The sequence below is a fragment of the Physella acuta genome, unplaced genomic scaffold, assembly GCF_028476545.2.
Source record: "Physella acuta isolate Inbredline_101_S28 unplaced genomic scaffold, ASM2847654v3 ptg000144l, whole genome shotgun sequence".
Taxonomy (NCBI): Eukaryota; Metazoa; Mollusca; class Gastropoda; family Physidae; genus Physella; species Physella acuta.
This window is the reverse complement of record NW_026731663.1, coordinates 1,248,062-1,379,604: the sequence shown is the minus strand read 5'-3', so window position 1 is coordinate 1,379,604 and position 131,543 is coordinate 1,248,062. Positions and strand designations below refer to the sequence as shown.

General features: G+C 36.1%; 10 protein-coding genes and 1 long non-coding RNA gene across 19 annotated transcripts; 7 read left to right on the top strand and 4 right to left on the bottom strand.

Annotated features, from left to right (window-relative positions):
• Positions 1–6,468: 6,468 nt before the first annotated feature.
• On the bottom strand, positions 6,469–10,886 carry LOC131935404 (countin-1-like). The gene is made up of 7 exons (XM_059291794.1): positions 10,783–10,886; positions 9,583–9,763; positions 8,871–9,006; positions 8,194–8,306; positions 7,564–7,659; positions 7,241–7,381; positions 6,469–6,568 (listed from the first exon to the last, which is right to left on the bottom strand). The coding sequence occupies exons 1-7, from the start codon at positions 10,789–10,791 to the stop codon at positions 6,483–6,485; spliced, it is 762 nt and encodes a 253-aa protein (XP_059147777.1). The 5' UTR covers positions 10,792–10,886; the 3' UTR covers positions 6,469–6,482.
• Positions 10,887–11,826: 940 nt separating this feature from the next.
• LOC131935405 (uncharacterized) lies at positions 11,827–13,419 on the top strand. Its single transcript, XR_009385943.1, has 3 exons — positions 11,827–11,892; positions 12,021–12,503; positions 13,326–13,419. It is a non-coding gene; the product is annotated as an uncharacterized LOC131935405 (long non-coding RNA).
• Positions 13,420–14,505: 1,086 nt separating this feature from the next.
• LOC131935442 (uncharacterized) lies at positions 14,506–31,495 on the top strand. Its single transcript, XM_059291841.1, has 14 exons — positions 14,506–14,520; positions 14,901–15,083; positions 15,360–15,542; positions 15,667–15,849; positions 15,977–16,159; positions 16,340–16,522; positions 16,702–16,879; positions 25,473–25,676; positions 26,554–26,745; positions 26,993–27,135; positions 27,641–27,905; positions 28,710–28,859; positions 29,184–29,372; positions 31,194–31,495. Exons 1-14 carry the CDS (start codon positions 14,506–14,508, stop codon positions 31,472–31,474), a joined length of 2,532 nt encoding a protein of 843 aa, XP_059147824.1. The 3' UTR covers positions 31,475–31,495.
• A 291-nt stretch (positions 31,496–31,786) lies between these two features.
• Positions 31,787–33,739, bottom strand: LOC131935441 (uncharacterized). Its single transcript, XM_059291840.1, has one exon. It carries the CDS (start codon positions 33,737–33,739, stop codon positions 31,787–31,789), a length of 1,953 nt encoding a protein of 650 aa, XP_059147823.1.
• Positions 33,740–38,378: 4,639 nt separating this feature from the next.
• On the bottom strand, positions 38,379–42,875 carry LOC131935403 (uncharacterized). Its single transcript, XM_059291793.1, has 4 exons — positions 42,663–42,875; positions 40,292–40,392; positions 39,833–40,023; positions 38,379–39,600 (listed from the first exon to the last, which is right to left on the bottom strand). Exons 1-4 carry the CDS (start codon positions 42,692–42,694, stop codon positions 38,986–38,988), a joined length of 939 nt encoding a protein of 312 aa, XP_059147776.1. The 5' UTR covers positions 42,695–42,875; the 3' UTR covers positions 38,379–38,985.
• A 102-nt stretch (positions 42,876–42,977) lies between these two features.
• Positions 42,978–75,837, top strand: LOC131935392 (1-phosphatidylinositol 4,5-bisphosphate phosphodiesterase gamma-1). 8 transcript variants are annotated; one of them, XM_059291770.1, is made up of 38 exons: positions 43,156–43,251; positions 44,799–44,922; positions 49,562–49,772; positions 49,918–49,980; positions 50,096–50,246; positions 50,546–50,692; positions 51,091–51,184; positions 51,676–51,747; positions 52,737–52,772; positions 54,949–55,030; positions 57,274–57,354; positions 57,655–57,704; positions 57,994–58,042; positions 58,392–58,487; positions 58,791–58,906; positions 59,913–59,998; positions 60,338–60,458; positions 60,548–60,633; positions 60,918–61,000; positions 61,718–61,775; positions 62,113–62,177; positions 62,389–62,502; positions 63,340–63,521; positions 64,772–64,978; positions 65,476–65,595; positions 65,883–66,063; positions 66,267–66,320; positions 67,262–67,365; positions 67,469–67,608; positions 67,762–67,910; positions 68,023–68,119; positions 68,718–68,781; positions 69,022–69,192; positions 69,611–69,840; positions 70,210–70,365; positions 70,722–70,810; positions 71,581–71,738; positions 73,071–75,837. In XM_059291770.1, exons 3-38 carry the CDS (start codon positions 49,644–49,646, stop codon positions 73,093–73,095), a joined length of 3,906 nt encoding a protein of 1,301 aa, XP_059147753.1. In that variant the 5' UTR covers positions 43,156–43,251; positions 44,799–44,922; positions 49,562–49,643; the 3' UTR covers positions 73,096–75,837. The 8 variants fall into 8 exon arrangements, with proteins under 8 accessions (XP_059147756.1, XP_059147753.1, XP_059147754.1 ...); XM_059291773.1 differs by lacking the exon at positions 44,799–44,922 and having other exon boundaries at positions 42,978–43,162; XM_059291771.1 differs by lacking the exon at positions 44,799–44,922 and having other exon boundaries at positions 43,175–43,248.
• Positions 75,838–78,727: 2,890 nt separating this feature from the next.
• LOC131935398 (NADH dehydrogenase [ubiquinone] iron-sulfur protein 3, mitochondrial) lies at positions 78,728–84,040 on the bottom strand. Its single transcript, XM_059291785.1, has 7 exons — positions 83,910–84,040; positions 81,089–81,151; positions 80,734–80,855; positions 80,397–80,522; positions 80,145–80,270; positions 79,616–79,735; positions 78,728–79,073 (listed from the first exon to the last, which is right to left on the bottom strand). The coding sequence occupies exons 1-7, from the start codon at positions 83,968–83,970 to the stop codon at positions 78,912–78,914; spliced, it is 780 nt and encodes a 259-aa protein (XP_059147768.1). The 5' UTR covers positions 83,971–84,040; the 3' UTR covers positions 78,728–78,911.
• Positions 84,041–84,095: 55 nt separating this feature from the next.
• LOC131935389 (exosome complex exonuclease RRP42-like) lies at positions 84,096–88,347 on the top strand. The gene is made up of 9 exons (XM_059291764.1): positions 84,096–84,303; positions 85,318–85,419; positions 85,557–85,651; positions 85,906–86,071; positions 86,237–86,307; positions 86,593–86,713; positions 86,986–87,044; positions 87,622–87,718; positions 88,194–88,347. The coding sequence occupies exons 1-9, from the start codon at positions 84,247–84,249 to the stop codon at positions 88,290–88,292; spliced, it is 867 nt and encodes a 288-aa protein (XP_059147747.1). The 5' UTR covers positions 84,096–84,246; the 3' UTR covers positions 88,293–88,347.
• Positions 88,348–90,764: 2,417 nt separating this feature from the next.
• LOC131935388 (NFX1-type zinc finger-containing protein 1) lies at positions 90,765–98,273 on the top strand. Its single transcript, XM_059291763.1, has 3 exons — positions 90,765–91,009; positions 92,008–97,085; positions 97,791–98,273. Exons 2-3 carry the CDS (start codon positions 92,040–92,042, stop codon positions 97,818–97,820), a joined length of 5,076 nt encoding a protein of 1,691 aa, XP_059147746.1. The 5' UTR covers positions 90,765–91,009; positions 92,008–92,039; the 3' UTR covers positions 97,821–98,273.
• A 712-nt stretch (positions 98,274–98,985) lies between these two features.
• On the top strand, positions 98,986–106,950 carry LOC131935386 (NFX1-type zinc finger-containing protein 1). Its single transcript, XM_059291762.1, has 3 exons — positions 98,986–99,029; positions 101,262–106,357; positions 106,826–106,950. The coding sequence occupies exons 2-3, from the start codon at positions 101,294–101,296 to the stop codon at positions 106,856–106,858; spliced, it is 5,097 nt and encodes a 1,698-aa protein (XP_059147745.1). The 5' UTR covers positions 98,986–99,029; positions 101,262–101,293; the 3' UTR covers positions 106,859–106,950.
• Positions 106,951–116,667: 9,717 nt separating this feature from the next.
• On the top strand, positions 116,668–127,949 carry LOC131935384 (NFX1-type zinc finger-containing protein 1). Of its 2 annotated transcripts, none has more exons than XM_059291760.1 (4): positions 116,668–116,767; positions 119,466–119,575; positions 120,300–126,324; positions 126,545–127,949. In XM_059291760.1, the coding sequence occupies exons 2-4, from the start codon at positions 119,502–119,504 to the stop codon at positions 126,566–126,568; spliced, it is 6,123 nt and encodes a 2,040-aa protein (XP_059147743.1). In that variant the 5' UTR covers positions 116,668–116,767; positions 119,466–119,501; the 3' UTR covers positions 126,569–127,949. The 2 variants fall into 2 exon arrangements, with proteins under 2 accessions (XP_059147743.1, XP_059147742.1); XM_059291759.1 differs by having other exon boundaries at positions 116,725–116,809.
• Positions 127,950–131,543: the final 3,594 nt, after the last annotated feature.

The window sequence follows — 131,543 nt, the reverse complement described above, 5'->3', positions numbered from 1 at the left end:
TTTTTTGGGGTGTGGGGGTGTGGGGGGGGGGGGGGGGGTGGGGTGGTGTGTGTGTGGGTGGGGGGTGGTGTGTGTGGGGGTGTGGGGTGGGTGGGGGTGTGGGGGGGGGTGGTTTTAGTTTAGAGAAAAGAGACAGCACTATCAGCCTAGCGCCCGGTGTATCCTTCCTCAACGGGCCATTTTTCTCGTTCTAATATAACACTACGTGGGATGGCAACTAGGAGTATAGACATGATTTTTGTTTACTTAAACTTTTAAATAAAATACTTAAAAAAAAACTTTTTAAAAAACCACGTTTTTCTTGTGGACTAAAAAGTAGAAAATAACTATTTACATACATTTGATGACAAAAAACGTGGGTACGTTCACCATCAAATTTCCCGACCCATCTGCCCGACCCACGTTTTTTGTCATCAAATGTATGTAAATAGTTATTTTCTACTTTTTAGTCCACAAGAAAAACGTGGTTTTTTAAAAAGTTTTTTTTTAAGTATTTTATTTTCTCCTTTTTAGTCCGTTGCTACACATGAAAAACGTGGTTTTTAAAAAAGTGTTTATAAATACACGGATTAAAAAAATCTTGAGCGACCAGGATTCGAACCTGGGTTGTCGCGGCCACAACGCGAAGTACTAACCACTATACGATCACGGCCAGCGCGCTCACATCGATCGGGGCCGAAGTAACTGTGTCTATAGGCCTCCAGTCTTGTCGGTATCTTTAGAAATCATGTCCTCAATTTTATGGTCCTTGGGGCGTAATTAAATTAAGCTAATTACGGTCTCTAATTGCTAGTTTTTATGATTGCATCTGAAATTGTTAGGCGAAAGTAACCTGCATGCCAAATTTCAGAACTATAGAACAATCAGAAGTGGGCTAATTTTCGATGTCAATTTTAACAACAAACACATCCACGCGAAGCTGAGTTAATAAAAAAAAATACTTAAAAAAAACTTTTTAAAAAACCACGTTTTTCTTGTGGACTAAAAAGTAGAAAATAACTATTTACATACATTTGATGACAAAAAACGTGGGTACGTTCACCATCAAATTTCCCGACCCATCTGCCCGACCCACGTTTTTTGTCATCAAATGTATGTAAATAGTTATTTTCTACTTTTTAGTCCACAAGAAAAACGTGGTTTTTTAAAAAGTTTTTTTTAAGTATTTTATTTTCTCCTTTTTAGTCCGTTGCTACACATGAAAAACGTGGTTTTTAAAAAGTTTTTTATATAGTTTATTTTCTACTTTATCTAATCACTTGATTAAGTATGACTTGACAAAGTGTTTTTAAATACACGGACTAAAAAAATCTTGAGCGACCGATACGCTTTAAACAGAGAAAGGGTGTAATTTACGTTGCTGGCGTGGAGATCTACTCACGAATCACGTGATCAAATCTCCCATAAACAAACAAATAAACGCGAAGCTGAGTTAAGGAAAAACGTGTTTATGTGTATTTTAGCATGCCCAGCGTACCAACCGTGTCACCGTTAACAATGTGTTACCGTGTCCGTTCTCCTTTTTAGTCCGTTGCTACACATAAAAAACGTGGTTTTTTAAAAAGTTTTTTTTAAGTATTTTATTTTCTCCTTTTTAGTCCGTTGCTACACATGAAAAACGTGGTTTTTTAAAAAGTGTTTATAAATACACGGACTAAAAATCTTGAGCGACCAGGATTCGAACCTGGGTTGTCGCGGCCACAACGCGAAGTACTAACCACTATACGATCACGGCCAGCGCGCTCACATCGATTGGGGCCGAAGTAACTGTGTCAATAGGCCTCCAGTCTTGTCGGTATCTTTAGAAATCATGTCCTCAATTTTATGGTCCTTGGGGCGTAATTAAATTAAGCTAATTACGGTCACTAATTGCTAGTTTTTATGATTGCATCTGAAATTGTTAGGCGAAAGTAGCATGCATGCCAAATTTCAGGTCTCTAGAGCAATCAGAAGTGGGCTAATTTTCGATGTCAATTTTAACAACAAACATCCAAACAACCAAACAAACAAACAAACGCGAAGCTGAGTTAAGAAAAACGTTTTAAAAAAAACGTGTTAAAATAGAATAAAATCTAGTAGAAAAAAACATTGCGCACCAAGTGAACGCCAAAGCAAAAAGCGCATAATAGTGCGCAATATTATTAGTTCTTTATAAATTTATATGCGTTTTTTGAGAAATCGGAAATAGCGTAAATTAGTAATTCCGGTCAACGGAAATTACTCAAAATTTGATAGAAGGTAGAGAATTAGATCTTTTACTTACTTGTGAAATTTCATATATCTATCTAAAATAGTACTCAAGTTATAGGCTTTTGAAAAATTCAAAGTAGAAAAAGTACCACTTACGGTTGTCGGAAATCGCTCAAAAGTTGATACGGATCTACGATTTTGATAAAATACCTATATATGAAATTTCATCAACATAGCTGTAACGGTACTCAAGTAATCGTGTTTACACACAGACAGACAGACAGACAGACAGACAGACAGACAGACAGACAGACAGACAGACAGACAGACAGACAGACACACAGACACACAGACATACGGACAAGATTGCAAAATTATGTTTTTCCGTATCAGTGAGGTGTAAAACGTCGAGATTTGTAAAAATCTCGATTTTTTTTTGCACGATTACAATACTTTCTCTATACTTCGTATATACGAGAAAGTAAATAAACCGGGAGTGATCTCCCCTAAACTTTCTCGAATATTCTTATATAAAATAACAGGGGATGGGAACTCGGGCTATAGACATGATTTTTAATCCATTTTAAATACTTAAAGTTTTAAAAATAGAATAAAATCTCGTAGACAAATTAATTGCACACCAAGTGAACGCGAATAAAAAAGCGCATAATAGTGCGCAATATTATTAGTACTTTTAAAATTTACATTAGTTTTTTGAGAAATCGGAAGTAGCGTAAATAAGTACTTCCGGTCAACGAAAAATTCTCAAAATTTGACAGAAGGTATAGAATTAGATATTTTACTTACATATCAAATTTCATTTATCTATCTGAAATAGTACTCAAGTTATAGGCTTTTGAAAAATTCAAAGTAGAAAAAGTACCACTTCCGGTTATCCGAAATCGCTCAAAAGTTGATACGGATCTACGATTTTGATAAAATACTTATATATTAAATTTCATCAACCTAGCTGTAACGGTACTCAAGTTATCGTGTTTACACACGGACACACACACACACAGACACACAGACATACGGACAGAATTGCAAAGCCCAGTTTTTCAGACTGGAATACGCATAAAACCTTTTAATTTTGATAAATCTGGATTGATAATTTTTGCCCGATTAAAATAAGTCCTCTATACTTCGGATGTGATGAAGGACTGAGGTGTAATACGGTGAAAATAGTTAAAATTTCAAGTGATTTTTGTGCACGATTACAATACTTTCTCTATACTTCGTATATACGAGAAAGTAAAAAGACTCGAGTTCAAACCCTCTGGCAGATACAGCTCGATCTCTCCCAACACTAAAAATTAAGAACGAAGAAGAAGAAGAAGCGACAACAATAAACAATGCAACATAAATAAACAGAAAATCATCAGCAACATAAATAAGCAACATTAGCAAAATAAATAAACAATCAACATTAGCAACAACAATAAACAATCAACATTAGCAACAACAATAAACAAGCAGCATTAGCAACAACAATAAACACGCAGCATTAGCAACACTTACTTTATTAGTCTATCTGATATGTTCCCACTTTGTTAGCCTATAGGCTATATTCCCCCTAACCCTAACCCACTTACTTTGTTAGCCTATAGGCTATATCCCCCCTAACCCACTTACTTTGTTAGCCTATAGGATGTCCCCACTTACTTTGTTAGCCTATAGGCTATGTTCCCCCCCCCCCTAACCCTAACCCACTTACTTTGTTAGCCTATAGGAACCGTCCCTAGATGAACCGGACTGGTCGTCTATCTTCAATGTCTGAAGTTGTTTGCCCAGAGCCGTTTGGGCCACCATGTTGGCTGATGAATACGTTAAACAGAAACACATCATGGCGATTAAATAGACTCAAAACAATGGGATTTTACTGTTTTGGAATGATGGGAATTTTTATTATTGTATTTATTCTGTATGGTGTCATGCTTTTTAGGGTCTTACCGTAGTCGATGCCAGCTTTGGTCAGTCTTAGCTTGGCGCCTGCCCCCCGTGACGTCACGTGATGGACAGCCAACCAGACGATACCGAGGATGACCAAAATTTTCAACTGACCGGATCTCTTCTCCATTGCCTCTAGGCAGTCGGCGGATTAACCGACGTTGACACGATATATAGAACTATTAAAAGTAAAGATGACGATACCAACTTTTTGGTATAGGGAAAGGATCAATTTACATCAACACGCAAAGAGTTATTTAACCTCTAGCACATGTGGAGATACATCTGTACTACACCCAGTGCCTTTTTAATTTAAATGAAAACTGTGCTTAAATTAAACTGAGTGTAATAAAAACGGTTTCAAATTTAACCCGCTTCTAATTAAACATGCTTATAATTAAACTACTTCTAATTAAAATAGTATCTAATAAAAACGTTGATGGTATACTCACCTACAAGCAGACAGACTTGATTACTTTCATGCTACAAAGATAAAGTATTGGCAGACTGTAGGCCTAGTCACAGTTTAGAAACTGGAGGTTCAAACAAAACATTTCAACTTCTGCTGTAACATTTTGAACTGTTGGTTACTCTCCACTCGGTAGTGTGGGCTGATGATTTACATTGTACTCTGTAAGTGGAGTACATGTGGGTCATCACACCACACGTGGGTCATCACACCACATCACATTATTCTGTTTCTTTAAACTTGCGTCATAGTTTAACGGTGTTCATCACTCTTTAAAAAAATTCTTAATGATGCCCCTCCCCAACATAGTTCCAGCGTCCCCAGGGGTTAATATCACCTAGTTTGGGAACCCCTGGGTTGTGTAAAAGTTTAACTTAGAACAGTACTGAACGGAGGGGGAGTTAACACTACAGATATCAGTGGCATATTTAATAAGAGGCGCCGAACGTGAGTTGTTTTTTTATGTCACGGTCAATTGGTGAGTCATGGGAAATGTTATCCACTATTACACCCACCCTCTTCACTCATTCTATCCTCCTCCCCCCCCCCCACATACATTACCCCCACCCTCTCCACCCATGCACATCACCCCCTCCCCTGTTGCCCAGAAAAGAGATCTAATGTTACAAAATGTGAAATCCACTCAGAAAATAGATGAATATCAATTTTTTAAATTTTAATTATATCTGATAGCAAATGAGATTTACAAAACATGAACACCCCAAGATTAGGACTGAACGTAAAACAAAGTTGTTTCTTGATCTACACTTAACGTTACAGTGGAAAAGATGTCCAAAGGAGACGACTAAAATTTGTTTTCTTTTTCCTTTTTTTTTTAATTTTTTTTAATTTTTTTTTTTTGTTCTTTTAAAAAAAAAAGCAAATTAGCTTCGGTTTCATTATTTTTTGTAATTTTATAGCCTCGTTATCTATGTTTCTTGTCTTCATTCTCGTCCTGAAGTTGTATTTCTCTGTTTGCTGTGTAGAGTGAAACATGAACTGTAGTAAGCTGTATGCTAATTTCTGTGGTCGTTGTTTTAATTTACACATTTTTTTTTGCTACTGTGGTAAAAATCGACATTATTTTGAAAAAAATCTGTACAAAGCAAATTTGATTAGATTACTTCATTCAATTACTTCAGTAGTGCTAAAAATCACATAATAATAACTAGAATGGCGCGACAACTACGCGAGCAATTCTCAGCGAAAAGGCACCAGCAAAGAAAATTTTTAAAATTTCAAACTTCTACCGTCTTGAATAGGAACTCTTCTTGATAGCTGGGGACAGTCACTCATCTAGGAGAGACAACTCAAAAAATTCATAAAGTGCTGCCTTGTTTACTCTTGGTTGGACAAACGCTATGGAAGCATATCGGCGTCAACGGCCTATATAGCGCATATTAGTTTTAGTAAGGTGTCCGCATAACAAGTTGATACGTAATACAGGCAAGAAGAGGGAGAACTTTGTATTGAAAGTATAAAAATGTAGTTTTTAAAGGTATATTTTAATATAAAATTGCTTGCTAACTTTTTTCTGGATTTTAAAATTATTACTATTATTATTATTATTGTTATTATTATTATTATTATTATTATTATTATTATTATTATTATTATTATTATTATTATTATTATTATTATTATTATTATTATTATTATTATTATTATTATTATTATTATTATTATTATTATTATTATTGTTTATGTTGTTATTAACAGGTTTTTTTTTAAATTCTGGTAGATGTTTCCAACACCATTCATCGCAGAGAATGCCAACACCTTCAACATGCGTGTCATCCAAATGTACAACACATTTTTACAACAAAGTCTGATACAGTTAATTCAACAAAAGCCCCAACATGAGTTGAATGTTTTATTGAGTGATGACGAAAGTGGTTGACTTTTGATCATAGATCTTGCTGTGGGGGTGCTTGCTACCACACTCTCCGTTACACAGTTCTGGGGACAGGAAATTTTTAAAAAATCAGTGAAATACCACCCACACTGTAGAGGGCATAGTTTCTTCCAGGCATCTATGGAGCCCCCCCCCCCCCCCGAAGAAAGTCTACCGCCCCCCCCCCCCCCCCCCCCCCCCCCCTCCCCCGAACGAAATGAAATTAATATAGAAAATATATACTTTTAACTTTTGAGAAATATGAAGTGACTGCCATAATCAAGTTTTAGAATATATTTTTTACAATGCAAATGTGTGTAACTTCCCCCCCCCCCCCCACCCTTTATTACCCCCAACCTAGTCAAAAATTGTCACAATTTTTACTTATTTATTTATTTTGCAATAAACTACTACAGTGGATCTCAAATTGTCACAATTTGTTTTTTGCTATAGGCTACTACAGTGGATCTCAAATTGTCACAATTTTTTTTTGCTATAGACTACTACAGTGGATCTCAAATTGTTTCATTTTTTTTCTTGCTATCGACTACTACAGTGGATCTCAAATTGTTTCATTTTTTTTCTTGCTATCGACTACTACAGTGGATCTCAAATTGTTTCATTTTTTTTCTTGCTATCGACTACTACAGTGGATCTCAAATTGTTTCATTTTTTTTTCTTGCTATAGACTACTACAGTGGATCTCAAATTGTGAAATCTTTGGAGTCTGTACTCACGGACTGTAGCGGTGTAGGTTCCTGGCAGCCATTCCTCACAGAAGTCTTGGGTGGGGTCACAGTCAGGGTCGGGCTCAGCGTCCAGGTCAATGACCGGGGCGTAGTTGCCTGGCTGCTGTGGCTCCTGAAGGAATGACCCTTCTGCAATGTCCAGCAGGAATACACACAATTTACCTCATCTTTCAACATATCGTTAAAACTATTACTGAACTTCTAGCTTAAAGTTTAAATTTTGAAATTTATTTTAAAATGTAGAAACGTAGGAAATAAATTAAAACCAGAGTGTCAGAAGATTGTTTAACTAAAAAAAAAACATGACTGACCAACTGGGATTTGATCCACGGTTTGGACAAAGAGGTATAGCTCTCCAGTGCCGGTGCCGTTTCTTGATGTGTATTGAAGATTAATTGTTTTCTTTCCTAAAGAGGAGGAAAACTTTTTAATAAATCATCAAAACATAATTAGACGTAAGGTAAACATCTATTCAAATATAGTGAGCTTATTTCGTTTGAAATGTTAAACTTTTCAAATTAAACGTTGGATTAAAAATGTCAGGAACAAAACTTTGTCAAGGACTGATAAGGGGTTTTAGCATGATGGAATTAAAGATGCCATCGACAGCTTTGTTTATCAAAATATAATTGAATCACACGTGTAACTAAGATCTCATCAACTCACCTGTATAACAAATGTGTCAACTCATTTGTATAACAAAGGTGTAACGGAATTACCTGCATTACAAAGGTGTTATTGACTCACCTGCATGACAAACATGTCACAACTCATCTGAATAACAAAGATGGCATCAACTTGCCTTTATAATAAAGTTCTCATCTACTCACCTGGATAATAGAGGTGTGATCTACTCACCTATATACAAAGGTGTCATCAACTTACCTGTACAACAAAGGTGTCATCAACTCACCTGTACAACAAAGGTGTCATAGACTCACCTTGTGGTCCACTGCTTGGCACGACGGTGAATCCTGTAATGGTGGCATCACCACCATCAAAGACAGGACATGACTTCAGAAGTTCACACAGGTAGATGGGGTCAAGGTCAGCCCTGGGGTCACAGTGACATATATCGAAACAATCAAAGCATGAAAAACGGATCTAAAAGTTAATAAAATAATCGAACACGTTTATCACACATTTTTGAACGGCAGTCCAGCTTTTGTTAGCTACATTTGTGATGGTGCTAGGTGAAGTAGAGCTCATCTGGTTTTGTGATTTTGGCACATAAACGAATCATTCGTTCACCCTTATGTCTGTCCTTACTCCTCAGTTATTCGTGCACAATACTCATGAGGCAGATGAAGTAGTGTTCATCTGATTCATTGACCTCGGCATATGAAGAGATAGTGTGGTCAGCACTTTGCCCAGCTGCCTTTATTTCCCTAACGTAAGTTAGGTACTGCTTTGAGCCCGAATTCGAACTCGGGACTCTCGGGTTCGCAGTCTAGCTCTTTACCGCTAGGCCAAGCCGTCCCCTTATAAAATCCTACTAGAACTGAAATGTAGTTATAAAATCTCACCACAACTGAAATGTAGCTATAAAAAACCACTATAACTCAATTGTAACTATAAAATATCACTAGAACTAAAATATAGCTATGAAAAAACTCACTTTTCGATTAGGTTGACAAACTCCTTGACGCCCTCCACGTCACAAAGAATGTTGCAGACGGCACCAAGGATTTGACTTCCGGTTTTCTCCGCCAGAACATTGCACAGATCAGCGCACGTGCCTATGACGCCCATGTCTGAGAGGAGAGAGAATCACGTGATCTTTACACTTAGGCTCGTGTAATACTTTGTGTTTGACTTAGATGCGTAATGTGGTCTCATTTTAATATTTTTTATAACTTTATTGCTTAAATAAACGCAAAATCCATAAAGATTTGTTTTTTAGTTTTAAAAAGATTAAATTAATCCCCAGCTACACAGTCTAATCTAGATTACCACACCAGAAAATTTTCTTCAGAAATTAAGCTAGATTCACACACCCAACTATTTGTTTCGGAGATTTTAAGCTATTTTCGCAAAAAACTTTACATAACATAAGCTAATTTATCCCAGCTATTAACTTACTTAGCATAATGTTAAGCTATATTCTCACAGCCAACAACTTATTCGTATATTACAAAGCTAGTTTCTCACAGCGAACAACCTACTTCAGAAGCTACTAAGCTAGCTTCTCAGCCAACAACGAATTTTAGAAGCTACTAAGCTACTTTCTCACAGCCAACAATGTATTTCAGAAGTTACTAAGCTAGCTTCTCAAGGCAAACAACTTCTTCAGATATTATTAAGCTAGCTTCTCACTGGCAACAACTTACTTAGAATGATGTTGAGCAGTTCGTTGATGGCCTGACCAGAGAAATCGATGCATGTCTTGCACCAGTCGACCCCCACTGGTTGTACACCCAGCACCCTCAGACCCCTGTAGTTTTTCTGACCAATGGGGGACAGTCCTGAGGTCAGGACCACCGCGGACAGTAACGTGGACAAGACCTGAATCTAAAAATAGACGTGAAAATAAAAAGTTCTGAGTTTCAAAAGGTTTATAAACAAAACAAACAAGGAGTAAATAACATTACATTGTTTCTATTATTTTAAAATAAAAATACACATTAGTCTAATTTAAATTAAATTATATAAATGCATAAGCTGTAGAAAAAATAAACTTGAGCGTCTGGATAAAAAAAAATATTTTAAAATCTAAATTTTAATGAGTGAAGTATTGGACCATTTCCAAATCAAATGTACGTTCCAACAACAAAATTATAAAGGCTACATTTCGTAAAATGGAAATTTAGGGGCACCTTTGTTCTAATTTCTCACCATCCACTATTATATCTGTCTTGAGCAGGTTCCAAATTCCCAAACTTTATTGTAATGGATTAAGCCTTTACAAAACAGAATTAAGTCTAAAATAGCTTGATATTCTTCTTAAAGATTGATTTATTTTCTCGCGGTGCTATTTTGTTTCGTTTAACAGCTTGAGATATTGATCTAATGAAATCACCAGCCGTTTTTTTTTTTTGTCTTTGTGCTTGACCCAGCAATGGGATTCTACACTTGTTAATGTCAAGGTATTAGGCATACAGCAGCTCGACACCACAATAAAGTAGTACTGTAGCGTGACGTCGCAATAAAGTATAACTGACTATTGCGTGACGCCGCTATAAAGTAGTTCTGTAATGTGACGCCCGTATAAAGAAGTACTGTACGCTGACGCAAATGTTGATCTCATCAAACAATTTTTACTGACGCAATTTTCCATGGAGCAGTTTACCTACATGTCATAAGCTCTGTCGTTGTTGAGGTGTATGTATAAGCATGACTTAACCTGTACCTGTTGGACTATTGACTTAATAAATCCGATAACTAGTTCAGTACTCTTTTTTAAAACTGCAATTTCTCTTGCGAAGCCATATCTAATTATTTAAAACCAATCGCGCATATTGAAAGCTATTACAAATATCAAACGATTGCGAAAAGCGAAGAGAATCTCAGACTAATCAAATATTTCTTACGTAGTTCATCTTGGCGGTGTCTCCGTCCAGATTTCTGTACAGTTAAGATCTGAATCTCTCAGCTAAGTTCAGTTATAACGTGGCCAGTGTGGGAACTTGCCAGATTGGCAACATTTGTGTTACGACAGATAATGGATAGATAAGAAATCAGTGCTGCTAGTTGCAACTTTTTTTCAATCTAATTGGGTTTTTTGTTTTATTTTTCGCCTTGAACTTGAGGGTTTTAAAGCTGCTAGATACTAAAAATTGTTTCAGAAAGAGGACGCGATGAATGGCTATGGGCATCTTGACAACTTCGCTGTTGACAAAGATTGTTTCAACTCATCTATTACACCACCTGTCTTATGATGCCACTGTTGAGAACAACAATCAAACAAATAAATAAAACACAATCTAATAAACAAGGGACGCCGTTAGCATAAGCCCATTTCATAGACACCTGTGTGTGTAATTATTAAAAGTATTGTCGCATAATTTTGTAGCAATTAACCTGCATTCTCATCAACTGGTGAAGCTATGTTTGAGCTAATTTGTACAGAAATATGCTTGGATTAAATGCTTTGAAGAAACAGAAAAAATAAATTCGAATAAGAAAAAAGGCTTTAGCTGCCCTGTGTAAAATTGAACACCAACTAATGACAAAAACTGGACTATTTTCGTTACTTCAAAATATTTCAAAACATTTCAATTATTCCATGCAAAGTTGTATTTAAATAGGACGATTGCGGCTATTTCAAAACATTTTAAAACCACGCTAATGGTTCATTTAATACTCTGCTGAATGCTAAAATACAGATCTTGGCAAAAGCCTGGAAAGTCTTTGCTCGATAGCACTGAAACTTATGGCATTGCACAACTTGGATATTTGTTATTTTATATAATAAAGTATAGATAAAGTATAGATATATGTAATGCAAAAACTTAGGCCCAAATAAAAATGACAAAACATTATCTTATTTCTTTTGTTTGTTTGATGCGATGATGCTTTTTTTTTTTCAATTATGTACTCTTAGAATAAATATTTTAACCCTATTTTTTGCAATACAGAAATAGAATCAAAGACGGAAAAAACGTTCCGTTTTGTAATCGAAAAAGTTCAGATTATATGGGGTTAATAAATTGTTTGAAAATAGACCGAGGCGGGCAGCGTAGTGCTATCAATGTATTAATCATATTAAATTTGGAACAGTATTGTTATCAATGGAATAAATCAGCCAACGATTGTTTTGTTTTCTCAGGACCACAATGCACCGCGCCAGACCACAGGAAGTACAGGAACCAGGGGCCACCACGGAACAAAGGACGCGCTGATCAAAGCGATCCGGAGAACCGAACCCTGGAGTTAAATCAAATGCAAGTCTGGATAAAGCCGCCGATTCACATCAATAGAGAAGTTCAATGCGCTGGACACAAAGTCGCAGATTTTTTCGAGCAAAATATAAACGTATGTTGACATTTCATACCCGCTCCTTGCTGATGGCGCACAGAGAAACGGCACGACGTCTTGACTAATATTTTATACATTAATTTTATTACACAAACTTCTGGAAAAATTGTGTTAGGGTTTAGATTTTGTTTTATAAACGTCAGTTTTCTAATAAATCTAAATGTAGGGCCTAATTAATTTGATTGGGAGCTAAATTGCGCCATGATGAAATTCGTACACGGGAGCTCCTGCCTTCACGCTTCAATAGTTTTCTGTTTCACAGTTTGTTATTATGGTGAGTAAACATTTCATGCATTGATGTATTCACAAAGTTTAGAGGATCAACGTGATCTTTTTTAAACGGTAAGTTTTATGTACAACATAATGTACAGAGTTTCTTCCAGACTTTTTTCTCCGGAGGGGGGGGGGGGGGCACTTGATATTTTCGGAGGGGGGGGGGGCGGTCAACATTTTTCGGGGGGGGGGGGGGCGGACACTAGTAAAAGTGTATGTTTACTATATAAAATCCATCTCGTTCGGGGGGGGGGGGGCAGTAGACTTTCTTCGCGAAGAGATGCCTGGAAGAAACTCTGATAATGTACAACACTACTCGGAACCCTACCCGAACACATAATCTATATCTAACTCTCTAAACGAACCCTTATCTTTAACCCAACTCTCGCCAATTACTTATCAGCACTACTTCCAGTAACCTCTCCCACTAACCTCTTCCACTAACTCTCCCACTAACCTCTCCCACTAACCTCTCCCACTAACCTCTTCCACTAACTCTCCCACTGACCTCTCCCACTAACCTCTTCAACCTCTCCCACTAACCTCTCCCATTAACCTCTCCCACTAACCTCTCCCACTAACCTCTCCCACTAACCTCTCCCACTAACCTCTCCCACTAACCTCTCCCACTAACCTCTCCCACTAACCTCTCCCACTAACCTCTCCCACTAACCTCTCCCACTAACCTCTCCCACTAACCTCTCCCACTAACCTCTCCCACTAACCTCTCCCACTAACCTCTCCCACTAACCTCTCCCACTAACCTCTCCCACTAACCTCTCCCACTAACCTCTCCCACTAACCTCCCCCATGTCTCACGCAGGAAGTGTCCAGAGTGATAACCCCACGATGACCTACCTGTGGCCCCTGTCCCAGAAGACGGTAGCCTTTGAGATGGTACGTAACCAGGACGCCAAGAAGCCAAAGAAAGGATCCTGTCCGCTTCTTGGCGTGAGTAACATTCATTTTTACTTTCTCGTATATACGAAGTATAGAGAAAGTCTTGTAATCGTGCAAAAAAAAAATCGAGATTTTTACAAATCTCGACGTTTTACACCTCACTGATACGGAAAAACATAATTTTGCAATCTTGTCCGTATGTCTGTGTGTCTGTGTGTCTGTCTGTCTGTCTGTCCGTGTGTAAACACGATAACTTGAGTACCGTTACAGCTAGGTTGATGAAATTTCATATATAAGTATTTTATCAAAATCGTAGATCCGTATCAACTTTTGAGCGATTTCCGATAACCGGAAGTGGTACTTTTCCTACTTTGAATTTTTCAAAAGCCTATAACTTGAGTACTATTTCAGATAGATAAATGAAATTTCACATGTAAGTAAAAGATCTAATATTCTCTACCTTCTGTTAAATTTTGAGTAATTTCCGTTGACTGGAAGTAGTAATTTACGCTACTTCCCATTTCTCAAAAAACTAATGTAAATTTTTAAAGTACTAATAATATTGCGCACTATTATACGCTTTTTTATTTGGCGTTCACTTTGTGTGCAATTAATCTGTCTACGAGATTTTATTCTATTTTTAAAACTTTAAGTATTTAAAATGGATTAAAAATCATGTCTATAGCCCGAGTTCCCATCCCCTGTTATTTTATATAAGAATATTCGAGAAAGTTTAGGGGAGATCACTCCCGGTTTATTTTACCTTTACAACCACGAACATTCTCATGAAGATCTTACACGTCCACAAGCAAATAATTATTTTGATTATTTAACACAAACTTAAGTAAACTTAACTAGCCAAGTTTGCATGCGAACTTCCTGTTGAAATACTAAGTTTTCATTTTTAGTGTATTCATCAGCCAGATATAAAAAAAAAACATTTTGTGTAATGGGCTCAAAAATTTCCATCCTAATTAAACATTTTTGACAAATTTAGATATTTAATCGCTTACAAATAAAGTGAAATAAAAGTGAAATAGATAAACTTCAAATAAAACCAGCATTAAAATCATTGAATCGCCTGTTTCAGACAGCCACAAACTATGACAAACAAAATGGTACACTAAGATCTAATACTGCAAACGGGGCCCCTAAACCCTAAAACAGTCATTGAATCTTACATTCACATATTTGATACGGGACCCCCAACCAAACAAAGATTGTACTTTAAGATCCCCTGTTTCAGAAGGGGCCCCCAAATCAAACATTGTACCTAAAGATTCCTTTGTTTCAGACAGGGCCCCCCAAACAAAACAAAGATTGTACCTTAAGATCCCCTGTTTCAGACCCCCCCAAATCAAACAAAGATTGTACTCTAAGATCCCCTGTTTCAGGCGGGACCCCCCAAACCAAACAAAGATTGTACTCTAAGATCCCCTGTTTCAGGCGGGACCCCCCAAACCAAACAAAGATTGTACTCTAAGATCCCCTGTTTCAGGCGGGACCCCCCAAACCAAACAAAGATTGTACTCTAAGATCCCCTGTTTCAGGCGGGGCCCCCAAACCAAACAAAGATTGTACTCTAAGATCCCCTGTTTCAGGCGGGACCCCCCAAACCAAACAAAGATTGTACTCTAAGATCCCCTGTTTCAGGCGGGACCCCCCAAACCAAACAAAGATTGTACTTTAAGATCCCCTGTTTCAGAAGGGGCCCCCAAATCAAACATTGTACCTAAAGATTCCTTTGTTTCAGACAGGGCCCCCCAAACAAAACAAAGATTGTACCTTAAGATCCCCTGTTTCAGACCCCCCCAAATCAAACAAAGATTGTACTCTAAGATCCCCTGTTTCAGGCGGGACCCCCCAAACCAAACAAAGATTGTACTCTAAGATCCCCTGTTTCAGGCGGGACCCCCCAAACCAAACAAAGATTGTACTCTAAGATCCCCTGTTTCAGGCGGGACCCCCCAAACCAAACAAAGATTGTACTCTAAGATCCCCTGTTTCAGGCGGGGCCCCCAAACCAAACAAAGATTGTACTCTAAGATCCCCTGTTTCAGGCGGGACCCCCCAAACCAAACAAAGATTGTACTCTAAGATCCCCTGTTTCAGGCGGGACCCCCCAAACCAAACAAAGATTGTACTCTAAGATCCCCTGTTTCAGACCCCCCCAAACCAAACAAAGATTGTACTCTAAGACCCCCTGTTTCAGGCGGGACCCCCCAAACCAAACAAAGATTGTACTCTAAGATCCCCTGTTTCAGGCGGGACCCCCCAAACCAAACAAAGATTGTACTCTAAGATCCCCTGTTTCAGGCGGGGCCCCCAAACCAAACAAAGATTGTACTCTAAGATCCCCTGTTTCAGGCGGGACCCCCCAAACCAAACAAAGATTGTACTCTAAGATCCCCTGTTTCAGGCGGGACCCCCCAAACCAAACAAAGATTGTACTCTAAGATCCCCTGTTTCAGGCGGGGCCCCCAAACCAAACAAAGATTATACTCTAAGACCCCCTGTTTCAGGCGGGACCCCCCAAACCAAACAAAGATTGTACTCTAAGATCCCCTGTTTCAGGCGGGACCCCCCAAACCAAACAAAGATTGTACTCTAAGACCCCCTGTTTCAGGCGGAGCCCCCAAACCAAACAAAGATTGTACTCTAAGACCCCCTGTTTCAGGCGGGACCCCCCAAACCAAACAAAGATTGTACTCTAAGATCCCCTGTTTCAGGCGGGACCCCCCAAACCAAACAAAGATTGTACTCTAAGACCCCCTGTTTCAGGCGGAGCCCCCAAACCAAACAAAGATTGTACTCTAAGATCCCCTGTTTTAGGCGGGACCCCCCCAAACCAAACAAAGATTGTACTCTAAGATCCCCTGTTTCAGGCGGGACCCCCCAAACCAAACAAAGATTGTACTCTAAGATCCCCTGTTTCAGGCGGGACCCCCCAAACCAAACAAAGATTGTACTCTAAGACCCCCTGTTTCAGGCGGAGCCCCCAAACCAAACAAAGATTGTACTCTAAGATCCCCTGTTTTAGGCGGGACCCCCCAAACCAAACAAATATTGTACTCTAAGATCCCCTGTTTCAGGCGGGACCCCCCAAACCAAACAAAGATTGTACTCTAAGATCCCCTGTTTCAGGCGGGGCCCCCCAAACCAAACAAAGATTGTACTCTAAGATCCCCTGTTTCAGGCGGGACCCCCCAAACCAAACAAAGATTGTACTCTAAGGTCCCCTGTTTCAGGCTGGGCCCCCAAACCAAACAAAGATTGTACTCTAAGATCCCCTGTTTCAGGCGGGTCCCCCAGAGCTGGGCTACAACGTGATGGTGTTTGACAGCGACAGCCAGAACTTTGCCAATATGGACATGAACTGCTGCGACCTGTGGGACGACATGGGGCTGGTCTTCTACCTGTACCCCTACAGTCTGGACGGTGTGGTCATCGAATATCTGGCCGACAAAAAGTTGCCAGGTAGGTCCTGGTCTATGGCAAATGCCCGGAAGACGCTTGCCCTAATGCCGTTTGCTCGAAGGCAGTATTCCTGAATTAACGTTAGCCGGAATGGACGTTTGCCGGAATGGACATTTGCCGGAATGCAGTGTTTCTTCCAGACTTTTTTCTCCGGGGGGGGGGGGCACTTGGAATTTTCGGGGGGGGCGGTAGACTTTCTTCGGGGGGGGGGGGGCGGACTCTGTTAAAAGTATATATTTTCTATATAAATTATATAAAATTTCATTTCGTTCGGGGGGGGGGGCGGTAAATTTTTTTCGGGGGGAGCTCCCCCGAAGAGATGCCTGGAAGAAACTCTGCCGGAATGCGACAAACGCCAGAAACGACCATCGGGCAAGTATCTTTCGGGTATTTGTCTCACTCAGGAAAACGTTCATTTGGAAGTTTGTTTCATTCGGCATAACGTCATTCCAGACATTTGTCAAATACGGGCAAACGTCCATTCTGGAAAACGGCTTTCGGACAATCGGCTTTCGGACAATCGGCCTTCGGACAAACGGCCTTCAGGCAAGTGTCTTTCGGGCCAACATCCGGCTCCTCACGTAGGTACGCTATGTTTGACAGCAGGGTAATAGAGAGGTAGTAGAGAGGTAATAGAGAGGTAGTAGAGAGGTAATAGAGAGGTAGTAGAGAGGTAATAGAGAGGTAGTAGAGAGGTAATAGAGAGGTAATAGAGAGGTAGTAGAGAGGTAATAGAGAGGTAATAGAGAGGTAATAGAGAGGTAATAGAGAGGTAATAGAGAGGTAATAGAGAGGTAGTAGAGAGGTAATAGAGAGGTAATAGAGAGGTAGTAGAGAGGTAATAGAGAGGTAATAGAGAGGTAATAGAGAGGTAATAGAGAGGTAATAGAGAGGTAATAGAAGTTAATAGAGAAGTAATAGAGAGGTAATCAAGAGGTAATAGAGCGATAATAGAGAGGTAATAGAAGTTAATAGAGAAGTAATAGAGAGGTAATCAAGAGGTAATAGAGAGGTAATGGGGCAGTCCCTTTATTTTAAAGTTACAAATGTTACAGCTAGAAATATATATTGGTTTAAGGTTTGGACAAAGTTTGTGGTTGACGTGAGGTCCCAGTAAATGAGTAAGTAGTTGAATGAAATGCCTGGCAAAAATAACTTAGATGCAGCCCTAACAGCTAAAAAGAAATTAGGATCTCAAAAAACTTTATCAGCTCATGCATTAAGTCTTTATCAAAATCTGAGTAAACACAATACATCGAGTGGAACTTAGTAGAATTAGATAACGCTCCCATTAGACTTCTATTGTTTTACTTTCCCTGGCCACTCCGGTTGACTTCAAGGAGGGGTTTAGGGCGGTTGTTTTTTTCAATATTTGAATTGATAAACTAATTCAAAATGAGTGTGATCGATGGTTCCCAAACAGCTTTAATTTTCTGCAAATGTAACCATAGTTTTATCGCTTGCCATATTTTTACAAAGTTTGGTGGCTTGTTTTCAGAGTTTACACCCCCCCCCCCCCGAACGAGATGGATTTTATATAGTAAACATACACTTTTACTAGTGTCCGCCCCCCGCCGAAAAATGTTGATCGCCCCCCACACCCCCCGAAAATTTCAAGTACCCCCCCCCCCCCCCCGGAGAAAAAAGTCTGGAAGAAACACTGCTTGTTTTGTGGTTAATTTTGTGGTTTAGTTAATAGTTTGTTTCATGGCTTAGTTAGTAGTTTAATTGGTTGTTTGGTAGGTGGTATAGTTGATAGTTTAATTTGGTAATTTAATTGTGGTTAAGTTGGTGGTTTAGTTGGTAGTTTGGTTAGTGGATAAACTGGTGGTTTGCTTGGTGGTTTAGTGAGACTGGTAAGCCATTTCCAACAAATAAGACAGGTAAGACCAGACACCAGATGTCCCATTGTGTACTGACCAGATGTCACATTGTGTACTGACCAGTTGTACATTGTGTACTGACCAGATGTCCCATTGTGTACTGACCAGATGTCCCATTATGTACTGACCAGATGTCCCACTGTGTACTGACCAGATGTCCCATTGTGTACTGACCAGATGTCCTATTGTGTACTGACCAGATGTCCCATTGTGTACTGACCAGATGTCCCATTGTGTACTGACCAGCTGTCCCATTGTGTACTGACCAGATGTCCCATTGTGTACTGACCAGATGTCCCATTGTGTACTGACCAGATGTCCCATTGTGTACTGACCAGATGTCCCATTGTGTACTGACCAGCTGTCCCATTGTGTACTGACCAGATGTCCCATTGTGTACTGACCAGATGTCCCATTGTGTACTGACCAGATGTCCCATTGTGTACTGACCAGTTGTACATTGTGTACTGACCAGATGTCCCATTGTGTACTGACCAGATGTCCCATTGTGTACTGACCAGATGTCCCATTGTGTACTGACCAGATGTCCCATTGTGTACTGACCAGATGTCCCATTGTGTACTGACCAATTGTACATTGTGTACTGACCAGTTGTACATTGTGTACTGACCAGATGTCCCATTGTATACTGACCAGATGTCCCATTGTGTACTGACCAGATGTCCCATTATGTACTGCCCAGCTGTCCCATTGTGTACTGACCAGATGTCCCATTGTGTACTGACCAGTTGTACATTGTGTACTGACCAGATGTCCCATTGTGTACTGACCAGATGTCCCATTGTGTACTGACCAATTGTACATTGTGTACTGACCAGTTGTACATTGTGTACTGACCAGATGTCCCATTGTGTACTGACCAGATGTCCCATTGTGTACTGACCAGCTGTCCCATTGTGTACTGACCAGATGTCCCATTGTGTACTGACCAGATGTCCCATTGTGTACTGACCAGATGTCCCATTGTGTACTGACCAGATGTCCCATTATGTACTGCCCAGCTGTCCCATTGTGTACTGACCAGATGTCCCATTGTGTACTGACCAGATGCCCATTGTGTACTGACCAGATGTCCATTGTGTACTGACTAGTTGTACATTGTGTACTGACCAGATGTCCCATTATGTACTGACCAGCTGTCCCATTGTGTACTGACCAGTTGTACATTGTGTACTGACCAGATGTCCCATTGTGTACTGACCAGATGTCCCATTGTGTACTGACCAGATGTCCCATTATGTACTGCCCAGCTGTCCCATTGTGTACTGACCAGATGTCCCATCGTGTACTGACCAGATGTCCCATTGTGTACTGACCAGATGTCCCATTGTGTACTGACCAGATGTCCCATTGTGTACTGACCAGTTGTACATTGTGTACTGACCAGATGTCCCATTATGTACTGACCAGATGTCCCATTGTGTACTGACCAGATGTCCCATTATGTACTGCCCAGCTGTCCCATTGTGTACTGACCAGATGTCCCATCGTGTACTGACCAGATGTCCCATTGTGTACTGACCAGATGTCCCATTGTGTACTGACCAGCTGTCCCATTGTGTACTGACCAGTTGTACATTGTGTACTGACCAGATGTCCAATTGTGTACTGACCAGTTGTACATTGTGTACTGACCAGATGTCCCATTGTGTACTGACCAGATGTCCCATTGTGTACTGACCAGCTGTCCCATTGTGTACTGACCAGATGTCCCATTGTGTACTGACCAGATGTCCATTGTGTACTGAACAGTTGTACATTGTGTACTGACCAGTTGTACATTGTGTACTGACCAGATGTCCATTGTGTACTGACCAGTTGTACATTGTGTACTGACCAGTTGTACATTGTGTACTGACCAGATGTCCCATTGTGTACTGACCAGATGTCCCATTATGTACTGCCCAGCTGTCCCATTGTGTACTGACCAGATGTCCCATCGTGTACTGACCAGATGTCCCATTGTGTACTGACCAGATGTCCCATTGTGTACTGACCAGCTGTCCCATTGTGTACTGACCAGTTGTACATTGTGTACTGACCAGATGTCCCATTGTGTACTGACCTGTCGATTGTGTACTGACCAGATGTCTCATTGTGTACTGACCAGATGTCCCATTGTGTACTGACCAGTTGTACATTGTGTACTGACCAGATGTCCCATTGTGTACTGACCAGATGTCCCATTATGTACTGCCCAGCTGTCCCATTGTGTACTGACCAGATGTCCCATCGTGTACTGACCAGATGTCCCATTGTGTACTGACCAGATGTCCCATTGTGTACTGACCAGCTGTCCCATTGTGTACTGACCAGTTGTACATTGTGTACTGACCAGATGTCCCATTGTGTACTGACCAGTTGTACATTGTGTACTGACCAGATGTCCCATTGTGTACTGACCAGATGTCCCATTGTGTACTGACCAGCTGTCCCATTGTGTACTGACCAGATGTCCCATTGTGTACTGACCAGTTGTACATTGTGTACTGACCAGTTGTACATTGTGTACTGACCAGATGTCCCATTATGTACTGACCAGATGTCCCATTGTGTACTGACCAGATGTCCCATTGTGTACTGACCAGTTGTACATTGTGTACTGACCAGTTGTACATTGTGTACTGACCAGATGTCCCATTGTGTACTGACCAGTTGTACATTGTGTACTGACCAGTTGTACATTGTGTACTGACCAGATGTCCCATTGTGTACTGACCAGTTGTCCCATTGTGTACTGACCAGATGTCCCATTGTGTACTGACCAGATGTCCCATTGTGTACCGACCAGATGTCCCATTGTGTACTGACCAGTTGTACATTGTGTACTGACCAGTTGTACATTGTGTACTGACCAGATGTCCCATTGTGTACTGACCAGTTGTACATTGTGTACTGACCAGATGTCCCATTGTGTACTGACCAGATGTCCCATTGTGTACTGACCAGATGTCCCATTGTGTGCTGACCTGTCCATTGTGTACTGACCAGATGTCCCATTGTGTACTGACCAGATGTCCCATTGTGTACTGACCAGATGTCCCATTGAGTACTGACCAGATGTCCTATTGTGTACTGACCAGATGTCCCATTGTGTACTGACCAGATGTCCCATTGTGTACTGACCAGATGTCCCATTGTGTACTGACCAGATGTCCCATTGTGTACTGACCAGATGTCCATTGTGTACTGACCAGATGTCCCATTGTGTACTGACCAGATGTCCCATTGTGTACTGACCAGTTGTACATTGTGTACTGACCAGATGTCCCATTGTGTACTGACCAGATGTCCCATTGTGTACTGACCAGATGTCCCATTGTGTACTGATCAGTTGTACATTGTGTACTGACCAGTTGTACATTGTGTACTGACCAGATGTCCCATTGTGTACTGACCAGTTGTACATTGTGTACTGACCAGTTGTACATTGTGTACTGACCAGATGTCCCATTGTGTACTGACCAGATGTCCCATTGTGTACTGACCAGATGTCCCATTGTGTACTGACCAAATGTCCCATTGTGTACTGACCAGTTGTACATTGTGTACTGACCAGATGTCCCATTGTGTACTGACCAGATGTCCCATTGTGTACTGACCAGCTGTCCCATTGTGTACTGACCAGTTGTACATTGTGTACTGACCAGATGTCCCATTGTGTACTGACCAGATGTCCCATTGTGTACTGACCAGCTGTCCCATTGTGTACTGACCAGATGTCCCATTGTGTACTGACCAGATGTCCATTGTGTACTGAACAGTTGTACATTGTGTACTGACCAGTTGTACATTGTGTACTGACCAGATGTCCATTGTGTACTGACCAGTTGTACATTGTGTACTGACCAGTTGTACATTGTGTACTGACCAGATGTCCCATTGTGTACTGACCAGATGTCCCATTATGTACTGCCCAGCTGTCCCATTGTGTACTGACCAGATGTCCCATCGTGTACTGACCAGATGTCCCATTGTGTACTGACCAGATGTCCCATTGTGTACTGACCAGCTGTCCCATTGTGTACTGACCAGTTGTACATTGTGTACTGACCAGATGTCCCATTGTGTACTGACCTGTCGATTGTGTACTGACCAGATGTCTCATTGTGTACTGACCAGATGTCCCATTGTGTACTGACCAGTTGTACATTGTGTACTGACCAGATGTCCCATTGTGTACTGACCAGATGTCCCATTATGTACTGCCCAGCTGTCCCATTGTGTACTGACCAGATGTCCCATCGTGTACTGACCAGATGTCCCATTGTGTACTGACCAGATGTCCCATTGTGTACTGACCAGCTGTCCCATTGTGTACTGACCAGTTGTACATTGTGTACTGACCAGATGTCCCATTGTGTACTGACCAGTTGTACATTGTGTACTGACCAGATGTCCCATTGTGTACTGACCAGATGTCCCATTGTGTACTGACCAGCTGTCCCATTGTGTACTGACCAGATGTCCCATTGTGTACTGACCAGTTGTACATTGTGTACTGACCAGTTGTACATTGTGTACTGACCAGATGTCCCATTATGTACTGACCAGATGTCCCATTGTGTACTGACCAGATGTCCCATTGTGTACTGACCAGTTGTACATTGTGTACTGACCAGTTGTACATTGTGTACTGACCAGATGTCCCATTGTGTACTGACCAGTTGTACATTGTGTACTGACCAGTTGTACATTGTGTACTGACCAGATGTCCCATTGTGTACTGACCAGTTGTCCCATTGTGTACTGACCAGATGTCCCATTGTGTACTGACCAGATGTCCCATTGTGTACCGACCAGATGTCCCATTGTGTACTGACCAGTTGTACATTGTGTACTGACCAGTTGTACATTGTGTACTGACCAGATGTCCCATTGTGTACTGACCAGTTGTACATTGTGTACTGACCAGATGTCCCATTGTGTACTGACCAGATGTCCCATTGTGTACTGACCAGATGTCCCATTGTGTGCTGACCTGTCCATTGTGTACTGACCAGATGTCCCATTGTGTACTGACCAGATGTCCCATTGTGTACTGACCAGATGTCCCATTGAGTACTGACCAGATGTCCTATTGTGTACTGACCAGATGTCCCATTGTGTACTGACCAGATGTCCCATTGTGTACTGACCAGATGTCCCATTGTGTACTGACCAGATGTCCCATTGTGTACTGACCAGATGTCCATTGTGTACTGACCAGATGTCCCATTGTGTACTGACCAGATGTCCCATTGTGTACTGACCAGTTGTACATTGTGTACTGACCAGATGTCCCATTGTGTACTGACCAGATGTCCCATTGTGTACTGACCAGATGTCCCATTGTGTACTGATCAGTTGTACATTGTGTACTGACCAGTTGTACATTGTGTACTGACCAGATGTCCCATTGTGTACTGACCAGTTGTACATTGTGTACTGACCAGTTGTACATTGTGTACTGACCAGATGTCCCATTGTGTACTGACCAGATGTCCCATTGTGTACTGACCAGATGTCCCATTGTGTACTGACCAAATGTCCCATTGTGTACTGACCAGTTGTACATTGTGTACTGACCAGATGTCCCATTGTGTACTGACCAGATGTCCCATTGTGTACTGACCAGATGTCCCATTGTGTACTGACCAGTTGTCCCATTGTGTACTGACCTGTCCATTGTGTACTGACCAGATGTCCCATTGTGTACTGACCAGATGTCCCATTGTGTACTGACCAGATGTCCCATTGTGTACTGACCAGATGTCCCATTGTGTACTGACCAGATGTCCCATTGTGTACTGACCAGTTGTACATTGTGTACTGACCAGTTGTACATTGTGTACTGACCAGATGTCCCATTGTGTACTGACCAGTTGTACATTGTGTACTGACCAGATGTCCCATTGTGTACTGACCAGATGTCCCATTGTGTACTGACCAGATGTCCCATTGTGTACTGACCAGATGTCCCATTGTGTACTGACCAGTTGTACATTGTGTACTGACCAGATGTCCCATTGTGTACTGACCAGATGTCCCATTGTGTACTGACCAGATGTCCCATTGTGTACTGACCAGTTGTACATTGTGTACTGACCAGTTGTACATTGTGTACTGACCAGATGTCCCATTGTGTACTGACCAGTTGTACATTGTGTACTGACCAGATGTCCCATTGTGTACTGACCAGATGTCCCATTGTGTACTGACCAGATGTCCCATTGTGTACTGACCAGATGTCCCATTGTGTACTGACCAGATGTCCCATTGTGTACTGACCAGATGTCCCATTGTGTACTGACCAGTTGTACATTGTGTACTGACCAGTTGTACATTGTGTACTGACCAGATGTACATTGTGTACTGACCAGTTGTACATTGTGTACTGACCTGCCCATTGTGTACTGACCAGTTGTACATTGTGTACTGACCAGATGTACATTGTGTACTGACCAGTTGTACATTGTGTACTGACCTGTCCATTGTGTACTGACCATATGTCCCATTGTGTACTGACCAGATGTCCCATTGTGTACTGACCTGTCCATTGTGTACTGACCAGATGTCCCATTGTGTACTGACCAGATGTCCCATTGTGTACTGACCAGATGTCCCATTGTGTACTGACCAGTTGTACATTGTGTACTGACCAGTTGTACATTGTGTACTGACCATGTGTCCCATTGTGTACTGACTAGATGTGGTACTCTCCATGACGGTGGAGCTGGTGGGCGGGAATGTGCGCGCGACTGTCCGGGACGACAAGAACGTCGAGGTCAATGTCCTGATGACCGGTGAGGTCCTGCAGGTCCACAGGTGGGCGGTGGTCATCTTGAGCCGGCAGAAAACTACCGGCGACATCATCATACAGGTGAACCAAACGGTGCAGGTGCTTCCAGCAGGTAGGTTGGTGGTAGCAGATATATTTAATGGTAATTTGTGGTAAGTGTGGTACATTGTGGCTTGTGGGTTTGGTGGTAAAATAGGCTTGGCATTAATTTGAGACAAATAGGCAGTCATTTGTATCAGTAAGGATTGGTGGTAATTTGATGAAGGTAGGCTTGGTAGTATTTTTGTGGCAATTAGGTTTGGTGGTAATTTGTGGTAAGTAGGCTTGGTGGTAATTTGATGAAGGTAGGTTTGGGTGTTAATTGTTTAGTGGAATGTTTTATATTTTAGTCATGTGAAAAGTGGTGGGTTGTTCATATTTCAATTATTTAAACATTTATGTTCATGTAATTTATATTCATCATAACGTTTCGAACACTAGCCTAAAATGTGTGCCACTATTTAAATTGTCCCTGTGACTAGATCTCATCAAATCCTTAGAAATGATTTTCGTTTATTCATGACCTACAATTCCCATTGATTCATGACCTACAATCCCCATTTATTCATGACCTACAATTCACATTTTATTTAGCTATAATGTGTATTCATACTAACTAAACTACAATTTACTTCTTCAATGATTCAATTTATTAAGCTAAATTTCGTATTTTATCAACTAACATCAACATAAATTTTCAAAGGCAATTATCTTTTCTCAGTCATGTACAATATCCATTTGCAATGAATTACAATCAAAATTTTCCATGACCTGCAATCCACATTTCCCACAATCTACATTTCCCATGATTTATAATCCACATTTCCTGTTACCTACAATCCACATGTCCCATGACCTACAATCCACATGTCCCATGACCTACAATCCACATGTCCCATGACCTAAAATTCCCATGTCCCATGACCTACAATTCCCATTTCCCATGCCAGCTTTCAGCAAAGCCAAACAGTTCAACTCCCGCGGTCAGGTCTACGTGTCCCATCCTTTGGCTGCCGGCAAGGTCAAATACCAAGGTCGCGTCTGCTGTCTGGCGTTCTTCAACGCTTTGGTACCAAAAAATATCGATCCACAGGTGGTTACAAGCTGGTTTACAGAGGCCCAGTGGCCCAACCCTGCCCCAAGTACGTGCTTGCTTTATTGTTATGTTTTAGGCAGAGCAACCTCAGTGGGCCAACCCTGCCCCAAGTACGTGGTTTATTGTTATGTTTTAGACATGGTTTTTAATTAGCGGCGTTTTTATGTTGACTAGACAATAACTAATGGTCGTTGGTATTTGATGTTCTTATGGTGACTAGACAATAACAAACGGTCGTTAGTGTTTGATGTTGTAATGGTGATTTAAAAAATACACGGTTGGCTCTGTTGCAGCGGTCAAGGCCAATTGTCCAGTTGGGGTCAACTACACCGGTCCACCCATCACAAAAATTTGGCCCCTCAACACGTCCAACTGCTCCAGCTTTGGATATGAAGTCATACAAGGTCTGCCCCCTATTGCTCCGCCCTATTTTACGGTAAGGGTGTTAAGTTTTAGGTATTATATAGTAGAGCGTGTCAAATTCTACGGTAGGGGCGTGTCAAATTTTACGTATTTTACAGTATGGCGTGTCAAATTTTACGTATTTACGGTAGGGGATGTCAAATGTTACAATAAAAACACGACCCTTGATCGTTTTAACCTTTGATCTTCGCACAACTTACTAAACTGTCCGTAGGACACCTGACACAGTAGCTGGTCTCATCTACGTGAAGCGTTTCAAGCTATTTGTAATTTAATGAACTTTTTAGAGTTTTACTTCATTGTAGTCTTATCTTTTGTTTTTGTTTTAGTATCTTGAATCCCCATTTTTAGAGTTCATATTTAAATTACATACATGTTGATATAAAAATAATTAATATACAATACATGTTGATATAAAAATAAATAATATACAATACATGCTGATATAAATAATATGATGAAACTTTCAAAGTAAGTATTTTGATAACTAATGCTATTGAAATCATTTGTTTATCAAGTGCTTGAGGTCCAAGGAGAACTGCGTCTTCACAGACAACCCAGTCGTTTACTTCGATGGGTCAGAGTTATCGTTCCTGAAAGCTGACTTCCCCGATCAGACGATGGCCGGAAACTTCACGGTCGCCATGTTTATCAAGCCCGATACCCCGATGGAGGGCGTTGTTTTGGATTATGTGGCTTCCCCGACAAACCTAGACGGAATCTCTCGGCTGACGCTAACCCTAAACGCCGGTTTAGTAAATCTGGAGATGAGAAATAAACTTGGTGAGCATGCAAGTCTGGGGTTTCTCTGATCTTCGGGAGGGCGGTATCGAATTTATTTTTATCGTATCGCTACTAATCACAATGGAACGCTCTTTACTCTTTACCTATTTCTATCAGTGATACTGGTAAATATAATCGTCCTCCTATGTAACGATATAACCCAATTGGAAGATATTGAAAATAAGATATGGGGGGGGGGGGGGGGGGGTGGTCGTCTATAAATGACGTCACACTCGTAGAGGGGAGGGGGGTCCGTAATTTTGTGACGGTGTGTGATTAGGGGGAGGGGGGGGGGCTGTTCAGATGGTGCGACGTCACACTTTTTGCATTATAAAAAAGCAATGTTAGAAAACTAATTTTAGACGTTATTTCGCGTTTTAGAAAACTGTTTTAATAAATTGTAATTGTAATTTATTAAAGTACTCTATGCTGACAGAGTTCAGACAATATTTTGGAAAAAATATTGACGTTTTAAGAAAAATTCAACTGCAATTTTGAGGGGGGGGGGGGGTTGTAGGCTGAGGTATGACGTCATTTTAGGGGTGGGGGTTAACTTTTTGTGACGATGTGTGACGGAGGGGATGGGGGGAGGTAAAAATCATTTAAAAAGCGTGACGTCATTTATGGATGACCCCTAACGGTTTCCATGAGTGCTTTCATTTTTAAGATTACGCCTAATCCTAACTCCTAGCAATACTATATCACTAATCCTAAGCGTATCGGTAAAATCAGCGATCCATCATTACAATTAACCAACCACACCATTATGTTTGAGAACATGTTTTTATTTTCTCCCGACACAAGGAGTCTGCTTTAGCTTGACTTCCCTTAAGATGTTATCTACGACGTCCTGGGCTGTTGTCTATTTCATCTACTCTGCGATAACCAACAGCGTCGCCCTCTACGTCAACGACACCTCGGTCAGCAAGCCTATGGGCTGTGTGCGCACATCTGGTAAGATCAAAGGCGGCTCTATGGGGTGGCATGGGTGGCTCACCCCCCCCCCCTTCCCAATACCTTTATATCAGTCATTTCGATTTTTATGGACTTTTTTTTGTAGCAAGTAATGATAAAAATAAATATACCAATGTACCTAACGAGTCTTAAATGAGTCCTGAACAAAGTCCTACGCCCACATCTACAATGTCGGTCGTATCCATCTACAATGTCGGTCGTATCCTCTTCCAGCTACAACATTAGTGCAAGCTGCTGACATTTGTACCAACTTGACCTTTGACCCTTGGGGCGTCTCTGATCTCACCTGTCTTTTCCTTCCAGCCACGACATCCATGGGGGTTATTTACCTTGGCAACAGCCTGACCTTTGACTCGGGTTACCATGGGAGCGCGGCGTGCCTCACCGTGGCTCAGGGCGTCATGGACAACACGACGGCCGTGTCGGTCTTCAAAGAGCGGTGTCTAACACTGGACCTGCTTGTCGTCACGGACGGGGGCGCTAACGATACAGGTACGGTACAGGTTAGAGGTGTAAAGGTGATACACTGGGGGGGGGGGGCTAACGATACAGGTATGGCACAACGATACAGGTACGGTATAGGATATAGGTGTAAAGGTTATACACCGGAGGGGGGGGCAAACGATACAGGTATGGCACAACGATACAGGTACGGTATAGGATATAGGTGTAAAGGTTATACACTGGGGGGGGGGGGCTAACGATACAGGTATGGCACAACGATACAGGTACGGTATAGCATATAGGTGTAAAGGTTATACACCGGGGTGGGGCTAACGATACAGGTACGGTGCAGGATATAGTTGTAAAGGTGATTCGGGGGGGGGGGGGGGGCTAAAGATAACGGTACGGTACAGGATATAGGTGTAAAGGTAATACACCGGGAAAGGGGATAACGACGATACAGGTACGACACAGGATATAGGTGTAAAGGTGATACACAGGGTGGGCTAATGATACAGTTACGACTCAATGGTGATACACGGGGGGGGGGGGGGGGGTTGATAACAGAAAACTTCAGGGTTGTGAGTTGAGCTTCACTTGCAATGAAGTTCAAAGGGCAATTCTCAACTCCCTCCCCCCCCCCCCCCCCCCCAATTGTTACACATCATCGCAAATAGCCAGCCGCTTCCAATAAAAGCGCCATGAGGCTCCACAATTCCAACTTTAACAAGAAATAAAAAGTACGTCATTAACAACTATGCCACGTCGTCCGTCCCGTCCCCCGTACTGACACAACCACCGAAAAACTTCGTCAATTTGCTAATCATCTATCTATATCTATATATATAATTCTCCTCTTCGAGCCGTTAGAAAACAAGCTGCAAACGCTCTCCCTACCTCCCCACCCCTACATGGTTTTAGTGAGCTGTGTTCACTCTAAATGTTTACAAGCAGAGCCAACGATTTTAAACGTAGGGGGGGGGGGGAGGGGGGGGGGGTTATGGTCCTTAACGAGCTACTTATAGTGTTTTAAAGAAATATTTTCAGTGTCAGCGTTGGTACTGTCGAATTCACAAATTATGAATTATTGAAAATTAGAAACAACTAAATAGCGGCGTATGTTATGCCGCGGGCCGGCTCGTATATATATAATTCTCCTCTTCGAGCCGTTAGAAAACAAGCTGCAAACGCTCTCCCTACCTCCCCACCCCTACATGGTTTTAGTGAGCTGTGTTCACTCTAAATGCTTACAAGCAGAGCCAACGATTTTAAACGTAGGGGGGTTGGGGGAGGGGGGTGGGAAGGAAGGGGGGGGGGGGGGTTATGGTCCTTAACGAGCTACTTATAGTGTTTTAAAGAAATATTTTCAGTGTCAGCGTTGGTACTGTCGAATTCACAAATTATGAATTACTGAAAAGTAGAAAAAACAACAACTAAATAGCGGCGTATGTTATGCCGCGGGCCGGCTCGTATATATATAATTCTCTTCTGGGAGCCGCTAGAAAACAAGCTGCAAACGCTCTCCCTACCACCCCTACCCCTACATGGTCTGTTGAGCTGTGGTTCACTCTTTATGTTTACAAACATTACAAACACAGCCGGGTTTAGTGACGACTATTAGGGGCAGATAATTTAGTTTTAAACGGTTTTAAACGTGGGGGGGGGGGTAACTAAGTGGAATTTACTCTAACGAGGGGGGGGGGGGGGTATCGTCCTTAACGAGCTACTTATAGTTGTTTTAAAGAAATATTTTCAGTGGCAGCTTTGGTAGTGTCGAATTCACAAATTATGAATAACTGAAAAGTAGAAAAAACAACAACTAAATCGCGGCGTATTACATGCCGCGGGTCGGCTCGTTTTCTTTAACAGACATCTGCAATGCAACATTGATAGGGAGAGAAAAACGATTCAAACTGACCTCAGAGAACAACCAGCCTGACCCGGTTTTGAACCCGATCAGTGTTGATTTCGCCCGGTCCGTCCTGGAGTGCGCCTCACGATGCGCGCGCATGTCCCAGTGTCGCTCGCTGACGTACCGTAACACAAGCAGGAGCAGCAACTGCGCCCTCTATGATTTGGTCACAAGGAAAGGGCTAGTGGCCGATCCAGGAAACAAGTATTACACGATTACCCTTAGCCAAACTTTGTAACGGTGCAGAGGTTCGAATTAAAGCTAATATGTTTGGAATGTTTTTTTTTTGTTAAATTGTGTTGAATGGGGTTGGGTATGAGTTGGTAAAGAGTAGCTTTCCCTCACAAAAGATATTACACGTAGGCCTACTTAATCTCTGTTTTGCTCAATGCAATCTATTACTTTGATAAATCAGTTGACAGCTTTTGGGTTTTTTTTTCTTCAAACTCAGATAATCAGTTTTTGCTATTGTTTTTGTTGTAGATGTAATACGGGATTAGCAGATAAACAATAATAGGTCTGGTGACTCTGTGGTACCACTCCTGATTAATCAGACCCACCTTGAGGGGTCTGGCTCTAGGCCTACCACTGATGTGACCCCCATAAAGCCAACCACTGATGTGACCCACATTGAGGGGTCTGGCTCTAGGCCCATCACTGATGTGACCCACATTGAGGGGTCTGGCTCTAGGCTCACCACTGATGTGACCCACATTGAGGGGTCTGGCTCTAGGCCCACCACTGATGTGACCCACCTTGAGGGGTCTGGCTCTAGGCCTACCACTGATGTGACCCCCATAGAGCCAACCACTGATGTGACCCACTTTGAGGGGTCTGGCTCTAGGCTCACCACTGATGTGACCCCCATAAAGCCAACCACTGATGTGACCCACATTGAGGGGTCTGGCTCTAGGCCCACCACTGATGTGACCCACATTGGGGGTCGGGCTCTAGGCCCACCACTGATGTGACCCACATTGAGGGGTCTGGCTCTAGGCTCACCACTGATGTGACCCACATTGAGGGGTCTGGCTCTAGGCTCACCACTGATGTGACCCCCATAAAGCCAACCACTGATGTGACCCACATTGAGGGGTCTGGCTCTAGGCCTACCACTGATGTGACCCCCATAAAGCCAACCACTGATGTGACCCACCTTGAGGGGTCTGGCTCTAGGCTCACCACTGATGTGACCCCCATAGAGCCAACCACTGATGTGACCCACTTTGAGGGGTCTGGCTCTAGGCTCACCACTGATGTGACCCCCATAAAGCCAACCACTGATGTGACCCACATTGAGGGGTCTGGCTCTAGGCCTACCACTGATGTGACCCCCATAGAGCCAACCACTGATGTGACCCACATTGAGGGGTCTGGCTCTAGGCTCACCACTGATGTGACCCCCATAAAGCCAACCACTGATGTGACCCACATTGAGGGGTCTGGCTCTAGGCCTACCACTGATGTGACCCCCATAGAGCCAACCACTGATGTGACCCACATTGAGGGGTCTGGCTCTAGGCTCACCACTGATGTGACCCACCTTGAGGGGTCTGGCTCTAGGCCCACCACTGATGTGACCCACCTTGAGGGGTCTGGCTCTAGGCTCACCACTGATGTGACCCCCATAGAGCCAACCACTGATGTGACCCACTTTGAGGGGTCTGGCTCTAGGCTCACCACTGATGTGACCCCCATAGAGCCAACCACTGATGTGACCCACATTGAGGGGTCTGGCTCTAGGCTCACCACTGATGTGACCCCCATAAAGCCAACCACTGATGTGACCCACTTTGAGGGGTCTGGCTCTAGGCTCACCACTGATGTGACCCCCATAAAGCCAACCACTGATGTGACCCACATTGAGGGGTCTGGCTCTAGGCCTACCACTGATGTGACCCACCTTGAGGGGTCTGGCTCTAGGCTCACCACTGATGTGACCCCCATAAAGCCAACCACTGATGTGACCCACATTGAGGGGTCTGGCTCTAGGCCTACCACTGATGTGACCCACCTTGAGGGGTCTGGCTCTAGGCTCACCACTGATGTGACCCCCATAGAGCCAACCACTGATGTGACCCACTTTGAGGGGTCTGGCTCTAGGCTCACCACTGATGTGACCCCCATAAAGCCAACCACTGATGTGACCCACATTGAGGGGTCTGGCTCTAGGCCTACCACTGATGTGACCCCCATAGAGCCAACCACTGATGTGACCCACTTTGAGGGGTCTGGCTCTAGGCTCACCACTGATGTGACCCCCATAAAGCCAACCACTGATGTGACCCACATTGAGGGGTCTGGCTCTAGGCCCACCTCTGATGTGACCCACATTGAGGGGTCTGGCTCTAGGCTCACCACTGATGTGACCCACATTGAAGGGGTCTGGCTCTAGGCTCACCACTGATGTGACCCACATTGAGGGGTCTGGCTCTAGGCCCACCACTGATGTGACCCCCATTGAGGGGTCTGGCTCTAGGCCCACCACTGATGTGACCCACATTGAGCGGTCTGGCTCTAGGCCCACCACTGATGTGGTTCACATTGAGGGGTCTGGCACTTTCCCGTCAAGTTCATTAGCCTACAGAAAGTTAATAATGCTAAATGCCCGAACAGAATGTATCTGAAATCTAAACATTTCCCAAACTACCAAACAGCATAGAATGGCATTGACGCATTTTATAAGTTCTTTACGTGTTCAAAGTTACCCTTCGTCAACCAGTTTTGACAAACATCATCTATTCCGTAAGACAGGGGTCTCCAAACTTTTTAGTCCGGGGGCCGCATTTACTATCAAATTTCAGTTCGGGGGCCAGTTAGTTCCAGGCATGTCTTTGTTTTTTTCTGCGCAAAGTTCCTCATCATCACCAACAAACGATTTTTTCTTGGACAAAACGATCTCCGCGGGCCGTAGTTTGGAGACCCCTGCCGTAAGACCATGCATTAAAGAAAAAAAAAATTCTATATATGGGAGTGTGAAAATTTATCGAGCTTTTCTCGCCCCCCCCCCCCCCCCCCCTCCTCCTATCACAGCGAGTTCGGTGACGACACGAAGCTTGCTTCTGCCAATGAACTCGCACATATTGGTAATAAAGATCAGGGGAGTGAACTTAGAATAAATTTCCTCGATTGAATACAAATTACTTAAGTGCAGTTTCTAAATAAATAAAATATTATCATTAATCATGTCAGTTATAATATTTTTTTTAAATTTACCAGTGCATTAAAAACAGATTTTAGTTTTATTATAGAAAAAAAATCGAAATTTTACTGAACTAGAAAATAAAATACGAACAGCTTTTTAAAATATCTCCACAAATTTATACATAGTTATTTCTTGTCATCAATCGAATTATTATTAACAGTATGCCATCTACCTCTGTAACCATTGCATTATACTTTAATTTTAAAGTTTTAAAATATTGTGAAAGCTGGAAGAATATTTAAACCTGGCTTGAAATTATAGATTGACATGTATTTTGTATGGAAATGAAATAATTGAAAACATGTTTAAAAATGATTATTAATTTTATATCTTAAAATAACTTCAGCGTGATATTAGGTTTTATTGAAAGAACAGATTTTCCATGAGTTGGGGGGGTGGGGGAAGGGGGAGCACTTGAGATTTTCGGGGGGAGCGGACATTTTCCGGGGGGGGGGGGTTGACACTGGTAAAAGTATGTTTTCTTTATAACTTCCATTTCGTTCGGGGGGGGGGGGGGGGAGTGGGTAAATGCCTGGAAGAAACTGATCAAAATTCGTACATTACGTTAAAAGCTTCGTCAGTATAGTTAGTAACCTTAACTCCTTCACAACAAATCACAAAGTTAACTGGTTCTCTCCCTTTAATGAATTGAACCGTGATGAGTATTTTTACCTTACTAAAATATAAATGAAATGACTTAACCTATTATTATCAAAGATAAACGCATGAAGAAATTTTAAAGTCGTTCAGTGGTTTAGCTAAATAAAATTTAAAAAATTCATGGAAAATGCACAAGTGCAAGATTATAAAAAGTTACTTAAGTTAAGAAACTTTTTTTTTCTAATTATGACTACCTCTAGGCTACTATAGAAAAAAAGTTTTTCCGCAACGAAGTCATTGTAAATGGTAAAGCACTGCTGATGATTACAGGTATTATCTCAGTTGCTTGAATTGTATTTTTTTTTAATGTCAAGGTTAATCATCACCCTGATTAGAAGTTTTTAAAAAATAATATTAAGTATTATCTTAATTTTGTAAAATTCCAGTTACATATATTTAAACGACATATAGCATTTGTTTTTTTAACTAGGTTTAAATATCTTTTTAATGCTGTAACCAGATTTAATCTGACACCTTTTTGTAAACATACATAACATGAAACCATTTTAACACACACAACCTAAACACCTGAAGAGTAGAGGTAGAAGAGTACCCTTTTTAAAACATTCCATGGGGCAAGTGAAGTAAAGTTCACCTGTTTCTAAGGCTCTGCACTATGCCCAGCCACCTTTTGCTTTCATCAATGTGAGTTAGGTAGGTACCCATCAGACTGGGTGGACGTTTTACTCGGATTCGGTAGAGTGCTAGACTGTCAACCCGAAAGTTTCGAGTTCAAATCAGGTTTAGAAGTCTAGCGCTCTACTTCTAGGTCACGCTGACCTAAACACCTTGACTTTAACACACATTAAATGAAACTTTTGAACAAGCCATACACATTAATTAAACTAATTAAATGGTACCCATGTTAATGACAGTGTGCCTAAACCATTATACTAAAGATTGCCTGAAATGGGCCATGCCAGAAGTAAAAATAAACACCATACTTTGCACTTTGCCGTTCTATAGAATGCCAAGAAGGTGATTGGGTTAAGTGTAGATTAAGCTTATTCCATACAAAAAATTTCACACTATAAGAATTCAGTTTTATTCTTAGAAATTATTTGCACTGTCGAATATGCCACACATTCTTTAGAATGCATTGCATATTATTTAGAATATCTGATTTTTTCACAGTCTAAATATAACATAACTAAATTATTAGTGTTTGGAATCAATTTTTATTCACAACAAAAAGAATATCGATCTGTTTTTTTTTTTGTTTTTAACATAATCAAAGTATCTATGAATATATATAACAATAGTCACCACTTGAAATTTAGTATGCTAAATTATTTTATATTTTAAAACTTAATACTTTGAAAATCTTGTGTGATAAATTTACAATTCATGTCAAATTTACAGTAAAGGCAATGGACTAAATTCAGTCAAATAAAAAAAAAATTATTAAATGCCAACTTTGGTTACGTCATGAAAACTACAAAAGCAAACAGTTTTAACTGCAGCAAGCTCTGACAACATAAAAACAAAATATCTTTCTTTGTGTGACACTCAAAACTGGTAGTTCAAGTACCTGGTTGAAAACTGACAGAACAGGATTGTGAAATAGCTGGAAGGATTCAAACTTCCTGGCTCTATTGATTAAGCTGGCAGGGGGCAGGAGGAACACAATTATGCTGGTCTATTCTGTCTGGAGTGAGGTCCCTTTAAAACCTGTCTTACTGAATAGGAGGCCTGTTAGTGTCAAGCTTCCTTTCTTGCATGAAGAAATTCACTACAGGTTGTAGAAGAGATTGTTGATTCAAATATCCATACATGTAATCATTACAAGGTCTATAGTAGTAAAATACATACTGAATAAAAATCAATTTTAAACAACATTAAATTAGCCAAAAAGCTTAATCTGAAAACACATTGAGATCCAAGTAAATTAAAAATTAATGTAAGCTAAAAACCTTCAAGTTCAGTTAAGCAACAAAATAATATCTTGTTAAAATGTACAAATAGAGGCTGATCTAGCATAACAAGACAGGCCCTTACCTGGAAACCACAAGCAAAAGAAGCTGAACAAGGAAGAACTGGAGACATGGCCTGGAAAAAGACATCTAAGAAGAATGGATACACCTGGGGACAGCTGGAAAGACTAGCCCAGAACAGAAAGCTCTGGTACCAGGAGGACAACCAGACTAACCTAATGTAACTTAAAAAGTACAAACTCTGGTGCGCTGAGACAACATAAGAGTATCAGTTGTAGAACACAAATAGTTTTATTGTTGAAATGTTGGTATAATATATTCATTTTTTCCCAAAAATGAAAATGCTAATTTAACTACAAATGAACACATTTTAAAAATAGATTTAAGAGCCAAAAAAAATTTTAGAAGAATAATTTGAAATTATTCATTAAAAAAACTGTGAAATTAAATCAACAACTAAGCATTTTCATTTTTTTTAAATTTGCTTTTAAGCACATCCACCATTAAATTTGTATTGAGTGTTTATTATAAAGTAAGTACTGACAAAAAGACTAATCAGGAAGATAATACTGGTATTTTATCATTTACTAAGTGGAACAGATAACAGAGATTTATAGATATTAAAACCACATCTGCTAAGGGATATTTCAAGGTAGCACAGAAAAGGTCTTCCAAGTTTTAGTAAACAAGTCATTAACTGTCTTGGTCCTGAATCTCAAACAATTCAAGAAATAAATCTGGGATGGGAATAAATTTATATTTATTAGGTTTATATTGTTGTGCATTGTTTAACTTACAGGTCGAGTACAAGGCACAATAAGATTGTGATGCATAACTGTTGTCAAACAAAATGAATACATATTTAAACACTTTCATTCCTGAATTATGGTTAACTAAAGCTATTGGCTTGATCTCTAATACTATACTATAATTTACAATCAATATAGAAGGCACTCATTCAGCAGCAAGCCAAGTATAAGACATTATTACTCAGTATTTAACATGGGCTGAATAAATAAAAGCAATATTTCAGTTTCATAAATTGTTGTGTTAACAAAAATCAATAGGAAAAAGTAAAGTATGAAAATATGTAACATACGTCAAAATTATGTGTTAAGACTTGCTTACTATAGTTTTGTCACTATTTCAGACCTAGAAAGTGTACAATAAATAAATATACACATGAAACTCACTCAGCTTTCACAACTACAAAAACTAATTCAACAATGTGTTGGTTTCTTCATAAACATAGTGAAGAAAAATAGAAAGAATTATTAGTAGTTTCAAATATGTGACCTCTTAGTTTAACCTTAGATATACAGTTCTGTATTCATTTAGAAACAATTGGTCATAGCCAAAAATTCAAAACATCAGTTTCTCTAGCTTGGGTTGGTAATGCTCTCAGCCAGCATGTATATATTTTTTGGCCAGCAAAACATGAAAGTCACAATGTTGTCCATTCTGTACACTATTGGTTCCAATTTAACTAACTATAAAGTAATGTTTTGATTATGCAAGAGTTTTGTAATGACATGCCCTGAAAACAGTTAAAAACTATGATTCAAGAAACTTAGACCAGCCATTATCTTATATAGAGTTTGTAAAGGACTTTGAACAGAAGTTGACTACCGTGAACATTCAAGAGTGTATGACTCACAATACCAAAGAAATCTTAAATATAATTTAAGTTTATTTTACTATCTGAGATTTGCCATTTGTAAACAGGTACAGTCAAATGATTTATGTACTAGCTATACCCGCAGATTTGTATATCTGGTACATTTAATAACAATTAATTATAAATAAGGTTTTGTGTGGAGCTAAACAGTACTATCTTAGCACCTATACAAATAAATGGTTACAACTAATCAACATCAACTAGAATTTACAACCCAAAATACACAGGCACCTTTGAATTTTTTAAAGTTCTATAACTGTCTCAGAAATCCCTCAAGAATTATCAGTGGAAGGAAACTTTAACATGTAAGCAGGTGGGTCAAGCTCAGGTTCACACAGAGCTTCATAGTACTCCAGACAGCCATACCACTTGATTGATCCCTCCTTGCTGATGAAGCAGTGGATCTTGAGCTCATCATCCGGGTCTTGAAACGTTTCAACAATTAAAGAATCCCCCCAAACACTAGGGGCGAAGTGCACCATTGAGATACGCATGACGTAATAATCTTGCAGCATGTTGGCCAAATGCTGGTAGAAATTTTTGTTAGCGGCTATACTGATATTGTCTATGAAATAGCGGGTGTACGAGGGGTGACGAGTCCTGCCGCTGGTGTCAGTGTCTCGTAGCGGAACCAAAACGTGATGTGTGAAGATCTGACCCACACAGTCTGGGGGCTGGATGGGCCGGTAGTTGTCCGGCATCTCTGGCAGCAGCCTCAAGAACTTGAGCCTCCACCAGTCTGGGATCTGCTCTGTGAGACCAGACTCGCGGTGCACCATTGTGTTGCAGGTCTTCACCATGATAGAGGCTCGCTGTCTACCTCCAAATGTTGCACTGCTGCGGACTGTGTACATGGTGTCCATCATACCCGTCAATTTTAGAGATACCTTTGTCATGGAAATAAACATTATTAGTCATAACTTTCATGCTTGAATTTTTTTTAACTTTTACAATTCTTTTTATTCTGTAGGTCAATATATATTATGGTAGAATATGGTAGAATTTGTAATAAAATCAGCAGAAATTCTTAATTTTTTATCTCACAATTAGTAACCCGGCTTCATAGTAAATTTGCTACATGGGGAAAAAAGTATTTAATAATATCACTGGTATTTTTACCTGAATTGGTGACTTAGCAGTAGTGGTTTCATAAAAATGTCTTCGTATTTCCATGACTAATCCTTTAGCATAGCTGCCAATCCCTTTCCGACTGAGGCTCTGGTAATCCAAAAAGGACTGGATATTTTCATACAGTGCAGCATGTTCAACTCTACCAATAATGTTCATCAGTCGATGAAGATCTGGCTGACCTAAAAGTTTTAATTTTGAAATAATATGTAATGTCTGATTCTCATACATTTAAATAGTTATTTGTTATCCCTTTTTATTAACAACTGTAAAATTTCTTAACCATAGAATTTACACTAATTTGACCAATCCAAAATGAATATGTTTTTCTCACGTAAAAAAATAGAACGGGTTATTATTACTAATTTGCAAGCATCTAGTTCACATAAAAAAATTGAAAAAATTCTGTTATTATTACAATAATGTACAAAACTAGGCCTAAACTTGTACCTGTGTGGCTGATATCATCAAATCGCAGACCAGGGAGTAGTGCTAATGCCTTGTGTTGATCTTTGTGAACTTCCACTCTTAAATTTAGGGAAGGATATGCCCTGAAAATTTAATGATGTAAAAATAAAAATAGCTAAAAATTTGCATCAATTAGAATACAGATAATGGGTTTGAACGTGGTTTCTAGACACATAATATAAATCCAGTTGCTTTGCCTGAAAAATGTAATCTAACACAAGTTTGAGGATGAAAATAGTAATATTGTAATATAGGCCTAAAAACAGTTGCAAGATATATTAAGAAAATGGGTAATAACCAATAATACTTCTACTATATTATAAGAGCTAGAGCTTTACTATCACAATTTAAATTATTGGTGAAAACGGTGTGTTTACTCAATGATTATTAATATATGGACAGTTAGCTCACATCCTTTTTAATTAGGAGATTCCATTATTGTGCCATAGAAGACACTGGTATGGCACATACACCCACGTTGATCATACTCATAGTAGTAGTTAACTTTATACTAGATCTACTAGTGTTAATTTATTAGTAGGCCTATCTATATATAATTCTCTATTTTACCCAACCATGTGGTACACCACGCACGCACGTTGACTCTCTAAACCTCCTCCTGACCCCTCCCTCGCTCTCAAGGCATGAGCAACAGTGTGTACCCACCCACCTCATTTGGACAACTGTGTCTTTCAGGAAGTCTTCACCCATGACGAAATAGCAGCATATGCTGCGCAACGGGTAGGCTCGTAAACTATACTAGGTTAACAACTATGTTGATGCAGTCTTAAAAAAAAAGAAGTTCAAGGACACACATTATAAACTTCATTGTTACCAATTATTTATTTTTAGTCGTGCAACCTAATTCTCTGTGGAGCGCTCTAGGGTTGCTGCGGTGTAATTCCACACACGACAGTGACAAATCATTTTATAAGGGTTTCATCAACACTTTACCATTTTTAGATGTGTGACCTCGTTTTTTTAAAAATGAGTTATTTCAGTGTAAACAGCAACAGCGCTATATTGTATCTTAAGATGTTGGGGTTCATATCTGTCCACACTACATCACATACATCCCTGTACGAACGTCTTGAGTGTACAATAATCACCCTCCATAATATGACGTAGAACACTGTGACACAGCTAGACAACCGCCCAGGTGTCAGGGACTTCTTCTGGAGCCTCTGGTTAACTACTCCCAGGGGCTCCAGGTGCATCTCTAGTTCTGTTTTAGCCATCAAATGTGTTGGCCCACCATGTCCTTATTGAAGGGTTCTCTTTAAAAAACAAATATGGGCTCTATAGTGCTTACAGGTGAACCCTGGGTCTCCAGGACACCCATTTGTTTTGGTCAACAATTATAGTAGTCCACTGTGTTCCTAGTATATGGCAATCTTTAAAACTGGTCCAGTGGATGCACCTTGTGCTGTTTGACCTTTGAATAACTTAGTACCCCAGTGACCCCCTGTTCAGGATGCCCAATCACTGAATCCTAGGTGCTAAGAAAGCTGCCGGGGAGCTCTGGGCACCAAACGGTCCCCAACTTCAAGGCACTGCGCCTCAAAAAAAAAAGATTTTGGAAAAACTTCAGAATAATCTCTAGTGGTTTTCACACCGGTCTGGTGGGTGTCAAAAACATCAATGAAAACCAATCAAGGCCTACTCAATGCTCATCATTCTCAGTAGCTATTTTTTTTTAAATTACCTTTTTTAAAAAAATTAGTTTTGAGAGTTGTGGTAGACTGAGGTGTGACATCATTTAAGTGTTGGGTCCTGGTTTTTAGTGAAGATTTTTTACATTTGGGAAGGAGGGGAGGTAAAGATTAGTTAAATATATTGACGTTACTAAGTTACTTATTTTATAGAGGACCCCAGTGTAGGTAAAAATTAAATGATTTATTTTTACTAAGTGGCCCTAAAAGCTATGCTATGTTTTTTTTAAATCATGAGCATTGCCAACTTTAACTTTTTTCGTGCACGATACATGTATACACTATACAAGTTTTATGTAAGTTTTAAATTAAATTGAAATAAATTGTAGGCCTAAGCACTTTGATATTAAATTCAATATGTCAATATGTGGACCTCAACTGACTTGATCACACCCTCCCCCAGTCCACATAGTCAAAAGTCAATGTTTTTGGACTCAACATTTTCAATCATTCATTATTAGAATCTAGACCTAGATCTAGATCTTTTCTATATTAATAATATTATTATTCATTATTCCTCACTTTAGAATTACTAGATCTAGTACTACTAGATCTCTAGATCTAGATGTCTAGATCTAATCTAGATCTATGCAAAAATTTCTTTTTGTGCATGGCCCTTGGCACTGGCAGTCATTGCTCACCTTAGCAAATGGTTAATTCTGCTGCGAAACATTTTCCCTATCTACAGAAGTCTAGTATAGTATAGTAGATCAAGTGCTTTACCATAGAGTTACATTTTAAATGCATGCATAGTTATCATTAATCAGATTAAAAAATTAAACAACTATGTTTTGGTCTGCTATACAATACAGATACTGAATGCAATGACTATGTCTGCAGTAGGCCTGATAACAAATAACACTTGACCTTTGTACCAGGTTTTTAAAGAAGCATAGGCCTATGCCACAACATAAAGACTTTCGTCATTGGTTTTATTTGGTTTGTGAAAATCCATGTGTCCTGTTAGATATAGATCTAGATCTAGATCTTGAATTTTTTCGTACTAGAAAAAAAATTGTTAAATTTCAATTTACCTGTTTTCAATAGCCTAGGATTTTTTTGAGCAGTTTGCAAAGCTGATTTTATACTCTTATGTAGCCAGAGGACCATCGGGCCTTACTTAGTACAGCTGTCTGTCAAGGTAAACAAACTATTAAACAGGAAGTCTAAAAGCCAACTTACTTTCACTCTCACACGAATGTGATCCAGAAATTTTTCGCTGTTCAGGTGGTAAGAAAAATTAAATCCTAACTTACACAACTTTAATTACCTTTGACATTTTTTAAAATAATATTTACAGGCTAGAGTTTTTTAGATTAGAGATTTTAGATTAAAGTGAATCTCGAGTAGATCTACTAGACTAGTAGTTAGTAGTAGACTAAAGTTAGTAGTAGTAGATCTAGGATCTAGAATCATCAATCTAGATCTAGGCGGCGCCTAGATCATTCTAGTAGTAGATCTAGTAGACTCGAGTCTACTAGCTACTTTGCCTCTGCTAGCTACTCTGCCTATGCTAGATTCTAGACTTCTAGACCTAGATTCTACCTAGTTTGTACTAAATTTAACAGACGAAAATGATGCTTGCGTAAAAAAAAAAAGTAATTTTAACTAGAGCTAGGCCTAGCTAAAAAGAAAAAAATAAACACTAAAATGGCCGTAACTTAAACAGATTATTGATTATAGCGCCAAAAAGAAAAAGGCAGTTGAATGAGCGTTGTTTAAAATACGCAGCGATGACAAAGGCTAACAGCCGATCAATTAAGTCTAAAAATCGCCCGTAATTACTAATTAGGCCTAGCTCTGAAAAAGGCCACTGAACAAGCATCGTTAGAAATACTATACATTTCATTCAAATTATATAGACGAATATGAATAGGCTACGCAGCGTTAATGAGGTTAACCACCGGTCACGAATTATTTACAATGCAGCTACTGTCGGCCCACAATGAAGAAAAAAATCAATATACTAATAAAATTACTTATACAATAATAATTTCCATAATTTTACTTTTTCTGCACAAGCTTCAATTAAATTATAATTAAAATACTAGACTTAACAGTTCATTCAGCAAAAAACAAAAACTTGTTGTTTCTGTCAGGCAACTAGCATAACAATGATGTAACGATACTAAAAATAGTTGACCGAAATTACCCCATGGGTACTTCATCTTCGGGTTAGATTTTGGTAAAAGGAAACAACAATTTTGTAATTAAACATGGTAAATATCTCAATTAGACATTAATCTAGAGTTAGTCTGGCAGTTTTCCTAGTTAGACGGTTGTTTTTGGCGGCGGTTCAGTTTTTACGGAGAGTGCTCCACTAGAAATTCTCTCACTATTTACAACCACAAATCTCACGATTTTTTCTGGCTTTCTAAGGCAGAGTATCCATTTTATTAGCTTTTTGCATTAAAATAATGATGAGAATTTGCGAGATAAAGTTTTTTCATTTGTCGTGGATAGGACCCCTAAAATAAACGTAAAAACCGCAGAAAACGACTAGTGACGTTTCAGGGTCAGAGGTAATTCCGCCATCTCAGTAAAGAGCTGGACTGCTACTTGCTGATGAGTGATGTCTGCGAGGTTGCTAGGGCAGCTAGAATCTCTACTATTCTCTAGAGTCTAGAGTGCTCTAGACTAGAGTAGTAGAGTAGTCTAGAGTCTAGATTCAGACTATCTATAAGCAAAATGACTCAAATTCAGCTTCTAACATTATTTTTAAATGCCAAAGTATGACCTCACACTATCTTCTTCTTTGTTCTAAATTGTATTTATAGTGGGAGATATACAAAAAGTCACACACCTAAAAATACTGATTGGGAATGTGCTGATGAAACCCTCAAATAAAGTGGTGTTATTTTGCTGTGGTGTGTAGTAACAGACCACAGCAACATATGACAGGTACGCAAGTTGCTTATAAAAATGATTAGACATGAAGTGTTACTTTCAACATCCTTATGCGACTATGGTACAGAAAATAGTTCGACTATGGTACAGAAAATAGTTCTAGTAAAGACAAAACAATATGGACTCAAGCTACTTGAGACCATTACTCCTCAGGAGTGGTACTAATTTACCAAGCTACTAAAAAACTGAATAAGTAAGCTGTAAGCCTTTGGACCAGTTGCCTTCACAAAAGCGAATCATTACTGTGGGGTCATCATCACATAGAGCAGGGGTCTCCAAACTTTTCAGCCCGAGGGCCGCATTAACTATCAAATATCAGTTCGTGGGCCAGAGTTTCCTCCATGCATCTCTTTGGGGTGGCGGAGTTCCCCGCACCCCTCCCCCTTCAACGAAATATAATTTATATAGAAATATATATATATTTTTAAAATGCCCCCCCCCCCCCCCCCCCAGGAGAAAAAGTTTGAAAGAAACACTGTCGGGGGCCGACAACACACTCGATGTCCAAGCTTGTTCTCCATGGGCAAACTCAAAAACCCACCCGCTAATTTTTGAACTTGTCTCTGAGGAGGCCATTTGCTTGCTATTCAGTGACCTCCAGCTGTAGTTCATCAGGGCAACTGATTACATTTGCTTCAATTGGGTTTTGAAACAGTCTCACTTCTTCTGCCTTTGAATCCAAGTCAGACAACCGCTACCTAAACTGCATCTGGAGGTCTTTGATGATCTCGCATGCAAATGATGTGGGGAACTCAGCTGTAGTTTCAGCCATGAAGACCTTGCACTGCTGAAAGTGCATCAAGTTGTTGCCCTGTACGTGTTCCAAAAACATGGAACAACTGTCCAGCAACTCACCCATTGCAATTGAAAAATTGCGAAACTTGTTAGCAGTTTTCACTATTTGAGTCACAATGTTTTCATCAATGTCTGCAACACGGAGGGCAATGGTATTTGCACCCAAAGCTACAGCTACATATTCAGATTGTTTTACATTTTCTGGGCAAAGTTCCTCAGCTACTTTTAACAAACATTTTTTCCGTGAACAAAAAGATCTCCGTGGGCCGGATGAGAAGACCTCGCGGGCCAGGGGCGTAGTTTGGAGACCCCTGATATAGAGAGTTGATCAGGCTTACCCCCTTGCCCTAAAAAATGTCAGCTTATCTACAATTTTACAAACATGACTATAGATAATTTTTAAACAATACAAGGGAGATACCAATTTGATGATGTAGCAGGCTTATAGTAGTGTCTTCAGATAAATTGGGGTAAAAGATTTGAGAGAGTTGGAAGCATGCACTGTGACAGAAATAGCAATTATAGACATAAAATAATATTAAATTTTCAACACTTTAATGATACATAAGTTTATCAAAATAATTAACAAATACTGAGCAATGGAAAAAATGGTATTTAATTTTCAACAATTTAATGAGTCAAAAGTATCTATATATATAATTCTCTTCTGGGATCAGTTAGAAAACAAGCTGCAAGCGCGCCTTTGCAGTCCCCTCTCTTCCTCTCTATTACTATCACTACCACCCCCACCCCACCCCACATGATCTGGTGAGCGGTGTTCACTCTGTTTACATTTTACAATCACAGAGACGGGTTTGGTAACGGCTATTAGGGGCAGATAATTTAGTTTGAAACGATTTTAAACTTAGAGGAGGTAACTAAGAGGAGGCTGCTTTCACGTGGGGGGGGGGGGGGGTAATGTTTTTAAGCAAATATTTTCAATGGCAGCATTGGTACTGTCGAATTCACAAATTATAAATTACTGAAAAGTAGAAAAAAAAAACTAAATAGCGGCGTATGATACGCAGCGGGTCGGCTCGTATCAAAATAATTTACATAAATGAAATACTGAACTATGAAAAAATGGCATTTAATTTTCATCAGTTTAATAAGACAAAAGTATTTAACATAAAAACTGAACAATGAACAGTATAGCTAGATGCAAGAGAACTACCCTAAAACAGCTTAACCCCTTTTATATCAAGTTACATGTAGTAGCACTCTTACCATATCATTTTTACCTTTTTGTGCCCAAGACACATAGGGCCGCCACAGAAAGCTCCCTCAACTTTTACCGGTCACTGGCAATTTTCCTGGCAGTCCCCCATGACAGTCCGTCGCCATCTTCTTTTTTCGATTAATTTGGAAACTGTTTCCATTTTGATATCTCCTAGTAATTTATCATTTGAGATGGTGTTCAGACAGTGTATGCCTTTATTTTGTTCTGTCAATGTCACAATTAATAAAATTTTCATGCAGAATCAACTACTTTTTTGTGTGTAAAATTTTGAAAACCTATTGCGATGAATATATTGGTATTAGCCGAAATATAATATAAGTTAATAGTCCTTACATAATATAACGCTAATTTTTATCTTCCACTACACTTTGTAGCACATCATCACAAGTCTTGACAACCCCTATGTAATAGCTTTGCTGCAATAGTTGCACAATTGCATGTTCATCTTCTCCAAGGCATACATCATTCAGTACAATTTGTGATTTTAATATCACAATTTTAAGTTAATTGAGCTGAGAATAAAAATCAAAAAACATATTTAGCTTTTGGGTTTTTTACAACTGACCATCCAACAGCTTAATTCCTAAGAAATATAAGCTTTCAGTTTTGTGATGTCATTACATTTGAATGATTGCTTAAAAATGTCTTATCTCCTGTCCAGGATGTTAAAACAAAGAAATAGCTACTATAAATCTCTACACTTCTTAATGCCAAAATTAATTGTCTTTACTTTAGAAGAGTAAGAGGTACGACCGTACGGTTTATGACTTAAAGTGTTTGTTTCTGGAAACAGGAACCTATTATGTTCATGCTGTCACAGAAAATGGGCATGTTTTATTCATGAATGTAACCAAATATTCTTCATTTGATCCACAACACTTCAAATTCTCTAAATTCTTAACACAAAAAAAAAAGTTTATTATTATAGTATTATCAAAAAACTTTGTAAGAAATTGAAGAGATTTATTCAATTTACATGTAAAGCTTTTGAAAACATTCTTTTTCCTGAATAATATCTCATTGTTCTCTGTGGTTGTGTTTGTACTAAATTTAATGTATATATTATTTTTAACCAGTAGACTGGATTACATCTTATTACATGTGTAACACCAGATTTAAAAGTTTATTATAAACTACTTGAACAATATTCTGGACTCAATCAGACCTAGTACAAAATGTACCATTAGGCTACAAACAATAATAAATATTTCAATGTTAAATGGTGCCTTGTATAACCTTTAATATTGTCATTGCAACATATGCTTGTGACTGTTCCCTCCCTAAAGGTTGGATCAATTATCTTCCTCATTATCTTACCATATGATGTAATTTCTATTGTTGCTACTGTACACATTAATACTGGGCATTTACATTTACAATAAGTTTTAATTATCAACTTAAAGATACTGTAGTTAGAGTATGTAACATCTTTTGTATAGTGTTGATTTTTTTAAAAATGTTACATAATGGACTGCATCAACATTAAATTATAACACTTTGTTATAAAAACAAAAAATTTTTAATGAAAATTTCCAATTTTAAAATGGAATTTTTTTTAAATGCAAATCAATTCAACAGTTACACTTAAATGTCTAATTATAGATTTTTAAAAATCCGTGTGCTTATTCAGATAAGTTACAGATGATTATGTGCAGTATAACTTCCTTGTATCAGTAAATTAGTCATGGAAATCCATGGATGCAGCCTGAAGTGGTTTAATGAATACACAAATGTTTTTTATAATGAGAGCACTTCTGATTTATTTTTCTCACAGTCTTTTGCTATTCACAGTTATTGTTTTTTCTCACTCTTTGGCTGTCTTTTTTTTTTCATAGTCTTTGGCTGTCTTTATTTTCTCTTAATATTAGGCTGATTTATTTGTCTCTTAATATTAGGCTGATTTATTTTTCTCAGTCTTTGGCTACCTTTATTTTCTCAATCTTTGGCTCTTTTTTTTTCTCAGTTTTTGGCTGTCTTCTTTTTTTCTTATTCTTTGGCTGTCTTTTTTTCTCTCAATATTAGGCTGATTTATTTTTCTCACTCTTTGGCTGTCTTTTTTTTCTCAGTCTTTGGCTGTCTTTTTTTCTTAGTCTTTGGCTGTCTTTTTTTTCAGTCTTTGGCTCTTTTTCTCTCAATATTTGACTGATTTATTTTTCTCAGTCTTTGACTGTTTTTTTCTCTATGGTTGTTGACAGCTGTTTGATTCATGATATGCTTGCTTCATTCAGTTTTTACTTCTGTTTTGAAAAATCCTTAACATTTGTTAACAAACAGGATCGTGGGCTTTTGTTAATTACTTAAACACTAGACATACAAGTCACACACCCACTTTCTAGACCTAACTATCAAAGAGATTTCATGTTTCTTAGATATCAGCAAATGAAGGAATTGTTTGTCAGCACTCTATACCTTTTTCAGACTTGAGTTAGGTATCTATTATTAGAGCTGGGTCAACTCATGGATATGATCTATGTGCTAATTAGAAATTTTTATGAACCGATTCATTTAATGTTACTGTTGTTATTATTATTACAGAAAGTCTGCTGCTTAAGATTGTTATAAAAGTTTTTAATTTTTAACTTTGAATATTTTTGCCAGGCCAAGATATTAAAGACTGTGATGGTGAACAATCTATCATAATATCAGCACTCAGCTGCAAGAATTGAACCTAACCGACACAATGTGTGAGTCCCAGCCCTATATGCCAGGAAGGCCAGTACCAAGGGCAGATAATTACACTCCTGTTATTCCAAGGGCCAAGCGATCAGAAACTGGAGCTACAATCATTCAGATAACTTCTGAACCATACGTAAGTCCTACTGTAAATACTAACCCAGGAAATAAGGTAGGAATGCACGGCACAGCAGTAATTAATATAGATCTTTTGAATGATGCCTAAGTCTTTTTAACATTTTTGAACATGTCATGATTTTCTTATTGTTGGAATATTTCAGACAGAACATTCTATAATGCAAGCATATGGAAGTCCTTCTGGAATTACCAACCCAGGAAATAAGGTAGGAACACAAGGCACAATAGCAATTTATATCATTCTTACAATAGCTGCCTTTTTAACTCTTTTTTAAAAGTATTAATTATGTTCTGATTTACTTTTTTGTTGGAATATTTCAGACAGAGCATGCTATTAAAGAACTTGAGTCTGGAATAGTTGTAACATTATACCATGTGAAGAAACGTCCAGAAAATTTGACGTTATGCCTGCGTTCCCAGTTGTTTACCATGGTTTTTGTTCGAGCCTTGGGAGGGAAACCCGTATATACAGGTGTGTAGCCAAATTATTGGTTGGATATAATATACTGGTAGGATTTATATAGGTGTGTGGCCATATTTTGGTATGATTTATATAGGTGTGTAGCCATAATGGTAGGACGTATACACATGTATAGCCATAATGGTAGGATGTGTACACATGTGTAGCCATATTATTGGTAGGATTTAAACAAGTGTGTAGCCAAATTATAGGTAGGAATTATTTCTCTTATTGAGATCTCCAGAATCTTAAGATAATCCATATTTAGGAATCACAAATAGAAATTTTATATTAAACATTTATATTTGCAGTGGATTTGAGTCAGCTGAAAGAAATAGTAACAGACCCCCTCCCTAGGTTAGCAAGATGCCCAGAAGGAGTGTTTGTAGAGAAACCAGAGTTGGCCATCACAATTTACTTTGGTGCTACATTCATGCTGAACTCACTAACTTTCTCAGGTGAGACCACATGAAAACAGACAGTGAGTAGATTATACAAAGTCTGAACTTTGTTGTAGAGAATACATGTATACATTAAAGTCTGGATTAAATATTTTTAGAACATAAACTGAGAGCAGAAAAACACATTACTAACTAATTCTGGTAATTTAAAAATATATTATTTTCTTTTTAAGTTTTTTTTAAAAATAAAGATTGATGCATATCAAGATTTGAATATGAGTACTTTTTTTATATTTAGCCTACCTACAATTTGATAATTTTCGAATTGTTTGAAAATTGTATTCAGTGAAGGTTGCAATTCAGAATAGTTTCTGATTTTACCCAGTAAATGTCAAAGAAAGTTAGTTTATTTGTCAATATACTTTTTTTATTAAATTGGCTCTTTTTTTTTACAGTAAAAGACAGAACAGATTTTACTGTTATAGAGGTAGCCATCAGGGACTGTTTGGAGAAAATTGCAAATGAAAATGCTTATAGCCGAAAACAAAGGTTGGTTACAAGTGCAGTTTATTATATTCGAGTAAAGGTTTCTTACTTGTGTAATATCAGTGTGTGAGTGTGTTAAAGATTTATTACTAGTATGATGTCATTCCAGTAAGTAAAAGTTTTTTTACTAGTAGTGTGTTTATTACTTGTATTTTATCATTGTTGTTGTGTGTTAAAGACTTATGACTTGTATGTTAACATTGTTGACTTGTGTCAGAGGTTTGCTTCCTAAATTAAAAAATGAAACTTTCTGGAAAGGGTTATTAATAGTTAATAAATATAAATAATAGGTTAATATATTTATACAAGGTAATTTGAATATTAGGTGATGAATAACTGTTAATGCATGCCATATAAACATGTCATCTTACTCCATATACTTAGCATTAATGTGATATTGTGTGTATTGCAATATTTAATTAAAAAATAAATTAAAACCCCGAGGATTAAACTTCTGTAAAAAAAAGCGCAAACAAGCACTCATTTATTTTCAGATGGTTGTATAGGGAATACAGTAAAATCCAGCAGCTAAGCGGAGGTTTTCTACACTCAAGTAAAGATGGGAAGTAAGTAATTTTGGTTTACTGTAAACTTTTGTAGTTACCATCACTGCTCAACACATGTATAAAAACTACTTTTAGTTTTATCAACATTACTTTTTCTAATATATATTCTAAGAGTTCAATACACAGTTGGGTCAGCTATGAATGGCATCGCATTTTATAAGCTGATTTCCCCCTCCACTTCAAATGATACATCAAAGTTCTCTCTATCTTCCTGTAACCATTATATTAATACCCCATAATCATAATCTTCAACATTTTTCTTTGTCCTTTAAAAAATAAAAATAAAAACATTTCACTGACATTATTATTAGCAATTTAACTTACATTTAATTCTCTGATTATAAGGAGAATTTTCCAGATCTCTTCTTGTATTTAGGAATTTATGTTTATATAAAAGCCTTGTAAATGCACTCATGTAACCTTTTGCTTTTGGATTAAAGGTTTAAACACTTGTTGCAAGTGTAAGCAATTTTAAGCTCTAATATAACTGCTCTAATTACATAGACATTACATAACCCAACATAGAGAATCAACAGAGCCCGACCTGTACTTTATTTAGGCTAATTTAGTGTACAAAACTTTTAATAGAGCCTGGCCTGTTGGCCTACTTTATATAACAGAACCTGACTTTATTGAGACTAATATAGTGGACAAAACTTTAACAAAGCCTGACCTGTTGACCTACTTTAGACTAATCTAGTGGACAAAACTTTGCAGATTTTGCTGAACCAACCTTAAAAAATTAGGCTGTTCCATTTTTTATATCAAAAACTTACTCAAGATAGTTTGCTAAAAAATGTTTTGTTAATGTTGCTTCATATATAATTTCTTTAACATTTCTAGTTAATTAAATTTAAATTGCTTATACCTCATTAGTTTTCATATGTAGACTTCCAGTAAAAGACTTGATACATATTGAAAGATCGTATTATTCTGTTCTGATGATTGAGTCATGCTTTGCTTACTGATCTCCACCAACAAAAATTTAGGTTTCACCGCCACAGTAAAGAGGTGTATGAGCCGAGGTACCAGTATGTTTTGATAGCCCCTCAGACTCATAACGAGCCTGATAGTCTTTAACCCTTTAACCTGAGATTACTGACATTCTAACACTTTTTATGTATTAACTTTTATGTTGGGAATTGGAGGGTTGATTTTGATGGGTTGGATTGGGATAGAAATGTAAGAAATTAATTTTTTAAAATTATTTCACCTTATGATTTAGTATTTAGTTAAATTATCATAATAGTAAACATGACTGAAAATGGCTAACAGTTAAAGATTAGATCTATATAAGGAAAATTTTGAATTAAGTGATATTTAAGTTAAAAGATATATAAGTGACAAAAATCATGTTTGGGTATTTACTTTAGGTAGATTATAAGGTGTGGCTGAACAGGTTTGATAAATAAAAATTCAACTTTTTATTTTTGGAAAAATGTATTTACTTATTAACACACTAAAACACCTAACAGTTGGTGTAATAAAAATCTAATATAATTTTTTATAACTTTGTTATTGTTGAGTCGACAGTTTTGGAATTATAAGGGAGTTTGAGTCATGGGATGGTTGAGCTAAAGCACAGGACTGAAATCGTGACTGTCTTGAGTTTGGTTCCTGGCTCAGGTTTATCATGTCCATTGAGATATCCTAAGGTGTGATCGAGTCTGTAAAGCTCATGGTTGCTAAGCTGAAAAATCTTGAGTTTGAACCCTCATGCAGATAAGGCTCTTTAGCTGGGGACAGCCACTCTTCTAGGAGAGACAACTCCAAAAGCAAACAACTGCTGCCTTGTAGTTTGTTCTTGGTTGGACAAAGGCTATGGAAGCAAATCCAAAAAGAAAAGCAGGCTGAACTCTGAGTCAATGGCCTCAATACTTAATTGTGTTGGAGGAGATCCCTTCCAACACTAAAATTCAGAACGATGAAGAATTAGAAGAAGATATTCTTTAGTGGGGAAAATATAAAGCTGATGGAAGCCTGATGTCGATAAGGAAAAATAAAGGCTGCAAAAATCACTTCTTATTGCCATAGAAGCAAATTGCCTCATTGACATATGCCATAAAATTTAGAATAATAAACTAAATATTATTTTTATTTTAAAAGTTATAGAAGTGGCAAGTTTATTAACAAAATTCTTTGTTTTAAAATTATTGCAGGTTTCTTTACTAATTTTTTTATTTTTTTTAAACACATTTTACTTTGGGGTCATCTGTAAATAATGCCACATATTTGTGCATGATTTTACTACCCTCCACCCTCACTCTTATAGTCACAAAACATCAGGACCCCCCCCCCCCTCCCTCATCACAATTTAAACCTTCCTTCCACTACCACTCAAACTGAATTATTTATGTTTTAGCAAAGATCTATTTACATGAATGAATCCTGTTTTTTGGCTTATTTAATTTTTTAGCTGAGTGTTGTTCCTAAAAGTATGTCAAGAAGCATGAACAGTAGTAGATCATCATCTGTTTGAAGCCTTTGGTATCTCTGGTTAAAATATATCAATTTTCGTTCTAACAATTCTGCCATGTATAAAAAAGGCTCATATGTTTCCAACAATAAAACAAAGGAACTTTTCAAAATATGAATGCTTTTGGTTTTTTTACAAGTCAAATGAATCATCTCAAAATATTTCTGTTTTTCTTTCTCTACCTCAACCCTTGCAATATTTTACTTGCTCATACAGATGACCATTTTCTGTCAAATGTTTCTATGCTGTTTGACTCAAATAAATCCTACTAAAAATTTAACAATATGCTTGTAATCATCACATTAGCTGTGTGTATTTAAAATGTACTTATAGAGATCTACATTATACCCTTATTTATTGTGCCATCTGGGTTTGATAACCTTTTGACTGACTGACATTATATTACATGTAAATTTGGTATTAATTTTAATACTTTTACATATTTTTTAATAAACATTTTTCTTATCACTTATTATCTCATTATTATACTATGCTATTTTAACTTTCTCACGTTTGCAATAATCTAACATGTTCATATTAATGCTCACAATAAATAGTTAATTTCTGTTTAAAAATATTTTTAAAAAACTTTTTCTAATTTCAAATTAGAAAAAAACTTTAAGCAACAGAAATATATCTGTAATCAGATGTTCTTATGTTTGTTTTCTGCCAAAAAAAAATTCTGCCAAAATTGTATACTAATGTATAACCATTTTTTTCTCCAGAATCAACATTAAGCAGATCATGACATGGTTGTTACAGCACACAGACTCTATAACTAAACACTACCTGATGCTAACTAAAGGGGTTAGTACAGCTACTCTATAACTAAACACTACCTGATGCTAACTAAAGGGGTTAGTACAGCTACTCTATAACTAAACACTACCTGATGCTAACTAAAGGGGTTAGTACAGCTACTCTATAACTAAACACTACCTGATGCTAACTAAAGGGGTTAGTACAGCTACTCTATAACTAAACACTACCTGATGTTAACTAAAGGGGTTAGTACAGCTACTCTATAACTAAACACTACCTGATGCTAACTAAAGGGGTTAGTACAGCTACTCTATAACTAAACACTACCTGATGTTAACTGAAGGGGTTAGTACAGCTACTCTATAATTTAACACTACCTGATGCTAACTAAAGGGGTTAGTACAGCTACTCTATAACTAAACACTACCTGATGCTAACTAAAGGGGTTAGTACAGCTACTCTATAACTAAACACTACCTGATGCTAACTAAAGGGGTTAGTACAGCTACTCTATAACTAAACACTACCTGATGCTAACTAAAGGGGTTAGTACAGCTACTCTATAACTAAACACTACCTGATGCTAACTAAAGGAGTTAGTACAGCTACTCCATAACTAAACACTACCTGATGCTAACTAAAGGGGTTAGTACAGCTACTCTATAACTAAACACTACCTGATGCTAACTAAAGGGGTTAGTACAGCTACTCTATAACTAAACACTACCTGATGCTAACTAAAGGGGTTAGTACAGCTACTCTATAACTAAACACTACCTGATGCTAACTAAAGGGGTTAGTACAGCTACTCTATAACTAAACACTACCTGATGTTAACTAAAGGGGTTAGTACAGCTACTCTATAACTAAACACTACCTGATGCTAACTAAAGGGGTTAGTACAGCTACTCTATAACTAAACACTACCTGATGTTAACTGAAGGGGTTAGTACAGCTACTCTATAACTAAACACTACCTGATGCTAACTAAAGGGGTTAGTACAGCTACTCTATAACTAAACACTACCTGATGCTAACTGAAGGGGTTAGTACAGCTACTCTATAACTAAACACTACCTGATGCTAACTAAAGGGGTTAGTACAGCTACTCTATAACTAAACACTACCTGATGCTAACTAAAGGGGTTAGTACAGCTACTCTATAATTAAACACTTCCTGATGCTAACTAAAGGGGTTAGTACAGCTACTCTATAACTAAACACTACCTGATGCTAACTAAAGGGGTTAGTACAGCTACTCTATAACTAAACACTACCTGATGCTAACTAAAGGGGTTAGTACAGCTACTCTATAACTAAACACTACCTGATGCTAACTAAAGGGGTTAGTACAGCTACTCTATAACTAAACACTACCTGATGCTAACTAAAGGGGTTAGTACAGCTACTCTATAACTAAACACTACCTGATGCTAACTAAAGGGGTTAGTACAGCTACTCTATAACTAAACACTACCTGATGCTAACTAAAGGGGTTAGTACAGCTACTCTATAACTAAACACTACCTGATGCTAACTAAAGGGGTTAGTACAGCTACTCTATAACTAAACACTACCTGATGCTAACTAAAGGGGTTAGTACAGCTACTCTATAACTAAACACTACCTGATGCTAACTAAAGGGGTTAGTACAGCTACTCTATAACTAAACACTACCTGATGCTAACTAAAGGGGTTAGTACAGCTACTCTATAACTAAACACTACCTGATGCTAACTAAAGGGGTTAGTACAGCTACTCTATAACTAAACACTACCTGATGCTAACTAAAGGGGTTAGTACAGTGCAAGCCTGGATTAACCCATTCATGGCTGTGACATGATTTTATGTTTTTCTTTGTTTACATCATTTTGACTGTACTTGTGCCCTACTTCGACATATCAACACCACACCAATGTCACTTTGCTTCTCAAATTATTTTAGCCTTATTCAAAAATATCTGGATAGAATATTGATTTTTTAATTTTAGTTGTTTCTAATTATTTATTTATGTATGAACAAAAGTGCGTTGGAAGTGTTTTTTAAATCAAAGTTTTAAAACTTATTTTGTTTGGTAAATGATGGCAGATAAAAAAATCAAAATTTCTCTCAAGTACATTTTGGATATAGTTAACAGAGTATTGCTCTGAGCTTAAAACAGTTCTCCCCATTGAATTCAATGTCAATTCAAATCACTTTACGACTGATGAAAAAACTTCAGCCATAGGTGTGTCTCTGGGTTACATGATGACTCTCATCATTCTACTCTAATTATTTTTCTCATTCAGAAACTCTGCTTCAGCTCAGATTCTCTTGAGATCCACCAGTTCTCTCAGTTGCTGAGTGAATTATTTAAGCCAAATCCAGTTGTGAGTTCTCTTGGTTTTTTTTTTCCATGAGATTGTAAATTGTATATCATTTGTAGTTTTATTTATAATTTGTAGTTTTATTTATCATTTGTAGTTTTATTTATCATTTGCAGTGTTATTTATCATTTGTAGTTTTATTTATCATTTGCAGTTTTATTTATCATTTGTAGTTTTATTTATCATTAGTATTTGTATTTATCATTAGTTTTTTTTATTATTCAGTATTTCTTTGGCTTTTCCCCCTATAAATACTCCAATTGATTACATTGTCTTAAAATAGTTTTCTCCTTTATTTGTTAGGTGGAGCGATTACTTAAAGATTATGGACAGAGTTTGCCTGACTGTAATTGGTCAGTATTATCTGGAATGTTATGCAAATTATTGGTTTCAAAATAATTTTTAAAAACTGCTATGGCTGTTTTAAAAGCATTGCAAAAATTATAAATGAAAATGATTTTAAAAATGTTATTTAGTGCATTTTATATGGAGAAAACAATGTCACATATTTAAGGATAGGTTTCAAATGTATAGTTGATAAATATTTTTTTTTAATTTGTTAATGAAAACAAATTAATCTTAATGGAATATATTTTGTTTTACAGATTGTATATTAGAAAAAAAATGTGTTTCTCTCCACAGTATACTTTCATCCGCTTCATTTAATAAGTTTTTAACATCTGAGCAAAATGTAAGTTGTATTAATTAAGACATTCTGATGATTGTTTGTCTGTTGTTAGCTCCAGCCTCAAGCTGCACTACTCTGTTATTGTTGTCCACTGATTATCTCCCTTGTTTTTTTGTTTTTTTTTTTTTGGGGGGGGGGGGGGGCGTAGAACCATTTTGACATATCAACATTATTTTACTTTGCTTGTTTGAATATTGTTAACATGATACTTGTTCTGTGTGAAATGAAAACAGTTATGAATGGATGGATATCAGCATGATAAACAATTTATTTTTGTTTGGTAGAAAAACTCTTAATGTCAAGTTTTTTAAATTTTATTTCTTCTGCACTTATGTTCTGTGTTTACTTTCAGGAAGAAGTTGACCCTAGTTTCATCACCAGGTTAATGTCCACATGTCTAGCCCCAACTAAAGGTCCATTTTTTGACTTGCGTTTTACTGCTAGAGAGGTGACCAACTTTTCCTTAATGATAAAATTTTGTTTTCAATACTTTTTTTCTCAGTGTAAATACTATCTTTTGTAATATTTTCTCTCTTTGTGAATTCTGCCATTTGTAATATTTTCTCATTATTGATAATTTTTACTCATTATAAATACTACTTTATGTAAAGCTTTTCTCTCCTTCTAGTTTGAAGCCCACCTTTATGTAAAGCTTTTCTCTCCTCCTAGTTTGAAGACTACCTTTATGTAAAACATTTCTCTGCTCCTAGTTTGAAGACTACCTTTATGTAAAACATTTCTCTGCTCCTAGTTTGAAGACTACCTTTACTCAGAGTCCAATTCTATTCTGGATCCCAGAGAGAGAACGGTCCACCAGGACATGGGATACTCATTGTCCTGTTACTGGATTGCGTCCTCCCATAACACGTAAGTTTTTAATTGACCAGTCAGTTGTCATTAGATATCAGAAAAATAATTGAAAATGGATAAAAACTATTTCATGTGCAGTTTTTTTTCCATTTCATATGGACATATTGAGCTTTAAAGATTCATCCAGACTCTCTTACCCTGTCTATGTCTCACATGTGCATCTCTCCTGACTCTCTTACCCTGTCTATGTCTCACATGTGCATCTCTCCTGACTCTCTTACCCTGTCTATGTCTCACATGTGCATCTCTCCTGACTCTCTTACCCTGTCTATGTCTCACATGTGCATCTCTCCTGACTCTCTTACCCTGTCTATGTCTCACATGTGCATCTCTCCTGACTCTCTCCCCCTGTCTATGTCTCACATGTGCATCTCTCCTGACTCTCTCCCCCTGTCTATGTCTCACATGTGCATCTCTCCTGACTCTCTCCCCCTGTCTATGTTTCACATGTGCATCTCTTTTGACTCTCTTACCCTGTCTATGTCTCACATGTGCATCTCTTTTGACTCTCTTACCCTGTCTATGTCTCACATGTGCATCTCTCCTGACTCTCTCCCCCTGTCTATGTCTCACATGTGCATCTCTTTTGACTCTCTTACCCTGTCTATGTCTCACATGTGCATCTCTTTTGACTCTCTTACCCTGTCTATGTCTCACATGTGCATCTCTCCTGACTCTCTTACCCTGTCTATGTCTCACATGTGCATCTCTTTTGACTCTCTTACCCTGTCTATGTCTCACATGTGCATCTCTTTTGACTCTCTTACCCTGTCTATGTCTCACATGTGCATCTCTTTTGACTCTCTTACCCTGTCTATGTCTCACATGTGCATCTCTTTTGACTCTCTTACCCTGTCTATGTCTCACATGTGCATCTCTCCTGACTCTCTTACCCTGTCTATGTCTCACATGTGTATCCCCCCCACCCACACATTGACATGTTAACTATCAACACATGAACTGTATGAGAGAGTAACAATGTAACTGAACTACTCCTGCACAGATATCTAACTGGAGACCAGTGGAAAAGTGAATCTCATGTTGAAGCTTATGTCCGCAGCTTACAGATGGGATGTCGATGTGTTGAGTGTCAGTATTTTTTTTTATATATCCAAGTATTTAGTCCATTGGTTCTGAACCTTTTTGGAAGTACCGACCCCCCACCAGTTTCATATGCGCAGTCACCAAACCCTTCTTTTGCTATGACAAAATGCGATCGTGAATCATTTGAGTCAAGTGTATGTATTGACCTCCGTGGAAGAACCACAGTTAGTCTTTAAAGCTACATGCAAAAGATTTGTTCTTAAATTAGTACTTTGTAAAATTATAAGTAACAAAGTTTAATTTAAAAAAAGAAAGTGCTGAGTAGTTTTGCAGCATTTTTTTTCCTTCCATGTTTTTATATAACTTCCTGAATTTTTTTTTTAGTGGACTGCTGGGATGGTCCAGATGGTAAACCAATTATCACTCATGGGAAAACACTGACAGGAAAAATCCGGGTGGTGGATGTCCTAAAGACCATCAAAGAACACGCTTGGGAAGTGTCAGAGTACGTTTTGCCATACTGTCATTTAATAAAACTCCTGAGCCAGTTTGGTCATGCAGTAAAGTACAGTAAATCAATATCTTGTTTTATAGGTACCCTCTTATTTTATCACTTGAGAACCACTGCAACTTAGTCCAACAAAGAATAATAGCAACACAGCTGAAAGAAATATTTGGAGGTAATACTGTGGCTGTATTGCTTTTTTACTCACTTGTCTTCTTTCTCATCAACCATTTCTTTCATCTACTTTTTCTCTCATCCACCATCCGACTTATCCATGTATTGGCTAAAAGCTGCCCCAGTCAACTGAAATATTTACTATCTCATCCATAATCCAACTTATCCATGTATTGGTCAAAAGCTGCCCCAGTCAACTGAAATATTTACTATCTCATCCACCATCCAACTTATCCATGTATTGGTCAAAAGCTGCCCCGGTCAACTGAAATATTTACCTTACAGATGAGCTTCTTACTGAACAGGTGGATGTCAATGAGACTTGTCTCCCCTCTCCACAGAATTTGCTTAGAAAAGTCATCATTAAGGTAAAGTCAAGTCTGAGCTACTTTGTCAGATTTCTTTTCTTTTTTTTTTTTACCTTATCCAGCCATCAGTAATTTTTTTCCTGGTTGAATGTAATTCGTGTAATGAAATTAAGAAGATGTGTGTAGTTTTCTTCCTTACATGATGATCACATCACAGTGAACTTTGCAGATGTAACTAAAGCAGTATTTACCCATCTCACAGCTCCTGAAGGGTTAATTTTTCTTTTCTCATGGATTATTGTGAGATTATTGTCATGGCTGATTTTTTTTAATGTACATCTCTGTTAAACTTGGGACATTCATAAGTAGGATCTAGTGAATGAGCTCTAGTCATTGATATTGTGTTTACACCATTTTAAAAGCTTATTCTTTGTTTCAAGTTAATGGACCCCCTTCATTGATATTGTGTTTACACCATTTTAAAAGCTTATTCTTTGTTTCAAGTTAATGGACCCCCTTCATTGATATTGTGTTTACACCATTTTAAAAGCTTATTCTTTGTTTCAAGTTAATGGACCCCCGTCATTGATATTGTGTTTACACCATTTTAAAAGCTTATTCTTTGTTTCAAGTGAATGTGCTCCTGTCATTGATATTGTGTTTACACCATTTTTAAAGCTTATTCTTTGTTTCAAGTTCATGGGCTCTAGTCATTGATATTGAATATAACACCATTTTTAAAACTTTCACTTTTTTATTTTTTTTATTTTTTTGTAGAACAAGAAACTTCAGAGAGATGGAAGGCTGATGGAAAATAAAAATTATGTTGATTTAGGTATGTGTTAAATTTTGTGTTCTTTTCACACTAAGTTCACTTTTTTTTTTTACATTTTTATCCTTGAAATATACCTGTATATTTTCTTTTGCCCTAATAATTACACTTGGTTTTTGTTTTTGGAAAGAAAATAAAAATTATGTTGATTTAGTTATGTGTTAAATTTTACTTCCTTTTCACACGCAGTTGGTTCTTGTTAGTTTTTAGATATTTTATTTTTAAGCAGTAGCTGTATGACATTTTTTGTGCACTAATAATTCCACTGGGTTTTTTAAACAGTCACTGTCCCACATGTTTTGTTTTGTATATAAAATAATTTTTTTTATTTTATTTTCAGCTGATTTAAATGACAATGATACCAAGAAGCATGCCATACTGCACATGAAATATGCAGCAGAAAGGGTATTTAATTATGATTTCACTGTACTGATATATTTTTGAATAAAAAAGAAAACAATTTATAGGGAATCCTTAATAAATTAAATAATTAATTTTTCAGCAAAGTGTAAAAAAAAATAAAAAATTATTAAATTGTTATTTTGATAACTTTTCATTGTTTGAAACTTTTAATTACTTATTTTACAATGTAATAGAAGACTTTTGTGATCTATAGAAATGGTACGAGTACAATGTTGTCCTGACTGACACCCACATATGTTTTACACCGCATGTGGTAGAGGTGGAGGAGGAAGTAGAGTTTGAGGAGATTGATGATGATTACTATGAAGTAAGTAACTTGTGCTCTTTTATTGTTAATTGATGAGTAACTTTCAGTGTCAGTTGATTACATTGAAGTAAGTTGCTCTTACTCTTGCAATGCTAGAAAACAAAACAAAAATGGTTTATTAGTTTACATTGTACTTCATCACCTCAGTCTAGAAACCCATCTGTTATTTTTAATATATAAAAATTATGTGGACATGATATACTTAACTGCTTCTGAAAGTCCCAATTTGTAGGCTCTTTTTACCAATATAGTTTTATTTTTTATACTCCAACTTTTCTTTTTTTGCCATTTACAAGAAATTTTTTAAACTTAATACTATTCAATACTTACTTAAGTCAACATAGCTTGTTATGAAGGTAATTATTTTTAAAATTAACTCGATCAATAAAGCTTGTTATGGTGGTAATTTTAAAATGCTGTCATCAGTAAAGCCAGTTGTATGGTGATTAAAAAAGGTAATTTGATCAGTAATGCTTGTTATGATGGTAATTTAAAAATGTTATTTGATCAGTAATGCTTGTATTGATGGTAATTTAAAAATGTTATTTGATAAGTAATGCTTGTTATGATGGTAATTTAAAAATGTTATTTGATAAGTAATGCTTGTTATGATGGTAATTTGAAAATGTTATTTGATCAGTAATGCTTGTTATGATGGTAATTTAAAAATGTTATTTGATCAGTAATGCTTGTTATGATAGTAATTTGAAAATGTTATTTAATCAGTAATGCTTGTTATGATGGTCAATAAAGCTGGTCATACTAATAAATTAAAAAATGTTATTTGGTCAGTAAAGCTTGTTATGGTGGCAATTAAAAAATGTAATTTGATGTCAGGGCTTTGACCTGGAGGATGAGGATGATGGTGATGAAGCGTGTGGCCTCAACTCTCTCCTGTGGTACCATGGGAAAATCAAGCGATCTGCAGCTGAGTCTTTGTTGGAAGAGAACCGCATGCACGGGGACGGCACCTTTTTGGTCAGGGACAGTGACAGAGGGGGGCTGGCCTTGTCTTTCTTGTGAGTATCTGGTTGTTTCTTTGTGAGTATCTGGTTGTATCCTTGTGAGTATCTGGTTGTTTCCTTGTTAGTATCTGGTTGTTTCCTTGTGAGTATCTGGTTGTTTCCTTGTGAGTATCTGGTTGTTTCTTTGTATCTGGTTGTTTCCTTGTGAGTATCTAGTTGTTTCATTGTGAGTATCTGGTTGTTTCCTTGTGAGTATCTGGTTGTTTCCTTGTGAGTATCTGGTTGTTTCCTTGTGAGTATCTGGTTGTTTCTTTGTATCTGGTTGTTTCCTTGTGAGTATCTAGTTGTTTCATTGTGAGTATCTGGTTGTTTCCTTGTGAGTATCTGGTTGTTTCCTTGTGAGTATCTGGTTGTTTCCTTGTGAGTATCTGGTTGTTTCCTTGTGAGTATCTGGTTGTTTCCTTGTGAGTATCTGGTTGTTTCCTTGTGAGTATCTGGTTGTTTCCTTGTGAGTATCTGGTTGTTTCCTTGTGAGTATCTGGTTATTAGTTTCCTTGTGAGTATCTGGTTATTAGTTTCCTTGTGAGTATCTGGTTATTAGTTTCCTTGTGAGTATCTGGTTATTAGTTTCCTTGTGAGTATCTGGTTATTAGTTTCCTTGTGAGTATCTGGTTGTTTCCTTGTGAGTATCTGGTTGTTTCCTTGTGAGTATCTGGTTATTAGTTTCCTTGTGAGTATCTGGTTATTAGTTTCCTTGTGAGTATCTGGTTATTAGTTTCCTTGTGAGTATCTGGTTATTAGTTTCCTTGTGAGTATCTGGTTATTAGTTTCCTTGTGAGTATCTGGTTATTAGTTTCCTTGTGAGTATCTGGTTGTTTCCTTGTGAGTATCTGGTTATTAGTTTCCTTGTGAGTATCTGGTTATTAGTTTCCTTGTGAGTATCTGGTTATTAGTTTCCTTGTGAGTATCTGGTTATTAGTTTCCTTGTGGGTATCTGGTTATTAGTTTCCTTGTGAGTATCTGGTTATTAGTTTCCTTGTGAGTATCTAGTTGTTTCCTTGTGAGTATCTGGTTATTAGTTTCCTTGTGAGTATCTGGTTATTAGTTAATTTTCAGCCTGTTAAGGGTGGGTGGGGTGGGGGGGGGGGGGGGTGGGTTGTTAAAAATGTAAATACAATTTTTGGCTCAGCTAAGTTTAAATAATTTTTATGCTTAATTCACATTTTATATTATTTAAAATTCTGATTTACCTCTTTGAAAAAAGATGTCCTTATTTTTGTTTAAAAATGTGATTGTGATTTTAGAGTTCAAGGGGTAATAACTCACACTCAAATAAAAACAAGATTTGACTCAGAGGGGAGGAAACAGTATTTGATTGGCAATGAGGTGTGGCACAACTCCCTGGCCGACATGTACAAGTTTTATAAAACTCACAAGCTCACCTACAAAGAGAGGGGCCTCAGCATCAACTTAACTTATGCAGTCTGTAAATTGGACTTTGTTTATCAACCGTAAGTTGAAACCTCTTTAGATAAGCTATGCTTCTTTATAAAGTAAATTTTTTAAAATGTTGGATTCTCCTTTATCTAATTAGAATTACATTGCTATATTTTTTATGACTTACATTTTTTGGCGATAAAGTAATTTCCAAAAGTTAAAAAAGCACCTTTTATGTGAAAATAAATCACCTTAAATGTTTAAATTTTCTAAACTAATAGATTCAAATTTTTTGAATAGTATATCTTTTTCATTAAATTTATTTTATTAAGTTTTTCTTTAAGATGTGTTAATGGTCTTTATCCTTAATTCACAGGATAAAAAAAATAGTTACATTTTGCCATTAACACATCCAAAAGAAAAACTCAATAAACTTAATGAAAAAGAAATACTATTCAAGAAATGTGAATCGAATAGTTTGAAAATTTAAATTCCACAGTTTCCCCCATGCAAAACTGGTGTTTTGTAACATTTTTTTTAAACAAGTTCCTCTTATTGACCTTGTTTCTAGCTGGTATTATCGCTATGTTGACCGTGTGACAGCCGAGGACTTTCTCCGAAGAATTCCTAAAGATGGTGTGTTTTTAGTCCGGCCAAGCTCAGTGGAAGATAGTTTCTCTCTCACACTCAGGTAATTGGTCTTAATCATTATTAGAGAGCAACTGCATTAACTTTTTACTCTCAATAATGTTTCAAAATTAGAAGAAATTCTATATTTTTTTAAAACAATAAGTTCGTGTATTAATAATTGTATATTTTTGTCTAAGTTATCAGTAAATTAATTTATATTTACTTTTGGTAGAAATATGTTATGTGTACATTATTAGAAGTACATTACGTACACTTTTGTTGTTTGTTGTATTTGCAAAAAAATTATTGTGTATGTACATTAAAATTATGCTTTGTGTCTGTCTCAAGGTTCTGCCGCAGAATATCCCACTACCAAATAGATTACAAAAAAGGGAAATTTGTACTTGGCAAGTTCAGATTTTCCTCCATGGAGAAGCTGATAGAGTACTTCAAGCGCCACCCACTGTACAAGTCAGCCAGACTCACTCAGGCAGCATCTAATGACATGGTGGATGAAACAGTGGAAGATGTAAGGAGTTGTCTTCACTTATAGCAGGTTTTATAGTTAATGAAACAGTGGAAGATGTAGGGAGTTGTCTTCTCTTAGCTCTTGTAGCAGGTTTTATAGTTAATTTAACCTTTGTTCCCTTAATTTTCATACATTTGACAGTCTTCTTCATTCAATATTTTTTTCAGTTTCCTCTTACAATGCCCTTGTATTGTTATTTTCAGGAGATGTACTGTGCACCTGAGGTTTACTCCATGGTGTCAGCAGCTGAAAAATTGGTCAGTGAACATTATATAAATCTGTTTATGATAGCAATGTCAAATTTGTTATTTAATTTAAGTAGGCCTGGAACATGCAGTTCAAACAAAATGTATGCGTTTATGAACTGTTCAATGAGTTATTAACAAATGTCTTACATATATGATGGGACCCCAAGCACATGATTGCTAACCCATAGCTCTCTTGTTGACTTGACTGCCAGTAGCCATCAACTGATTAAAGAAGATTTTTATATAAATCAGCATATCACCATCAACTGATTAACTTTTTTTCTATGAAAGCCATCACAATTCCCTCGTGAGAAAAGTTTTATTTCTGCATGAAAAATAATTACTGAAGATATGGTGGGCATTGTTTTTAAAAAAAAGTAGTAGGCTTTTTAGTGTTAATAAGTGCGCACTGAGAAAAACAGCAACAAGTAACGAAAAGTAGGTCACGAAAATAACATCTGTGTAATTTGTAAAGCTGATAGTAAGCTTTGGGTGTTTCCGAGATGATCGAAAATATGCTTATCAAATACATGAGAAATGCAGCTTTCCAATGATGCCAAATACAATATGATGACAGATATAAAGTGTTTCGTAGAGAGATTGTAAGATTGAGAAAAAATGAATATTTTTTTAATTAACAGGGTCATAAAAATTGTATTTTAAACACAAAAATTATTTGTTTTCATTAAGTTTATTATTTTATTAATACAAAAATGGACAAAGTATCCAAAGTGCAAGAAACCCATCATGATGAAAAACCAAGAATTTAGTGATTTTGTAAGGAGCATATCCCCTTAAGAGAAATAACAGTACTTTGTTAGAAAAATATAACTAAAAATTTTTTTAAATAAACTGTTTAGACAAAAGCAAATACACATGCTACCAACGTCATCTCAGTTTGTGCATTCATTTTCTCAGGTGACTGTTATGGCTATCTTTAATTTTCTCAGGTGACTGTTAGGGCTATCTTTGATTTCCATGGGACTTCAGATGACGAGCTATCTTTCAAACGAGGTGCATTAATTTCCAATGTTGTTGTAGCTGATGAGGCGTGGTAAGTGCCCCCACATGATTGTTTTCTCTCGTGTTCAAAGTGGCGTAACTTTATTTTAAACCCTAATTACAATTTTTAAATTTAATCAAATGTTTTATTGCAGGTGGAGAGGGGACCATGCTGGCTTTGTGAATAAATTATTCCCTGCTAATTATGTGGAACTGGTTGACAAAGAAAATGGATCTGGCATAGGTTCTGATGCTCCAGCAGAGAGCATACTAGCGCTTGCTGATTGCCATTTTGGTTAGAAAGTTATTTTTTAATCTCAAATTATTTGAGAAAACTTTTGTAATTAACACCCCTGTATTGTCCACCTGCTTTGTGTTTTAGATTTGTTTTCGTGCATTCTCTGGGTTTTTATTTCTGTACAAAATAGTTCTACTTTTTACATGGCAGATGAAACCAAATCCAGAGACAGCATGCACTATTTCACACTCACCCATCGCAATCTGCTTGGAAACCTGCAGATTGGGTCAAAGGTTAAGGCTGAGATTGAAGAGTGGCGTACTTTTGTTATTAACTACAAAGCAAAAATAAATTCAGAGGTAAAAATAAACATTGCCGCTACATTCTTCAAAGATGTGTTTCAAGTGTATTTTAATAATTGTATATTTTTTATCAACCTAAATTTTTACAAAAAGTTAAATTCTATTGCAGACCTTAGAAATGCAGAGACAGGAGAGAGCTAAAAACATTGCACAGGAGTTGTCTGACTTGGTTGTTTACTGTCAAGCTGTGCCCTACAGTCCCAATAGTAAGCTTTGTGGCTAGAGAAATGCACAATTAGAAAATGTTCTCACAGAAAAAAAAAATGTACAAATAGACATTTCTGCACACAGAAAAGTTGTACATTTTTCCATTGGGCATTTTTCTGGGGACTGTTTGTTGTTACATGAAATTAGTGACCTAGTTTTAGATTGCTTGGCTGTTCGCTACAGTCCCAATAGTAAACTGTTGTATACTGCTTGGCTGTTCACTACAGTCCCAATAGTAAACTGTTGTATACTGCTGGGTTGTTCACTACAGTCCCAATAGTAAACTGTTGTATACTGCTGGGCTGTTCGCTACAGTCCCAATAGTAAACTGTTGTATACTGCTTGGCTGTTCACTACAGTCCCAATAGTAAACTGTTGTATACTGCTGGGTTGTTCACTACAGTCCCAATAATAAACTGTTGTATACTGCTGGGCTGTTCACTGCAGTCCCAATAGTAAACTGTTTTTTCACATGACATTATAAAGAAACACACTAGATATTAGGTTAACTTGACAAGTGATAAAGTTTATCAAATTATAACTTCCACTATATTTTTTTTTTTGTGAGTCTGAAATGGTTTTCTGATTGACTTTCAGGATCCTTGAGATTTTATGAGATATCATCATTCAGTGAGGAGCGTTTGGATCCTGAGATGATTCAGTAAGTTGAAGTGGTTTATAAAAATATGTTTTGTTTTAAATGCAGTAAGGAAAGAAAAAGCTATACAATTTAGCCATAAAGTACATTTTATTAGTTACAGTTACCCGAAATAATGAACCCTACCTGTTGACTTAAGACTTTATGGTTGAATTTGTGTGTTAATAATAATGTTAAACAATTCATTATTTTGTATTTGCACGATCTGGTTTGTATTGGAATGTTTATATTTTTCTCTTGTAGCTATAACCAAATCCAACTGAGTCGAGTGTACCCAAGGTTTTTGCGCCTGTCCTCCACCAACTTTGATCCCATCCCCAAGTGGAACATTGGCTGTCAGATGGTTGCCATGAACTACCAGACTCCAGGCAAAGCCATGCAGATCAACCAGGCTATGTTCCTTCAGAATGGGAGGTGGGTTGGGGGTTTTTGTCATTGTTTTCTTTATTTTGACCTGCAGAATGGTAGGTGGGTTGGGAATTTTTGTCAGTGTGTTTTCTTTATTTTGACCTGTAGAATGGGAGGTGGGTTGGGAATTTTGTCAGTGTGTTTTCTTTATTTTGACCTGTAGAATGGGAGGTGGGTTGGGAATTTTGTCAGTATGTTTTCTTTATTGCAACCTGCAGAATGGGATACCTCCCTCTCAATACTAGGGTAGATTAGAATGCACTGCTAAAATATAATGATACCTTCTTTCAATACAAGGGCATATAAAAATGTACTGCTAAAATAAAATGATACCTCCCTCCCAATACAATGGTAGATTAAAATGTGCTCCTACTCCCCAGTAAAAGATCAGCAACTCTAATATAAATATATTTATCCACCCCAGGTCAGGTTACGTCCTGAAGCCGAGGTTTATGAATGAGAGCCACTACAACCCAGCTGATATCCACTCACTCAAGGTTCACGTGGAGTCTGTTGTCCTCTCCGTCTCAGTCTTAGGGGGCCGTAACCTGGGTGTCTTGAGCTCAGGAATGGGAGTTACCCAACCTTTTGTTGCAGTGGAGGTCTTGGGGCTTCCACTTGATAGCCAGAGAGAAAGAACCAGGATGTTGAATAGTGAGTACAGATCAGACAACTACAACAGACACTTTGCTATCTATTACTGCTGATACTAGTTGCGATTGTTAACATTGTATTCAATTACTTTTAGTTAAAACTATAACAGCTTATTACTTAATAATTGTGCTTCAAATCTGAGATGTAATCAGCTATAAAAACTGACTCCAGCTTATTTGTTTTGCATTCCACAACTTAGAAAAGCTTATAGTTTTTTAAAGCTAAATTTCAAAACAGTCAAAGCAGTTTTAGACAAGTTAATTTCTTATAAGGTAATAATTCATTGAAACAGATAAAGTATTTTTTTTTAATTGTTATTTTCAATACATTGATTTTAAAAGATTTTACGGGGTTGTTCAATATTTTCAGGTAAAAATAGTCTGAATCCCATCTGGAAAAATGAAACTTTTGTGTTTCATATAACTTGTCCAGATTTAGCATTTGTTAGATTTGAAGTTGGCAGTGAGGACAATGAAGGAGCTTATCTTGGCCAGGCAACTTTCCATCTGAAGAGTATCCGTGCTGGTAATGACTTTAACTAGCTCAGTTGAATATATGAGCTCAGTTTTGTTGAATCTAATTCCTTACACTTCTTTGTTGCTGTGTTAATTAAATTTATTTTCACATTGATTTTGTTTTTCTTTTATTTTTTACATTTTTTTTGTTTATTCACAATTTTTATCAAGATTACAAAAATTATTTTTGGCAACTGTTTATCAGCATTAATTTATGATATATTATTGCATTGTAATGCTGAGATTTAAAAGAAGCAAATGTTTTCAGTGTGTATTATAACCTTCTGTGAATGTAGTCACATTTAGTTTGTTACAAATTTGTAATCTTTTTATTATTGTGCCCAACTTTAAAATTTATGTGTGCAGGTTATCGTAGTGTACATTTACTGAATACATACAGTGAACCACTTGGAATGTCAACATTGTTGGTTTATATTGACTTGAAGAATCCAAAGGTTTGTTATCATTTTTTTTTTCATTTATATTCCAAGGACTTAACTTACATTCAGTTTAAATTTAACATTTAATGCATCATATATAAAACTGTTTTCCTTTTGGTAAACTCTAGCTGGTCAGTATTTTACAACTCTAGCTGGTCAGTATTTTACAACTCTAACTGGTCAGTATTTTACAACTCTAGCTGGTCAGTATTTTACAACTCTAGATGGTCAGTATTTTACAATTCTAGCTGGTCAGTATTTACAACTCTAACTGGTCAGTATTTTACAACTCTAGCTGGTCAGTATTTTACAACTCTAGATGGTCAGTATTTTACAACTATAGCTGGTCAGTATTTTACAACTCTAACTGGTCAGTATTTTACAACTCTAGCTGGTCAGTATTTTACAACTCTAGATGGTCAGTATTTTACAACTCTAGCTGGTCAGTATTTTACAACTATAGCTGGTCAGTATTTTACAACTCTAACTGGTCAGTATTTTACAACTCTAGCTGGTCAGTATTTTACACTTCTAACTGGTCAGTATTTTACTACTCTAACATCAATGACAACTTCTTCTAACCAGAAGTCCAATATGTCTGTTACTTTTGATGGTTATCTTTGAAACAAAATAAAATTACTATAATTCTCCCATTGCACATTTTTATGGTGATCCATTTTTTTTCTTTATTCTTTTTTATCATAGTTAAAAAAAATTAAAAGAGTGTATTTTTTTTAGCTCTCCTGGTTTAAAAATGTAAAAAGAATGTATTTGTTTATTTGTAGGAAGAGGAAGAGAAAAATGTTTTCCGTATTGTGGAGGAAACCAGAAAACTGTATGCAGAGTTATCCAGCTCAGATGAGAATGACAGACGACGCAGGGAGAAGTTGCTGGAGACAGAACAAAAACTGTTGGAGTACCTGGACAGGAGCAGGATCACAGGGTATTCCCAATATGAGAATGTTTATTATAAGACTTCATGATTACACTCTTAAGATCACAGGGTACTCCCAATATGAGAGTATTTATTATTAGATGTCATTACATTGTTTCAATTATTTTTTACAGTTAAAATGTATTTACTTTTTTATGTTAATAATTTTCTCAAATCAAGATATAAAATTAACTCTTTAAGACCGTAAAGACACTCCCAGCTGTCAGTCCGCTGGCCTGCCTTACTGTAACAACGCTCCCTGGGTCCAATAATATTTTCTCTATTTGGTTCATTATTTTTCCAAGTTTTCAATTGTGTCTAGGTCACTGTATAGCAAGAATGGCCAATTTTCTTTATACTTACTTCATGTAAATTCCTGTTGGGTTTGTATTTTATAGAAATTTTTTTGTAAAACCACTCACACATTTTTTAAACGGCTGAACACTATTGAGACCGATGTCTTAACGTTAACATCGCCACGATATAAAATTAACCAAACGTAGTTTTTATTTTAATACTAATCCGATACATGACTTATGTAAAAAAAATTGCATCCTTTCATTTTCTAAGAAATAAGAACTCATGAAAAATAATTCTTATCATTAATTTTTCTAACAGGGCGTTTTTTTTTCCCCAAAAAAAAATCAACTCTTTAATTTTTAATCAAAGTAATTATCTTTCTTCAATTAATAAATATTATTTTAAAATTAATGTATTAATTTATATCAGTAATGCATGGGTTTTAAGTCAATGGGTAAAGAAATATAAGTCATTTTGTGGCAAAAAAAAATTGAGTGGAAAAAAATTCTGGTGAATCGTGAAAATAATTACGTTCTTATAGAGTTTAGATCTTTTATTTTTTGCCGGAGCAAATTATTTAAGTAGATGCCATATACAAGAACATTCCCAAATTAAAATATCAGTTAATTCTTTAGGCCTTCTGCACTTGTTTAAATTTCAGACCTACTACACTTAATATAAATTTCGTTGTGTATTATTGATCCACAAAGTTTTTTTCATCAGATTTGTGAGACAAGTTTTAGCTCAAAAAAGTTTTCTTATCTATAAGTAAAATTTTACCTTAATGCGCAACATTACTTCATGCATGAATTTCACTTTGATTTCGTTGGCATGTTTTGTTTTAAATCAGTTTCTTTTTCATAGCACACTTTTTTTAACTTTTTTCATCTAATAATATTTTTCTAATTTTTTAAAAATGATTTTGCAAAACATTTTTTTTAACACTTTAGGCTCAGTTTTTACTCAAATTTCTTCTTTCCTGTTGTGTCACACTTGAGGTTTGTTTTGCTTGTTTAAAATGCCTGTGTATTTTTTTCTCAGAATGCGTAGAACATGGAGGAGATAAGCACAGAAAGAATTGCATGCTGGGACCACAGAAAGAATTGCATGCTGGGACTATTTGTTGAAGCCTGTGTACATTTTTTTCCCTTGCATCTTGAACAAAACCACAAACAGCAAGCTCATCAAATTTAATTAAAATTGTGCACCTGGATTTTGTTTAGCAAATTTTCTTGTTAGCTGTTACATTTTCCATCTATTTTTCTTCCAGCAGGTTGTACTCAGTGTAGCAAAAATTGCACTGTTAATAATTCAAAGTTTACAGTACTATTTTTTGTTACTGCTACATATTTCAGACTACAATATATTTCATAAAGCTACTAGTGACATTCTTGGTTATTCCACCTGATAGAACCATTTATTTCATGCTTACAAAATTCTCTGTTTAGTGTTCATCATTGCTAACAATATTCTCGGTTAAGTGTTCAGTGAAAGTAACTTGCTCAATACATTTTGTTTCGGCATTTTTTGCTCATTTTAAAGATACCTGTGCTATTTTGCATAGTTTAGACATATTTCACTGTACATAGCTGTCCATTTGTTTTTTATTGAAATTTTTATTATACTTTCAATCTTTCTAAACTTGAAAACAAGAATCTACAACTGTTCTAATCTCTTTAGTTTCTGCATAATGTCTTAAGATGATTTGTTATTGCTGTGATAACAACTGATCACGTCCATCTCCACCAATACTCGGTCTGTTCTCTGTTGGCTTCTCTATCAGATCAAACTTTAAAGACCAAACCAGGATTTGTCCATTTTTAAGATAATGAAGTGTTTTTTCATAATTGACATTCTGTTGAGCAGATGAAGTAGAGCTCTTCTGTGGTATTGCCATGGTGAAAAAAGACGACATATTTTCAAACCACCTCTGCTTCCTCTACTTTAGATCTGGGTGAATTCTAGCACCTGTAACAGACTTTATGTGAAGATCCAAGCTCAGAACTTCTGTGTTGGCTATGATAAATTGTATGGACATACTTGCCTTGACAGAGACATATACTACAGTAATTGACCACTGGCTCACATTGGATGAATAGTTTATCAATGACCAAATGAGAACCATTCATATGTCATGTTGTTGTTATTTGTTTACATTTGTTGAAGTTACCAATGATACTGGGGTTTTTTAAATCCAAAACTATTGTATGAGGTCCAAAAAGCTGCATTTTTACAGTAATTTTTTTTTTACAAAAATATACAAATAATTGTTACTATGTTAGTTATGCATAAATTTGTTTCAAAAATGTGCTCAGTACACCAAAATATTTTTACAGACTTATGAAAAGTTTATTCTACTATTTGTTATTATTAAATAAGCTTACTGTTTTCTATTGTTCCCGGTTAAACAAAGCTTGATAATTTCTTGTTATTAAATCATGTTGAAGATAGTATATTTTGACTGTAAATCCAAAATAGCAATTAATTTTTAATTTCCAATCCTTTATTAAAATTGTGCAACGTATTATGTTACACTTGAAAAATATTTGCATGCAAGTTTCAGACATTTTAAAATTGTGCTCACCAAGCTTGCTTATCGCCAATATGAATATAAATTGATTCTACACAAAAAAGTGAACATGTTGCATTAGTCTTCTATACAGTCAAGCTTTTTGTTTAATTCCATTTCAGCTTTGTGAAAGGGTTTGATCAGTATTAAAATACACAGCTTGAGTAATATTTCACACAAGTCTTTGTGTGTTTACAACACAATTCTATGCATGTTTTTCCCATTACTTGTTCATATGCAAGTGTGTGAAACTGCATGCAAAACTATTTTGTTTTATATACAAAGTTTTTAGTGTTTACATAATAATGAACTTATTAAATCTTCGCCTTATTTAGGCAGCAGTTTCTGCAGTATGACATTTATTGCAGGAGAATTTCATGCACTCAAACAGTAAATATAATTTTAAACTTTAATTTTTGTTTCGTGTAGTTGAAAGATTTTTTAATTGTAACTGGCCATGTATTAATAGGGCATGTGGTATTTTCTGTTGAATCTCTGTTGAAATTGATGAAAATAAAAGTGATTAATTAAAACAGATGTATTCAATCAAAATGACCAATTCAGGTGGTAAGATTAATTTAATTTGCATGGTGGGTGAAATTAATGCCTAGCTCAATCACTGTTATTGTAACAGAGTATTTTTTACTGTTGTTTGTTATAATTCTGAATTATATTGGTGAAAGTAACGAATATATTGCTAGCACAAGTGCCATTTTTTTTAAAATAAAATTCTTATGTAATTTGAATATATTTCATTCACAAGTGCCTTTTCTATTAATTAAAATTTATTTTTTAATCTTTCATTCTTTGCCTAAGCTACATCATTTGTGTTGATTGTCTATGAATACCTTTATCTTTTGTTACATTCAAAGTCAATCATCATTTACAATCAAATAGAAGCAATTGTGTGATTGTAACCTTTTTAAAATCACTTGTTTATTTTGTTGTATGATTTTTCAATATCAAACCAAAAAGATATCTTATGCAATTTTTTAATGCATTTTTTCTAATAAACATATCTCTTTTCTGTTATATAAAATATTAAAGATGCTATATGCTTAATGACAAGTCTATAAAAATCCAGTATATTTTCCCACCCCTTTGAACAAACATACCTGCTTTTTTATCCTAAGCATATCAAGCTTTGATCTACATATTGTGTTGTTGCTATTATTGAATGTCTTCCATATATTTCAAACATGGCCATAATAACCCTCTGTTGTTTTCAATATGAATAAATTTTTTTTTTATTTCTTAACTTAGCTAAAAAAAATTGTGGCTCAATGTCATTGTTAGTTATTGTTACTCACTGATATTTTAGTGTAAAATGGAATGAGTTATTGACATGATTGCATGTTGTTTAGTAATTGGATGTTCTCCCCTTTTTAAACTCAATTGCTGCTGCAATGTTATTTGAACCTTTATTTCAAAGCTTTAGAAAATGTTTCAAATTAAAACAATTTTCAAGAAAGTAAAAGTCTATCTTGCTGTGACCACCAGAGCTTAAATAATGCACAAAGCTTACACATTCAAAATAAAATTTAAGGCTATAAACCTTTACGTATTCAAAGTGATGTCAGATTTACTCATTTTTAAAATGACAACTACTTAGTTAATGTTTACCAGTTTCTCAAAAACTGGTGATTCCCGCCTATTTTTTTTGGAAATATTTTACCAATACTTCAATTTTGATGTTGATTACATTCATTAAACCAAGTAATTATAAGATAACAAAAAATAATTCTCTAACTTAATCCTTTTATCCTAAATAAACCGGGAGTGATCCCCCCTAAACTTTCTCGAATATTCTAATATAACACTACGGGGGATGGCAACTCGGGATATAGACTTCTAGACATGATTTTTAATCCATTTTAAATACTCAAATTTTTAAAAATAGAATATAATCTCATAGAAAAAAGTATTGCGCACCAAGCGAACGCCGAATAAAGATGTTCATAATGGTGCGCAATATTATAAGTACTTTATAAATTTAGATGCGTTTTTGAGAAATCGGAAATAGCGGAAATTAGTACTTCCCGTCAACGGAAATTACTCAAAATTTAACAGAAGGTAGAGAATTAGATCTTTTACTTACAGGTGAAATTTCATTTATCTACCTGAAATAGTACTCAAGTTATAGGCTTTTGAAAAATTCAAAGTAGAAAAAGTACCACTTCCGGTTATCGGAAATCGCTCAAAAGTTGATACGGATCTACGATTTTGATAAAATACTTATATATGAAATTTCATCAACCTAGCTGTAACGGTACTCAAGTTATCGTGTTTACACACGGACACACACACACACACAGACATACGGACAAGATTGCAAAATTATGTTTTTCCGTATCAGTGAGATGTAAAACGTCGAGATTTGCAAAAATCTCGATTTTTTTTTTTGCACGATTACAAGACTTTCTCTATACTTCGTATATACGAGAAAGTAAAAATGAAATGGAAATTAACTGTTTATAATAGACTGCCTCAAATATCCATCTTTGTTTTTGTGATCGTTGTTTTGGCATGAATCTACACTTAATAAAATTCTGGCCACTGCTGTGCCAAGCTTGCTATAATAATTTTTTGAGCCAGTGTCCACAGACAAAGCCTTGTTAGACCATTGCCTTAACCATAAATTATCTTCAGTTGTGTGGGTAGACTATTTTTGTTTATTGTTTATATTAATTTGTTTGAATCCCAACCTATCCATTGATGTATGTGATTTTTTTTTTCCAAACCAGCAATTAGTAGAAGCAGCTCAATTTATTTTTTGTACATCAGTTTCTTTAGTGGCATATACTGTATTTATTAACAACCGTCTTTATATTCATTCTATAAAATTAGCTAAATAACTAAATTAATTTCTTTTATATAGAAAAAACTTAGTTCTGTAACACCTTTTTAGACATTCAATTATTGTATTTTAACTAATTATTTTTTATTGTATAAAAGAAAAGTTTTCTTATTAAATACAAATTTAGCTTTTAAAACTGTTACCTTTGTTAATTTTTTCATGTAACTGTTATTCATTTTTCATATTCATGTCAGTTGGCCTTAAGTTAATATTTAAAATTATATTATTGAATATATTACAAATATTATGCTCAAATAATACCATACCTCTGAGACATTAAAAATAGCATCATCAGTCTGATTTTTTTTAAATGATATATCATTAAGCAATGTAATTATGCTCAAAAGCCTGATGTCTTACATCTATTTTTCTTGGGTTTTGTCATTTCATTTATAGAATAAAGCAACAGATAGCTTTGAATACATCTCAACTTTTATACACTTCCTAAAATGTACATCTTACTAAAACTTATTTTTGGTTGTTTGCATTTTTAAATTATAATTCTATGTTCATGCTTAAAGTTTTATTTATAAAATTGTTCTGTCAAATTAATTAAAATTTCTAGCACAATTAACAGACCTTATATTACTTACAACAACACATTTGCATGTTAGACATTATTAAAAGCATTTGATATTAAATTGTTCCTTACATTAAAACTTTTAGATTTTGACACAACTGATGTTTCAGTGTTTGAAATAAAGATTATTTAGTAATTTAAAAGTATTTTGTTGTTTAGTGGTTAAAATGTTTGATGGACAAAACTAGTTTATGTTAAAAAATATTGAAATTTTTCACTTGGAAAATATGTGATCACCATTAGAATAATGCTAACTACCTCACTATGGGCAGCACATAATGAGTATGACGACATAAAATTAAAATCCTATAATCAGATGTCTAGACATACCTATTGCATTGTATTGAATAACACATAATCACTACCAACAACTATAATAATATAAAAATGTACAAAGCGATACTTGCAATTCTTGAATATTTACGTCACAATTGTTTAAGTTTGTGTTCACTGGATATTCGAAAATTCAAATTTATGTGTTTTTCACGCCATGTAGGTTTCATGTTTTAAAACAAAAAATGACCAACTTTTCTTTTACATGATACATGGCAGCATAAACACTAAACGCAGAAAAAGGGTTAAAAAAGAAAGGAAGTGACATAAAGAATCAATATTTCTAGTACTTGTAATTTAAACCAATTAGTGATAGCATTATTTATCAAAACTTAAATGTAATGAAAATACCCACAACACTTATAAAGAAGTAACTTTTAATTCACACAGTATTTATATCAATATTACAATACCATAATTTAGTTCAGAACAAAAGCTATTGAGATAGTAGCCTCTGCCCAGGTAATATACTTTCACTGGACTACAATAACAAATGTCTGAGCAGTCAACAGCTGATCCTTGTCTATGTTTACCTACAAAAATTTATTTCTTTTCTTCTGGTTTGCTTGCTGTCTGGTCTTTTCCCTCTGCAATTCTGTAAGCAGGAAACGTTTCCCAAGGAGTGTTGTTGTCAAATTTACGAAACTCTTGGGTTAATTCTAAAGGCTCAATAACAACTCGCTGCACTTCATCATCATAGCGAACCTGAGGAGTAATGGGAAAGATTTCAATTCTGGTCAAGATATGATTTGTAAAACATAAATGACACCATTTTATGTGGTAGTTTGAGCTCTTCTTTCTTCTTAATTTTTAGTGTTGGAAGGGATCGAGCCTTATCTGCCAGAGGGTTTGAATTAGAAACTTTTTCAAATTTATCAACCATGAGCTTTTTGCAGACTCGACCACGCCTCCATCACAATTAAGGATATGTATCAACTGGTTATGCGCCATTGTGGCCATTGACTCCGATTCAGCCTGCTTTCCTTTTTGGATTTGCTTCCATAGCCTTTGTCCAACCAAGAACAAACTACAAGGCAGCAGTTGTTTGATTTTGGAATTGTCTCTCCTAGAAGAGTGGATGTCCCCAGCTAATGAGCCTCATCTGCCCGAGGGTTTGAACTCGAGACTTTTCGGTTTAGCAACTATGAGCTTTACCGACTCGACCACGCTGACCCCCTAGTTTTAACTCTGAAGAACAGTGCTATTTGCAAATGTTTAAAAAAAAATGAAATAGGTTAAATAATTACCTCAACATAACCAGACAATGGGAAGTCCTTTCTGAACGGATGACCTTCAAATCCATAATCTGTGAGTATCCGTCTTAAATCAGGATGGTTGGCAAAAAACACACCAAACATGTCCCAGATCTAACAGAATTATTAAACAAATGCTGCAACATTATGCACATCTCAGTCATAAAGCTCAATATACTACATCAAAACAAAAAAGGTTTGTGTTTTAAAAGTTGTAAATGTAAAAAGATTTAACGTTGTTCCAATTAAATGCATTTAAACAACTCTTTTTACTACTTCTTAAACTATTTTTTGTTTAAATTAAGAACAATAAAATAAAATTATATGTACAGATTATGATTTGTTTATTTTATTGGATGGAAAACTAACATCAGTTGTAAAGAAAATTGCACATTGGAAAATACATCAGATCATATAAATGACAGTTGCTCTTTTTACTGAGATGGTTATTTCAAGGATTTAAGAGATCACTATCAATATGCTTTGTACGTGCTTGTGAGGGAATGAAATGGTATTATCTTACCTCCCTTTCATACCAGTTTGCCCCCTTGAATACAGAGCAGGCAGACTCAATAGGTGTTAGCTCATCTGTGTAGGTTTTAACACGTATTCTAGCATTAAACTGGAGGGACAACAGCATATATACAACCTGTAGAGATCAATAAAATTATATCACGTCATAAAAAACATTTCTTCTGATAAAAACTATTATATCTTGCAATCAAATGCTTTTGGTAGGAAAAGTTAATATTACAACAAAACTAGGATAAATCACCTCAAACCTATTTTCCAGAGTTGGTTTATCTAACCCGGCAATGTCTACAATATTGAGAAACTGGGCATTGGTATGATCTTTGAGAAAGGATAGAACTGGGATAACTCCATCAGGGTGAATCATCACCTAAAATGAAAGTTGCACAAAGGTGTTTTAATTTTTAAAAATATTAAAATGAAAATCTTTTCAAACTGGTTTTTACATTTTTTTTTGGCAAATTTTAATTTTTGCTATAGTTTTTAAAAAGGTAAATAAATCTCATTTTTAAAATACAAAATTGTAACTTACAAATGTAAAATATCATTGATTATGATATCTCAATATAGAGAAAACTTACTTCCAGTTCCTCGTGATGTGAGACCTCACATTTCTGAACATACTTAGGCAAACATTCTGCTACATATGCTCCAAAATCTGTCAGCTGCTGTCTGACAAGTGGATTGCGGACTGCCACAGTGGCTAAAACAAAATGTTTTTATTTTTATAATAGTTTTCATTGATAAAAATAAAAAGACAATTACTAATAAAAGTATCTTATGTTTACAAAAGGCAACAAAAAATGTGAGCTTGTAAAGACAAAAAACTTTTACAGCATTAGACTTTACAGGAGAGAATTTTACATATGATATTCTTATTTAGCTTAAGGAAAGTTTAGAAAAGCAAGCAAGCACCAGCTACACAAAAACACTTACGTTTGCTAGCTTCTGTTGTTTGAAATCTTTTGTTTTGCAAAGCAATAGGAGATATTTTTACTACTGTAAAAATAAATAAACATTGTAAAAATTGACTTTTTAAAAAATTAAAAAATAACTTTACATTTTATGAAATGTTTGTCAACTGGATTTTACTAAAAGCTAACTTGAAGCAGAGAGAGAGGACAGCCCACAAAGTAGGTGCTTTTTATTCTTACTACTATTAATCCTTTAATACATAATGACCTGTAGCTGAAGAACATGGAAGGGTTGACAAATAGTTGCTTTTTCGATGTCATGGTATGTATTTCAATGGATTTTATGTTGTGCTTATAGAATATAATTCCTTTGATTTCTTATACCAATGTCAGGTATGTTTAGGATATGTTCAATACATTTTCATCAGAAGTAAATTTAACCCCTTTACCAATGACCTAATATTTAAAGTTAGATCAGCGATCTATGTGCATGTGGATTAATTTAATAATTTTAATTAATTTACATTTTGAGAATACTAGAAAATCTACATACTTAACTACTTGGTGACCTAAAGCTGTTGTAAAAACAAGCCCTTAAGTTACAAGGCATATTCATTATTATTCTAGATTTCTCTAAACTCTAAAATAAACACTTTTGTAGGCTTAATTATAATAATTAACTTAATTATGCCCCATTTAGTTTAGCTAATAATCTTAAAAAGCTATTCAAGTCAAGTTTGATTGTAATGGTGCATGGCATCACACACAATTGATAATTATTGAATTAACCAATACACACAATAAACGAGTGCATGGGTGTTTTACAATATTTTTGTGAAGACAACAAACCTCAGGATGATGACGAATAAATGAAAATAACTCGTCTAAACTACTCTAAACTCTACTCTAAGACAAGAGCTTTTTACTTTTTTTAAGATTAGTTAGTTATTTATAAATATAAGCCAGGTTGTCTCAGAGGCGTAGCTAGGGGAGTGCGGGTGGGGCGGCCGCCCCGGGCGCCAACCTTAAAGGGGCGCCAAAAGGGGTAGAGATATTAATTTGAAAGCTCAGTTTAAGCTGAAGTATCGAATTATATACTGTCAAAATAACAAAAAATAAACGACTACAAGGCTCCACACACTGATCTAATAACTGTGTGACATCGAAATAGAAATTGTTACAGGATAGTAACTGGTAAGAAGCGCTACAAACCTTTCCAACTTAGGGGGGTTTTTTTTCACAGACAGGAAAAACTATATATATAATAAGGGAGGTGCAAACTTGATAGTCCGCCCCGGGCGCCGGATTAGGTCGCTACGCCTCTGGGTTGTCTTGCTTAGTGTTAGACTGTTAGAGTTGTGTTACTTGGCTAGATTCTAGATCAGAGATCTAGACTAAGAATCTAGATCTAGATCTAGAATCTAGATCTAGAATCTATTTCATTTTCTAGATTCTAGATCTTAAATATAATAAATAATGGTAATCTATCGTTTTGGGTACGTAAAATCGCCCGCGATTTGTAATGTGAAAAACAGGTGACTCCTTAAATTTTAATAATTATTTCACATTTTGAGGAAGATTTATGTTTTAAAAAATTCAAAAATGTTTCCTTGATTCATTTATGTACCTGTTTTTAAACAATTGAATTAAAACTTTTCCGTAATAAATGAAGACTAGCGATGTTTCCAACAGATGCAACCATGCTCATTTACTATAGCAGCCATCTTGTCTAAGTTTTATATTTATAAGCTTTTAGCGCCAGATTCAGGAGGAAGCCACTCTATTTTACAAATGGCTGCTGTTTATATAGCAAATCTTGCTCTCAGACACTGCTGTTTAAAGTTAATTTCTGGCCTGTATCGATATATTAAATTATATTAAAATATTTAGTAGTTAGTAGTATGACAATACACTTCTATTAAAGCCTTGACAATGAGGTAACGTTTTCGTACATAAATAGCCGCGGGCGATTTTACGTACCCAAAACGATAGATTACCTAAATAATAAATATTCAAAATAAAATCTACTCATTTCTGATCTAGGTAAAATCACGATATAGCGTCGGAAATTATTGGGTAATGTTCGTTGAGTTTCGGTAACATTCGTTACTGTAAACCATAGTTTATTCGACCGTTGAAAGAAAAATAAAGTCAAGTGCATTAAATTAATGTTTTAACTTAATTTAATGTTAAACTGACAAAAAATTAGCAACAATTAGTAAATCTAAATATTATTAATAAATTCGAGTGTGGTCATTAACGTTTTTTTTAAGAAACGCAGAAAAAACCGGGAGAAGATTTGCGACAACTAGATCTAGTTCTGTTAGTAAAGATAAAAGTAGTAAGAAGAGCTAGAATAACGTTTAGTAGCAGCAATAATTAGCACATACACTTAAAATAATTAGAAATACAAAATAATCAGAAAAACAGTGTTTAAAATGCAACTAAAATCAATCCTTGCACCTTTTTAAACATTGTGTATTAAAAATAATATGGCGGCAAATAAATGATGGTTTACAGTATTTCCGGTGGTTTCCGGAACGGCTCGACAGACTACGCCATGGTTTTACTGTTTTTTACTGCTGTACAGTTCCGGAATAATAACCGACGCTATATCGTGATTTTACCCTGATCTAGAGGTTTTTTTGTTTTTTTTTGTCTACTTGTTTTGTTTTAGATCTAGTAAAAAAATAGTTTAGTTAGGCCTAGACTCTAGTAGTAAATTTTTAATTTTAGTTTTAGTTTTAAGTTTTAACTTTTAACTGAGCACTCAGCCTGCCTAGACCTAGATAACACGAAGTCTACGATTTTTCATAGGCTTAGATCTAGTATTAAGAAAATACCGTTTGTTCTTGACACTGCTGATGCTAATGGAGCAATAAGCCTACAAATTCTTAGGGCCATTTTCAAGGAGAGAACGAATTAGTTAGTACATCAACAGAGCTCTCCCCAAAAAGAAACACTAGTTCTAGAGTCTAGATCTAGATAATCTAGATCTCTATGTGTTTTTTGTGACGTTCTCCACACTTCCGCCAAGTGCTTAGTTCAAAACGAAACAAGAAACTAGATCTCGGTCTGGATCTACATTTGAATTTAAACATTTCTACATTAAAATTGTCGTGTAGTTTAAGCAAACTTAGATTATAGATCTTAACCCCAGATTATATTTAAAAAACAAACATGGCAGATGTTGATTTGAGTGAAGCCGAGAAAACATTTATTCTTCACAGTGTTCAGGTAGAGTTCACTAGACTAGGCCCCTAGGGCAGGGGTCGGCAACCTGCGGCTCGCGAGCCGCATGCGGCTCTTTTGATGTCGAGGTGCGGCTCTTCAGTTCCATGGACAAATATCAATAATTATTTTATTTTCTTCCTGAAGCTAATAAAAATATTAGTCTGCAACACTTTGACATTTTATTTTCGCAAATATCTCCCCATGAGTATTCTCAACAGCTTCCTAAAGTTTCATGGCGATCGGATGAAAGTTGTAATAATGAATAAAAGACAGACACACACACACTTACATACATTGATATATATATAGTATTATATAGGCCTATATATATATATATATATATATATATATATATATATATATATATATATATATATATATATATATATAGGCCTACCTAATCCTAATCAAAGATCATAATATTAAAATAAAAATGATTGTGGCTCTTTAAAAGCTGGGAAATTTTGAAAATTGTAACTTTTGGCTCTTCCGTCTCAAAAGGTTGCCGACCCCTGCCCTAGGGCCATAGGCCATCATATGATCATAGGGGTGGTGGTAGTGTCAGTACTGACAGTCTCAGTAGTAGTAGTGACAGTTTACGAGTGTAGTAGTAGTGTAGTATGTAGATTTTCTCGCTAAAAAATCTAATCTAATCAGTAGGTCAGGCCACATACCAGGCACGCACAGTGTTGTGTGTCGTGCCTTAACCAAAATAAAATATCAATCTGATTTTCAAGAAAATCAGATTGTCATTTTATAGGATCATTTGTTGAGCATTATATTTTTAAAGGGCTGATTACTTGAGCTTGATCGATGTACAAAAATAAAATATAGATCTAAATCAAACTACTTTTACTATAGCAAAATGAAAATGTACTGGGAAATTTTTTTTAGTTGAAGCATTGGTCTCACAAATGTGCTAGAGATTTTATGAGCGAATGTTCTTACTTAGAGTTACTATGTTCACTAGATGTATCTGCTATGTAGTCTTGGGTAAATTATTTTCAATTTTCTTAGGACAATTTTAGAGAAGATGGCAGAGGCTGTGAGGATTTTCGACACATGGAACTAGAAACTGGACTGATTTCCAACACAAATGGGTCTGCACGCGTCAGATTAGTAAGTGGTTATATTTGTCTGTTGTCCTATGACACATTATGTTCATCATGCAGAACACAGTATCAAACACATGCTAGAAATATTGTTTTGAAAGTATGCTTTATATGTAATCTTCATTCAATGTGGTTGATCACCAGGCCAGCACAGATGTACTAGTAGGAATTAAAGTTCAACTAACACCAGTAGATCCTAGTAAACCAAATGTTGGTCGCATTGAGTTTTTCCTTGACTGGTTAGTACATTTTTACTATAGACGCCTTTTATATTTGATTTAGGTATGTGTGTAGTGTACAATTTGGGAGCTAAGTATGGTGCCATTCTACTTTATTTGGCTGTAAATATGCACTTAATACTCCTAGAGTTTAAAACAATGACCATAACTATCTTTAACACATAATGTGACATTAGAGTATTATTTAAAAATATTTTTACCCAAAGTCCAAGAGTAAGTTTGTCCATCAAAGTTTTGTATTTTGCTTGTTTCAGCTCAGCAAATGCTACACCTGCATTTGAAGGCCGGGGTGGGGAAGGGTTAGCCTCTGAAATAACAGCGATGTTGACGAGAGCCTATAGTTGTCCCAGTGCTTTAGACTTTCATTCCCTGTGTGTTCTGCCTGGTCAGCACTGTTGGCTGTTGTACATAGATGTTTTGGTATGTTTGTAAATTAATGCAAATACTTAATCCATCCAAAAAAATTATGAATGCTGAAATAAAATTATTGGGCGAGCTTTAATATCATAAACACCACAGCTATATAATTTTCTTATTTGTTTACATTCATTAATAACCTATAAGCATATAATCTCTATCTATTAGCTGTTAGAGTGTGGAGGAAATTTGTTTGATGCTGTTTCAATAGCAGTTAAAGCAGCATTATTTAATCTCAGGTAAGTTCTATAACCTTAACAGTCCTCTGTCCTATACACTTAATAAAAATATCAAAACCTTTATGATTATAAATTTTGAAAATATGAAAACAAAACAAACCTACTTTCTTTTATTTAAAAAAAACATTGGTTGTCTTTTTCTTTAGAGATAAATATTAATCTCATACATTACTATTTTAGATACTGGCTAATAATTAGCATTATTAATTTCACAATATCTTATTTCTGAGTCTGGTTTTAAAAGGAATGCAATTATTTTAATCAGTGTAATGAAATTGTTTTCAGGATACCGAGTGTTACCATGACAAAAGATGAAGGAGGAGTGGAGCTGGACGTGTCTGATGACCCATATGATTTTAAGAGGTTGGATATTACAGGAGCACCCGTAATTATTACAGTCAATAAGGTCAATATCCAGGGTTTTTTTTTTAACTTCTTTAAATAGTCAAATGAATGAATCTTGTTATCAAATGAATGAAACTTGTTAAATTAATTACATTTTTAAATATATAAAATGTTTCCTTTTTTTTTTTAAAGAAATTTTATGAGAAAGGGTTGATACCAACTTGGATACCTTCCCAACAGCGTTTATATTTAAACTTGATTAAAATTACAAGTTTGCATAGCACTCTTTTCTTTATTAGACATTTTAACAGCTTTTATATTCTTTATAAATAGATTGGACATTTCCATGTTGTGGATGCAAGTGAAAAAGAAGAGGCATGTTGTTTAGCCAGGTATAGAATGATGCTCATATAGACATTTTTTTTTTCATTTAACAAAGCTGTTGAATGTTTTAACATATATAGACAAGAATAGGTAGACATGTATAGTTTATTTACCATTACTGGGAGGCTTCCACTACATTTATATTAACTAGTAGAAAAGCCTTGAGCTCAGTGGCATAGCTACCGTAAAGCTAGCGTAAGCAAAGCATAGGGGCCCAAGGCAAATAGGAGCCCTTTTTCAAAAGTTTGAGGGGAGGGGGGGTGCAAATAGAAAGTTTGTCCCCGTTCGCCGGGAAGGGTCGCTACGCCTCTGAGGGGCCCACTAACACTTTTTACATAGGGCCCCAAAAACCCTAGCTATGCCACTGCTTGAGCTTTTGTCCTGTATATTTATTTTTTATTAATCTCTTGAAATTACATGTTAGTCTTTTTAATATAACATATAGAAGTAATTTTCTGTTGTAAGTAATGGCACATATTTGTATTATTTTTATAAATGAACAATTGCTCCTACATTAAAAGAATATTTATTTAAACAAATTTGATTTCTTCTTAACATTTGTTGTTTCTTAATACATTTTGACAGAATTGTTTTGGGAATAACTGAAAAGGGAACGATAACAGCGATGAAGAAAGAAGGCTCTGGCAGCCTGGATGCTGACAGTATATCAGACATGATGGAGGTAGGAGATCATTGGTTTTGTTTTTTTCTGGGTGGAGACATTTTATTTGAGCTCTGGTTGGTCAGTTGTCGCAGGATGGAAGGCAACAATCAGAAACATCAGGATGTGTAGGTGCTGTTGTTTAATAGAAGTGATCGGGACTTGTCCACCCACTGTGTTTAATATCAGTTTATGAACAGCTAACAACACATTCTAATTAGGTTAGTAGTAATCAATAGTCCCACCAGGATTTAGATTTCCAGGCGACTCTGTCCTTGATTAATTTCTTCAACTGTTCCCACTTCTCAGGTTTCTGGACAGCGTTTTCTTTTTTTTTTTGTCTCTGCATTCAACTTCAGCTATCATTTTCTTGTACTTTTAATGTGTTAAAAAAAAGAATGTATATTAATTTTTTACAAGGTAATAATACATGAAGCAGCCCACAGTTTTTTATATAGTACAATTCTAATCCTAAAATACCTTTTGTCTGTTACAGAGTGCAAAAAAAGTTGGAATGGAGCTCAACAAATGTTTATTAAAAGCACTAAAATCTGAAGAAGAACAAGAAGCAAAGCCTGTTGGATTTCTCAGATGATTTTTATGTCAATTTACTGTTGTTTTTTTTTTCAATAAACATGTACATAGTAATACCTAATTTTTTAAATTACGTCAGTGTTTGATATATTAGCTCTATAACTGGTTCAGGAGTTGGGCATTACCCCCCCTCCCCCTCTCTGTATAGTTACCCCGTCCAAAACCTCTTAAGTTAATGTTTGTAAGTCCATTTGATTCTAGATAAAACACAAGAGTTATTTATAATTCTGCTGTGAGCAGATAACATGTATGCTGGTAGCTGTTCTCAAGAGAGAGAGTGGGGGTTGTGTTGACGGGTACTGTCCTTACTTCTCAGGTTTACTATTTTTAAAATGCATTTGGAAAGTGTGGAAGCCAATATCAGATAGTTTATATTTATTTAACACAATATCACATGTTAGACACCCCCCCCCCCCATATAATAATAAATACCAGACCAACCCACCATTTTCATGAATTTTTAAATTCTAGGAACCCCTTCCCCCCCCCCCCCCCCCCCCACCTCTTGTATTTGAACATCAAAAAAATTTTTAAAAACCTGATTGGATGTTCTCTAATTAAATTTGGGATGGTCACTTTTCAGAGTGCAGGCAACTGAAGTAGAATTCATCTGTTACTTAGGTATGATATATTAAGTTTGGATAATGTGGTCAGTTCTATAGCTATAACAAGCAACTTTACTTTCCCAACGCTGGTCAGATATCCCTCAGAGTGGAGTGAGATATTTTATCAGCTTGATTCCGGGAACTGAACTCGAGACTTTCAGGTAAGCAGTCATGCGCTCTGCAGTCCGACCATACCATCTCATAACGAGTCTGCTAGCCACGAACTAATCCTTATTACGTTTACCCTCACTCAGTTTTAACGTTGTTTCTTATAATGTTTGCGTACAAACACTATTTCATCGTTTAACTTGAAATTTCAGTTATATTTCCTTTTATTTTTATCACGAACCATTAAAGTTAGAAACGTACCTCAGCACCCAACTGTAACGTAATTTAGCTAAATCATAGTAAACCACACCAGTGGCGTAGCGAGGTCGGGTGTCACCCGGTGCGGCCCTTAATGGTGTAACCCCCCCCCCCCCCCCCTTACGAAAAAAAATGATATATATATATATATATATATATATATATAAATTAAGTCTTTGTTGATTATTATTTGGAATTACATTGTTATTTTTACACTTGCAGCGATTTGTTGTGCACTAGGTTGTGCAATTGTAGTAAATATAGCTGGCCGCCGGTCAGTGATTGTGAAGATGCGATGGTTCGAAGTGATTTCCCTCAGTGCCAACCGGTGACAATGAGAGCAGTTTTTCGTGAAGAATTGAAAACCAACTTCTAGCTTATAGTTGTTTAAATACACCATGTTCCGTTCCTAGCTTGTAGAAAGTGCCCTCGACGCTCATGCCAACTGCAATGACCCTTCGGGGATCACCGCGACCTCTGTCAACATCTGGAATACGGATGCGACCAATATCTTTCACTTCAGCTTGTTTAAATTTTGTTAGCATCTTAGCACCTTGAGTTTGCAAGGTAGTATGAGCTGCTGGCCTGTTGTCAATGGTTTTTTTTTTTTGTTTATTGTGGCATTCTGCGAATACTGTTCCCTCCATCCCCTTCGTCTGCCTTATTGGCTACTCCGCATATTGCATGGACATCGTTGCCACAGGATCCACAAGAATGGGCTGCACTACAATATTTTCCCCCACAAACTACACAGAATCTGATGGCTTTATTATTGTCACGCAACTGGTCTGGACGTTGCGCCACGGCAGGAGATGTGTTAGCTGAGGATGTCGTTGCATTTATGGAAACATCCATTCTTGTTCAATGTTCTCAAGATCTTCCTCAGTAGCTAACTTATCGAGAGTCTCTCTTGGTAGATTTGAAGTGCTAAGTCCTACTTTTGCTTTGCGTCCAAACAAGGCTTCGTACGGCGATTGTTGGATTCCTTGGTGAAAATTACGGTTTTTCATAGGACTCTCAGCCCAATGAGCTGATTCATCTGTCTGCATCCATGTCATCATCATGTTTCAAACATCTTAGTATAGCATATAGAATGCTATACAAACAAGAGCCAAACAATACGTTACACACAATGAAACGCTTTTTTCTGTTTGCGCTTTTTTTCCGTTTGCGCTTTTTCTGTGTGCGCTTTTTTCTGTTTGCGCTTTTTTCCGTTTGCGCGTTTTTTCTGTTTGCGCTTTTTTCCGTTTGCGTTTTTTTCCGTTTGCGCTTTTTTCTGTGTGCGTTTTTTTCTGTTTGCGCTTTTTTTCTGTTTGCACTTTTTTTCTGTATGCGCTTTTTTCTCTTTGCGCTTTTTTCCGTGTGCGCTTTTTTCCGTTGCTCTTTTTGTTTTGCGCTTTTTTCCGTTGCTCTTTTTTCCGTTGCGCTTCTTACTGGTCACCCCCGCCGCCTTCCACCCACACGATTAGAATAGATAGCCTATCTGTGACTAGTCCTTGCAAACAATATTAACCCCTTCTTCCCCGTGTCGTGTCGCAGGTGTCAAGCCCTGCGATCATACAAGTAATTGGAAATCGACATAGACCTCATTTACTGTCTGGAAATTCTAGGAATTCTATATTTAGTTTAGCGCTTTCTTTTTTGTTCTACATTCAGAACAAGAAACTGATAGATCTAGTCTTTGGTTACACAATTTCAGTTAACATTTCAGTTACAAACACACAGTGGCCATATTGAAAACAAGACAGTATGTATTTATTTTTATTTCTACGGTTAACTATTAATTATTTAATGATAGGACACTTGTACTTTACTAAGTTTATTTGTTTCTTTATGTAAAATCATGATTTAAAATTCGGATTTAAGTCTAAACCTATTGTTGTTGTTGTTTTTTTTTTACATAGAAATCTGTCAAACAATTAACCCCTTTTATAAGAGAAATTGTGTGATAACGTCAGAGGCGTAGCGATCCGGTAGGGAGGACAAACTATCAATTTTTTACCGACTAATTTAATATTAAATGTTTAAAAAATGTTTGTTTCGTAACTGTTGTAGTAGAGCATTTCTATCTAATTTGGAGCATCGTAAGAAGGTTACGGTTAATCGTAGAGACAAGCCCCGTCCCCGCACCCCTTCTTTCACCACACAGGAGTTTACTTCTCTGTCTCTTAAATCAACAATAGGCTTACGCTTTTTTTACTTTAGTTTTAGGCCGAAAAGTTTTCAAGCAATCTATTTATGGGGCTTACTCAACTTACTGTATTGAAACTGAAACCGAAAGGTAGATTACTTACCTTTTTTCGTAATGCGTAATGACATCATTATGTCAAACCAAAACTAAAACAAAAGCTACTTTTAGGTGGCACTAAAAATAAATTTCGTAGAATTTTTCCATTCAACCTATGGAAACTAGGGTATTATGGGGTTAAAGCTTACCCTTGGGGAATACGCTGCCATAAAATAAATTAACGCATCTGCCATATACCCTCCAATTGAATATTTTCGTGTGTAGAGTGTAAAACGATCTTGATTTAGCGCTCGATTTACAAAGTGTACTCTACCAAATAGTTAATGAATTCTTTCACCTTTCAAGCATTCTTCGACTGTATTTTAGTAATTTTTAGGTTGGGTCAAAGTGTGTTAATTTAAGAACCCCATACGCTATAGTTCCTATTTTAATTATTTATTCTTATAACTTAATAAGAGTTAAGCGTATACAATTAATACACTGTTTTTTTTTTCAAGCTTAACGAGATTTCAACTGAAAATTTGTAATTATGGCAAATGGTTGGCACATGGATGATTATCAAACACAGATAAACAGCAATGGAATAGTCTTTCACTCAGAACGTTTACAGCGCCTACGATCGTCAGAAACATTTCCAGCATTTGATGACGACGCACCGCCTGATGATTTTACTAACATAACAATATTCCCAGACACTGAAGAAATAAACACATCCATTGAGCCTTTCCTCAGAGCCAACAAAACTAAAGGCAAATACCGGGATTTACAACACTATCTTGATGTACATGCAAGACTCATGAAAGAAGATTATGTAGCTCCAATACGGGAAGGCTTAAAGGAATACAGAGATGCTGAAGAGAATAAAAGAAAACCAAAAGAAAATGAACTGCGGTTTTATTATGATGTTAAACTTGTCTCCATCGAGTGCGATCATGCCGGTTTTACCCATTTTGTAAGTTTCGATACTTCCAAGTTTAAAAATTTCGATTGGGAACTTTCTAAACGCCTAAATTTTGGTTCACTTTTAGTATTTTCTAAAGACAATTTTAAAACAATAATTTTTGCCACAGTTGCAGATAGCAATGTAACCATGCTTAAAAGAGGGATAATTCAAGTTGTTTTTCAGAATAACCTTGAGGTTGTATTTACTAGTTCATCGGAAGATGATACGTTCATCATGGCCGAAACAACAGCTTACTTTGAAGCCTACAGACATGTTCTGGAAGGTTTAATAGAAACGACAGCTTTACCATTTCAAAAGTACATTCTGTATTGTAAAAACAAGATACTGCCTCCAAAGTATTTAAAAGACATAAGTAAATACGACATTGCAAGTATCATGAGTGACACTTCTGATGAGCTTTCGGTGTCTGTTCTAGAAGATTCTGATTGGCCAGAGACTAGTGAAACAACTTTGAATGATTCTCAACTTAAAGCTTTAAAACAGGCCCTAACTAAGGAATTTGCAATCATTCAAGGACCCCCTGGTACTGGAAAAACATATATTGGGTTAAAAATAATGGATATTTTATTGCAAAATGAGTCGAATATTGTGTGTGAAGGTCCTATTCTTGTAGTTAGTTACACAAATCATGCTCTTGATCAGTTTATGGAAGGTATTTTAGACTTTTGTCCTGAGGGTCTAATTAGGGTTGGAGGAAGGAGTAAAAGCGATAAGCTTGCAGACTTTAACCTAAAAGTATTACGAAAGAAAACAAAAGAAAATAATTACAAAAGCTCCAAAAAAGACATGGAATTCATTGGCAGTGCAGCAGACGAACTCTGGCAGGAATCAATACGTCTTGAGACAACAATATTGAAAGTAGAAGATCTTGCTGATGAAATCAGTGCTGCCCATCGAAATTCACTAAATGAACCTAATCGCACTGAAGGAATTGTCTGTGAAGTAATGGAGATCTGGCTGAAAGCTTCTAATGCTAACATAGACAACCATTTGTTAAAGGTTAGTAGAAGTTATCTGGCGGGGATTATCGGTGAAGGCGCTGAGACTCGCATAGATACAGAATTAAAGTACAGTACTCAGATGAGCTTTCAGGACAGGGTGAAAATATATCGTTTTTGGCTTTACAAATACAAAGAAGACTTGACAACACGCATTGATCATTTAAAATCTATCAGCCCAGATAACCCTGAATCAGAGCCATTTCAACTCCTATTGTGCAAAGCAAATGATGATATTCTTCCAGATAATGTGTTAAAACCTTACATAGCTGATGAAATATATGCAATCATACAATCAATAGTACAAAAGGAGAATAAAAAAGTTGATAATGAAAATAGCTATTTGAGATTTTGGCTTTTGGAAATGTTTGATACCACCGACCTGTTTCTTGATGCAATTGAGCAACTGCAGGTTATTGAACGCGAAGACAATAAGGAAGTGGGTGTAAGTAAAGTGCCAGTGGCAAACACAACAAATGAACGTTCTTGGGTAATTACTGAAAGTGATGACAGCGATTCAGAAAATTCAGTTGACTCTTATGATACTTCAGAACTAGAAGCGAATTTATTAAAAGATATAAAGGATATCGAATTCAATTTTACAAGCATTCAAAACAGAAATATCCAATTACTTAAACGCGCAAAAGTGCTCGGGGTTCATCTTTCCAACACTGAAGAAAAAATGGAAGACAAAATGTGTGTGAACAATATGTCTTACCCTCAAGTTTTTAATTTACTTAACAAAAGTGTACCTTATACTGAAGAAGAAGTGTCTGCCATAACTGATTTGTGGGCTCTTCCACTTGATGATCGTTACAGACTCTATAAATATTGGACTGTAAACAAGAAACGAAAGATCGCCGAACAACTACTTACTTACGCAGAAGCATACAGAGTCATGGTAGAAAGTAAAAAAAATGATCTTCAGCGTAAAGATATAAACATTCTGAAAAAAGCTAAAGTAATTGGCATGACAACATCAGGGGCAGCCAGAAATAGAAAAGTTTTACGAAAGGTCGGATGTCCAATAATAATTGTTGAGGAGGCCGCGGAGATACTTGAAGCCCATATTGTGACAACACTAAACAGTAGATGTAAACATCTCATCCTTATTGGTGACCATCAACAGTTGCGTCCTAGACCTAAAATGCATAAGCTTGCTAAGGATTATAATTTGGAAATTTCACTTTTTGAACGGCTAGTAGCGAACAGAGTGTCACTTGTTACCCTTATAGAACAGCATCGAATGAGACCTGAGATATCAAGATTTATCAAACACGTTTATCCCCATTTAAAAGATCATGAATCAGTGCAGAACTATGAAGATGTCAGGGGAGTTAAGTCAAACGTTTTCTTCATACAGCACTCGTATGAAGAGAGTGTAGTAGAGGACAGTACAAGCAAGTCAAATGTTCATGAAGCAAGGTTTCTAACTGCACTGTGTAAATATTTTCTGCAGCAAGGATATCAGGGTCGCCAAATAACTATTCTCGCCGGATACCTTGACCAAGTAACATGCATAAAAAACGAAATGAAACCAGAAGAAAGTCTTTACGAATGTGTCACTGTCACATCTATAGATAACTACCAAGGTGAAGAGAATGATATAATTTTACTTTCTTTAGTAAGAAGTAATCAAGGAAAAGAAGTTGGCTTTTTGAAAACAAAGAACAGAGTCTGTGTGGCTTTGTCCAGAGCTAAAATAGGTATGTTTGTTATTGGGAATCTGGAACTACTGGCTGAAAAGGTTCATCTTTGGAAAACTATTTCAGAAACTGCTAAAGAACAGCAAGTAATTGGTAGGAATTTGGAGTTGGTCTGCGTTAACCATCCAGACCACGTGACAATAGTTTCCCAACCTGAAGACTTTCAAAAAGAAGTTCCAGAAGGTGGATGTAATAGAAAATGTGAAGCTAAACTACCCTGTGGACATGCCTGCCCAAGGATGTGCCATGCTATTAATGGGCTACATAACGAAGTAAAGTCTTCGAACCTATGTTTAAAAACTTGCCAAGAAGAAAATAGGTGTAGCAGCCCATGTCTAAATTCATATTACTATGTGTGTGAGCAACCGATGTTAAAAACTTTGCCTATGTGTGGTCATGAAGCTACAATGCCTTGTTTCAAAGACGTAGGTGATGTTGTTTGTTCAGAGAATTGTGGACAAAAAATGGCATGTGGTCACATCTGCCGTGGTCAGTGTGGAAAATGTTCAGCTGAAGCACAACATCAACCCTGTCTGGAAAAGGTGGATAAGACTTGGTCTCCTTGTCAGCATTCAAAGTCTGTAGAGTGTCACACTGATACTTCTGTAGATCCTTGTCCTAAAGAATGTGATGCACGTCTTGAATGTGGCCATAAATGTAAAGGAACATGCGGAGGTTGTCTCTCTGGTAGAGTACACAAGTCTTGTGGTGAGAAATGCAACAAAATTCTTCCCTGTGGTCATCTTTGTACTGGACCTTGTGGTGGCCAGTGTGTGCCCTGTTCTTCAAGATGTCTGACAGCATGTAGGCATGGCCCATGTAGCAAAACAACCTGTGGAGAGAAATGTGACACATGCATTGAAAACTGTGCCATGATCTGCCAGCATCATCACTGTACTTTGCGATGTGTGGATGGGTGTTTAGAACCTTTGTGTATTGAAAGATGTAACAAACGTGTTGCGTCATGTAAACACAAGTGTGTGTCGCTGTGTGGCGAACTGTGTGTTTGTTATGATTGTGAAAAAGATAAATTTTCTCTCACAGATTCAAGCAACAAGAAAAAACATAAGCAGGTAAAAAAAATTGAAATGATCGAAAGGATGAAAAAATTCCAAGTAGATGAAGACACTATTCTAATGAAAATTCCAGAATGTGGTCACATATTTACCTTAAACCAACTTGACAAATGGGTTGAAGATTTTGAGCCTGATACAACTCATTATATTCGCTGTCCTAACTGTACAGTTCCTATCCAAAGTATAGCAAGATATGAAGCAAAAAACAAACAGAGAGCTGAGAGAAGAGAAAACCTAAAGGAATATCTTTCAAAATCTGCATGCACATCACACGCAGAAATTGAGAATCTCATTCATTGTAAAACTTGTTTGAAAAACTATTGTACTGTAGATGAAGGTGAATTTCTTACAAGAAAACCAAATCAAATAGACTGCAACCATGCTTTGGCTTTAACAGTCCAGATAAAGTTTTCATATGTGCTCCTAAAACTTTATGAACTGCACAAAATGTTTAGTGTCAATAACTTGGAATTTGAAATAAACAAATGGAAGTTGGCTATCAGCTCTATACAAAGAAACGTAACTGATCAGTTTTATAGAGAGATGACCTTAGAGCTCCACAGGTTGCTGTTATTAGAACAGATCTACATCTTGAAAGGATTTCTGGGTAACATTAATTGTAACTCTCCGTCAGGGATGACAACGAAGATCAAAACAATTAAAAAGTCTAAGCTGACCAGTGAAAGTAGGGAAGAAAATCAGACATTCATAGACGATTTGTACAAACGGTTTGACCATCTAGAACCTGGAAATGAGTATCTTGAAAAAGTAGAAAAACTACAGAGTTACAGCAAAGATGTGAGGAAAGTTCTAGATATGTCAAAAACTCAGGTGAGTATCTAGACATGTTTTGCTAATGACAATTGTCATATTATTCAAAAGTTGAAGCTACCGCTATGTGCAGCTCAGCACCCCTTTTAATTCAATAAAGTTGTACTTTATGAATTACACTGTTAAGCTAGCAAAGCACTGGACAGGTAGAAACACACTTCAAATATATTTTGATAACGCCTAATATTAGATGAGCTGCATTCAATTATAAAACCTTTAAATTAGAAAACGGAAAGGGGTCGGCGTGGTCGGGCCGGTAAAGCTCCTGGTTGCTAAGTCCCGAGTTTTAACCCTCCCCCCCCCCTCCCCCCTTCGCCCCCAATCGCCGTTAACCCTAACACATCCAGGAGAGAAAATTTAAAAACTCAAACAACTGCTGCCTTGTAACCTGTTTTTGGTTGGACAAGCGCAAGAACAAATAACAGGCTGAAAATGAAATCGGCGTTAACGGTCCATATGGCGCATAAAATGTTGACATGTAATATGCCTACTTTATTGTGTTGTATGAAATGTCGTCCAACATTACAATTAAGAACGAAGAAAAAGACGGAATGCATTAAGATTTACTTGTCGTTTTTTTTTTTTTTAAACTTGTCGAACTCGTTTTCAATCTCAGGTTATACTGACTATTCGGCAGATAATTAAGAGATATGAATGGTTATTATTGCCTTAAATTGACAGATGTTTCTTTTTGACAATCTGCAGGACTTGAGATCTGCTCTACAGAACGAGTGAATACCGAATGTACCTTCTTTTTTAAAATTAAACAAACGTTATAATAGTATCGCTTATATAATTAAGTAATAATTTAAAAAAAAACATGACTAGATGTATCAGGCTAGTCTTATTGCGTTGTTTTACTTAATGTTCTTAGTAAATACAGTTATTGTAAAATTTTATGTAGAAAGTTTTTATTTTACTAGCGCTATAGTATACTCTCTTTCGACAACTGTTTTAGCAGTAAAAGATATCCTTAGTTGTTTCATTACTCAATATAATAAGTATGATGTACACGTGTTAAAAGGTTGGTTACAAATGCTTTGTATGTGTGAGTTATAATCCAACTACAAGCGTGTGATTCACTGTGATGGCAGTGGCGTAACAACCATGTAACCAAGGTGGACAAAGTCCTGGGACCCCCGGGCTTTTTCAGAAAATAAACTGAGTATCTGAGATTCGTTATTTTTATTTTTTTTTCTTTAGAACATCTCTTGTACGTGCTCTTATGTCCAGGTACGTAATAGGTTGACGGCGAACTGTCTCTATTTTCTCAACATTACCAAGAAAGCTATGAGAGATATTTCAAAATTTTGTTATTAGAAATAAAATTTCGTATAGTCAATAGTCGTGTGTTTTTTAATAGTTACTAAAACTAGAACAATTTTAAGGTGTGATCGAACGGAAGAGGGTATGATTGCTAACCCAATTATCACGAGCTTGGTCCCATCGAGGAGATGAGGCTCGTAAGCTAAGGACTAGTTTTTTTCCAGCCTTTTTACAAGTGTAGCGTTTGTCAGACTCAATTCAGTATACATTTGTTAATGGAAGGACTATTATCTTTAGGTTTTTAAGACCAGAAGGTTAATTGTTCAATAAACAGTGTTCCCTTAGAGTAAGATTTTGCTTATCTTTGTCAATACTGGCAGGAAGTGAAATTGCAGGTCACTTGCATATCAGCTGATATAGAACATCTAAAAAAATATTCGTTGAGGTTATATGCATACAAATTACAGCAAACGACCGAAAAATTATTAAATACATCAAACAAACCGTTCACATATAACATATTTATGATAGGACTCCCAAAATGCTTTAGTACAAGGCCCCGCTCAAGCTCAATCCGCCCCTGATTGGCCTACTGCACACACATATAACGCCCACATATTCCAGATAAGATTTTGCTTTGTCGACCATATTGAATATTTTTAACATAAAAAACAAACAGTAAGTAATAACATCTTTTGTGTGCCTTTATTTTATAAAACAACTAGATCGATGTTAGTTCATCAAACGCATGTAAACCTTTAATAGATGGGTTTAAAGCAATTTTAAGCGATTAAATAAAATTGTTGGAATGGTGAAAACGAAACGGCCCCTTTTTAAAACATTGTGATACAAATCAAATACTATTGAAATAGCCTAGATCTAATCTTGGCCTTGATAACGTAATTTCCATTATTTCAACATTTTTTAGTTTAAGATTTATCTTACATTAATTTACTTTTTGAAATAAGATACTAGATTTGTCTTAATAAATAGACTTTAATAAAGACTCTAATACTGCAATGTATGTATTTATATCTTGGCCTGGTTGGCCTAATACTATTGTGAAACCGAAAGAACGATTGGGAATTCCCGATGAATCTCAAAATATCTCTTATAAAAATTCTTTGTAAACATAATTAAAGATGTGTCACTCTGGTCTCAGTAAGTCACATATTATTTTTTATTTATTTTTTATTTTTAAGGATACACATTTTTCGCTAAATTGAAATTATTACATCTAGAACTATATTGGCTGTAAATATTAATAAATTCCCTTTACTATCGGCTACCACAGGCAACGGTGACGTATTTTTAGAAGTCCCAGTTTTTCTCTCCTCCACAAACCAGTCTTTACATTGGGTCATGTCATCCTGGCATCTAGATCTAGGTTGAATGGCTTACAAGACACTCTCTAGTTGCGGTTTCAGTATGAAACTCGTTCAAATCTATCACGTCTTTAACTGAGATGTGGGTGGATCGGCTTTCAACGATTTTTAAAATCACGTACCCTCATTATTCGATTGTCTCATCGAACTTTCGATCTCAGCAAAGGGGCGAATACACTATTTGATGTCAGGTAGCTGACAGCACTGAGTTCATTAAAGCTGCTTACCTCAGCTGCTATATAGAGGAGATGGAGGGGAGGGGGAAATGAGGCTATTTATGTAAACTATATATATATATACAGTGGCGTCGCTAGGTCGGTTGTCACCCGATGCTCCACTTCGTGGTGCCCCCCCCCCCCAAGATACAAAGTATATATATATATATATATATATATATATATATATATATATATATATATATATATGTGTGTGTGTGTGTGTGTGTGTATATATATAATTATATATATATATATATATATATATATATATATATATATATATATATATATATATATATATATGTGTGTGTGTGTGTATATATATTTGGGGCTTGGGGTGCGGACCGCATTATTTAGGGTTGGGGGGGGGGGGGGAGGGGTAACAACAAGGCAAAACATAGCAAAATATATACAGAAGATAAATGATCATTCCAGTTAAATAAATTATTAATTAGAGTTAAATAGACTTTTAAGAGCAAAATTGACAAGTCCTGACAAAGGTAAGGGGTGGGGGGGGGGGAGGGCAGGGGGGTGACACTATGACGTAATACTGCTACATCCAGCTGTATTAATTACCACTATAGATAAACATCGTTAGTATTGAGCACAGTTTAAAGCTATCACTGTAGGGGAGGGAGTTGCATCAACTAAACGTTACGAAATTTGCTCGAGGAAAAGGGTTTTGTTGATATTCGTAATAACTTATATTTCACGGTGAGAGGGGGGGGGGGGCGGGGGGGGGTGACACCGAATTTTATAATTTACTACAAAAACAATTATTTTCGTAGTTGAATTAATAACTGTTACAGTTAGGCCTTTAAACGCTTTTCTAGGGCCCATGGCCCCCGATTTTAGGAGGCCCACGTTTTCTTTAAAAAGGCAGTAAATGTATAACCATTTAAAGTCTACTGCATTTTTCTAAGTATCCAGAAAATATAATGTTTTTGAGAGCGTAAGAGCAGAAGCGTAAAAGAAACACCAATAATTTCCTGCAATTGATACAAAATTAACGATTCTTTAAAAAAAAAAGTAAACAGCTAAGCCCAATCAGTATTATTTCTGTAATCTCTAAGTCCAGTAATTGTAAAAATCCTAAGGTTTTGATAGAGTTATGTCATGCAATCTTACCACAAAATTTGGAGAATTATTTACAACAAATAAACAATACATTATGTTAAATTTAAATGTGTATATTTTAGTAGGTGGGACTATGTCCATGAAAAAAAAATATCGAACAAATGGGTTTTGTTCATTTAATTGTAGAAAATAAATGAAAAATGTAGAAAAAAATCTCTTGTTTATCTTAGATGGGCTGAATGTAAATACTTAAACCAGAAGAATGGCCGAGAGATTAAATCATGAAGGCGACGAACCTGAATTGGAATGGCCATCCCAAAGACTAAGGCGAGGCAGATCATATCCAGCATCAGATAATGAAACTCCACCAGATGACTATACTGACATAACAATATTTCCAGACACTGAAGAAATAAATACATCAATCGAGCCTTTTCTGAGAGCCAACAAAACTAAAGGACCATACAGGGATTTACAACACTATCTTGATATACATGCAAGACTCATGAAAGAAGATTATGTAGCTCCAATACGGGAAGGCTTAAAGGAATACAGAGATGCTCAAGAGAATGAAAGGAAACCAAAAGAAAGCGATCTTAGGTTTTATTATGATGTAAAGCTAGTTACAATCAAGTGTGAGCCTCAGGGTATCACCCATTTTGTAAGTTTCAACAACTCGTCTCTAAAACACGTCGACTGGGAGTTTTCTATGCGTCTCATTTTTGGATCTCTCTTAGTATTTACTAAAGATGACTTTGAGACTGTTACGTTCGCTACTGTTGCTAACAAAGATGTGGCTAAAGTGAAAAGAGGGATAATTCAAGTTATTTTTCAAAACCACCTTGAGGTTGTGTTTACATCATCTGAAAACGACACTTACATTATGGCAGAAACAACAGCTTTCTTTGAATCTTACAGACATGTTCTAGAAGGTCTTATTGCGATGAGGACAATACCTTTCCAAAAGCATATCATTTACTGTAAACGTGAAATATCACCTCCAAAATATTTGAATAAAAATAGTTCCTACAATTTAAACACTATCATGACTGAAACTTATGATGAGTTCCCTGTTTCTATTCTAGCTGATTCAAATTGGCCCGACTGCAGTGAAACAGAATTAAATGACTTACAGTATAAGGCTTTGAAACTGGCCCTAACTAAAGAACTTGCAGTTATTCAAGGACCCCCTGGCACTGGAAAAACATATCTTGGCTTAAAAATAATGGATATTTTATTAGAAAACAAGTCACATGTTCGGTGTGAAGGGCCTATTCTTGTAGTCTGTTACACAAATCATGCCATTGATCAGTTTTTGGAAGGCGTTTTAGAATTTTGCACGGATGGTATTGTTAGGGTTGGAGGAAGAAGTAAAAGTGAAAAACTAGAAAAGTTTAATCTGCAAGAGTTGCGTAAGAAGTACTCATACCAAAAAAAGGATGAACGTCTTATATCAAAATACAAAAAAAGAATGAAATATATTAGCACCTTTATTGATGAGCTCTGGCAGGAGACAATACGACTAGAGACGACCATTCTGAAAGTAGAAGATCTTAATGATGTCATGAGTCAAGTACATAAAGAGGCATTAAATAACCCAAGTCGCATTGAAGGTATTGGCTCTCCAGTGATAGAATTTTGGCTGAAAGCTTCTAATGCAAACATGGAGAATCATTTGTTCAAGATTTCTAAGCGTCACCTATGTGAGATCATTGCTGAAGGAACTAAGCAAGAGCTAGACACGGGTTTCAAATACAAAGTAAAGATGTTATTTAAAGAGAGAGTTTTAGTGTACCACTTCTGGTTAAACAAATATAAAGAGAACTTACAAAGTGAAATAAACAGTCTTGAGTTGACAGACAACGACCCTGACAACAACGAAGAATTAGATACACTTAAACACAGATCAGAAGAAGCAAGCCGAGATATTCTACCTGATGATGCGCTGAAACCGTACATTAGTGATAAAGTATATGAATCAATTTGTACGGTTGTTGCAAAGGAAAATAAAAAACTGGATGGTGAAAATAAGTACATAAGACAATGGCTTCTAGGCGGTTTTCAGACAGCTCACCGAGTTCTGGACGCTATTGAACTATTGATAAAACAAGAACAAGAAGACAACGCGGCAAGCCATATATCACAGTTGGCTAGTACAATTGAACGGCGCTGGGTTATCACAGATAGTGATAGTGAGGAAAGTAACTCAGACGACGATGATAATTCCGATGATGAAAATAGCGGTGATGAGGATGTTTACCGTTTAAATAATAATATAAAAATGCTTGAACTAAGATTCCGAGAGCACAAAAATAAAGAAATCCAATTGCTTCAACGTGCAAAAATGCTCGGGATACTTCTGTCAGAAACAGTTGAAGAAGAAACAGAAGAAAGAGAAGAACAAACAAAAATCAATCCTTCTTATAAGGAAGTTTTTGAACTATATAACACAATAGACCCATTCTCAAAATCAGATGTAGCAAGAGTAACTGATCTTTGGAAACTTAAACTTATGGATCGTTACAAACTTTATAAGTATTGGGTTCTAGAAAAAAAAGATAAGCTTAAAGCACAATTATTGCAGTTGACTGAGGATTATGAGGACGTTATAAAAAGAAGAAAAGAAGTTTCAGAGAAAAAAGATTTTGAGATCCTTAGACAATCTAGCGTAATTGGCATGACAACAACAGGAGCGGCCAGACACAGGGCAGTCTTACAGAAGGTCGGGTCTCCAATCATAATTGTTGAGGAGGCTGCTGAGGTACTTGAAGCCCATATTGTGACAACACTTAACAATAGATGTAAACATCTCATCTTAATTGGTGACCATCAGCAGTTGCGTCCTAAACCCAAAATGTATAAGCTTGCTAAGGATTTTGATTTGGAAATTTCACTTTTTGAACGCCTTGTAAAGAATAGAGTGTCACACGTTACCCTTACAGAACAGCATCGAATGAGACCTGAGATCTCAAGATTTATCAAACACATTTATCCCCATTTAGAAGATCATGAATCAGTGCAGAACTATAAAGATGTCAGGGGAGTTAAATCAAACGTTTTCTTCATACAGCACTCGTATGAAGAGAGTGCAGTAGAGGACAGTACAAGCAAGTCAAATGTTCATGAAGCAAGGTTCCTAACTGCACTGTGTAAATATTTTCTGCAGCAAGGATATGAAAGTAGACAGATCACAATTCTCGCTGCATACAGTGGCCAGGTAAGATGCATTAGAAATCAAATGGAACCAGAAGAAAGTCTTTATGAATATGTCAAAGTGACCTCTATTGATAACTATCAAGGAGAAGAAAATGATATCGTTTTACTTTCTTTAGTTCGAAGCAATCAAGAAAACGAGGTTGGCTTTTTGAAAACTAACAACAGAGTTTGTGTGGCTTTGTCCAGAGCTAAAATAGGCATGTTTGCTATTGGAAATCTGTCGTTACTTTCTACAAAGAGTGAGCTTTGGAAATTTATTTTCGATCTTGCGCGAGAAAAAACCGTAACAAACTCCAGCTTACAGTTGGTTTGCATCAATCACCCAAACCATGTAAGAACTGTTTCTACTGAAGAAGATTTTCAAAAATACGCCCCTGAGGGCGGCTGTGATAAAAAATGTGAAGCTAAGCTACCATGTGGACATACCTGCCCAATGATGTGCCATGTAATCAATAGACAACATTACAACATGAAGTCGGAGCGTCTGTGTTTGAGAACCTGCCGTGAGAAGAAAAAGTGCACTAAGCCCTGTCTAAACTCTTATTATTGTGTCTGTGAAATTCCTGTTTTAAAAACATTGCCGAACTGTGGACATACGGCTACAGTTCCGTGTTTTGAAGAGGTAGAGAATATTATTTGCTCCGAGACATGTGAAAAATTAATGGAATGTGGTCACATCTGCCGTGGTCAGTGTGGAAAATGTTCAGCTGAAGCACAACATCAATCCTGTCTGGAAAAGGTGGATAAGACTTGGTCTCCTTGTCAGCATTCAATGTCTGTAGAGTGTTACAATGATATTACTGTAGATCCTTGTCCTAAAGAATGTGATGCACGTCTTGAATGTGGCCATAAATGTAAAGGTACATGCGGAGGTTGTCTCTCTGGTAGAGTACACAAGTCTTGTGCTGAAGAGTGTAAAAAAATTCTTCCCTGTGGTCATCTTTGTACTGGACCTTGTGGTGGCCAGTGTGTGCCCTGTTCTTCAAGATGTCTGACTGCATGTAGGCACGGCCCCTGTAGCAAAACAACCTGTGGAGAGAAATGTGACACATGCATTGAAAACTGTGCCATGATCTGTCAGCATCGTCACTGTACTATGCGATGTGTGGATGAATGTTTAGAACCTTTGTGTACCAAAAGATGTAACAAACGTATAACGTCATGTAATCACAAGTGTATGTCGCTGTGTGGGGAACTGTGTGTATGTTATGATTGTGAAAAAGATAATTTTACTCTCATAGATGCAAGCAACAAGAAAAAACATAAGCAGGTAAAAAAATTAGAAATGATCGAAAGGATGAAAAAATTCCAAGTAGATGATGATACTATTCTAATGAAAATTCCAGAATGTGGTCACATATTTACCTTAAAACAACTTGACAAATGGGTTGAAGATTTTGAGCCTGACACAACTCATTATATTAGCTGTCCTTATCCTAGCTGTAAAACTCCTATCCAAAGGATAGCAAGATATGAAGCAAAAAACAAAGAAAGAGCTATGAGAAGAGAAAACCTAAAAGAAAATCTTTTAACGTCTGCATGCACATCACACGCAGAAATTGAAAATCTCAAGTATTATAAATCATCATTGAAAACAGTTTGTGCAGTAGATGAAGGCGAATTTCTTACTAGAAAATCTAATCAAATTGATATCAATCATGCCTTGGCCATAACACTTCAGATAAAATTTTCAAATGTACTTCAAAAGATTTATGACATTCACAAAAAATTCAATCCTCATGATTTTGGAATAAAAAAATGGAAGTTCATTATCAGCTCTATACAAAGAAACGTAACTGATCAGTTTTATAGAGAGATGACCTTAGAGCTCCACAGGTTGCTATTATTAGAACAGATCTACATCTTGAATAAATTTCTGGAAGATATCAACTGTAAACCACCAGAGGAATTAAGGAAGCAAGTCCGCAATGTTTTAAAGGAGAAACCTAAGCTGACAAGTAATGACAGACAAATACATCAGTCCTTAGCAGATTCACTCTATCAACTCTTTGATCATCTAGAGCCTGATGATAACTATCTGGCTAAGGTGAGAGAACTCCAAGGATCCAGCAATAAAGTGTCTCAAGTTCTGGACATGCCAAAGAATGAGGTAAGTATCAAACAGTGTAGGATTTATTTTGGTTGATAATTCTTTCAGACTTGATTTTTTTTTCGGGGGTCAGTTGAAATTTTTTGAAGGGGGGGGGGGGTGGCTAAATTCTTTTTCCGGATAAATATTTTTTTCTATATAAATTCTATTTCGTTCGGGGGGGGGGGGGTGTCCTCCCGAAGAGATGCCTGCCAGAAACATTTGTTTATATCAGAAAACACACCCCACAGATTTTCATAAGATTTCATAGATTTTCATAGAAGGTGTACTTTACCTAATGAAATAATCTGCACGTGGGCGCCCTCAAGATGTTACTGCTAGCACGGGTCATTCTTAGTAGCAAACTTACAGTTGATAACAATTAGAGGGCTTGCTGTTAATTTATCGTTAACTGCATTTTCTCTTATCCAATTTATAATAAAGCATATAATCCTAACATATAGCACTGTAGCTTTTTTTTTTTAATAGGACTTGGATTCTGTTATGAAAGACGGTAGCTGATTGTAGACTGCAAGCTTCTGGTTATAGAAAAAAGACAGCATTCCATAATGTAGACTGCCAGCTTCTGGTTCAGTGTTTCTTCCAGTCTTTTTTTCCGGGGGGGGGGGGGGGGCACTTGATATTTTCGGGGGGGGGGGGGGGGCACTTGATATTTTCGGGGGGGGGTCAACATTGGGGGGGGGGGCTGACACTAGTAAAAGTGTATGTTTACTATATAAATTCCATTCGGGGGGGGGGGCGCCTCTGCGCCCCCGAAGAGATGCCTGGAAGAAACTCTGTTCTGGTTATAAAAAAAGAGACAGCATTCTAAATTGAAAATGATGAGGGAAGAAAAAATGTTGAGCTTATACATATTTTTACCGCTCATTATATTGTTAGAAACTGGGTTTATTTATATGAGTTTTCTGTGATTATTAAATCAAGTAGGTTGTTTGTTTGTTTGGTCTGTTGTGGTTAAATTCTGTTATTGTTAAATTCCATTTTAGTTTTAGCTAATTATTTCAATGCTCGGGAATACAAATGTGATCTTGCTAATAATAATTATTATTATTATTATTATTTTAGATTTAAAATTAGCAATAAATAGACAATATATAGCACAATAACAGTGATAACATTTACCTTCTTTTATATTGAGGTATTAGTTAAATACCAGGCAATATATAAAAGACGTAAGGATTTTTTTTTTTTTTTTTTTTTTTTTTGCAGATTGTAAAACATGCAAATCTGTTCTGTGAATGTTACTTAAGCTTATTGATTTATATTGGAATACCATGCTTTGTGATTTTATACACATGATATACATTTTATGTAGGTATTTGTTGCTTATCATTTTCTTATATTGTGTTATATATATATATATATATATATATATATATATATATATATATATATATATATATATATATATATATATATATATATATATATATATATATAGGGTAGATTGGTTTGATTTATTTTTTAAACTGTTAAATAGTAAAGCCAAATATTTTCTTTAATTTTTTTTGCAAAATGTGTGCCAATTAAAATAAGTGGACTAATGTGTTTAAATCGAATGCTATTTTTTTTTTTTGGTAAAAGAAAATTCGATCTATAACAGCAGTAATTGTTTTACTACACTAGCAAACACACGCTGTTGCTTAGGAGGGGGAAAAACTACAAAGAACAAAGTTTCAAACCACTTCCATGACTTTTTGCTCTTCTTTAAGAGAAGCAATTTTTTATTTGCTTAGAACAACAAAACTATCAAAATGAGCTTTACTGGCACCTTTATTAAACTATTTAATTATTATTTAGATAAGACATACTAATGATTGACAAATAAATAGAAAGGAATTTATTCAAAATTATAAATACAAAAAAAAAGCATAAACCAAACACGGGAAACCCATTACACATTTCAAGCGCCCGTTTTTTCATTTACTTGTGACCGAGTTGCCAGATAAAAAGTTACACTTTTCACAATTTTCGGCGGGCGTAAAATGAGATAAAAACAATTAAATTTAATTACTTTAGGCCCGGAATGAGTATTTGGCTAATTTTGTGTGATTTGGTTGACTCACGATGGATATAGATCGATTTTGCAACGAACGAAATAGGTTAAATTAATAAATTTAAAATTTAGTGAGAAAGTCTACTAATAGGCATATATATATATATATATATATATATATATATATAGGGGGGCGAAAACATTTTTTGTAAGCAGTAGCGTACGCAGGGGGGAGCAGGGGGACCGGCCGCTACCCCTCTGGCCATTTACAGAATGTGGCGCATTTTTTGGAAACTTTTTAAACGATGATATTTGTTAAAAAATATTTTTGGTCGGCACATGTAAATCACAAGATTTCTTTTCATGCAGCAATTAAGCATTATTGTACTAGTCTAGTAGTGTGTACGTTTACAACACGTATTAACAGCTGCATCAGTTTGCCATTCTAAAAATAACCATTACGATGCATTGCAATGTTTAAAAAACATCTACGGGTAGTACCACTATGGCAAGAGGGGTGTTAAGTTTAAGGCAACTGTATAATGTATTTGCTTACGAATAATTGAATTAGAAAATGTTATACATAAAACTTCACACATAATTACTTTATATATACAGTTTAAATCGTGTGATTAATTAAAAACAATTACAATACAGAAACAAATACAACTGATTAGGCACCTCTATTTAAATTTACTTATGAGAAAACTGAGGAGCGGTGGGGAAATTTTGACAAGGTCAACAACGTCATCACGATGAAGTAGTAGTATTCTTACAGTTTGGGCGATAGTGATTATGATTACAAATTATATGAAACAGTTACAACCCCCCTCCCCCATGGACCCCTCTGTAAAAAAATATTGCCATGATACCACTGCTACTTATTTAAATCTATTTCTGAATCAGTATACATGTGTAATATATATGTATGTTTAGAACAGTCATCTAAAAACTGACGCTATGTTCACTCTGAGTTGGTTATCTCCCCCCCCCCCCACACACACACACCTCACCACCACAATTGTGTAGAGCGACATTAATGTCACACCTAGGTATACACTGGGTTGGATAATTGACCTAAAGTGACCGGACAGTGGTGAATGAAGTTGAACCCCCCCCCCCCCCCCCCCACACCCAACGCACCTCGACTTGATCTGTTAAATACATTTGGGAAAACGCGTAATGATGTACCAAAGTGCCATGCCGCCAGAAAATTAGCTTTTTAAACGTAAAAAATCTGTGAATATTGTTTTTGCAACTACCAGTAAAAAGGTGTGTGAGCAATACAGTGATCTAACCCATACCTATCACTATGTTAAAACATGATCATTAAAGAACCCAAAGAATCAGTAGTTAATTTTAAAATATATAATCTGGACTACAATACCGATATTTAGTTAAAAGTGATTGTTATTCCGAATGTTTTTCTATACTTTCGAAAAGCGTTGTTTTATACCAACTCTGATTTCAAAAACTTTCATTATGCTGTTTTACTTTAGCATTTATGTTGACGATATATTTTATTCTGATTACAGACAAAAACATTTTGGATACACGAATAGTGTTAAACAATTTCATTATATTCTAAAGTAATTATTTATTTGTTTTGACATTTGTAATTAAATGTGTAGATATATACATATTTATATTAATAGAGTGATTATTTCCCATATTTCACTTGTCTTAAATAGTTTCCCAGGAATTATTATGTAAGAAATTTTGTTACAAAAATTACAATACAGATTGTGTTACTTTTATTGTTTTTGGTTGTAGTGTGTGTATATTTTTTTGTTTTGTTTTTTGTTTAGATTGATACAATTTTTGTTTTGTCGGCCTACATTGTGTGTTTTTTCTTATTTCTTCAGAGTGCTACTTTCAATTTATTTTAAATCATAGCGAAGTAATGACATACAACTATATATGTATTGCTATATATATATATATATATATATATATATATATATATATATATATATATATATATATATATATATATATATATATATATATATATATATATATATATATATAATACACGTATATAGGACGTGTTAAAAATGCTGCGCCTTTTTTACTCAATTCGCTCCCCCTACAACGAAAACCTGGATACGCCTCTGTTTGGAAGTTTGACCTTTTTTTCTCCAATTCCGCCACTGATCTTGAACACAAATTACGGCTTTGCAACTATTTTCACGATATCTTATAACACATATTTTTTTCTAAAATGATTTATTCCTATAATTTATTTTGAAAAAAAAAATATTTGTTTTTATATATTTTTGTGAGGATGGAAGGGGGGGGGGGGGGAAGAGTTCAAATAAATAGACCTAGATCTATATTACAAAATAGCATACAGTTTACCTATTGATAAAGGTCATTAATATATATTATAAAACTGAGAAGAAAAATAAAATTATCTTTAAAACTTACTGTTTTATGTTCTTTGCATTGTTACAACTACTTTCAAAATATGTCTTCTTAATTTTGGCAATAAAAACATGTAACGGCGTGTAGGCTATTATTTAGCCTATCCTGAAAAACGACTGTAATTAATACTAAATAATATTTACCAAAATCAACTATTTTTCCCTAAAATAAAGCTTTTTTTTTTTACATTTTTAAAAATTAAGCAGCATTTGAATTTAAAATTAAATTTTAACGCTCTCTACAAAAGAGAAGTGAAATCTTTTAGTCTAGTAAATACTTTTTTTTTTTTTTTTTACACTTACACTTTCCGTGAATGTTTAAATAATTAAAATATGTAGCCTATATGGGCCTAATAAGCTACTAAGTATTATAGTTCGCAAGCAACAGAGACTAAGTGTGTAAATATAATAAAGAAGCCGAACGTCAAAAGTTTAAAGGTGAAGTGAAATATGGTACAAAAAAGTCAGTTACTATTGGTTACTAAAATAAAATAGCTCTAATCTATTTTAATTTCTCGATTATCGGACCTAATTCGTAGAATCGTTTTGGGAATTTCCGAACACACAATGCAGACTTCTTTTAATTTTTCTATTTATAACTCCAACGTCAACCAACGGAAAAATGTTTTAAATTGTTACATTTTACCTGGAATCATATTATTTTGTTTAATGTGAAGCATAAAGATCTTAGCCATTTGTGAAGAGTCCAAGGTAAAACTATAATTTGTAAGTCTAAATACTAAATATCCACTTTTTTATTTAACTTTCTAAAGTCCTTAATAGACTTAATACTTTAAGACGTAAGAATACGAATTTCGTGTGATGTTTGTACTTTGTATGTAGATTTAGTTCTAGATTCTAATATGTAGTAATAAAGTATGTAGTACTAGATCTATGCAGATCTGTGTACTATGTCGCATATATTTAATTTATTTTGGCTACAAGCCTACAAAAATCAAGATTCTAGAAATCTTGACTAGATCTAGTAAAATAGTAATGAATCTGATTTTTTTTCAACTCCTCGGCTCTCGGGTTTATTTTTCGCAAGATATTTTACGCCATAAAAATACTAGATCTATCACCCTTTTAATTTGTATAAATATCTAGATCTATGTTTGCTTATAAGTATATAATATACAGAGGCGTAGCGTGGGGGGGGGGGGGGCGGGGGGACATATGTCCCCGGGCGCTGACCTTAGGGGGGGGGGTGCAATTGAAAAGTTCGAGTGGGGGCTGCAAATCGAAAGTTTGAGGGGGGGGGGTGCAAATCGAAAGTTTGTCCCCGGGCGCCGGGAAGGGTCGCTACGCCTCTGATAATATAAACATGTTTGTAATGTCTAACAAGGTCTACGTTGTACTTAAAATTATCTTTAACATAAATTTGCCTCATTTACAGAAGCTAATGCATCTTCTGGACATAGGAAATGATACATCGGGCAGGATGCAACCTTTATAGGATTTCAACTTTTAAAAATATTACATGCATGCATTAATTTTATTAGGAACTAAACTAAAAAACAATTAAAATAAGAAACTTTTAATACCAAGCTTTTATATAATTATGCACTAAAAAGTAGAAAATAAATTATTTTCTCTGAATATGTAATATCGAACCACTATTTAAATAACTAAAAAGAAAAAGGTCGTTCGTTCGTTAAATTGTAGACTTTTAGTAAAGGTAATGCATTCAATACATAATAGATTTAAGTGTCCCCCGCTTTTCTTTTTAGTTATTTAAATAGGGATTCTTTATTATAGGCCTATATTTAAAGAAAATCCTTTATGTCCTAGTCGTATTTTTTAGTGCATTTATTAAAACGTTTTTAAATAAACAAAAATGTCAACACTAATACTAACGATTTTTATCTATAGTAGGTTATTAATAGGGCTGGATGTGGCAGTGTTTTCTCTATCGTGAGCAGGTTTACGTCATGGTGTCACCCCCCCCCCCCCCCCCCCCCCCCCACTCTTGTCGGGATTTGTCAACTTGGCTCTTAGAAGACTATTTAACTCTAATTAATCATTCATTTGACTGGAATGATCATTGTCTTTCTCTATTTATTTTGCTATTTTTTTCCTTGGTGTCACCCCCTAAATAGTGTCACCGGGTGAGAATCGCACCCCTGCCCCTCCCCCCTCGTGACGCCTCCGGGTCCACCTTTAAAAAGCAATGTTTGTACTTACCGCCCTCCCCCATCTCAACGGGAACTTTGAGACAGTGGTATATTCTCTATATAAATTCTATTTCGTTCGGGGGGGGGGGGGGGTTAGACGTTCCTCGGTGTGGCACTTTCCCCCTGCTTCACCGAAGAAATGCCTAAAAGAAACACTGTTAAGAGAACTATTAGTTAGGCTATATTTCTGTACATGTCTCGGCCGGTAATGGCAAAAAAAAAAAAAAAAAAAAAAACGCATTTAAAAAATGCATCGTGTACATTCGTTGAAATTAGTTGGGGGGAGGGGAGGCAGAGTAAAAACTTAATAATTTTTAGAGTGGCAAAAAAAAAAAAAGTTAATAAAAAGTCTAGTGACAATTTAAGCGCAATCTCCTTATGTTATCCATATCAATTTTTATTTTTTTTTGGTGACCGAACGAAAGGATATTTTTGAAAACTTTCTTCGGCAATATTGTTCTAAATTATGGCAGGAATCGATTGGTAAATGTTTCAAGTCGCTAAGTGGTCTGGTTGCCGAGATATGGGCAAAAAACTGCATTTTTTCGAGGCTTTTTGGCTTTTCCGGGAAATCCAGGAAGGAATTCCGGGAATTTTTTTTGGCCCACAATCATCATCGAAACTTGCTTAACATATTTGCTTTTGGAACTAGTCCTCGATATTGCTTCGTTGAGGAGGAGATACGACTTAAAGGCTGCGGACACACATCCTTCCATCCATCCATCCAGAAATAACCAATTAATAATCGCAATTGTCAGTATGGAAATTGCGCTAAAAATAGTTGTTCACATTTATTAGAAACACGATTCATTTCTTTTTTTTCACATGCTTAATACGCAACAATTTTAGATACACTTTTTTTAAGTTAACCAATATCATACGGGTTTCTGTTAATTAGGCTTTTAATTAAATATGGGAGGTTTAGCAATCTAGCTATGTATGGCGAATCGATTAAAATATTCTCTCTCTTTAGGCATAGGCCTATAATATAGCCTATAATTTTTTTATAAATAACACCCTCAAAATTAGAATTTCGGCTTTTTAAATGGTTCAAAGTTTTTTTTAACTGATAGTTATTTATCATTTTAAAAAAAATGAAAATAGGCCTTGTAGACCCTGCTCAAGTAATACTTAGGGGGGAAGGGGGGGGGGGGGGAATCTGAGCGGGGCATTAAGGTGGGTTAGGTCAGTGGCGTAGCGAGGGGGCTGGGGGCGGGGGATGCGGACCGCACCGGGTGACACCATTTAGGGGGTGACACCAGGGCAAAAAATAGCAAAATATACAGAGAAAAATGATAATTCCACTTAATTAAGTGATTAATTCGAGTGTTAAAAAGTCTTTTAAGAGCAAATTTGACAAATCCCGACAAGGGTGGAGGGGGGGGGGGAGGGGTGCAAATCGAAAGTTTGGGTACGCCTCTGGGGGGTGACACCATTAAGTGCCGCGCCGGGTGACACCCGACCTCGCTACGCCACTGGGTTAGGTGAATTTTTTTTTTGTAAAATGTGACGATCTCTAACATCAAATATATTATTATATAGATCTACTGACCCCATATAATATGTACACACATATAGACCTATACATAGGCCTAAAATATAGGTTCTTTAAATATAGGCCTACATAATACAAGCCTAAAAATATATGAATGTATGTTTTTTTGTCCTCGTGTGGCGTCAAAACGGCCAATGACAAAACGGCCCCGTCAAAACGACCCTGACATAAGAGCCCCGTCAAAATGGCCAGCGACAAATGGAACGCGTTATTTGGGCTCCCGTCATTCAGGCTCCCGACAAAACGGCCCCCGTCATTACGACTCCCGACAAATAGGCTCCCGCCATTTTGTTTCTCTACAAAACGGCTCCGTCATTACGACTCCCGACAAATAGGTTCCCGACAATTTCGCTCATGACAAATAGGCTCCTGTCAATTTGACTTCCGACAAAAGGACCACTGACAAAACGGTTTCCGTAGAGACTAAGTCTCCCTGCAAAATGGTCTCATTGAATATGACACCTGCCAGTGGGACCCCTCCATCAATATTCTTTTTAGAGTATGCTTATCCAACACTCTCCAGTAATACAACGTATGCATCTCTTGTTCGGCAGACCTTATTTTTTATAGGCCTAATAGTTTATAATAAGAAATAGATCTAGTATGTTTTAATTTAAGGGTCATCTAGATTCTATCTATGCCTCTATGGCTTCCACACAGAGCCGGCGTTAGGGGGTGGCGAACGGGGCGGTCGCCATAGGCCCCGCGCTTGAAGGGGCCCCGCGCTTGAAGGAGCCCCGCGCTTCAGCAATGTCATTGTTATCTGAATTAGTTCGTAAACTTAAAAAAAATGGTTGCTGAATTCAATTGGGAAAAACTAAATGGTCGAATGCCGACGTTGTTGATTGTTATAACTGAGTCCACAGTTGATGTTGGTGAGTTATCACCCACTGAACTGGGACAGGCCGTAATTCTATTTAAAAAAAAGTGTCACACACCTCCCCTTTGTGTAAGGTACGGTCGCCTGGCATTTGACCTGAGCTGACTGGAGATGGCGGTCGAGAATTAGCCCACGACGTAAAGAGATACCCTATTGTATTTTGTATGTGGACCCATGAAGACGTCCTTTTAGTGAGCAGACGGGATGTCTGTAGTAGACAGTTAGTGACCTGATGAACTCTAGTCCTGACTTTCTTGTTGTAGATGTCGTATAATGTCGTATATGTACAGTGTTTCTTCCAGACTTTTTTCTCCGGGGGGGGGGGGCACTTGAAAATTTTCGGGGGGTGGGGGCGGTAGACTTTCTTCGGGGGGGGGGGGCGGACACTGTTAAAAGTATATATTTTCTATATAAATTATATAAATTTCATTTCGTTTTCGAAGAGATGCCTGGAAGAAACTCTATATGTAGGCCTACTTGTCTTGGTATAACAAAATTAACATTCAATTGCGTGCAGAGGGGTGGGAGGAGGGCGACGAGGGGGGGGGGGGGGCTTAGGATCTATAACAGGCGGCATTAAACAGAGTGATTTATTATTATTTTTTGGAAGAAAGTTAAAATTGTTGTTATGTTGTGTCACCTTAAGGATTCACCCGTTCAATAATTAAGACAATGATGATTTTGGTTTTAAAATATTGTATGAATTCTTAAAAATTTTTGAAGTCTATACTGTTTTGATACATCAGGCCGAGTTCGCTGTATTGTAAACTTTATTTTCCTAATTATTTGGCACGTGATTAAATTTTCTTAAGTGATTTGGTATGAATTACATAACTGTCAAACGTGATTTAATATCTTAGCAAAGGAAAAAAAAACTACGAACATTGGGTTAATACATGGGAGAGATAAAAATCTGTTATTATAGTGGAAAGTTTGACATTAGCTTATAAACTTCAAAACATTTGTGTTATTGTGTGTACATCACATTATATAGGCCTTTATATATATATATATATATATATATATATATATATATATATATATATATATATATATATATATATAATATATATATATAATGGAAAGGCCCCGCGCGGATGGTTGGCCCTAGGCCCCGCGTATTCATAACGCCGGCTCTGCTTCCACAAATGAGTCGGTTATAGGCTGCTCCAACTCAGTGTGTGGGGAAGAGGGGTCCACATGATGTAGATCTATCTATAGGCTTCCCGTACCCAGTTTAAAAAGCGCGATGACTGAAACGCCAAATTTAGGCTTACGTCAACAACATGGTCAATACGTGGGTCTTAGGCCTAATCGGGAAGTCGTGTGACATTTTGCGGACAATCGCGATAGGCTTTTATCGCGTAGGCTACGCTACGGTAAGTAAGCAAACAGTGTAGGTCTAGACTTGAGACACTTCGGTGAGCTTAGACTAGGCTACATATTTTATTATTTAGTTCACGGGTTTCAATTATTTTTGTCCGACTTTAATTAATTTTAAATATTAGATCTAGATCTAGATTCTAGAATCTAGTTAATTCTAGTTAGTCTAGATCTAGATCCACTATCACTAGTTAAATAGTTAGTTAGTTAGGGTTAGGCCCTAGAATCTAGATCTAGTCTAGTCTAGATTAGATCTAAGTCACTATTCACTATAGTATTTGTGACTAGATCTAGATCTAGATTATTCTAGATTCTCTATATATTATATTGAATTATATTGTTGACTAGTTCTAGAATCTAGATTTTAGGCCTAAGTAAGGCCTATAGATGATAGATCTAGATCTAGATTCTAGATCTAATCTAGATCTATAGGCCTTAGGCCTAAAATTAAAAATTAGTAGACTAATAGACTAATACTTAATACTAATAATTTAAATTTTTTTTTTTAAATTAGTAGGCCCCCTAATTGCCCTAACTTTAGAAAAGATATCAATAATAGTAGGTCATAGTCATAGGCCTTTTCTATATTATTATAGATAATCTATCGTTTTAGGTACATAAAATCGCCCGCGACTAGTAATGTGAAAAACAGGTGACTCCTTAAATTTTAATAATTATTTCACATTTTAGGAGGATTCATGTTTTGAAAAATACAAAAATGTTTCATTTATGTACCTGTTTTACAAGCTTTTATTTAACTCACTTCCTCGTCAGTTTGTCTGTTTAGATCGAAACGCCTGAGTGAAAATTCGGACAGTTCTACTTGACCGATACGATTCACAGTTAGCACATGGGTCAAGACATGAAGACAATGCAATCTGAAACTAAATTTGACTTAATTGGATGCCTAATTAATTTTTTATGAATTAATTAAAATTTGGACCGAATTAGTAGGCATGTCTATCCAACCACACCACAAGCGTCATCACGTTCAATAGCTGCGCCATCACGTTCAGTAGTCGCACAATGGTTTTTAGTCATGTAACTCTTGAAAATAAAACATGTAAAGTACTGAAAAAAAAATTCATAAAAAAAACGTTTTAATAACAAGCTTTTAAGTACTAATGCACTAAAAAGTAGAAAATAAATTATACACTACTATTTAAATAACTATAAAGAAAAACTGCCTCCCAAAGACCCTCAAAAAATGAAAGCATTATTATGTTAAGTAACAATCAATTTTAATGACACGATGCTGATGTTTTATTTCTGTCATTTCAAACTTTAAAAAACCCACAATATTATGTTTTAAAATCTATGTAAATCTGTATGCAGTGGGATAGGCATGGCTGTGTTAGCGGGTCCTGGCCAACTATTCTCCCCTCCCCCAACACCAAAATGATGAAATCATGCAACTTTATCCAACATGTGTAGTGTTCCTGTAGGGGGGCTCAGTAGCCCATGTACACATCCTGGCCAGTTTGTACCAGGCAGAGGTTGTTGTTCTGGGTGTAGCATAGCCCATGTACACATCCTGGCCAGTTTGTACCAGGCAGAGGTTGTTGTTCTGGGTGTAGCATAGCCCATGTACACATCCTGGCCAGTTTGTACCAGGCAGAGGTTGTTGTTCTGGGTGTAGCATAGCCCATGTACACATCCTGGCCAGTTTGTACCAGGCAGAGGTTGTTGTTCTGGGTGTAGCATAGCCCATGTACACATCCTGGCTAGTTTGTACCAGGCAGAGGTTGTTGTTATGGGTGTAGCATAGCCCATGTACACATCCTGGCTAGTTTGTACCAGGCAGAGGTTGTTGTTCTGGGTGTAGCATAGCCCATGTACACATCCTGGCCAGTTTGTACCAGGCAGAGGTTGTTGTTCTGGGTGTAGCATAGCCCATGTACACATCCTGGCCAGTTTGTACCAGGCAGAGGTTGTTGTTATGGGTGTAGCATAGCCCATGTACACATCCTGGCCAGTTTGTACCAGGCAGAGGTTGTTCTGGGTGTAGCATAGCCCATGTACACATCCTGGCCAGTTTGTACCAGGCAGAGGTTGTTCTGGGTGTAGCATAGCCCATGTACACATCCTGGCTAGTTTGTACCAGGCAGAGGTTGTTGTTCTGGGTGTAGCATCGTGCCACATCAAGGAATTAAATGTGGCATAACTCTTGTAAAAACAATTTAATATACCTGAAACAAAGATAACCAAAGTCAACAAATAAAAATGGTTCATTGTAATAGATCTATATTACTAGATCTGGGAGGTATGGGGTTTTTGCACCATAACTATCACTATGTATAAAAACCTTACTATTAAAAAAAAATCAAAATTTTTAAAATGCACTAAAAATACATAATTTCCTTTTGTTATTGTAGGCAAGTAAATGCATTGGTCACTCTAGAAAGAACTATTTTAAAAATATTTTAGCAACTACCAGTAATACAAAAGCAAAAAGTAACTTATTGATGGATAGCTGTCTCCCCTTTTGTTATTATATCTATATAGGCTCTATACATCTAGTAATCTTAAAAATTATGTTGATGATGAAATGTGTGGTTAGATTAAAAATTAGTTAAAATAAAATTTGAAAGAAATTACACAGGCAGTAAAAAAATAAGAGCCTTGAGAAAAAGCTTGTATAATAAGCCATTTTATTGAAAAGATTCCTTACAAGAGGTACTTTATATTCCACAGAAATGACTGGATAAGATCACATCGATTCAGCAGTAAATGATGAGTGATTCATCTTCTTTTGATTCAGACTCAGAAACAGAGGAATCTATAGTCTCTCAAGCAACATCCAGGTTTGCTTTCTGAGTTTATGAATATTTTATTTTATGACGGGTTTACACATTTTTTTAATTGTGTGAAATTGTCTGTCGTGTGTTAAAAAAAAAAAAAAACTACTGTTGGCTTTGTCTAATAAACATAAATATATTTTATATGGAAATCATGTGTATTGTATTTTTGAAAATGGAAAGCCCTTAATAAAGGGTAAAGAAAGTTTTGTATTAAGGCATATTTTTAAAGTCTTAAAATGAATATAAACAGAAATAGAATAAAACATATAAAAGACACACACAAATTTAAAAATTAGAAGCTTAAAATTACACAGTCATATATAAAAGCCAACTCATTTACTGACAGGTGAAATGATAAAGAAACAAAATATCAGTGAACAGTTACTTAGCCAATAGTAGTTTACTTTTGTTCTGTTGCTTCATAAAGTTTAAAACTGAGACAGAAAAAAGTTGAATATAATCTTAAACATAAGTTGATAATACATTTTTTAAATTTAAAATAATATTGATATTTAAATTAAACTATTTATATTAAATATTTTGGTATTGTAGTTTTGTGCTGTTGGTTATAATTTCAAATTGAAAATTCAGGAATTTCCATATTAAATGTAATCCCTAATCTAATTTTTTAATTTTAAGCCTACATGCTTTAGACATACAAAATATTAAATTAGGGAGGCCTACTTATATTTAAATTTAATATGAAATAAAATAAATTGTATTACAGAAAGCATCAATTTTTGGAGGATGTAGATGATGTAAGCCTTCCGATTGTCAGCCCTCAAGAAGACACATACACTAAGCCCAAGCATCAGGCTTTCAATAAGGCACACCCAAGCCCTATAAGACCATCATCTATAAATCATACAGATGTTGAAAATGGAGGACCTTATCAACAGAAGAACTCACATATTAAATATGAGGGAAACAGGAAATTCAATAGGCCATTAAATGTCTCACACAACTATCAAAGTAAAGAGAGAAATTCAGAAAACGGCTATGAATTTCAACCACAACAATCTCGACGTGAAATTCAGCACTCTGCAAGCTCAAGGAGAGAAAATGAGACTAGAAAAATTGGGTATCCTACCCTATCCAATTTTCGAATGAAAGAAAGTCAAAACTACAATGAAAATCAAACGTTTAGATTTTCTAAAAATGAACATGAATTCTCTACTAGCTCAAGACAGCATAATCAACATAGGGTAAATGAAAGTAAAAGCCATGTTGGTTATAAAAAATTGGAAGAATGGGCTAACAGCTCAAATGCAACTGTTTTAGTTTTTCAAATGAGCCTGGATGTAGATGGCTTATTCCATCTCCTACAGCAAAGAAAGTTAAATTTTGATTGGATGCTTCACTTAGTTTCAGCTCTCAGGAAAATATTGATGGCGCAGTCTCAAAAAAGTTCTTTAAAATATTTTTTTAGTCGGATTTGTGAAAGCAACTTTTTAAATCCTCATTTATGCTCATTTGTCAGAGAGTTAAAAATGCGCAGGCCTCCAGATATTTATAGTATTTTTCAGAAGATGATTGATATAATTGAATATTTTATCCACAACTTGGACAAATTCAATGCCAAATGCAATGAGTTTTTGCAGGTTATTATGGACATTGGTCAGCAGCTCAATCTTTTAACTGAAAATGATGGCAATCTTGGAAAAGTTCAGAAACTTATTCAAATCACAACTGTTGGGAGAATTGAACGTAATCAAGTGGTTTATCATCGTGCAGTTTCACAAAGACAAAAGAGGGATAAAGCTGTTCCTATTCCTGATGATGAAACACCGCCTGATGATTTTACTAACATAGCAATATTCCCAGACACTGAAGAAATAAATACATCGGTTGAGCCTTTCCTCAGAGCCAACAAAACTAAAGGCCCATACAGGGATTTACAACACTATCTTGATATACATGCAAGACTCATGAAAGAAGATTATGTAGCTCCAATACGGGAAGGCTTAAAGGAATTCAGAGATGCTCAAGAGAATAACAGGAAACCAAAAGAAAATGAACTGCGGTTTTATTACGATGTAAAACTGACTAAAATAAATTGTGAATCAGAAGGTATCACCCACTTTGTAACTTTCAATAATTCTCAGCTCACAAATGTAGATTGGGAATTTTCAAAACGTCTTATGTTCGGCTCTTTGTTAGTATTTTCTAAAGACAATTTTGAAACATTAATTTTTGCCACTGTTGCAAACAGAAGTGTTACCATGCTTGAAAGAGGGATAATTCAAGTTGTTTTTCAAAATCATCTTGAGGATGTATTTACTAGTTCATCGGAAAATGATACATTCATCATGGCAGAAACAACAGCTTACTTTGAATCTTACAGACATGTGCTTGAAGGTCTTAAAGAAATGATATCTATTCCACTTGAAAAGTACATTATATTTTGTAAACATGAAATATCACCTCCTGATTATTTAAATGAGATAACAGCCTATAACATAGAAAGTATAATGAAGGAAACTTATGATGAGTTCCCTGTATCTGTTTTAGATGATGATGATTGGCCGGAGTCTAATGAAACTAACTTGAATGATTCTCAACTTGAGGCTTTGAAACTGGCCCTAACTAAAGAACTTGCAATTATTCAAGGACCCCCTGGTACTGGTAAAACATATATTGGGTTAAAAATTATGAACATTTTATTGCAAAATGAAACGAGTGTTGGATGTGAAGGGCCTATTCTTGTAGTCTGTTACACAAATCATGCTCTTGATCAGTTTATGGAAGGTATTTTAGACTTTTGCTCAGATGGTATTGTTAGGGTTGGAGGAAGGAGTCAAAGTGAAAAACTAGAGAAATTTAATCTTCAAGAGCTGCGCAAGAATCCTGTTATTGATAACAAGATTAAAAAAAGTATCAGGGTGAATTTAGACAGGTGTAATAAAGAAGTAGGCACTATAAGCAAGGTAGTGAATAAGCTCTGGCAGGAATCAATACGTCTCGAGACAACCATTCTGAAAGTAGATGATCTTGCTGATGAAATCAGTGATGTCCATTCAAATTCATTAAATGACCCCAGTCGTACTAAAGGTATTAACTCTCAAGTAATGGAAATCTGGCTGAAAGCTTCAAATGCTAACATGGAGAATCATTTACTAAAGGTTTCTAAGAGGCATCTGTGTGGGGTTATAGCCAAAGGAACTGAACATCAATCTGATACAGTATGTAAAGACTATGTAAGGATTGTTTTTCAGGATCGAGTTCAAATTTATCATTTTTGGCTAAACAAATATAAAGAGATTTTAGAAAATAAGGTAAACCTTTTGCTCTCAAATGATCCAGAGAATTTTCAAGAACTTGATCCACTTCTGCAACTATCAGAAGAAGCCAACCGAGACATTCTGCCTGATGATGTACTAACACCTTACATGAGTGATAAGGTATATGAATTAGTTAAAAAAGCTGTGTCTCAAGAGAATAAGAAAGTTGAGTGCGAAAATAATTATCTTAGACTATGGCTTTTGGGCAGTTTTCAAGCCGCAGATAAGATTCTTGATGCCATTGAGCTACTGACCACAGTTAAAAAAGATACCAATCAAGCTGGCAGAAACAAAAAAGCATTTGTTGAGACTGAGGCTGCTAAACATGCTAAACGTTGGGTTATTGAAGACACTGATGAAAGTGCTTCAGAGAATGAGACTGAAGATGACAGTGAAAATAGTGATGGTGGTGGTGAAAAGCTCAGGACGGATCTCAAAGAACTTGAGCAAAGATATGAGCAACTCAAGACCAAAGAAATCAAACTGCTAGAGCGTGCCAAAATGTTTGGAATAGATCTTTCGGAGACGGCAGATGAAGCAGGGGAGGATGACTGGCAGACAGTAAACAACATGTCTTATGCTAAAGTCTTTCATTTATATAACAGAACTGTAGCTTTTACTGAAGAGGAAGTGTCAGAAATAACTAATGTGTGGAATCTTACACTTGGCGATCGCTACAAACTTTATAAGTATTGGGTTTCAGAGAAAAAGCGCAAACTAACTGACAATTTAATAAGTGTGACGAAGGAGTATAAAGATATCTTACAAAGAAAGAAGGAAGTTTCCCAATTAAAAAATATTGAAATCCTGAAAAAGGCAAAAGTGATCGGCATGACAACAACGGGAGCAGCCAAACACCGGGCAGTCTTACAAGACGTCGGGTGTCCAATCATAATTGTTGAGGAGGCTGCAGAGGTACTTGAAGCCCATATTGTGACAACACTAAACAATAGATGTAAACATCTCATCTTAATTGGTGACCATCAGCAGTTGCGACCAAGTCCCACTGTCCATAAACTTGCTGTAGATTATGAGTTAGAAATTTCACTTTTTGAACGCCTTGTAAAGAATAGAGTGCCCCGTGTTACTCTCACAGAGCAACATCGAATGAGACCTGAGATCTCAAGATTCATCAGACACATTTATCCACATTTAGAGGACTATGATTCAGTACATAGCTATGAAAATATTATTGGAGTAAAATCAAATATTTTCTTTCTACAACATTCAATCGAAGAGAGTGTAGTAGAGGACAGTACAAGCAAGTCAAATGTTCATGAAGCAAAGTTTGTAACTGCACTGTGTAAATATTTTCTGCAGCAAGGATATCAAGGTAGACAGATCACAATTCTTGCTGCATACAGTGGCCAGGTAACATGCATTAGAAATCATATGGAACCAGAAGAAAATCTTTATGAATTTGTCAGAGTCACGTCTATAGACAACTACCAAGGAGAAGAGAATGATATAGTTTTAGTTTCTCTAGTAAGAAGCAATCAAGAAAACGAGGTTGGCTTTTTAAAAACTGACAACAGAGTTTGTGTGGCTTTGTCCAGAGCTAAAAAAGGTATGTTTGTTATTGGAAATTTGCAACTGCTTGCTACAAAGAGTTGGCTTTGGAGAAATATTTTAGAAACGGCACAAGACAAGCATGTAACAGGAGTGTATATGAAGTTGGTTTGTGTTAACCATTCTCATCATGAAACTGTTGTTATCAATGGTGAAGATTTTCAGAAAGAAGTTCCAGAAGGTGGTTGTAATAAAAAATGTGAGGCTAGACTACACTGTGGGCATACTTGTACCAGAATGTGCCACGCATCAGATAGGTTTCATGAAGAAACAAGGTGTGAACAGCCATGTTCAAAGACCTGCCCAAAAGGACATAAGTGTCAAAAGCTTTGCTATGAGCCATGTGGTAGCTGTGAAGTACGTGTGTTGAAAACCATGCCTTTTTGTGGCCATGACGATATGGTTCCTTGCTCTAAGGAAGTGGAAGATGTCGATTGTTCTCAGAATTGTGGACAAAAAATGGCATGTGGCCACATCTGCCGTGGTCAGTGTGGAAAATGTTCAGCTGATGCACAACATCATCCCTGTATGGAAAAGGTGGATAAAAAGTGGTCTCCTTGTCAGCATTCAATGTCTGTAGAGTGTCACACTGATATTACTGTAGATCCTTGTCCAGAAAAATGCCCAGAAAAACTTGAATGTGGCCATAAATGTAAAGGTACATGCGGAGGTTGTCTCTCTGGTAGAGTACACAAGTCTTGTGGTGAGAAATGCAACAAAATTCTTCCCTGTGGTCATCTTTGTACTGGACCTTGTGGTGGCCAGTGTGTGCCCTGTTCTTCAAGATGTCTGACTGCATGTAGGCACGGCCCCTGTAGCAAAACAACCTGTGGGGAGAAATGTGACACATGCATTGAAAACTGTGCCATGATCTGCCAGCATCGTCACTGTAATATGCGATGTGTGGATGAGTGTTTAGAACCTTTGTGTACCAAAAGATGCAACAAACTTATTATTTCATGTAAACACAAGTGTGTGTCGCTTTGTGGCGAACCGTGTGTTTGTTATGATTGTGAAAAAGATAAATTTACTCTCATAGATTCAAGCAACAAGAAAAAACATCAACTAGTCATTGCTCACGATAAACGTGAGAGAGCTAAAAAATTTGAAGTTGATCAAGATACAATTTTAATGAAAATCCCAAAATGTGGTCACATATTTACCTTAAAACAACTTGACAAATGGGTTGAAGATTTTGAGCCAGACACAACTCATTATATTCGCTGTCCTAACTGTACAGTTCCAATCCAAATGATAGCAAGATATGAACCAAAAAACAAACAGAGAGCTGAGAGAAGAGAAAACCTAAAAGACATGGTTATAACTGAATCAAGCATTTCAGATGAAAAAGTTGAGAAAATAATCCTTTCAAAACAATTTATTAATAACTTTTGTTCAGTAGATGAAGGTGAATTTCTGACCAGAAAACCAAAGGAAATAGATTTTAATCATGCTTTAACCTTAACACTTCAGATAAAATTTGCTTATGCACTCCTAAAGATTTTTGAAATTCATCAAAATTTTAATGAAAATGAATTTAATATAAAAAAATGGAAGCTGATTATCAATTCAATGCAAAGAAACGTAACTGATCAGTTTTATAGAGAGATGACCTTAGAGCTCCACAGGTTGCTATTGTTAGAACAGATCTACATCTTGAATGGATTTCTGGATGATATCAACTGCAAACCACCAGAGGAATTAAGGAAGCAAGTCCGCAATGTTTTAAAGGAGAAACCTAAGCTGACAAGTAATGACAGACAAATACATCAGTCCTTAGCAGATTCACTCTATCAACTCTTTGATCATCTAGAGCCAGATGATCATTGGCTAAATAAGACCATGGAACTTAAACAATACAGTAAACTTGTTACTCAAGTTCTTGATATACCAATGTCTGAGGTAAATATATTTTTTCTTTTTGTTATATTTATTCATGGAATATTTGGGACACCCTTTAAGAAATGAAAGTCCTTTATTTGAAAATTAACATTATGTTTAAAAAAACGTTTTTGATAAATAGGACTTACTGTTTAATAAGTTGACATTGGAAGAAGAAATGAACCTCATTTGGAACACCTAATTATATTAATAATATTTATTCCAATTTTATGTTTTTCAGGATCTGTGTGATTTTCTGCACTGAAAGTACTGAAAGTTTACATAAGAACAGGTACTGGAAAACGTTCTATACGGAGATGAAATTGAGAAAGCACATTGACATTTAAAATGTAATACAGACAAATCCATTAGATAAAGAAATGTTGAATGTAAAAGGGAATCATGAAATTGTAGTTTTAAAAAGTTAATTTCAATATTACTGTTACAGTACAACTCTATTAAAATAGCGATTTCCTAACAATTTTTATGCAAAATGGAAACTTTTCTTACATTTAGTGTTAGTTTTTTTGTTTTTAATAAACAGTGTTGTTTTTTTTTAGCATTATTCTCAGTACAACACTTTCCTCCTGCTAAGTATTATAAATTGATCAATTAAAATTAAAACATAGTTTTTTATTTTGCCAAAGTTTTATTTAATGACTTTTTCTGTAATTTAAGCAGATGATGTAGTTTATTATGTTTTCATTTGCATTGTAAGTATTTTAAAAATGTATTAATTTTACAAAATTTTTAGAAAGATGGATGAATTTAATTTTAAAACCATTTCTAGATATATGAGGTGTTATTTTTTAAAATGTTGCATGCTTATTTTCTGTTAATTTTATGTTATGAAGCGGAAACTATTCGCCATAACTCGACACTTAAGCATATCTTTTTTTTTTGCAATTTGATAAAAAAATTTTTTAAACCAGTACTAAAACTGAGACATTTTAAAGTCTTATAATTTCTATAAAAAGAATAATCAATATTTGTTTATATCCCATTGATTTACATTTAATATTTTATTGTTTATAAAAATAATTTATATGATCTGTATGTTTCTATAGCTATCTAACTTCATTTTAAGACTTAAAATAAAAATGAATAGATCATACCTTTCAAAATAAATATGCAGCAATGACAAACTAACATGACAATGTGCAGCTTAAGAGTACATTTTCAATTGATACGCAACTTATATTTTTAAAATAATTTTTAGTTTTAAAATAATTTTTAGTATTTGTAGCAATCATTAAGATTTGGTTTAAGCTATATATATATATATACATACACACATACACTTTTGTATAATGATTTTTAAAATCCTAATTCCTTTTTTTTAAAGAAAATGTATGTTTTATACATTATATGTTTATATACATTTTGCAGTCAGGACTGCAGAGTCTGTCAAATATTCACAGACAACCTTGACCAATTGTAAGAGCAACTCTGATCATGACTCATGTACATTTTTGGACTTGTGCTTACAAATTTTTGAATACCCATAGCAGTCTGTGCCAATAGTGCCAGCATATTTGTCAAAGTGTTTAATCGCCTTTCATTGTTCAATTTTTAAAATGCATGGAATTCGGGTTGAGTAGAAGTGCTCAAAGCTTGTTTTTTAAGAAAATAAAATATTGATTTTATTTGATGTTTTTTGTGTAATCTATCATCTTGCAAAATAGATGGGGGGAAAATGTCTTAGGCTATAGTAAATATATTTAGTTTACCTAAAGAAGTTTTACAGTTGATGACTGTTAAGACCTAAAATCCTCAATTCTGATACCACAAATTACATTTAGCTACTTTTTGCTATATTCAATTTACAAAAATATTGTACTAAGACCAGAGGTATATTTGAACTAGTCAAGATAATTAGTTGAAAGTTATAAATCATACACTTAAGTTAGGTGACCAATCTTGTACTAATTGTTTATTTTTATTTCAATAACCTTCCTCTTCTTTGTTCACTTTACCTGTCAATGTGTTAAGCACCTTTTAACTCCCTCTTCAACCTGCTTTTCTTTCTGGGTTTGCTTCCAGTCTATAGATGTAGCCTTTGTCCACCCAAGAACAATCAGCCAGGCTTTTGGAGTTTTCTCTTTTAGAATTAGATGGCTATAGGTGTTAACTGTTACTAAATAGATGTCCATGTCTTACATGGTATTGTTAGTTATAGAGATCTTGATCTATAATAATCTACATAATATTAGACTAAGTAGTAATAGATTTAGATATATAGTTTTATCAATTGTTTGCTTGTTTATTTTTTTAGAAGTCATACTAAAGCTCTGATGAGGCTTGAAATAAAAATATTTTTAATCATTGTGTAATGTCTTGTATGAATAAATGAAGTCTCAGAGAAAAAGAAAAAATAACCACCTAGGATAGATTCTATATCTAGAATAATTCTTAACTTCCTGAGACTACTTGAGAGTTAATTATGTGTTCAGTATAGCTGAGTAATCTTAGTGTAATGTATATTACTGTATATTATATTTTAAGATATTTTTCTCCAGTAGGCCTATTTGGGCAACGGTTAAATTAGGTCTAAATAGTTTCTAAATAAGTTATATATAATATATTAAATTATTAAATAGTTTTTTTTGTCGGGGGGGGGGGGGGGGGGAGGTGGGTAAGAATGCTCCGGGACAAATCCTTCTCCACCCCCCCCCCCCCCCCCACCTCCTCAAAATATGCCAGAAACAAACAAAAACTGATCTAAAACTAAAATAGTTGAAATTGTTGGAAAATAATTTAATAATAATTTTAAGTGTTTGTCTCTTTAAATCTTATTAATAGCTACATTTTGCGACCGAGGTCAAGAAAATTATTAACTCTACTTCATCTGCCATTGGTCTCACTGGTCTGATGGGGAGTTGTACCTTAATTACTTTATTTTAGCGTTTTTACAGACCTTCTTGTTTTATTTATACTAGTCAACATTAACGTTTTCAAACAGTAACATTTAATTTATTTATTTTAATTAAGCTGTCATCTCCAACGATTAAAAATAATTGCATCAATTATCTCCCCTTTATTATCGTCCGCGGCGGGCTGCTAGCCCAAAGGTCTTGAGTTCGAATCTTGGTTCGGACTTGTTATTTTAGGATGTCCCTGAGTCCATCCAGTAAAGGCTGCTGGGCCTCACTATCTCTTCATATGCCGAGGTTAACAAACATTTGAACCAATCTTACTTTTATCTAACATTCAATAAACAACAGCATGCAAAGGTGGGAAATCGACAAGCATATATTAAAATGGTTACGGTAAATTAACTTTTGAAAATAAGGCTCACGGATATTTTCCCAACAACACGTTGCCCTACGACAATATGGCTCATAATTTTTAGCGCAATTTCCATTCTGGAGAATTGCGTTTATTAACCCGTCATTTCTGGATGTATGAATGTATGGATGGATGGATGTGTGTCCGCAGCTTTAAGTCGTATCTCCTCCTCAACGAAGCAATATCGATGACTAGTTCCAAAAGCAATTATGTTAAGCAAGTTACGAGGATGAACATAGGCCATAAAAATTCCGGGTTTCTTTCATGGATTTCCCGGAAAAGCCAAACAACCTCGAAAAAAAGCAGTTTTTGGCCCATATCTCGGCAACCAGACCACTTTTATAGCGACTTGAAACATGTACCAATCGATTTCTGCCATAATTTAGAACAATATTGCCGAAGAAAGTTTTCAAAAATATCCTTTCGTTCGGTCACAAAATTTTTTTTGAATTAATTAAAATTTGGACCGAATTAGTAGGCATTTTTTCCAACCACACCACACGCGTCATCACGTTCAATAGCTGTGCCATCACGTTCATTAGGCGCGCAATGGTTTTTAGTCATGTAACTCTATTGTAAATAAAACATGTAAAATACTGAAAAAAAATTTAATAAAAAACGTTTTAATAACTAACCAATGGTTTTACTAACCCTGCTCTTGATTTACGCTACGACAGAGCTATTTTTAGATAACATAAGGAAATTGCGCTAAAATTGTCACTAGACTTTTTAATTACCTTGTTTATTTTTATTTCGCACGTACTTAAATACGACAGATGCACACGCGTGAAACAGGAGCTGGGTATTGACTGGGTTATTGTGTGGCGAGATTTAATAAAGGGACATAATAACATTTGTCGGATGCCATTTTTTCTCTCTAGACCCGCCGATTGTGTTTTCGACATAACATTTAAGCCTACTCCATTTAAATATAGTCGAAAATAATAATAATAGCGATAATTCAAAATTGACTTTTTTATACAGAGATAGCCATATTCTGTAGTTGTTTTTTTTTAAAAATGAGATTTAGAAAATGTATATTCCTACTAAGTGACGTCACTAAAAAAATTTGGGAACCCCCAGCATCGGTAACAAGAGTTGGTACTCCAAGATGTATTTAACTATTAATATAGTAACCAATCCAAATGCACATAACATTATTTTTTTTTTTCAATTTGGTGTCTCTAGGGTTCGGTCCGCACGCCACCTATTGATATTTCAGCTTGTACCACAATTTCAGTTTTGCAAAGGAAGGAAAGATGCCAGTATCTATTGTAAAGGAGCCACTAATTACTAATTGGCTTTATGAACCAAGGCGTAATTAGTAATTGGTTTCAATTAAATTAAGCTTTGGCGACTTGATTTAACTGTAATGATTTTGCGAGTTATTTTTAAACAGTGTTTCTTCCAGACTTTTTTCTCCGGGGGGGGGGGGGGGCACTTGAAATTTTCGGGGGGGGGGGGCGGTAGACTTTCTTCGGGGGGGGGGGGGGCGAACACTGTTAAAAGTATATATTTTCTATATAAATTATATAAATTTTATTTCGTTCGAGGGGGGGGGGGGGGGGGGGGGGGGGCGGTAAAAATTTTTCGGGGGGGCCAAGCACCCCCCGAAGAGATGCCTGGAAGAAACTCTGTTTTTAAATTATTCGCAAATCACAAAAAAAAAAAAAAATAATAATAAAAAAATAGGCCATACTAAAAAGTAAAAATAAACATAAAAAACTATAATAAAAGCTTTGGTCGCTAAAATATGTTAGAGATCGCATATGAGCAACCAAAGTTTTTATTTAAGTTGTTTATATTTGTATTATTTTTTAATTTAATTGTTTTCAACTGTGAACGCAGCATTACTTTAGCTGCAATATTGTGGCACCATCAAAGATCTCTTCTCTTCCAATAATCCGCCAGTGGTGTTGATGTCTTTTGGAATTATCTTTATGTCAACATTC

Coding starts and splice junctions, on each gene's coding strand:
- LOC131935384 (XM_059291760.1), top strand. CDS start 119,502: ATGATGAGTGATTCATCTTCTTTTGATTCAGACTCAGAAACAGAGGAA. Junction 119,576..120,299: donor GTCTCTCAAGCAACATCCAG/GTTTGCTTTCTG, acceptor ATTGTATTACAG/AAAGCATCAATTTTTGGAGG. Junction 126,325..126,544: donor TTGATATACCAATGTCTGAG/GTAAATATATTT, acceptor TATGTTTTTCAG/GATCTGTGTGATTTTCTGCA.
- LOC131935388 (XM_059291763.1), top strand. CDS start 92,040: ATGGCAAATGGTTGGCACATGGATGATTATCAAACACAGATAAACAGC. Junction 97,086..97,790: donor TAGATATGTCAAAAACTCAG/GTGAGTATCTAG, acceptor GACAATCTGCAG/GACTTGAGATCTGCTCTACA.
- LOC131935403 (XM_059291793.1), bottom strand. CDS start 42,694: ATGTTTCGCAGCAGAATTAACCATTTGCTAAG. Junction 40,393..42,662: donor AGAATTAACCATTTGCTAAG/GTGAGCAATGAC, acceptor TTAAATTTTCAG/GGCATATCCTTCCCTAAATT. Junction 40,024..40,291: donor TGATGATATCAGCCACACAG/GTACAAGTTTAG, acceptor TAAAACTTTTAG/GTCAGCCAGATCTTCATCGA.
- LOC131935386 (XM_059291762.1), top strand. CDS start 101,294: ATGGCCGAGAGATTAAATCATGAAGGCGACGAACCTGAATTGGAATGG. Junction 106,358..106,825: donor TGGACATGCCAAAGAATGAG/GTAAGTATCAAA, acceptor TTTTTTTAATAG/GACTTGGATTCTGTTATGAA.
- LOC131935392 (XM_059291773.1), top strand. CDS start 49,644: ATGTGTGAGTCCCAGCCCTATATGCCAGGAAGGCCAGTACCAAGGGCA. Junction 65,596..65,882: donor AGTTTCTCTCTCACACTCAG/GTAATTGGTCTT, acceptor GTCTGTCTCAAG/GTTCTGCCGCAGAATATCCC. Junction 67,609..67,761: donor GCTTGCTGATTGCCATTTTG/GTTAGAAAGTTA, acceptor TTTACATGGCAG/ATGAAACCAAATCCAGAGAC.
- LOC131935389 (XM_059291764.1), top strand. CDS start 84,247: ATGGCAGATGTTGATTTGAGTGAAGCCGAGAAAACATTTATTCTTCAC. Junction 84,304..85,317: donor TTATTCTTCACAGTGTTCAG/GTAGAGTTCACT, acceptor CAATTTTCTTAG/GACAATTTTAGAGAAGATGG. Junction 86,072..86,236: donor TGTTGTACATAGATGTTTTG/GTATGTTTGTAA, acceptor TCTATCTATTAG/CTGTTAGAGTGTGGAGGAAA.
- LOC131935442 (XM_059291841.1), top strand. Junction 16,160..16,339: donor CCCCAAACCAAACAAAGATT/GTACTCTAAGAC, acceptor CCCCTGTTTCAG/GCGGGACCCCCCAAACCAAA. Junction 16,523..16,701: donor CCCCAAACCAAACAAAGATT/GTACTCTAAGAT, acceptor CCCCTGTTTCAG/GCGGGTCCCCCAGAGCTGGG.
- LOC131935404 (XM_059291794.1), bottom strand. Junction 7,660..8,193: donor GCCAAGCAGTGGACCACAAG/GTGAGTCTATGA, acceptor CCTCCTCTTTAG/GAAAGAAAACAATTAATCTT. Junction 6,569..7,240: donor AACCTACACCGCTACAGTCC/GTGAGTACAGAC, acceptor TCCTGTCCCCAG/AACTGTGTAACGGAGAGTGT.
- LOC131935441 (XM_059291840.1), bottom strand. CDS start 33,739: ATGTGGGTCACATCAGTGGTGGGCCTAGAGCCAGACCCCTCAATGGGG.
- LOC131935398 (XM_059291785.1), bottom strand. CDS start 83,970: ATGGCCCTAAGAATTTGTAGGCTTATTGCTCCATTAGCATCAGCAGTG. Junction 81,152..83,909: donor AGCAGTGTCAAGAACAAACG/GTATTTTCTTAA, acceptor TTATTTTTACAG/TAGTAAAAATATCTCCTATT. Junction 79,736..80,144: donor CAAACTGGTATGAAAGGGAG/GTAAGATAATAC, acceptor TAATTCTGTTAG/ATCTGGGACATGTTTGGTGT.